The following is a 142,074-nucleotide window of genomic DNA, read 5'->3' on the forward strand; positions in this document are numbered from 1 at the left end:
GGTTTTTTGTTTGTTTGTTTGTTTGTTTTTAGATTTTTTATTTGACAGAGAGAGAGAAAGCTCACAAGCAGGAGGAATGGCAGAAGGGGAGGGAGAGGGAGAAGCAGGTTCTCTGCTGAGAGCCCCGATGTGGGGCTCGATCCCAGGACCCTGGGGATCATGACCTGAGCCCAAGGCAGATGCTTAACTGACTGAGCCAGGACCCCTAGGTCAGTAGTTATTAAACTTGAGTGTGCATCAGAATCACCTGGAGGGCTTGTTAAAACGATTCCCTGGGCCTCACCCCCAGAGCTTCTGATTCAACCCATCTGGGATGGGGCCTCAGAATTTGCATTTCTAACAAGTTCCAAGGTGATGATGATGCTGCTGCTGGTCCAGGACCACACTTTGAAAACCAATGGCTTCACTGAATGAGGCCATGGTTTCCTAGTTTGATTCCTAGTCTTATTCTCTGACCTCCACAATAGGAATAGGTCATCAGTGGGCCCTCAGTTCTCAGGTGGCAAGGTTTGTGTCTGATCAACCTCCACAGATCCAGCACAGGCACCTTTACATGCTATTACGGGTTGAATTGGGTCCTCCCCTCCTCCCAAAGTTGCTGAAGTCCTAACCTCTAGTACCTGTGAATGTGACAGTATTTAGAAATAGGGTTTTTGCAGATGAGATAAGATGAGGTCCTTAGGGTGAGCCCTGATCCAATGTGACTGGTGTCTTTATGAGGAGAGATCCAGATGGAGACATGAGAGGAGGTACCATGTGACCATGGAAGCAGAGATTGAAGTGTTGCAGCTGTAAGCCGAGCATTGCCAGCCAACCACCAGAAGCTAGAAAGGCCAAGAAGGATTCTTCCCTTCAGGCTGCAGAAGGAACAAACATAATGCCCACACTTTGATTTCAGACTTGAAGTTTTACTGTGAGACAATACATTTCTTAGGTTTTTTTTTTAATGTAAGAATCTTTTTTTTTTTTTACAGATTTCATTTTTAAGTAATCTCCACACCCAACATGGGGCTCGAACTCACAACCCCAAGACCAAGAGTCGCATGCTCTACCGACTGAGCCAGCCAGGTGCCCCTACGTATCTATAGTTTTAAGCCGCCCAGTTTGTGGTACTTTGTTACAGCAGTTCTAGGAATCTAATACTGTGCCGTATCTTTTTACAGACACTCCCAACACAAACCTTTGTCAAATTCATACATTTCTTCATAGGCATTATGACCTCCCCCACCAAATTTGGGGATGTTTCCTTTCATACAGTCCATGACTGCACAGAGCATCAGAAGCCAAGCAGTGAACTCTTACCTGTTGTCTTTTGACCTTCCCACATTCCCTGGGTGTATTTTATTATCCCTTATATTTCACCTGTCCAACTGGAAAAGGAAATGTGACAGCATAAGCACATGATGTGCTGGGAAAGCCTCATGCCTTTATTACCCATCAGGTGTATTCTATGGGTGCTGGGTAGGGACCAGAGGAAGTCATAAGAGGCTGTGCCCCACCCTGATCCTGGGGACAGCACCCAGGGGAATTGCATCCATCATTCCACTGCATCATTACCATCAAACTGTCCCTCCTCCCATCCCCATCCCAGGGTGTGTTAGGGGAAGGAATCTGTGCTCATTTCCATCTTATTTCAGGCAATTATTAACCTGAAGGTGCCTGTAGGCTCTGAGAGATAGAAGGGAGAGAATCTTCATCTCCCTCCCTGCTGCCCTTCTGGCTTCTAGTTTCCTCTCCCCCTTTCTCTTGGGGTAACTCTCTTCCTTGGCACCCATCCCCACGGGCAGCCATCCTCTTCTTGAAAAGTGGCTCTTTTCAGAAAGTAGAGGGCTTTACCTTCCTTCTGGCTTTTATATTCAAGGGCCTCACAACCTAGCCTGACCACGTCCTACCCTTCACCTAACTCCCCACCACACCAAACTTTCTTTAGACCCTGCATCCTACCATGCCTTCTCTGCCTCCCAGGAATGACACCTGCTGTTCCACCTGCTTAAAACATGCTTCCTTGCCCACACGATGTGAAACATTCCTGGAGAGGGAGGAAGGGGAGTGGGTAGAGTTCCTCTGTGCACCTTTCGGGACTCCAGCGTCCCTCTATTAATAGGAGGGCCACATTGTCCTTACTTACTGTCCCTCTTCCCTCTGGAGACTGTGAACTTCTCAAGAACAGGGCCGCGGACATATTTGTCTTTTTATCTGCAGCTGGGAGCAGCTAACTTTGTGGTTTGAAACAGGACCTCGTGTGGGCTTGTTGCATGAGAGGATGGAAGAAATGAGTGAACAATAATGACCATAATAATGAAAGTTATTATCCACACAGGATTTTTTTGTGAGTCTGGCTCTGTGTGTATTCAAGATCTCATTTAAGGCTAATAGGAGCCGGTGCTGGAGGCCCATTTATCCCCACTGCACAGATGAACAAACAGAGGATTTGAGAGGTAAAGAGTAGTTTTCATAAATAGTAAGTGGTTAAAAACCAGATCTGCCGGATTCCAGAGCCTGAGTGCCTCACGATTACCTCAAGTACAAAGTCACGGACTGGCGGACTAGCAGGGATGCAGCATAGGCTAAAGACCCGCCTCTGTCCGGATTCCGGCTGTGGGCTGTGGTCGCGTACACCCAGGCGGACTGGCGACGCGTGCGCAGTGAGGCGGTGGCGCCCCCTGCGGGCGGCGCGCGGGAGGCAGCGGCGGCGAAGGGGCGCTCAGTGCGCCTGCGTGCTCGTGGAGGTGGTGGCCGGGCTTGGCCGGGGCTCGGCTGTTCGCGCGGCGGGTGCGGCCATGGCGCAACCGGGGAAGCTGCTCAAGGAACAGAAGTACGACCGGCAGCTGAGGTGAGCCAGGGCTCACCGAGTCGGGCGGGCCGGCCGGCGGGCTCCTTCGCGTCCCGGCCGGGCCTAAGCGAGCGGGCGGCGCGGTCGGGCCTCTTCCAGGCCTCCCGCTGGGCCGGGCCGGGCAGTCCTGGGCTTGGGGAGCCGGTTCTCGGGGCTCCCCGGCTTGGGGCCCCCGGGTGACCCTTGAGGGTCGGAACTCTCCTCCGAGGGGTGCGCCCGCCCGCCACGCGGTGTGCAGTTCGAGGTTCGCGGCCCCAGCGTCGGGCGGGTGACCAGGGCGGCAGCCGGCGCCACCCCGCTGCGCGCTTACCCCTCATTTAGCAGAATTGGGGGATCGGGTGTACCCCCTCCCGGCCGCCCAGAGCAGCGCGGAGTGTTAGGGATTGTCCTGAGCCAGCGCTGTCCAGTAGGAATATAATGCCTGTCCTGTGAGCCGCATATGTAATTACACATTTTCTAGTAGCCACATTAAAAAGAAGAAACAGGTGAAATTAATTTTAATAGTTTCTTTAACCCGGTATATCCAAAAGATTACCATTTTAACACTTAATCAATATAAACATTTATTAGGGTTTTTTAAATCTCTTTTTTCATACCGTCTTCGAAATCTGGCATTTTTACACTTGTAGGCATATCCCAGTTCCGACTAGCTAGCCTCATTTTTAGTGCTCAGTAGCCAGATGTGGTTAATGGCTACCTTAGTGGACACTGCAGGTCTAAGCCATCAGTCAGGTCCTTGGCTAATTCCTCTACCTTGCCTTTTCTCCTTACATACCCCATTCCTTATTTATTAAGCATCATCTTTGTGTTAAGGCAGTGGAAGTAACACAAATGCTTGGCCCTTATCCTTTTTGGAACCCCCCCGCCCCCACCAAGCCGGGAGAAGTTACAGTATGTCCCTATATGTCCCCTGGAACTCCCGTATGCACCCACAGCTTAGTTCTGTATTAGGGGCTTTAGGCACTTAATTCTGAGAGCAGCACTGAAGACAGACATTCTCTTGGCTTTATAGATGGGGAAATGGAGTCTTGGAGAAACTTAGATAACTTGTCCAGAGTCTCCCATGTATTTGAGCCAGGGTGTAAACATAGGCCCTTCTGGCTTTTTCAGAGCTTGTTCTCAGTCACATCACTCTCCTCCCAAGCTTCTGGGAAAGGAAGCAAGGTGACAGAGCCCTTGTAACCAACTTGTGTTCTTTTGTAAATTCTTAGCATTGCTTGTGTTTTGAATTCAGATATAACCATACAAGAAAGAGCTGAGAAGATATTTTAGGTTACTAAGTAACTGTGACAAAAGAGAATTTTTGCTGAGTCCTATCCAGTTAAGGACCAAATTTTACTTTGCATAGTGAGAATTGGTTATCGGTTTTGGAGTGTCAGAGGGAGGCTGCTAGAAGCAAAGTTGTACAGCCGGGCAGGAGTCAACCAGGCCATGCTCTCCATAGTTAGGCCAGCATGGGAGCAAAGAGGATTGATTTCTTGTCTGGCCTCTTTCTTGAAACGCCTTACCTAGAGATGCACCAGTATTCTCTTAGGCTCGCTATCTGAGTACCCAAGCATCCATCAACCAGATCTGTCAGTGTCTTCTGTGTGCCCTACTTTCATAGGAAAAAAAAAAACAAAAACAGATGTTTCCCGTCTGTCTGGTTCTTCTAGGCTATTCCTCCATTCATTTGACAGCTGTTCAGTGATCACTTACTCTGGGCAAGGCAGTGTGCCAGGCATTTGCGGCTCCAGCGGTGCACATAGGGAGTTATCTGGGCCCTCATGGAGTTTAGAGTGGAATGGAGAGATGGATGTTCCTCAAATAAAAAACCAAATGAAGTAGTTATAGTTGTGATATGCTCTGGAGGACGTACTGGCTACACAATAACAGGGCATCTGTTTTAGATCAGGTGACAGGGAAAGCACATTAAAGCCTGTCAGTCCTACAGACTGTGGCATTTTTCTAATGATTTTCATACTTCCCATACTGACAAGGAAGGATAAAAGGCTTTCTGGGTGAAGGTAACCAGACTGGGCCAGATGCTGTGATGCATGTGTGATCATGCACCTTGCCCTGTTAATGATATGCCAGTGTGAATCAGGTTCTAACGTATATTTCTAATCCTTATTATATCTTTGTGTTTGATAATGTATGCATTTATTAATCATGCTATTAAAATGAGCATTGGGTTTTATATTTTAAAGCACTCCTATAGAAGTCAACATGAGGCTTTCCAGATGACAATAATTCAGTTTTCTTGGTAAAGCTTTTCTCACTCTTGGAGATGTCACAGTGATAAATTCTATGTCAAGATCGTAAATATACTGGCCCTGTGTAATTTAAGGAGAAATGAAATAGAGGATCAAATAGGTTTTAAGTCTAAGGCAGTTCTTTAATGTTAATGAATATATCTAATATATCTGTTCCGTAAGTTATCTCGCTTGAAAAGAGTAATGGACAAGGAGCTGGAAGACCCAAGTTTTTAGTACTGATTTGCCCCCCTTCTAATCATGCAAAGTATCAACCTGTCTGAGTCTTAGGTTACTCAGCTATATAGTCCCTGTAACACCTGCTGCTCTTCCTGTCTCACATGTTTACTATGGTTATCATCAGCCATTCTATGCAAGAACACTTTGAAGATCAAAGATCACCGTCCAAATAAGAAAGTTGGATTTGTGTGGAAGTTTTAGAAGTGTTGAATTTGTGTCTTGTTTTGTAGGTTGTGGGGTGATCATGGGCAAGAGGCTTTAGAATCTGCTCACGTTTGCCTAATAAATGCAACAGCCACAGGAACCGAAATTCTTAAAAACTTGGTACTACCAGGTAATGTAGTTTTGTGGTAGTAAATTTACTCCGTACAGTTTTGAACTAGAAATTATGTGTCCTTGACTGACTCTGTTTTGTCTTCCAGGTGTTGGTTCATTTACAATTATTGACGGAAATCAAGTCAGCGGAGAAGATGCTGGAAATAAGTATGTTCTATTCTTTTCAAACACATGCATGTTAGGGAAGGCAGTGCACTGTCACAGGAGAGTAAGGCCTAAATCCCAGCTCCACCTCCTCAACCAAGGTTACTTGACTCTCAGGTGGAAATAATCCCTGTGTTTAGGATTATGGGGAGGATGAAGTAAGTCATTATACGTGTCCAGCAGATAGACCATTAATAAAAGGTACCCATCATTACTGTCTTCATTGTTGTTATTAGTGCAAAGGAGTAGTCCTTATTCCTTGATTTGTGAAATCTAGACAATTCCTAAGTCCTTGCATTGATCCCTAGGGGTTAGTACATAATTTAAAATAATTGTATTTTTGAAAAAAAATTGTGTTTTTGGATTACAAGAATAATAAAAATTACCTTTTATTTGTGTTTCTTCTGAGCTTAGTCCAGGTATATCTCTCTGTATACTCCACTGTCTCTATAAAAATGCTGTTTTAAAGATGGCGTGTATATTATTTTTTAAAGATGATCATAATATAGACTTCCAAAGCATTGCCAGATTTGGATTTCAAGTTCTTTTTGAGACTTGGAGGCTGGAAGCTCTCATTGTATTTGTTAGTATATGACAACAATGAGTACGTTCAAGAAAAGTCAGAATTTAGTTCATATTGAGCTTTGATCTCTTTTCTTTGGGGGGTAGTGTTTCTACAACAGCACCCTTTTATTGGTATCTATAAAGAAAAAGTCCTATTATCTTTGCTTACTTGGTTGGTTAGAGCAGTGTGTGATAAGAATAAGGTTTCTTTTTCTTATGGAGCCACTGATTTTGTGCTACAAAATGGTGCCCAGCCTCAAATATGGGCCTTGAGACATGACAAGGGTATGTGGGAGGAAACCTGAATAAGGCTGTTTTAGTTAACCTGCAAAAGCAAACAGTTCAATATAGCACTTCTCAAGTGTGGTCTGTGGAACACTGGCTCTACGGAATGTTAATAGCTGCTAAATGGGCAAACAGATTCCATAAATGGGCCAAATGAAGTTAAACATTTCTCTAATATAAGACCTTAATATCATGTGATATATTTATCATGAATTTCCAAGAGGGAAATATAACATATGGTGTTTCCCAAACTTTGTAAAGCCAGGGAACTTTTATTCTGCTAGAGCATCTTATGAAATTTGTATTCTGTGGTACACACTTTGGGAACATTGATTTATTAGCCTGGTCTTTGATTACAAGTTTCATTCTGTTATCTTCCTCCAGGAAGGCTGTTATAATCTATTATTAAAATATAGCTAGTATTTATACAATGAATGAAATATACCTGGTGTTACAAATAACCTTCCCTTTATAGTCAAAGAAGCCCTTAATTTTTTTTTTTTTAATTCTGTTCTAGTTTTTTCTTTCAAAGAAGCAGCATCGGCAAGGTAAACCATCGGTTTATTATAGAATATAGTTGTGTTTGAGCATCTAATGATGCCACACTATATTTTGATTGCTTGAAAAGCTTTGACGTTCAAAGAGCTTTTATTTCTCTGAGAAAAAAGTTAAATTAGCTTTATTTTTTTTAAATCTCGCAGATCTTTATATGCTTGGTAGTTTAAGAACTTAAACGTACTGTCTGTGTTTTTATGCTGTATCCTGTATTAAAGCTAAACCTTGAGATTAACATAAGGAGGATGGAATATTCTGGTTAACAAGATTTTAAGAGTTAGCCAGCATATCTTTTATTTTTGTATGTTCCGTATTAAAATTCTTACAAAGCCATAATAGTCAACTTAATACAGTGTTCTGAATGGAAATGACTGTTTCTTTGACCTCTCTCATACAGGATTATAAATGTGGGAGGTTAGAGTGAGTCTAAACGTGGTCCAAAATATCTCTGCCTGCTACCCAAGGTTTTCTGGTCATTTGCCTACTCAGAAAAGTTGGGTACAAATAATATAGTCATTTAAGTAGTATTTAAAGTAATATTGTGGTTGAGCCTCAGCTTAAATACTGTGAAAAGCAGAATTGTCATATCTGTGCATGAAATTTGGGAAGTTTTATGTTTGCTTGATCTGTAAATTGAGTGGTTATATTTTAACCAAATTTTTTCTAATTCAAGTCAAATGCTCTTTTTTTTTTTTTTGAAAGAACCGAGCTCAGGCTGCCATGGAATTCTTACAAGAATTAAATAACGATGTCTCCGGGAGTTTTGTGGAAGAGGTATATATGGTGTATATATGTGTGTGTGTGTATCTATATATATACATATGTATATGTGGAAATGTAATTTTTTAATAATTCAAAGCCCTAGAAATTTAGAATTTTGAGTTTATTTTAGTAATCTCTACACCCAACATGGGGCTTGAACTGGTGACCCTGAGATCAAGAAACTCCTGTTATACTGACTGAGCCAGCCAGGTGCCCCAGCATTTAGAATTTTGAATCTTTGTATATTTAAGAGTTGAATTACTTTAACACTGGAGTCTAACATGTTACCTCATTTGTTCTAAAATAGCTTAACTGTTTCTGTCATGTTTAACATGATTATAAAATTGTTTAATTTTTTTCCTGTGTCCTGTTTAGAGTCCAGAAAACCTTCTAGACAACGATCCTTCGTTTTTCTGTAGGTTTACCATTGTGGTTGCAACTCAGCTTCCTGAAAGGTAAATTTTTATGTTAATTCATTTTTATTTTAGTCTCTTATTAGATTTGCATAGTTTTGTTTTCTCTGCAAAGACTATAGTTCTTAAAATTCTTCATTTAAAAAAATTTTAAATTAATATATTTATTTTAAAGATTTTATTTTATTTATTTTTTTAAAGAGTTTATTTATTTATTTGACAGAGATAGCGAGAGCAGGAACATAAGCAGGGGGAGTGGGAGAGGGAGAAGCAGGCTTCCCTCCAAGCAGGGAGCCTGATGCGGGGCTCAATCCCAGGACCCTGGGATCATGATTTGAGCCGAAGGCAGACGCTTAACAACTGAGCCACCCACACACCCCTAAGGATTTTATTTATTTATTTGAGAGAGAGAAAGAGATAGAGACAGAGAGTTTAGAGTTAAGGGGAGGGGCAGATGGAGAAGCCGACTTGCTGCTGAGCAGGGAGCCTCATGCAGGACTTAATCCCAGGACCCCAAGATGGTGGCCAGAGCTGAAGGCTGCCACTTAACTGACTGAGCCATTCAGGCGCCCCTCTTTTTTTTTTTTTTTTTTAAAGACTTATTTATTTGAGAGAGAGGGCAGGTGAGGAGGTGCAGAGGGAGAGGGAGAGAGAATCTCAAGAAGACTCCCCACTGAGCATGGAGCCTGGTGTGGTCTCCATCTCACGACACTGAGATCCTGATCTGGGCCGAAATCGAGTCAGATGCTTAATCGACTGAGCTACCCAGTACCCCTGTAGTTCTTAAAGTTCTTGAACTCCACAGAAACCTTTAATGGAAGTGCTTATAAGTCTCCAACATCAAAAAGCTGGGGAAGAGAAAAATACTGAGATGTGAAACTTTTCTTAACTATATTTAGAGCAGTTAATTAAACATTGGTTATTTTTTAGTTAAAAAAAAAACTAGTTAGAATTATAGAGTGTGCTTGGGGGTGTAGATAAGGGTTTTATAAATATTTTCTTCCTTATTATGGAAATGTTTAAGAAGTGTCTTTCAGTAACATTCTTCCTAATAGAAAAGGGGAGGCTTTCATGTTCCTCTAGTCCGAGAGATACACTTTCTGTGAGGCTGCAATCTTGTGGAATCCTGTTCAGTGTATCCATGATCTGCTTGTATAAATGTAGTAGATATATCTTTGCATTTATTACTTAGTAAGAAAGTTGCTTTATTTTAGAGTATTTTCATGTTTGGCCTATATCCAGTTGCTTATGTTCTTATTTATTGTGCTTTCCTTTACAGTACATTACTACGTTTGGCGGATGTCCTCTGGAATTCACAAATACCTCTTTTGATCTGTAGGACATATGGACTAGTTGGTTATATGAGGATCATTATAAAAGAACATCCAGGTAAGTCTGTTGCACCTATGGGGCTTGCCATTGGTTGCTTTAGCTACAGTTTTAGAAACCTGACAATTTAGAAAGTCAATTTTGTTTTTTATTTTTATTTTTTATTTTTTTTAAATTTCTTTATTCCACGGAGAGAGAGAGAGAGCACAAGCAGGGGGGAGCAGCAGAGGGAGAGGGAGAAGCAGGTTCTCCACTAAGCAGGAATCCTGATGAGAGCACAAGCAGGGGGGAGCAGCAGAGGGAGAGGGAGAAGCAGGTTCTCCACTAAGCAGGAATCCTGATGCAGGGCTCGATCCCAGGACCCTGGGATCATGACCTGAGCCGAAGGCAGACACTTACCCGACTGAGCCATCCAGGTGCCCCATAGAAAGTCAGTATTAAATTACAAAGTAAATTTTAACAGCACAACTCTGGTTACAGGTTCAGAGTGGCAATCAGAATCAATAGTCATTAATCTAATTTCCTTTACTTAATGTTATAGAAGGGTACAAAGCAGGAGATACAACAAGTACAGCTTCTTCATCTTATTAGGAGGCCCAGCAGCAAAACAAGTCCCTAGCTTTTTTTGCCTCTTAACCCACATAGGGCGTGTAGGGCTGCTATAGGTGAGAGCCACGGTATGTGGGTCACAGTGACACATAGACGTCATACCACCTTTTCTCTACCGATCTTTCATTCCATTCTCATAGAGGCATTAGGCTCCCCCAGTTCAGGTACAGTTCTACACAATAAGCAAGGCATTTACCTAACTACTGCTCCAAGGAAACAGTGTTCTAGGAGACTGAAGTCATACATAGGTAAGCTTGCATCAGCTCAAGGATGATATTAGACCTTTACTTACAAATTTTTTTTAAAAAAGATTTTATTTATTTATATATTTGAGAGAGAGAGAGAGAGCACGCACAGGAGGGGCAGAGCAAGAGAAAGAATCTCAAGCAGACTCCACACTGAGTGGGAGCCCGACGCGAGACTCAGTCTCATGACCCCGAGATCACGACCTGAGCCAGAGCCAAGTGTCGGACGCTGAACTGGCTGTGCCACCCAGGTGTGCCCCTACTTAGAAATTTTTAAGCTTAAATCATCATCCAGTTTTCATTCAGTATTCCTGCATGGCTCTGAGCCAGGGAACTCTGCTAGTGTAGTGATAGCCACTGGTGTTGGTAGTATCACTGGGGAGTAGTATCTGCCTGGGCAGTTAGGAGGTGGCTTCTGGGCATAAGCTCTCGGCAGGTGGTAGTAGGCCCTTTAAGAGTTGTAAGTGGGAGAGTGACAGGGAGAAAATTTTATTTCAAATGTGTACCCTGAAGTGGGGTGGAGAATGAATGGGTTTGAAGGGCCAAAGGTTGGAGGCAGGGGTTGCTGTTAGGAAATTTCCAGTGGTGTAACTAGGTGAGAGAGACAGAGACTGAGCCCCTGACCTAAAGCATTTACAAGGATAGGGAAGAGGGGGTAAATAATAATGAGGGTTAACGTTGCTGGCTGTGTTCCTGCCTTAATGTGGATTATTTCATGTAATCTTTCCAAAATCCTTATAAGGTAGATACTGTTATGTCTACTTAACCATCAGATTTCTAGGAAAGAGGTCTAGGTAGATGGTGATGATGTCTATTAAAGACCATAGGAGGGGAAAGGTAGATTGTTAAGTACTATCTGAACACATATTTTATCAATTTTGATCTTTTAAAATTATAATAGCAAGAAAATTCAGCTCTAGAGGAATTTTGAGTTTACTCTTATTAAAACTATAGTCCACTTACGATTTGTGCATTTAGAAAAATGTAAATATATATGTGTGTGTATATATATATGTATATAAATTTATCTCAATCATGAACAGAAAAGGGGTGCCTGGCGGGCTCAGTTGGTGGAGCAGTGACTCTTGATCTTGGGGTTGTGAGTTCGAGCCCCACATAGGGTGTGGAGCTTACTTTAAAAAATTAAAAAATAAAATCAATTCCTTGGGTTAAAAAAAAAAACAACCCAGAAAAAAACCTTTAGGTCCTATGCCCATTTAGAAAATATAGATTTCTTTTTTTTTCACGATCTGTGATTTTGTTTTTAATTATCTTAAGCCTTATCACATAATTTACAAACTTGTGCTGATGATATATCTTCTCATTTTTAACCTTTCTAACTAGTTGGCAAAAGCACCATTACCAGTCATACCTATATGGTAATTCCACAGTTGTGTCTTTGAATAGCTGTTTAGAAGACAATCCTGAATTATAACTTAGTCTGACTTAGTGAAGAATCCACAAGCCAAATCTGCTGCTATATCTTGTCACACAGAATTTTAAAAGCATCTGACCTTATAGATCATCTATAAAATGTGAGAAGTGTTAAATAGTCTTTATTTAATATTGTACATAAACCACACTAAAATGTCTTTCATTAAGCAAAAGGCGACATTTTAGATGCAGGGAATTTTAATTAAATTGGCATAGTTAAGACCAAAAAGGTAAAGTGGACACTGCCAGCTTATCTTCAGCCCTTGCCTTTAACAGGCTAACAAACACAACTTGAAACACAGCTGAGTCTTGCTGTTCTATGAGATGGTGAAGGGATTTCCTCAGTATTTAAATGTATTAGTATAACCAGTTATATAAATCTAAATATAAAACTAATCTATAAGTTTAGAGATGGCATTTACCATCTCTGTGAAAAGCTGACCATTACTAATCAATTGTAATCGAATCTCTGGAAGGGGAAAACAGTGACAGCACTTGCTGAACCAGAATTACTATCAAAGTTCAAAAAGCTGATCCTATTCATTTAACCACGAGCCCATCTTATTTAAATCAGGAATGTCCAAAAGAAATATTCTATCAGCCATTCATGATCCGAATTCTGGTGTATGAGATCAATTTAAATATGGTACACGTAAGAAAAAGTCAAGACATTTTTGTTTTGTAATAAATAAGGCAGTGGCCCACTATTACTCCTTAGTAGCCCTTTTTGAGATAAGCTGTCAATTCTGCTCTTTCTCCTGTCTTCTTAATGCCAGCAAAGATCATTTTTGTTCCAGGGATGTACTTCTTGGGATTCTCCAAATACTCCCATCAGTGTCTCCTCTCCCCAGGCGATGTCTTTGTTCTTGTTGTTATCCATGTAAGAAAATCCAGGGGCCTGACCTGTCTTTCGACCACATAAACCATGGAGATTTGGGCCAATCTTGTGCTTGCCTCCCTTTTCCACGGTATGGCACTGGGCACACTTCTGAACAATAATCTTCTTGCCCTTCTCAACGTCACCCATTTTTAAGTTGCTCTTTTGTCACGCCTAAAACGAATCTGCCTGCTCGCAAGCTGGATGTCCCACTCTCTCAGAAATTATAGATTTCTTAAGTCCCTATAATGTAATGTATTCCAGAAATATCACTAAAGAAGTCTGTGTTTTGGGATTATTTGTTTCACAGTAATAGAATCTCATCCAGATAATGCATTAGAGGATCTACGACTGGATAAGCCATTTCCTGAACTGAGAGAACATTTTCAATCTTATGATTTGGATCATATGGAAAAAAAGGTTGGTAGTATGTATGACTTTCCATTTACAGATAGATTAAAAGATTTTTTTTTAACCTAAGGTTTTTGAATTACCCCATAGTGAGAAAATATTATAACCATCCATATTCTTGTCCTCCAGATTACATAGTGACAACATTGTACTTAATTTGTTTGAAATAAATTTGTTTTCCACCAAAATTTGGAAAACTTTTTTTTTTTGAAGAGAAGTTCATTAACTGAACATATCTGTGTGATCACTACCCACGTCAAGAAATTGGACAGTAACATCGCAGCAGCCTTCTTCATGACCCTTTTGTAAACAATTAGATGTACTTTTTAAAATAGTGTGAATTTGGGGTGGGTGGGCGTTGAAATTAATTCCTCTTGAAAGTTACTTTTAGTATTTGAAGAGTTACCAAAGCAACTCCATATTTCATTATAGAAATAATGATATTTATAATAGACTATGTAACTTAGGAAGTATGTGGTTTTTTTCCTACCCATGTATTAATTAAAATGCAGGTATTTGACCAGAAAACAGAGTTTTCTCAGCCTAGGATTGGTATCTAAAATCAAGAGATTTGAGCTTTCTCTTCAGGTGGCAATCTCTGAGACTCTTTTCTTGTTGGTAAAATGGGGACAATCTTAGTACAAACCTGCCATGTTAGGACTAAATTGGATATTGCTTCTAAAAAAAGTTTGTAAAGCCATTTTCATTAACCCAGTTCATTTCCCTCCATTCATTATACTACATATAGTGGGAGATGATCATAATTACTGTTGGATTTGTTGAAAATGAGATGATGTGATAAAGAATAAATGTAAACTAATTAATGTTAACTAATACTGACATTTTCTTTGATTTTTCTTTCATTTTTAGGACCATAGCCATACTCCATGGATTGTGATTGTAGCTAAATATTTAGCACAGTGGTATAGTGAAGTACGTCTTTTTTTAAAAACACAAATTCCATATATGACTGTATTTTCAATTTATTATAAAGGATTTCATTGGAGGAAAGTGGGAGATTAATTCTTTTCTTTATGTGGTTATAGAGGAGGTGGGTGCTTTTTTTTTTAAATCTGGCAGTTCCTCTTTTGATACTGATATTTTTATTAACAAAATTAAATATCAGTAAATGTCATTCTGAAACTGGCAGTGGGGAATGAATGTAGAGAAATGGCGCACAGTTTTTGTTTTCTTTCAAGTCAGCCTCTGATTTCACTGAGGTATTTGCTGATGAAATCACACGTGGATGGGAGAATGGGGGAAACTTGGGACTCTCAATTTCCATGTTTTGATTTTTTATAATAGAATTTAAAAATTTCTAACCAATTTAGACAAATGGACGAATACCTAAAACGTATAAAGAAAAAGAAGACTTCAGAGATTTGATTAGACAAGGTAATATGATGGGATACAATTGAATGTTGTATAAAGTTTGAAAAGCAAATTGCTTGAAGCTGTTTATTGGATTTCTGTCAGCTGCTTTGTCAGACAATGCCATCATGAGCTTGTGTTTTATTTTTTTTTCTCAGGGGAGGTTTAGGAGCCACTCATATAGTTTTTTAAATAACTAATGATAGTTTCCTCATCTGTGAATGAGGAACTGGGGGCTGCTGATAACTACCTTGTGGGTTGTTGTGAGGATTCATTCATACAATAAAATGTGAAGTACACTTAGTAGTGTCTGATACAAAGTAAAAGCTTAACAAAGGGTAGCTGCTAATATTAATAAAAAAATGCCTAATGGTACGCCTGTTTCTTCTTAAGTTTCGGTATCCAATCCTCCCTTTTAAGATCTGATGAGGTTATTTCCATAATGTTAGGGAGAGCAAAGGGGTGTGAGAAGAAAAGGGCTATTTTTTGCTAACCAATTTCTATTTTACTAGGAGTTCTAAAGAATGAAAACGGGGCTCCGGAAGATGAAGAGAATTTTGAAGAAGCTATTAAAAATGTGAACACAGCACTAAATACAACTCAGGTATTAAAAGTGTTGCTGAGGAATTCATACAAGAAAGGTGTTTTCTGAAGTCCTCATGTGAAATAGTTGATTATATATATATATATATATTTTTTTTTTTTAAACATTTATTTATTTTAGAGAAAGAGTAAGAGAGAGAACATGTGTGCATGTGTGCATCATTTGGCAGGGGCAGAGGGAGAGGGAGAGAATCCCAAGCAGACTCCCAGCTGAGTGCAGAGCCTGATGCTGGGCTCCATCCCACCACCCTGAGATCATGACCTAAGCTGAAATCACAAGTCAAGTGCTTAATTGAGCCACCAGGTGCCCTTATTTTAGATTTAAGTTAGTATTTCCTAAACTGTAAAGTTGTTAGAAATTAATATCTATAATATGGACTGAATCTTGTTTTAATAAGACTGTATTGTCCTTGTTAAAGTAGTTATCGGTGCTTCAGCATATACTAGTGATAGAATGATTTATATACATTATTTGAAGTACATGATTTGTGAATAGTAACAGTTTGGGTGTAGGAAATATATAATGAAGGTGATATTTTGCTGGCCCAAAATAGTGTTGCCTGAAAGTTAAATCTTACCCTGTGTTTGCTTTTGACAGTAGTTGTTTGGATATTATGGAAGACGTTCTTAATGACATTGTAAAACATTATTTGGAGGATAACTCCGTTTAGATGCCCTTTGTTTTGTTGTTAAGGTCTTGCCAGTGAGGTTTTTGGGAAATTTGGAATAACACAACTGGTATTTTAAGTTAAGAATTTTCTTATAATTTAAAATGGCAAAAAATGCTGTCTTTCACATTAAGAAAGCACTTAAGCTGTCATTACAAACTTTTTGGAGACAATGAGGTAATATTGCTGAGTAATTAAAAGTGTGTGCTTTATCAGTCAGTTTTCTGGGGTGATGATAATTTTCTATGTTGTAATTGAGATGATGGTTAAAAGGACATGCAGAGTAATCAAAATGCATCGAACTGTACATTTAAGATTCATTTCACTGAATGTAAAATTTACCCCTATTAAGAAAAACTCAAGGTTTTCATAGTTAGGTTCTGTATGGTGAACCAAGCAGACAGATAAATGCACTAGGTGCTATGAACAAAATTTGAGCAGAACAGAGGGGTAGAACACGATGAGGATGAGGATTTCTAGGATCGGGAGGGGGCCATTCAAGCGTTTTTAGCAGGGAGTGGAGTGACGTGATTTATATTTCTAAAAAATCATTTTGGTTCTTGGTGAGAAGAATAGACTGTAGGGGACTGGGAGCAGAAACAGAGAGACCAGTTACGAAGTTACCAATAAGAAATTTCTTTTTTCCACACAGCTGTAGAATCAAAGCCTATAATTTCAATTGTTGTTATTAATGTATGATGATTTTTGCCAGCATTAAAAGTACTTAATTTAACTAATTTTTGCCAGAGTTGTTGTCTCTTCCAGTAGTTCCTGATTTAGGGTGTAAGGGTTTCACATTTTTGACAAGCTGGAAATACATGGACTACAAATCTAGCTTGCTAGTAATATCTGAAATCTTTGTTATATCTTCAGATGTAACTATATCAAAAGATTTACTGTAGCTCCCTTTTTAATCCATGTATGATGGAAGAGAACTGGTCATCCTTTAATGCTGCCACCAGTGGGCAGGAGGGGACTTCCTTCCGTTCTCTCTTTCCTCATCAAATCTCTATCTGGTACTGATTCTCAATAAAAGTCTAATAAGCACAGTGGCGGCCGGGTGGGTCAGTCAATTAAGCATCTACCTTTGGCTCAGGTCATGACCCCAGAGTCCTGGGATTGAGCCCCGAGTGGGGCTCCCTGCTCAACAGGGAGTCTGTTTCTCCCTCTCTCTTTCCCCCTCACCACTTGTGTGCACAAGTGCTCCCACTCTCTCTCTCCCTCAAATAAATAAAATCTTTACCAAAAAAGTCTAAGCACATCAGAAGTTTGTATTTGATTACAGTGTAGGAATTAAAAGAATTTGGGGAAAGAGTGGAAATACAGATGGGCACATTCTTAGTATAAGTAAATGTTTTGTGTTCCTTTGTTAGATCCCAAGCAGTATTGAAGATATATTTAATGATGATCACTGCATAAATATCACCAAACAGGTAACAACCAAAAGTAAATAGTGCCATCTTAACCTTTGGGTCAAATTCAGATGCCATTTAATACTAATTTTTTTTCTTATTCTTTTAGACTCCATCATTTTGGATTTTAGCTCGTGCCTTAAAGGAATTTGTGGCCAAAGAGGGTCAGGGAAATTTACCTGTTCGAGGCACAATTCCTGATATGATCGCAGATTCAAGCAAATATATAAAGCTGCAAAATGTGTAAGTCACTGTTTTCAAACTATTTTAACGAAAAATTAACCTGTTTATAGTACAGATGAACATATTTTACCACTCTATCAGAAATCAAATGCAAATCTGTTAAACAGTTTTTAAAAATAAGCTGAAAAAACTTAGGAGCAGACTTTTTAAAATAGATTTTGTTTTTTAGACTAGTTTTAGGTTTATAGCTAAATTGAGCAGAAAGTACAGAGAGTTCCCATCTACTGACTAGGGGGCAGATTTTTTCTTTCATCTTTCATGATAAAAAGCTAATATTTGAGCATTTAACTCTGTGCTATGAACTGCTCTATGTATTAATTAATTTAATGTTTACAACAACTCCATGAGAGAGATACTATTATTGTCCCAGTTTTACAGATTAGGAAACTGAAACATAGAAAAGGAAATTTATTCAGAGTCAGATAGCTGGGAAATAGCAGAGTCAGGATTCGAACCCATGAAACCCAGCTCTATACTCTTTTTTTTTTTTTTTTTTTAAGATTTATTTTTAGGGAGAGAGAGCGAGCGAGCACGGAGGGTAGGGGCAGAGGGTGAGGAAGAGAGAGAACCTGAAACAGACTCCCTGCTGAGCACAGAGGCTGAGGTAGCGCTCAATGCAGGGCTTGATCCCACGACCCTGAGATCATGATCTGAGCTGAAACCAAGAAGAGTCAGATGCCCCCCAGCTCTATACTCTTAACTATGGCCCTATAGGAACTTTTATCTGGAACTTAAAACTTCGGAGTCTTTAGTTTGATGAATTTTTTATCATAATGTTTCATAATTTAAAGAGTTTGTGACTGTAGATGGACACCAGCTCTCTACGTGTCAATAGCCTGAACCCAGATAGACTGTCATAAGTATGGATCTCAGTGGATATTACCTTTATGTAGTTTAGGCCTGGTGCTGATGAGTCCAGGGCCACTGACTTGGGTTCCTCAAGGACCAAATGATGTCACACAGAAGATCTCTGTTCCCTAGACATTGCATTTTTCACCTCAGCCACTGTCTAACACACCTTTGTTGTCCTAGCCTAAAAGTTCAACTATTTAAAACTTGGGGAAAGTCAGCTGAGGATAGACGGAAGTCTGACCTCACAATCAAGGTAGTCGGCTTAACACTGGTCATCTTCAGAGAATGAAAGTGTAAATAGACCTTATAGGTTTTACATGAATTTGTAGACAGTTTTTTTCTTTTTAAAGATTTTATTTATGGGATGCCTGGGTGGCTCAGTCGTTAAGCGTCTGCCTTCGGCTCAGGTCATGGTCCCAGGGTCCTGGGATCGAGCCCTGCATCGGGCTCCCTGCTCCGCGGGAGGCCTGCTTCTCCCTCTCCCACTCCCCCTGCTTGTGTCCCTCTCTCGCTGTGTCTCTCTCTGTCAAATAAATAAAATCTTTGGAAAAAAAAAAAGATTTTATTTATTTATTTGAAATAGAGCGTGAGCACAAGCAGGGGGAACAGCAGAGGGAGAGGGAGAAGTATGCTCCCCACTGAGCGGGGAGCCTGTGGAGAAGGTGTTTTAAGACATGGGGCTTGATCCCAGGACCCTGGGATCATGACCTGAGCCGAAGTCAGATGCTTAACCATCTCAGCCACCCATGCGTCCCTGTAGACAGTTTTGAAGTATTTAACTTTCCTTGGATTTAACTTCAAGGAGATAAATCATGTTCTTCAGTAACCTACGTAGTCAGGTCCTCCCAGAAGCATAGATCGTGGATCCCTCTAGGAGGGTAGTTTTTAAATTGCTGTTAATTATAGACGGAGCTCAGGCATTAGTAGATTCTAAGAGTCCATCACCAACACTGGGGAGATTCCCAGCCACTAACAGCTGCGGCTGCTGCTAGCATTTCCATGGCATTTTTACATTTGTATGTTACCAGACCAGTATTTTTTCATGAAAAGGAAAGAAATTTGCTTCATGGTGATATTTAAATTTTGCTAACTTTAAAAATTGTTAAAAACAGCTGTTTGTTATTCTTTTCCAGTTACCGTGAAAAAGCAAAGAAAGATGCTGCTGCTGTGGGTAATCATGTTGCCAAATTGTTGCAGTCTATCGGCCAGGTAAGCTGCTGATCTGAGCGTACTGTGCTTTTCATGGACAGTAGGGCTCCATTTGGCCTGATTGCATAACTCCAGAGGCCAAAAAGGTGGTTTAGAGATAGAGGGTGTGGCCTGGTTCTGGGCTTCTTTAGAGGGATCTCTTACTTACCTGGCTAATGAGAAGGGCCTTCACTAAGGAAACAAGGTGTTTTTACAGTGCTCTTCCAGCGCTTGGGGAAAGCCTCTCCATCTCCCAGTGATTGGCTTTGTGCTGCAGTCTGTGTTCATCTCCTCTTTTATACTGGAGCAAAACCTGCATTTCTCTCTTTACAGGCACCAGAGTCCATTTCAGAGAAAGAATTAAAATTACTGTGTAAGTCCCCTTGAATCAATTTCCTTACTTTTGCTTGATCAAAATGTTTTCAGGAATTTTAAATGGCTAAAATTAAAAAAATTTTCCATGGCCTCAGTGGTATAGATAAGAATTACTAAGAGTTGGTGTTTTTTTCCCCTCATAATAAAAGGAGAGGGTGTTTTAAGATGGTCAGTGATAGAGCATATCTGTCTATGGCAGTGCTGAAAAGACATGAAGTTCAGTTGAAAATTGTCATTAATACAGAATTATTTTCAGCTTATTACTTTTAAATAGTTTGGGAAAGTTTTATCTGAAGACTTTGGATGTGAAATCTTGTGTTACATGTACATTGAAAATATTGGTTTAAATACTCACTTTGATCTGTGTTAAATGACTGATGGAATTAAGAATTTTGCCATTCAGTTTCAGAGTGGGTTGGCTCTTGGAATCTTGATAACTCCTTAGGAGGCCCAAAACATTTTCTTTTATTTAAGAATTAGTTTAAGAGGGATGTCTGAGTGGCTCAGTTGGTTAAGCATCTGCCTTTGGTCCAGGTCGTGATCCTGGGGTCCTGGGATTAGGCCCTGTGTCCGTTCGGCTCCCTGCTTAACAAGGATTCTGCTTCTCCCTCTCCCTCTGTGCTCTCTTCCTCTCCCCCTGTGCTCTGTCTCAAATAAAGAAATAAAATCTAAAAAAAAAAGAATCAGTTTAAGAATAATAAAATTTGTTTTACATGCTGTCTGAGAATTTTTCCCTGTAGGTACTGCCCTAAGCTTCTGCAAAAGTCTATATTTTGTATGTTCCCCAGCTTTAAAATGTATTTATCCATGTTCTTCCTTTAATGACTCTTCCATAGTGCTTGTTGAAGCTTATTTTTAATGTTTTGTTTCATTACCAATCTTGTACCTTGTTTTTGAATTTGTGTTTGCTCTACTAGCTTTTATAATACCAGATTAGAAGCTGGATGTTGGGTACTTGAAAGTTAATTCTGTCTACTTTGGGTTATGTTTGAAAATTTCCATAATACAAAGGGTTTTTTAAGAAAGTTTTAACATATATAAAGCGCACAATATATATAATGCTCTCCTTTAGGACTACTTATCCATAATAATGATAAAAATGACTTCACTGAGTCCTATCAGGTATTGTGGGAGGTATGCACTTGATACACTTGCACATTTGATCCACAGAACAACTTTCAAAGGTAATATCCCCATTTTACAAATGAAAGCAAGCTCAGAGAGGTGCCATCACCTACTTACTCACTGCTGAGCTAGTTGTACTGCCAAGGATATGAATTTCAGATGATTTGTGTTCTAGTGCCTTCTCTGCTAACCATGAGAGCCAAAGAGGCATTTCTTCACATTTCCATGTCTGTAAAGAGTATATACAGAATTTCCTGTTCTTAGAGTGACTTGTGATTTGGAATATTCACATCTCAACTGTTTACTTCCATGTCTTTCCTGTATTCAGGCACCAATTCTGCATTTCTTCGAGTGGTAAGATGTCGATCCTTAGCTGAAGAATATGGCTTGGATACAATTAACAAGGAGGAAATAAGTAAGTATAATAATCCTTTGATGCTAGGTTACTAGTTTTAATTAATTTTAGAGGTATAAATAAATATTTTGTGTTTAATAGTAGTGAGTATATGATGATAATTTATAGGATAATGTAAATATTGTACTTGTAAATTTTATTCTGTAAACCAAGAAGTAGTCATACTTCCAAATAATCATAACTGCGAAATAAAAACTTAATATATAATGAAATCATCTTTAGGTTACTGAGTAAGTTATGTGATATGAAGAGCTAAAGTCAGAACGTTACTACATTATTAGAGATTATGTGACTAGCTAATGGTCCTTAAGAACATCGGGTTTCATCTTAACATATCTCCCTCTCCCTTTATTTTACTATTATTTATCATTTTCTATTTTATTGTCACAAAATATTTAAATTTTGTGATGGAATTGCCTTGTATCCTGAAACTGGAGTATATAGTAAATTCAGTTCTACATTGTTTTTATGTAATGAATTATCCAAATTACACTGAATTGTTTTTCCCTTTCAGTTTCCAGCATGGACAATCCAGATAATGAGATAGTATTATATTTAATGTTACGGGCTGTTGATAGGTTTCATAAACAACATGGTCGATATCCAGGTAAGACTAGCAATCTCATTATCATATACAATAAAGTCTTGAATAAATACTTAAATTGAATTAAATCTTAAAGTTTCTTGGGTGTTCTTGGGGTGTTTACAGTAGTGGTGCTTGAATTTTACATTGTAAACAGTTTATACCTACTTCATCTCAGTGAGGAAATACCATTTGTTTTTTAAGTATAAGTATTTGCAAATAATGTTTGATTCTAAACTATTACAGGAGAATGTTGGTTGAATGCCTGTAGAATAAAACTTTTTCTTTTTTTGAGGAGTTGGGGGGGGGGTAGAGGGAAAGAGAAAGAGAGAATCTTAAGCAGGTTCCACACCCAGCAAAGAGCCCTGCTCGGGGCTCGATCTCACAACCCTGAGATCATGACCTGAGCTGAAATCAAGAGTTGGACACTTAACCGACTGAGCCACCCAGGTGCCCCTAGAATAAAACTTTTCTTTTCTGTTAGTTTCCATAGTTTACTTCTAAGACTCACACTGAGTTTAATTTAGTGGAACAGGTAAGCCATAAGAAGTATGCCTAGTGACATGAATTCCAAACTCTGAAGGTGTAGGGATTTCTTTGCTCAGAATCTTATTTTTTGTTGTCTGTAAATGTAGTTAATTGGAGAATTGGTAAATCTCAAAAGATCTTCAGTTGCCCAGAATATTTTTATTAAGACGATAATTTTAATTGTGCAGTATTACTGCATAGCAGTACATTCTAGGAGTATCATAAAACCTGTTGCCCCAACTGCTGTAGTATGCCCACTGAGTTACAATCTTAATGAGCAAGCTTACCAGCAGAAAGAAAAGGAATAAAAACCAAATATATATTACTTTATGTGTATTGTTTAGTAGCTTGTATTCTTGGTTTATTGCATAACAAACCATCCCAAACCTTACTAGTTTAAAACAGTAAATTATTATCTTGTAATTTGTGGATTGGCTGGGCTCAGTTAGGCAGTTATCACTCTCAGAGTTGCATGACGCCTGGGGCTGGGGTCATCTGAAGGCTTGACTGAGCTAGACATCCAAGAAGACATTTTCACTCATGTGACTGGCACTTTAGTTGGAACAGCTGGAACTGCTTGAGGGCTGGTCAGGCATCTCTCTCCATGGCTAACTGGGGCTTCCTTTTAGCATTGTATTCCTAGGGCAGACTTCTTACATGGTGGCTGGCTCTCCCAAAGTTAACATTCCAAAAGACCCAGGTGGAACATACAAGGCTTTTTATGAGTTAGCCTCAGAAGTCACACAACATCACTTACATCATGTTCTATTGGCTTCACAGAGCCAGCTTAGATTAAGAGTGGGAGGGGACTATGTGAAGGCACAAAGGAGTATTCATTGGGGAGCCATCTCGGGAGACTAGCTACCACAGAGAGCACAGGCTTTGGAGTTGAACCTAGGTTCAGATCTCAACTCTGTCACTTACTATCTCTTGATCTTGGGTGGGTCACTATTTCCAAGTCTCACTTTTCTCATTTATGGAATGGCGATAATAGTATGTACTCTTGGATTGTAAGGGTTACGTAGGTGATGTATGAAAATCACTTAACACACTACATGGCACCTTGTAAGTATTCAATAAAGGCTTGGTATTATTATGAGGAAGAGTAGTGATGGTTTTTAAACTAGAAGGGCTAAAAAATATGATTTGTTTTAGTAATTCTTGAATATTACAGCAATTGTATTTTTCCTTCCGGTAGTAATAATAATAGCTTTGCCGTTGGAGACAGTATAATCATTAAGAACTGCCCAGGCCCATATCCCAGTTTTGCTACTTAGGAGCTAAGTAACTCAGGCAAATAACTTAATCTGTCTGTGCCTCAGTTTTCTCACCTATAAATGGGGATAATAATAGTATCTACTTCATAGGGTTGTTGTGAGGATTAAATCAATTAATATATAGTACTTAGAACACTGTCCAGCATTTATTAATGTTCAATAAATGTTACCTATTATAGCTTTATGTCTTCAGTGTCATTTAGTCTTCTGGAAATGGATAATAAACACCATAATTTTTTTAAGCACCGTAATTTTTTTTTAGGGCGGGAGGGGCAGAGGGAGAGGGAAAGAGAATCTTAAGCAGGCTCCATGCCCATCACAGAGCCTGATGTGGAGCTTGATCTCAAGAACAAGACCTTAACCTGAGATCATGACCTGAGCCAAAATCAAGAGTTGGACGCTTAACGACTGAGCTACCAAGGCACCCCGAGCACCAATGGGACATTACTTTCTTATTCATTCAATTCTTCTGTCAAATTATTGAGCACTAACTATGTGTCAGATATTTTTCTAGATACTGGGTATAGAACAGTAAACAAAGCAGAGTTATCAAACTTGAAATTTTTTTTTAAAGATTTTATTTATTTATTTGAGAGAGAGAGAATGAGAGAGAGAGAGCACATGAGAGGGGGGAGGGTCAGAGAGAGAAGCAGACTCCCTGCCGAGCAGGGAGCCTGATGCGGGACTTGATCCCGGGACTCCAGGATCATGACCTGAGCCGAAGGCAGTCGCTTAACCAACTGAGCCACCCAGGCGCCCTCAAACTTGAAATTTTAATAGGTTTCAGGTGGTTTCTTTGATTGTTACAGCTTTGTGATAGTTGTAAATATTGGTCTTGTACTTACCCTTGTTTTTGTTCTTACTTCAGTTTCATTCCTTACTCTTTTGACTAGAACACCTAAAACTGGATTTAGAAAAGTAGATAGCCATTGGTTTTGAATTTCATTATTCATTTTAATGAAAATTAACCTACATATGTATTTTTAGGGGTATCTAACTACCAAGTTGAAGAAGATATAGGAAAGCTGAAGTCTTGTCTCACTGGCTTCCTTCAGGAAAATGGATTATCTGTAATGGTGAAAGATGACTATGTCCATGAATTGTGAGTATTTTTTAGGGCATAGGAAAGATAATACCTGTCTTGTCAAAAGGCTAATCTAAGTTCATGTCTCCATCTCTTTCTGTAGTTGCCGATACGGAGCTGCTGAGCCACATACCATTGCTGCGTTCTTAGGGGGTGAGTTCCACAGATGAGAATACTGGCATTTGTGGTAACACAATACAGTTAGGAAGTTTTGTTTTCTGAGCTGTTTTAACTAGGGGAGTCAGTGAGGCAGGATATTGTGTTATTAGATTATTTCACTGATCTCTCTGCTTTTCATCTCCCACTGCTGTCCATCTTAAAGTGAAGTGTCATTGATCTTCCTAAAGCATAGCTCTGATCATGTCTCTCGCTTAACTAACCCTCTGCCCTGGCAGTAACACATACACACTACAATGATCTTCAGAAAACAGGTCCAGAGTCCTTGATTTGACATTAAAAACACACTGTGTTGTGGTTCCACTCAGCCTTTCTGGCCTTGGTTTTTTCAAGTTATTTCCTTTTCCAGGAGACATGCCCTATGATTTCCTGCTCCTACAATCCTTAACCCTCAGGGCCCATTTGCCTTAAATCTCCCTATTTCTTGCATGTCTAAAATCTACCTGTTCTTCAAGGCCCAAGTGAAAGTTAGCATCTCTTTCATAAAAACTCCCTGGAGGCTAGAAGTCCAAGGCCAGGGCCAGGGCAGTTGGTTTCTGGTGAGGCCTGTTTGTGGCTTGTAGGTGGCTACCATCTTGCTGTGTGCCATTATATAACCTTGTCTTTGTTCAGGGAGGACAGATGGGACACAAGCTCCCTGATGTCTTATGTGGGCACTAAACCCATCATGAGGGCCCTACCCCATGACCCTATTTACCTCCCAAAGACCCCCATACCATCTTCAATTCCAAATACTACCACATTAGGTATTAAGGATTTAACATGAATTTTGAGGACATTTAGTCCATAACGTGTTCTGTATTCTGCACAACACGGTTATATTCCACTTCTTTCAGGTCTTTGTTAAAATGTTATCTTCCCTTTGTTAAAATGTTATATGAGGCCATTCCTGACTCCCCAGTTTAAAACTGCGTCACTCCTCTTGCACTCATATATATCCCCCTTTCTTGCTTTTTCTCCTTAGCACTTAGAGTCATTTCACTTACTATAAATTTTACTTATTTGTAAATTATCTCTCCCTTACTGCTAAAAAGTAAGATCTAAGAGGGTGAGGATTTGTATCTTTTGTTCTTTATCCCTAGTGCCTAGAAGAGTTTCTGGTACATAATAGAGTCTCATATTTTATTGAATCAATGAATGTTTGTGAAAGATGAACCTTCATATTATAATAGATGAAGAATTTTTTTTCTCTGTAGTTTTGTTTTTTTCTATTGTTTGCTTTGATTAGTTACTCAAAACTTGTTACTGTATAAGACTGTTACTGAGGGCGCCTGGGTGGCTCAGTTGGTTGGGCGACTGCCTTCGGCTCCGGTCATGATCCTGGGGTCCCGGGATCGAGTCCCGCATCGGGCTCCCTGCTCAGCGGGGAGTCTCCTTCTCCCTCTGACCCTCTTCCCTCTCATGCTCTCTGTCTCTCATTCTCTCTCTCTCAAATAAATAAATAAGTAAATCTTTAAAAAAAAAAAAGGACTGTTACTGAGTATAGCAGCCTGGCGGTATTTAATACAGATTGTTTCCAAATTACAAATGTATTTAGAACAGATATACCTTTGCGCGCCTGGGTGGCTCAGTTGGTTAAGTGACTGCCTTCAGCTCAGGTCATGATCCTGGAGTCCCGGGATCGAGTCCCACAGCATCGGGTTCCCTGCTCAGCAGGGAGTCTGCTTCTCCCTCTGACCCTCCCCCCTCTCATGTCCTCTCTCTCAAATAAATAAATAAAATCTTAAAAAAAAAAGAACAAATATACCTTTATTCCATTTTATTAAAGTAAAGTAGGCACAGGGTAAAATTTAAATGTAATATAAGGATCATCTTCGAGAATCTTTTCTGTCTATATGTATTTTTTTAAAAAGCACTATCAACCATACTACTGTTTTGACTTTACTAAAATATCATCAGCCATTCAAAACCACAGTAATACTTCATTCTTTTAAATTGTGGCATAATATCCCAAAGTGTGAATGTCTAGGACAAAATTTGTTCCTATAATAATATAGTTATAAAAAAATTGCAGTTCTTGATTTTGATGTGCTTCAGTAAGCTATGACTGTTTTGGCTTATTTTTAAACACCTTTGCTTTTGGAAAGGAAAGGTTTTCTTTACAGAGTTGGATATTTTTATATAACTTGAAATTTACCTTTTTCAAAGATTTGCTTTTCTCCTTTTTCCTTGCAGGAGCTGCTGCTCAGGAGGTTATCAAAATAATCACCAAACAATTTGTAATTTTTAATAATACTTACATTTACAGTGGCATGTCACAAACCTCAGCAACTTTCCAGTTGTAGAATAAACATCCTATGTAGTGTGTTAATGATTTAAACTGTAATTGCCTTCAGCTTGTGCTCTAGTTTGTAAAATTCTAGTAAGGGAGAACTGTTAAATTGTTTCCTTAATAAACATTTTTCTCATTTGTAATAATGTAGTCTTGTTCTTTGTGGGGGAAGGAAGCAGTCGTTTTCTCAGAGAATAAAAGCTATCCATTTTTAATTGAGTTCATTATTTCTCGTTTGCTAATTCCAAGTTACTTATAAAAATCCCTTGTGGGGTGCCTGGCTGGCTCAGTCCGTAAAGCATGTGACTCTTGATCTGTGGATTGTAGGTTCAAGCCCCACCTTAGGTATAGAGATTACTTAAAAATAAAATCTTAAAAAAAAAACAACTCTTGTGTTTCATTAAAAACAGTTTAAAATAGGCTCTTTTCTTACGGTCTTAAGCAATGAATTTAAGCCATGCATAGATTTTAGCTATGGACATCTTAGGACCATCACTATTTGAAAAGACAAATATTTCAGATGTATAGTTTTATTAGAAAGGACGGGAAGCTTGGGAGAGAGGAATGAGGCCAGGCTTGGTGCTCGGATGGCCTCTTAACCCATGTTGTGCCGTGCAGCCACTGTCCCAGAACCAGCCTCATCGTCCCGGAGCCTGCTCTCTTGACTCCTTGCTGCCAACGCCCCTCTGAGCAAAGCCCTAAAAACTGGGGGCGATGAGATCAGAGGATTTCCCGTTCACATTGTGACTTTCCACCACTCAATGACACTGCATCCACCCTCTTCATACCCGGAACCCGCCTGGGTAACATCGGGGAGCGGCGGTCCGCGGAGAGAGACCGGGTAGGCGCGGCCGGAAGTCCCGCCCCACGGAAGTGGGCCCGACCCGTTGGGCGGGAAACCCGAGTCTGGCGTCGTTGTAGGCTGGCGGAGAGGGAGAAAGGGCGGAATCGCAGCGCGCTGCGACTTGAGGGTAAAGGTCACGGCCTCTGCCCCCTGCGCGTTCGGATCCTGCCCGGGTCCCGCCCGGGAACCGGGCTGTGGCCTCCTGTGGAAGGTGGGCTGCCGCCGGTAGGCCCGGGTCTGCCCTCACAGCGGCTGGGATGCGGGACGCCCGGCTCTTCCCTTCCCAACCCCCTGACGTGAGGGAGTGGATTGAGCTGGCGGGAACGGGCCTCCCTGAGGAGGCAGCAGACCCCGGCTGCGGTCCCCACAGCAGCTGGTGGCAGAAAGAGAATTGTCACGTACCATGTAGTCGGGCGTCTGGAGCCCGGCAGTTTCCGACCCTGATTGTACTTGAGAATGGGTGATTCCGGTTATGGGAGGGGCGGGAACCAGTGGTGAGGCCCTTTCTCAGACCGTGGGCCGGGCCACGTGGGCTGCAGCCCTTGAGGGGCGCACCATTGCTGGTGAATCCCCCGTGAAGGGCCGGGACTCGCGCCTTTAACCAGCATCCCGTCCTTGGCAGGAGTTGGAGAGCCCTGGCCTAAGACGAGAGGGCCTGGGAAAGACCTCTGCCCTTCAAAAGGAGATCTCCCGGCTCTTTAGGTGAGCCAGGTCTTGGTGTTAATGAGGCACACAGGGTGGAGGTAGACTTCCCTCCTTGGAAAGATCGGGCATCGCCCGCCTGTGCCAACTGGGAAGAGGTGATGAGGATGAATGTGAAACAGCTGCTTCGATCTCCTGAGTCTGGGAATGTAAATGTAGTGTGAACTCACTCGTGGTACCCTCGCTTTTCTGCATCTGTTATTTCTCAATCTATTTAAACTATTGTAAAAGCTAATTTATTTGCATATTGGCCCTTTCTCCCTCGCTTCTCCTACTGTAAGGAAAATTTCCACAATGTATGAGTCCAAGCTGGGTATCCGCTGTCCTTAGTGATGGCAATTAATGGTGGGATTTTTCAGCCTGCCAGCCTTATACAGGAAGATGCCATTTATCGTTCTGATATTTTGGGGGTAATATTTACATTTCAAAAAAGCTTTTCATGTTAACAATTTCTAGGCCTACGGAAAGAGTAATTTTCAGCTAGTTTTCTTGCTTAAATTTGAATTTAACAGCACTGTTTTGGGGAGTAGATTAAATTAAACCTGTAAGTGGGATGGTTTCTTCCTGTTACCTGGAAAAATCATTTCTCCCCTCTGTGAGAACACAGCAGATAATTTTGAAATCTTGTTCATTACAGTTTGCATCTTCACTAAATTACTGAAAACACTGTCTGCTTTATTGAACAGATACTTTGGTGTTGGGGAAGAGACTATGTAATTTAAAATGTAATTATATAATTATCAATTCCTTGAAAGTTCTAGTCTGTCCTTTGCTGTGGATGTTTCTAAAGCATTTAGCTAGTAAATAGATGACTTGTATTAATGCTACAAGGTAGTTGGAAAACTCTATTTTTTGTGTGCAAAGTGACCATTTATTTGAAAAAAGTATAGGAAAGACAAAGGGGAATAGAAGGTAGTATATTTTGTCAGTTTCAGTTTCAAGATGTTTAGATTTTAAAGTTATGTTCCTTTTTAAAAATAAAATCATATTTAAAGCAGAATAATTCTGACTAAAACTAAGGAAATAGTCCTTACATTCCTTCACAAAGCAAAAATTTCCACATATGGTATAGTAGTCCGTTTTTATGTTTTTTTTTTAATTTAGTCTTCCTTTTCCAAATCCTAACCCATTTTTTCAAAGGTAATGCATGTTTACATATGGGAGACCGTATAATAGAGGATAAGAGTGTGGGGGTTGGCCTCAGATTTTCTTGGTGCCCATTCCAGCTCTGGCACATACTCTCTGTTTGAACTTGGGCAAATTATTTACCCTCTCCTCATCAGAATTCATCCCAATAGCTCCCTCTTAGGATTGTTGTAAAAACTAAAAAGGTAATATTTATAAGGTTTACAGAACACAAACTTGCCTATGATAGGACTTGAATGTTAGAAGCTTTTATTATTATAAAAATTGTGAAAAATAGAAAAAAGTGGGATAAGACACCATAGAACCACCAGCTAAAGACAAGTGTTAATATGTTGTTGTTTTCTATGTAGTTTTATTTTATGTTTGCCTCTACAAAATTGGGGTCGTGCTGTAGATAAAAGTTTTGAGTTTTGTTCTTTTAGATTAATTGTAGCATAAGCATTTTGCCTTGTTATTAAACATTTCAAGCAAACATCAGTATTCTTGTAACAGTATCCTGTGAGTGTACCATAATGTACCTAACCATTCTTTTTTTTATTTAGGTTTTTTTTTTAAATGTTATGTTAATCACCATACATTACATCATTATGGAATATCTAGGTTAAAAAAATGGCAAAACTGGTGTATATTTATATATTACCTTATAAAAGATTCTCACATTTATTATTTTTTTGTTTGGGAATTTTATTTCCATTCTGAGGATGAGAAAAAAATAGAAAGGATAAGTAGCTATCTCCCTTTAACCTGATAGTGTTGGAGTAAATAAGAATTCTAGAGTTCTGTGAGTCCTGATGACTCTAAGAAGTTAATCGGACTCTCAGAGATTTTTCTAAAAAATCAGTTTAGCATATGAGATGCCATATCAGGGTTGCTGGTTATTTTAAAAATTCTTCTAACAAGTGATATATAAACAAAGATTTTAGCTTAATAGTAGAATACTATGTTGAAAAAAATGGGTTGTTAGAAAAAATATTTTAATATTAAACTTAGCTTGTGTAGAGAAATGGAGTTCTTGTGTGTGTGTGTGTGTGTGTGTGTGTGTGTGTGTGTGTGTGTTAAATTTCTGATTCATGGAGGGGTGACCAATCAGAAATGATGGGATGAAAATTTACAGGAGAGAAAATAAGGGAGGAGTACCAGAAGAGGATCAGTTAGATTCAGTTAATCAACCATTTTTATGTTTATTTAATAAAATGTGTTGAATGCCTGTAGTACTTAAGGATGCCACGTGTGTTTATGTTTTTCAATTTAATCCTTGTAACAACTTTATAAAGTAGGAATTTCCTATTTTGCAGATGAGGAAACTGAGCCTCAGAGAACTTAAGTATAACCTTTATCACATATTCAATAAGTTATAGATTCAGTCCTTGCTCTCTGGCTTCAGGAAAACTATTTTTCCCTACCCCTTTGCATTTATAATTCTGGAATTCTCAAACATTGATTTAAATTGAGAGAATACCTTTATCTTATAGATGAAATATAAGGAAAAAGAATACAGACGAGTATGGAAAGTGAGGACACAAAGAAGATACAAGGTGAGAAATTAATGGATTATTTATCTGGAATTAATTTTATAATCTATTAGTGGGATATACTGCAGATTATCTGACAGGATCCAGGAAATGAGAGAATTATTCAGCAATTTACATACGTATTTATTGTGCATCCATCCTGCCTGTCACACTGACTTCAGGACACTGACATTCTAATGGGTAAAGGCATGCTGATAATTAGAATACCGCATAATAGCTGATTTAATAGAGATATATATAAGAACAGTGGGAACCTGAGAGAACCACCACCAAAATATACATGGAGGTACAGATTTCAGAGTTGTCCTTAGAAAGATAGAAATTATATCCATGGGCATGGAGGAGATTCACCAGAGAGGAAATATTAAAAAAAAAAAAAAAAAGGATGGGAAATAGCGTTCCTTAATGCACACCACGTAAGGGTTTGGCTGAGGAAGAGGGCTCTCAAAGACTGAGAAAAACATTTCAGAAAGGTGAATGGAAGTTTAGGAATGTGGAATTTTGGAAATCAGCCTTAGGAGAATACTTCATGAGAAAGATTGCTTGAGCTCATCAGTGTCAAATGTACACAGATGATGACTGAATTATCATTCAATTTTCTATCTAGGAGATCATTTGTTTTATTAACAGTAAATTTAATACATTTCAGCCAGGTTGCAGTATATTGACTTTTGGGTGGGAAATAAGGATCTGGAAACAGTATGAATACCTAACTCTTCTTAAAAGCTTGACTGAAGATATATGGCAATAGGTAGAGGGAGACTGTAATGTTAAGGGAGCCTTGAAAGGGAGTAGAGACAAGAGAATATATGAAAAGGGAATGGAGATTCTGAAGAGGGAGAGGTTGAAGAGAACTGAAAAGAGAGGAGGGATAATTGTAGATGCCCCTCTCAGAACCTTTTTTACACTATGGGAATTATTCACATCTTTCTCCGTCTCCATCACCAGATTTTGAGTTCCTTGGAATCAGAATCCCCATCTGGTACAGAGTGGATGCATAGTAGACAGGCAATAAATATTTGTTAAATGAATGGATTTTTAAGGAAGTCATGGGCCTATAATTGTGCCATTTGAGTTGCATGTGAGAGAAATCAAGTCAAACTAGTACAAGCAAGAAAGGAAATATATCAGTTCATACCACTGGGAAACTCAGAGTTGTGAGGAAGAGTTCTCCAAAAAAAGCACAAAAAGGAGGGAAATCATTCTGGGCAGGAAAAAACCCCACCAAAGTATACTAATTGTAGTCACTATAGGGTCCCACAACACAGGTGAATGGATTAACTACGAACAGGAAGGGTGCTAGATACCTGTTCTGATATTGTAGAGGAAGAGATAAGAATGAGTGTGGCTGTAAATATTTTGTAGGAATCCTGTGTTGTGGAAAGTGGGGAATTCTGTGAGGCCTAACATCTGTGTCTTTGAGGATTTATCTTGGCATTTGTAACCTGCTTTTGCCCAGAGAGCAAAGCAAGCCAGAGATGCCAGATAATTAATGGCCCTTTCCCTGGGAGCAGCCCTGAACAAATGACTCATTGGAGTTGATGGACAAATACTCTTCACCCTTTGGTGGGGATATCTCTTGAGACATGTGGCTCCACCCTGGCTCCCAGAGTTCCCTTGTGGAGTGAAGCTCCAGTTACCTTAATAATAACTTGCTTCTGTCTGCCTTCCTGTCCTGTGTCACTTTCTCAAAAAAGTACTTAACACTCAAATCTTTGTCTCTTGGTCTACTTCTGGGGAAACCCAATTAAAACAAAGTGGAAGAGGGTCTTCTGGGTGGCTCAGTTGGTTAAGCATCTGCCTTCAGCTCTGGTTGTGATCCCAGGGCTCTGGGATCGAGTCCCGCATCGGGCTCCCTGCTTAGCTGGGAGCCTCCTTCTCCCTCCCCCATCCCCCCTGCTTGTGTTCCCTCTCTGTCTGTGCCAACCCCCCGTCTCTCCTCCCTGCTCGTGCTCTTTCTCTCTCTCTCAAATAAATAAAATTATAAAAAAATATAAAATAAAACAAAGTGGAAGAGAAGGAGATGTGGGACAGGGGTTGGAGATTTAAAGATAGCTGAAGATTTGGAATAGCCACTGTGGAAAATGGCAGAGGAAGCAGAAGGGTGTGAGAGATAGAGCTGACCTTGGATGGGATTGCTGAATAGATTTGGGGGTTATAACTTGGAATGCATACCAAATATTTGTAATGGCATAATTGCTTGATTTTTTTTTTCTTTTAGCAATGCCCAAATTTGGGCTGAAGGAGCAGAGAAAGGAAAGTGTTTTTGAGTCATGGTTACAATTATAGGACATGTTTAGTAGAAGGACAGGGGTCAAAGTAATCTTAGCAAGATAATGGTTGAGGTGATGAATCATGGGATCTAGGAGGAATAGGGAAGGAAATGAAACTAGAAGCCTCAGTGCAGGAGGAGTAAAGGGATTATAGAGATCTTAGGGGTCAAGGAGTAAATATAAGAATAAGAAAGTAAGACAGTGGAAAGAATTAGGGATAATATTCCAAAAGTAAAATGATAGATTTGAAAATATTACTGATAGATCTGTTCTGACTAATGACAGGGTTCCAAAGTTTGGCCTTGGAAGTTAGTAGCCAAATTTATGTACAGTTTGAGATTTAGAAAAGAGAGACTGTCTCTTTCCCAGTATCCATATCTGTCACCCAAAAGAACTGAGATTGGGGTCACTTTGGTCATTTGGACACCTGCAAAGCATACCAGTAATTTGATTTTTTTTTAAGATTTTATTTATTTATTTGACAGAGAGAGAGATAGCGAAAGAAGGAACACAAGCAGGGGGAGTGGGAGAGGGAGAAGCAGTCTTCCCGCCAAGCAGGGAGCCGGATGCAGGGCTCGATCCCAGGACCCTGGGATCATGACCTGAGCCGAAGGCAGACACTTAACAACTGAGCCACCCAGGTGCCCCCAGTAATTTGATTTTTGTATATAGAATAGCTTTATTAAAATATAATTGACGTACCACACAATTCAACCATTTAAAGTATATAATTTAGTTTTTTTTAATATATTCACAGTGTTGTACAACCATCATCACAATCAATTTTAGTGCCTTTTTATCACCCCCAAAGCAATCCTGTACTCTTTAGCAGTCACAGCACCCCGCCCCCCAACTGTAGGCAACTGCTAATCTATTTTCTGTCTCTAGACTTGCCTATTCTGGGCATATAAATTGAATCATACAGTATATGGGCTTTTGTGGCTGGCTTCTTTCACTTAGCATAGTATTATCAAGTATTAATCAAGTTTTATCAGTATCTTCATTCCTTTTTGTTGCCGAATAATATTCCATTGAATGGATATATCTTATTTTGTTTATGCATTCAAGAGGTGATGGAAATTTGGATTTCCACTGTTTGGCAGTTGAGTAATGTTGCTGTGAACATTCATGTACAAGTTTTTGTGTGACGTTTTCATTTCTCTTGGGTATATATCTAGTAGTAGAATTATTGAGTTTGGTAAATTTATATTTAACCTTTTGAGGAATTGCTAGACTTTTCGTCAAAGTGGCTGTACCATTTTATGTTCCTACAGCAATGTATAAGGATTCCATTTTCTTCAAATTCTTGGTAAATGCTTGTCATAATCTGTCTTTTTGATTATAGCCATCCTAGTGGATTTGAAGTGGTGTTTTTTTAACTATTTTTATTTAAGATTTTATTTATTTATTTATTTATGTGAGAGAGAAAGAATGAGAGCGGGGGGAGGGTCAGGGGGAGAAGCAGACTCCCTGCTGAGCAGGGATCCTGATGCTGACTGGATCCTAGGACTCCAGGATCATGACCTGAGCTGAAGGCAGTTGCTTAACCAACAGGCGCCCCTGTGAAGTGGTATTTAATTGTGGTTTTGGTTTGCATTTTCTTAATGACTAATGATGTTGAGTGTCTTTTCATAGTCTAACTGACCATTTGTGTATCTTTCTTGGAGAAATGTCTACATGCTTTTTACTTGGGTTATCTTTTTATTATTGAGTTTTAAGAGTTCTTCATAATTTCTGAACACAAGCCCCTTATCAGATATCTGATTTGTAGATCTATTCTTCCCTTCTGTGAGTTGTCTTTTCACATTCTTGATATCTTTTGAAGCTCAAAAAATTTCAATTTTTAGGTCCAATTTATCCAATTTTCTTTTATAATTTGTGCTTTTGTATTGTATATACTTGAGTTTTTGTTTTATTTTCTTCAGGAATGACTGAAGGAACTAGGTTGTGTAGGCTGGAGAAGATAAAACTGAGTTGTAGATGTTATTAGGTGCTTTGTCTGGGAAGGGAGGGATTATAATAGAAAATATCAAAGTAGGAGAGGGGGTACAGGAGGGAATAGAGGAATACATAAAGAAGTTTCTTGTTTTCTGCAGTTGTGCCTAGAATTGAAAATCACCATGCCCCATCAAAAATCCTCTTTGGCTTGTTGTTGATGAGTGGCTTATTGCTATCCATACAGTCAAACTAACCTTCTTACAGTCTCTATTAATGTAGAAAATGATCAATAAATGTTTGCTGTTGCTTCAAGATAATGTAATAATAACCTTTGTACTATGGTTTTTTACTAACAAGTTGAGTCATGAGTAATTTTATTGAACCAAATTGTCAGTTGAATTTCTTTTAAGAGGAAGACTAAATATTGATTGATAATAGATCTAAGTCTCTTTTAATGTGTTCCTCTCTATTTTTATGTTCTTTCTTCATCCTATATCTTTGAGAACTTTAAATTTAATTCAAACATTATGTCAAAATCTGCATACAATTTTATTTAAAACCAAGAGATGAAATTGTTAAAAGGCTGTAGTGAAAAGTTTTATAGGAAAATGACTGTCTTTCATTTTTAGTTGCAAATAAATATTTCAAGTTTATATTTTCATAAGTTTTGACACACACATATGTATATGCAAACAGTAGCACAATCAGGATAGGGGATATATCTCATGCACCCTTTTAATACCTCTTTTTGTCCTTTCCTGGACCCCTTTCCCCCAAGCAACCACTGATCTGCCTTTTCTTACTATAGTTTACATTTTTTTTCCAATACATGGAGTAATACAGTATATATTCTTTTTTTGTGGTTTCTTTCAGTTTAATTATTTTGAGATTCCTCCATGTTGTTGCATATATCAATAGTTAACTCCTTTTTATTGTTATACTAGGCCATAATGTATGGTCATACCACAATTTATTTTCCATTCATCTGTTGATGGACATTTCAGTTGTTTTCAGTTTTTGGCTATTACACATAATGCTGCCATGAACATTTGTGTATAAGTCTTTGTATGGACACATACCTGCTTTTCTTTTGGATAAATTCTTAGGAGTGGAATGGCTGGATCAAATGGTAGGTATATATTTAACAATTTATGAAACTGCTGAGGGGTGCTTGGTTGGCTCAGTCGGTTAAGTATCTGCCTTTGGCTCAGGTCATGATCTCAGGGTCCTGGGATCGAGCCCTGTGTCAGGCTTCCTGCTCAGGGGAGAACCTGCTTCTCCCTCTCCCTCTGCCCCTCCCCTTGCTTGTGCTCGCTCTCTCTCAAATAAATAAATAAAATCTTAAAAAAAAAGAAAATGAAGTTTTAAATCTTGATGAAATACAGTTTATTCCTTATTTTTCTACAGATTGTGCTATTTACATTGTGTCTACGAAATTTTCACCTAAACCAAGATGGCAAAGATTTTTTCCTGTGTTACCTCTTAAAAGTTTTATAGTTCCAATTTTACATTATGTCTGCAATCCCTTTTGAGTTAATTTTTGTATATGGTTTGATTCGAGTTTGGTTTGTTACGTTTTTTAATGTGGTTATCTAGTTGTTACAGTACCATTTGTTGGAAAGACTATCCTTTCTTCTCTGCATTGCCGTTGTAAAAAAATAAGCCTGTTGGGGTTACATTGCATTCATAGATCAAGTTAAGAAAATCGACATTTTAACAATATTTAGTCCTCCAACCCATGAAAGAGGTGTTTTACTCCCTTTATTTCAGTCTTCTTTAATATGTCTCCACAGTATTTTTTAAGTTTTAGTAGACATGTTGTTCACATCTTTTGTCAGATTTATCCCTAAGTATTTCATATTTTTGATACTATTATAAGCAGCATTGTTGTTTTTTTTTAAGTTGGCTCCAGGGACGCCTGGGTGGCTCAGTCGTTAAACGTCTGCCTTCGGCTCAGGTCATGATCCCAGGGTTCTGGGATCAAGCCCCGCATCAGGCTCTCTGCTCCGTGGGAAGCCTGCTTCTCCCTCTCCCACTCCCCCTGCTTGTGTTCCCTCTCTCGCTGTGTCTCTTTCTGTCAAATAAATAAATAAAATCTTTAAAAAAAATAAAAAATAAAAAAATAAAGTTGGCTCCAGGGGCGCCTGGGTGGCTCAGTCGTTAAGCATCTGCCTTCGGCTCAGGTCATGATCCCAGGTTCCTGGGATTGAGCCACACATCAGGCGCCCTGCTCCGCAGAAGCCTGTTCTCACTCTCCCACTCCCCTTACTTGTGTTTCCTCTCTCTCTCTGGCTCTCCCTGTCAAAAAAATAGTAAATAAAATCTTAAATAAAATAAAATAAAGTTGGCCCCATGCCCAAGGCATAGCCTAGTGCAAGGCTCTAACTCATGACTGGTGAGGTCATGACCTGAGCTGAGATCAAGAGTTGGATGCTCAACTGACTGAGCCACCTAGGCTCCCCATAAATGGCATTATTTTTCAATTTCAATTTTCAATTACTTATTGCTGGTATATATAGAAATGTAATTGATTTCTGTATGTTAAATGGATATACTGAAACCTTACTATACTCAGTAGCTCTTTTGTAGATTCCATCAGATTATCTGTATAGAAGGTCATGTTATACATGAAGGTAGATAGTTTTATTACTTCCTTCCTAATTTGAATGCCTTTTGTTTCTTTTTCTCACCTGATGGCACTGGCTAAGCTCTCCAGTACAATGTTAAATGGAATGTTAAATAGAATGACATTGGCTAGACTCCCCAGTACAATGTTAAACATCTCTGTCTTGTTCCTGATCTCAGGGAGAAAGAATTCAGTCTTTCTCTGTTAAGTATTGTGTTTACTGTAGGGCCTTTTTTTGTAGATACACTTTTTTAAATTGAGGAGGTTTTCTTCTAGTCCAAGTTTGTTGAACTTTTTTTTTTTATCAGAAATGAATGTTGAATTTTATCAAATGCTTTTTCTGCATCTATTGAGATAACCATATGATTTTCCACGTTAGTTTGTCATATTACATCAATTGATTTTTCATATCTTAAGCCAACCCTGAATTTTAGGATAAACCCACTTGGTCATAATGTATTGTTATTTTAATATGTTTTTAGATTCAGTTTGCTAAAATTATTTAGACTTTTTACATGTATATTCATGTGGGATATTGGTCTATAGTTGTCTTTTTTTTCTTTCTAATGGCTTTGGTTTTGGTATTAGGGTAATGCTGGCCTCATAGAATAAGTTTGGAAGTATTCCTTTTCTCCAAACTTTTAGAAAAGTTTGTGTAGAATTGGTATTACTTCTTCCTTAAGCATTTGGAAGTTTACAAATGAAGCTATCTGAACCTGGAGTTTTCTTTACAAAAGGTTTTTAAAGTGTGATTTCAATTTCTTTCATAGATATAGGAATATTTAGGTTATCTGATTTCTTCTTGGGTGAGTTTAGATAATTTGTGTCTTTGATTCTTTCTTTTTTTTTTTAAGATTTTATTTGAAAGAGAGAGAGAGAGAGAGCGTGCCTGCGCATCCGCAGGAAGCAGGAGATGGGCAGGGGCAGAAGGAAAAGCAGACTCCTCGCTGAGCAGGGAGATCCATATGGGGCTCTGTCCCAGGACCCTAGGATCATGACCTGAGCCAAAGGTAGAGGCTTAACCAACTGAGCCACCCAGGTGCCCAATTTGTGTCTCTCTTAATGATTTTATTTTTTTAAGTAATATCTACACCCAATGTGGGGCTCGAATTTACAATCCCAAGATCAAGAGTTGCATGCTTTACTGACTGAGCCAGCCAGGTACCCCTAATTTGTGTCTTTCAAGCAATTTGTCCATTTCACCTAAGTCATTGAATCTATAGATAAGAAGTTATGCATAACTATTATTTATCTTTTGAATATAGAATCTATGATGATGCCATCTCTCATTCTGGTATTGGTAACTTGTGTCTTTGCTCCTTTTTCCTCATCAGTTTGTCTAGAGATTTATCAGTTTTATTGATCTTCTCAAAGAACCAGTTCTAATGTTTTTCTGCTTTCAATCTCATTGATTTTTAGCTTTGATCTTTATTTCCTTCCTTCTACTTACTTTGGGTTTAATTTACTTTATTTATAGTTTCTTAAGATGGAAGCTGAGGTCATTAATTCGAGATCTTTTTTTTTTAAAGATTTTATTTATTTATTTGACAGAGAGAGAGAAAACACAAGCAGGGGGGAGCAGCAGAGGGAGAGGAAGAAACAGGCTCCCCACCGAGCAGGGAGCCTGATTTGGGACTCCATCCCAGGACCCTGGGATCATGATCTGAGCGGAAGGCAGATGCTTAACCGACTGAGCCACCCAGGCGCCCCAAGAACTTTCTTTTTTTATAATATAAGCATTTAGTATTGTAAATTTCCTCCCAAATACTGTTTTGGTAGCATCCCACAAGTGTTGTATTTTCATTTTCATTCAGTTCATTTCTAAATGGCAGATGTTTAAACCAGTGTAGATTTATTTAAAGAAAATAATATTTGAATTTTGTATTCCATTTCATGCAAGGGGAAAATCTAATAGTTGTAAGAATTTCATTTCAAGTTCTTTTATTTAAGGAATGTCTTTCTTTTATATATCTTTACTGTTTGATAGATTATAAAAGGAATATATATACTTGTTATTTTAAAAACAAACATTACAAAGATACATTTAGAACGTGAAATTTAAATGGTTAGTTTTTGAAAAGAAACATTTGGTTTAAAAAAAGAAGAAATTTTTGTTCTTCAGAAATGAAGACTGACCTGAACTTATTATTGGAGTGCCTGAAGTATCAAATGGACAACCCTTTCTCACAAAAGGAAGCTTTGGTCACTATTCATTCAATTTGTCAACAAAATAGTAAGACATAATACTGAATTTTTATCTGTGATTCTAGTTCTTTAGTATTGTGATATATGAAATATGCATAGTTCTTTCTCTTTGACTCAGTTACTCTATATGCTTTGTTACTAAGTTCATGTGATTTATTTTCTCCTTAAAAGATTCTTAATATCATTTATGTTTTGTTTTTCTGTACACCCTATAGGTAATGCAGGTGTTTATTTTAGGGAAATTGGTGGTTTGATGTTTGTAAAAAATCTTGCAAAGTCAAGTGAACATAGCATGGTAAAAGAAGCAGCCTTATACACATTAGGAGCTGTTGCAGAACAAAATGGTAATATATGAAAACTTTTTTTCATTATCCTTCAAGCACTGTGCTATATTTTAACAAACTACTAAAAAGTAATTTTAGAATTAAGTTCCTTTTTTACATGTCTGAATAGTTTTATCTAGTTATTTTATTTATTTGTTTAAATTCATGTATGCCACTTGTTAACTAATGAAAGAACCAGTAAAATATGACAACTGTTTGAAAGGCAATGACAAAAAAAACTTAGGCGTTATGGAATACTAAAATAGATTTGTATGTAGGCATATAACTGGTCAGTATCTGCGGGGCAACAATCAATTGTGTTCTGCTGGCCAAAATGTTTTGTATTTCTATGATCAAGGGTAACCTAGGGCACCTGGGTGGTGCAGTTGGTTAAGCGTTTGACTCTTGGTTTCGGCTCAGGTTGTGATCTCAGGGTTGTGAGACTGAGCCTTGCGTGGGGCTCTGTGTGAGATTCTCTCTCCCTCTTCCTCTGCGCCTCCTGCTCATGTGCTCATGTGCGTGCACTCTAAAAATAAATAAATATATATATATTTTTAAAGTATGACTTGGATTACTATCGGTTTTCTGCAATTTACAGAGATGTAAAATAGCCCAAAGACAGTGAAAGACACAGATAATCTAGAAGGGTGTGCTAGATGGGACATTCAGTAATCATTTCAAAATCTTTCACAATTTTTCTTCCTGTTAGTCGGAAACATTTGTTTCACTTTGTCTTCTATTGTGCTTATCTTTTTTTTGTCATGCAAAAGTTTATTTTTACAAAAATAAAATTCATCATTCTTTCTTCTTTTTGCTTCTGGATTTTGAGTCATAGGAAAGTTTTCCGTACTCTAAGATTCTAGGGGAATCCACCCACATTGACTTTTGGTCCTAGTATGGTTTTATTTTTTATGTTTACATTTTCCTTTTTGAATTCCTTTTGAATATCCTGGGGTATGGCATGATATATGCTCCAGTTTCATCTTTTTTTATGTGGCAATCCAGCTATTCTAACACTTCTTATTAAAAAGATCTTTTTCATGTTGATTTGAGATGCTATTAGTGCTTCATGAATTTGCATATGTGGTGGGTCTATCTCTGGTTTTTCTGTTACGTTCATTCTCTATATAACTAGGTAGTTGAGTCAAAAAACAAAGATAACCTACAGCATCTTGTATATAGATAAATATACTCTGGGTATAGAAATTCATGTTGGTAAAAACTGTTCCTGTATTATACCCGAAATGAAGTTGAATCTAAAGTACTGGTTTGTCAAACAACTTTCTATTTTTAAATTTTCATTTTTTTTTTTAATGTGGGGCTTGAACTTGACTCTGAGATCAAGACCTGAGCTGAGATCAAAAGTCAAATAGCTTAGCCAATTGAGCCACCCAGATGCCTCTTAAATTTTTATCCATAAATATTTCTTCATCATTTGGTAGGAACCAAGCTGTGTGCTAGTCATTGGGATAAATGAGACACAGTCCTTTGCTTTGAGGGAAAGTCTAATAGCTTGTCCTAAATACTGGATAAAATACAAATTACATCTCTGTGTTCAAATTATTATTATTTTTATTTTTTTTTTAAAGATTTTATTTATTTATTTGACAGAGAGAGACGAACACAAGAGAGGGGAGTGGGAGAGAGAGAGAGGGAGAGAGGGAACACAAGAGGGAACACAAGCGAGAGAGGGAACACAAGCAGGGGGAGTGGGAGAGGGAGAAGCAGGCTCCCTGCCGAGCAGGGAGCCCGATGCGGGGCTCGATCCCAGGACCCTGGGATCATGACCTGAGCCGAAGGCAGACGCTTAACGACTGAGCCAGCGAGGCGCCCTTAAATAAAATCTTTAAAAAAATTTTTTTTCTCTTGCTATGTTTTGTTACTTACTCATCCTCTTAAATTTTTTTTCATATTTTTTTGTTTAGTTAGGTTTGGGGTTTTGTTTTTTTTTTTAAGATTTTATTTATTTGCCAGAGAGAGAGAGCAAGAGAGAGAGCGATCAAGCACAAGCAGGGAGAGTGGCAGGCAGAGGGAGAAGTAGGCTCCCCACTGAGCAAGGATCCCAATGTGGGACTTGATCCCAGGACCCCGGGATCATGACCTGAGCCGAAGGCAGATACTTAACCGACTGAGCCACCCAGGCATCCCTAGTTAGGTATTTATTAGAAATTCTAGGAGATTTTGTGCATGTTTTAGAGCCTCAGTCAAGTACTTCTGATTAAGGTACTGCTTTTTTGGTCTGCTAATTGAGTAAGCACATAGCAATTTTTCAGAAATTTTGTTGCATGACTAATAAATGTCAATGAAATGAGATCTGGTTGAGAACCATCTGTTTGGCAACTTTATATTTTATTCAGCATATTTTAAGACTTAGGCTAATGCATAGAAATTGAAATTTTATTTTTGTTTTTCAGTTTACTGTCAGCAGACTTTGTGCACTTCAGAATTATTTGAAGACTTAACTTGGTTCCTATCTAATGATGATTCAAACACAAATTTGAAAAGAATGTCTGTCTATGTTATTTTGGTTCTAGTTTCAAATAATAGTAAGTACATTCTTTCGTGGTGTAGAAACATTTAAAAAAATAATAAATTGAAATAGTCTTTGTTCTTTTTATTCTAGTCTTTATATTAGTGTCTTTTTTTTTTTTTTTTTAAGTAGACTCTACGTCTAGCGTGGAGCCCAGCACAGGGCTTGAACTCACAATCCTGAGATCAAGACCTGAGCTGAGATCAAGAGTTGGACACTTAACTGACTGAGCCACCCAGGCACCCCTATATCAGTGTCTTTTTAAAAAATCTTACTAACTTCTGAGAACTACTAGCTTTAAAGAAAAGAGAATCACATATATTTAATTGTTTGATATTTATTAATTATAAGAAATAGTAAAGTGATTTGTGTTATTTAAATAACATTGAAAAGGAGCAGCTTTAAAAGCAAAAGAGGCATTTGATGATTAGTTTGGTTGATTTTCCACTGAATTAGCCATTTAGTTACAGTGTTTATTATATCAGCTAACAATAGCCTTAAATTTCATGTAGCTCTTAGCTAAAATTATTTCAGTTTTGGAGGAAATTTGAATGCTGTCTTTTTCTGAGCATAGGTAGTGTATAACCCCGATTACAGATTTTTATCTATTGCAATACTTTAAAGTGATTACAAGTTATTTATTAAAAATACTACTTAAATGTTTTTCATTTCTGCAAAATTATTTATAAACAGAAGTCCTATTTGTATATTATATGTCTGTTTTTTTAAGGGACTGGACAAACACTTGTAAGAGAAACAGGTTGTATTACAGTTCTGACACAGTTGTTCAGGTAAGAAAATACAAATTTTTTGTTTTTATTCATTATTTAAGACTTTAACACATTTGTTTTAATTTGCTTCTTCCTTTTTTTTTTAACCAAATAGGACTGTTCTTTCAAAATATGAGTTGAATTTGTCGGATAAAAATGCATTCCAGAGCTATCAGTTATGGTCTTCAGTGTGTAGTACTTTGTGTGTCTGTGTCAACAATCCTCAAAATGGTAATATCTCAAATATTTAAATATAAAAATAAAATAAAACAAATGAACTGATATTTTCCAAATATATTAAAACATGATTGACTTTGTCTCCTTTCAGATGAAAATCAAATGCTTTGCTGTTCACTTTTTCCACATGCCAATGACTGGCTAATAAATTGTATCAAACCTGAGATAATTCGCCCTGTTTGCTCATTTATTGGACTCACTCTTGCAAATAACAGTAAGTATTCATTATTCTCTAGTTTTACTTGAAGAAACATAGTTCAAAGCATAACAAAAACCTAATGAGTTAATTATGGAGTTAATTGAATTAATTAAATAATTTTATTACAGTAAGTTGGGTCGTTTTGGTTGCATTTAGACTATTACAGATAGGAAAATCTTGAAAGGAGACATTGTTAGGAAGATAATAGGAAAGATGGAGGTAGCAGCATAGTTTTGAATCTCTCCCGATACCCTCACAAAACAGAGCAACTAGATAGCAAAACTAAAGCCCCACACAGTATATTCTCTGATCACACATAATTAAATTAGAAATGAATAAAAATAAAACATCTAGAAAAGTACCAAATATCTGAAAATTAGTGCTAAAAAAGAGACTAAAAAAAAAAAACCCTACAAACCCATGAGTAAAAGAGTAAGTCATGGGGCGCCTGGGTGGCTCAGGCATTAAACGTCTGCCTTCGGCTCAGGTCATGATCCTAGGGTCCTGGATTCAAGCCCCACATCGGGCTCCCTGCTCCGCGGGAAGCCTGCTTCTCCTTCTCCCACTCCCCCTGTTTGTGTTCCCTCTCTCGCTATATCTCTCTGTCAGATAAATAAATACAATCTTTAAAAAAAAAAGTAAGTCATGAAGAAATTAGAAATGTTTTTAACTGAATGATAGTGAAAGCACAACATTAAAAAACTGGGTTGCTAAAAATAAATAAATGAATGAATAAAAAATAAAAGCTGGGTTGCTGCAAAAACATTCCAAAAGCAGTGTTTGGAGGGAAATTTATAGCACTACAGTTTGTATAAGGAAAGAAGAAAGCTCTCAATCAATTATATTAGTTTCCACCAAAGAAACTAGAAAATAAATCAAGTTAAACTCAGAGTAAAGAAGGAAATAATAAAGAGAAGATAAGAAATCAGTGCAATAGAAAAATAACAGAATAGGGAAAAATCAATGAAACCAGAGCTAGTTCTTTAAAAAGATCAATGAAATGGATCCTTTAGCCAGACTAACCACAAAATAAAAAGAGAGGGCCCAAATTACTAATATCAGGAATAAGAAGTGACATCACTCTAGATCCTAACAAATATTAAAAGGATAATAAAGGAATAATCAAAACAACTTTATGCCACTAAATTTGACAACTTACATGAATTGGATAAATTCTTTGAAAGGCACCAACCACCAAAGCTCTCTCAGAAGTAATAGATAATCTGAATATTATTATATATATTAAAGAAATTGAATTTGTAGTTGAAAACCTAAAACAGGAATTTCCAGGCCCTGATGGGTTCACTGGTGAATTATGCCAAACATTTAAGGAAAATAAATTCTACATAAATTGCCAGGAAATGGAAGTGGAAGAAACACTTCCCAACGCATTTTGATGTTTTTATTTTATTTTATTTTATTATTATTTTATTTAAGTAATCTTCATGCCCAACATGGGGCTGGAACTCACAACTCAAGAACAAGAGTCGCATGCTCTACTGTCTGAGCCAGCCAGGCGCCCCTTTCCCCATACATTTTAGATCAGCATTACTCCCATACTAAAACTTGAAAAAGACCTTACAAGAATACTGTACATCAATATCCTTTATAAATATAGATGCAAACATCCTTAACAAAACATTAACAAATAAGGGGTTCCTGGCTGGCTCAGTCTGTAGAGCATGTGGCTCTTGATCTTGGGGTAATGAGTTCCAGCCCCATGTTGGGTGCAGAGCTTACTTAAAGAAATTTTTAAAAAGTTATTAAAATTTTAAAAAATATTAACAAATCAAATCCAGCAATATCCAGAAAGGATAATATATTATGACCAAGTGACATTTATCCTAGGAATGCAAGATTGGTTGAACATTGGAAAATTCACCATATTCACAGGTTGTGACAGAAAAGAAAAACTATACAATCTAAAAGGATACAAGGAAAGCTTTTCACATAGTTCAACATATATTTGTGACAAAAGCTTTTGGTAAACTAGAAATAGATAGAACTTCTCAATGGGATAGAGGGCCTCTACAAAACACAGCTAACATATTCAATGATGAAAGACTTAATGTACCCTCCACCAACCCCAAGATTGGAAAAAAACAAGGATGGCCTCTCTCAATGCTTTAACATTTTACTGGGTGTTCAGGCCAGTGAAATAAGACAAGAAAATAAAAGGCATAGAGATTGAAAAGGAAAAGAAAATACAGTATTTATTAATACGTGACATGATTGAAGAATCTCCAATAAAGCTACAGGAATGAATAAATGATTTTGGCAAGGTTGCAGGATACAGGGTCATATACAGAAATCAACTGTATTTCTATGTAGTAGCACCAAGCAATCGGGAACTTAAACTATCATTTATAATCATATCAAAAAACTACTTAGGGATATATTTAATGAAATATGTGCAATGTCTATATGCTGAAAACTATGAAACATTGCTGAGATAAAGAAAACCTAAATTAATGGGTGATATATTACACTCATGGATTGTAAGACTCAATATTATTAGAATGTCACTTCGCAAATTCATCTCTTGATTCAAGGCATTCCCCATCAAAATACCAGCAGGCATTGCTGTAGAAATTGACAGGCTGATTCTAAATTTACATGGAAATGGAAAGGGGCCAGGATAGTCAAAACTTTTGAAAAAGGTCAAAATTATGGGATTTATATTACTTGATTTCAGTACTTATCATACAGTAATCAAGAAAGTGTGGCATTAGTTTAAGTGTAGACATACTAGATCAATGGAACAAAATAGAGAACCCAGAAATAGACCCACACATATATAGTCGCTGGTTTTCTAAAAAGGTGCCATAATAATTCCATGTGGGAATTTGTCTTTTCAAAAAATGCTTCTGGAAAGAGTGGATATCTGTACACATAATATGAATCTCAACCCTAATTTTATACTGTTTATAAAAATTAACCTGAAGTGATCCACAGACCTAAGTGTAAGAACTAAAACTGTAAAATTCTAGACAAAAACATAGGAGCAAATCTTCATAATTTGGGAGAAGACAAAGATTTCTTAGGACACAAGTATGAGCCACTAAGGAAAAAGTGAGAAATTGGACTTCAGTGAAATTGAAACCTTTAACTCTTCACAAGACCATGTTAAAATGAAACGGAAAACCATAGGCTGGAAGAAAATACTTGTGAAATGTACATCTGACAAAGAACTTGTACCCAAAATATATAGAGAACTCCTACAAATTGGTAGGACAAAAAACAACCTAATGATTAAAAAAATGGGAAAGATTTGGACAAATACTTCACCAAAGAAGGTACAAATATTAAATTGTAAATAAGCATCGAAAAAGTTTTTTAAAAGATGCTCAAAATCATTGGTCATCAGAGAAATCCAAACTAAAACCCCAGGGATACCTCTACACACACCATACCTAAAAGCAGAAAGGCTAGTAATATTAAACGTTGATGAGGATGTGGAGCAACTAGAACTTTCTCACACATTGTTGGTGTGTACCTATATTCACGTATTTAAAGCAAATAGTTATGTTTCACATGCAAAGGAACATATCTCTATAATTCCAAAATTCTCTTTCCATGACGCTTTGACATTTCCTTTTTCTCTAAAAGTCAACTTGAAATAGTAATAATTTTAGGACCTCATTACTCTTAGTAAACTCGTATGAAATAAGAGATTAGATAAAATTTGAAATATTCAGTGTACAAGTGTAGACTAGGATGTTCTTGTGCTTATAAGCCTGAATTTTTATTACATAGGCTATTACTAGAAAATGTGGTAACAGTGCCATTTTTATCTAAACATTTAAAATTATTTCTTTTTCAAGAGGTTTTTGTTTTGTTTTGTTTTTTAATGAAAATACTTTGCAGAAAAGAAACCTGTTTTGGAGTCTCCATAATATTGAAAATGGTTGCTTATCCTTCAGTAACATTTCCTAACAGCTCCTTTCCCAGACGGAGAAAATTCTGAACCTGATGGTTTTTTTAATACATATTATTTATTTATTTATTTTTAAAAAGATTTTATTTATTTATTTGACACACAGAGAGAGACAGCTAGAGAGGGAACACAAGCAGAGGGAGCAGAAGAGGGAGAGGCAGGCTTTTGATGGAGCAGGGAGCCCAATGCGGAGCTCGATCCCAGGACCCTGGGATCATGACCTGAGCCGAAGGCAGAAGCTTAATGACTGAGCCACCCAGGCACCCCAATACATATTTTTTAAATGTTTATTTACTTGAAAGAGAGAGAATATGAGCAGGAGGGGCAGAGGAGGAGGAGAGAGAATCCCAAGCTGACTCTGCACTGAGCCTGGAGCCTGACACAGGGCTTGCTCTCACAGCCCTGAGATCATGACCTGAGCTGAAACCAGTAGTCGGAAGCTTAACCTACCACGCCACCCAGGTGTCCCCGAACTTGATGGGTTTTTTTTTCTTTAGATTAAGATCTTTGTGTTTTATCAAACAGTATAAAAAGTAATTTTTTCATTTAAATCATCTTTGCTCAGGGCGCCTGGGTGGCTCAGTTGGTTAAGTGCCTGCCTTCAGCTCAGGTCATGATCCTGGAGTCCCTGGATCAAGTCCTGCATCAGGCTCCCTACTCAGTGGAGAGCCTGCTTCTCCCTCTGTCCCTCATCCCACTTGTGCTGTCTCTCGCTTTTTCTCAAATAAGTAAATCTTAAAAAAAATAATCTTGGTTCAATTTGCGATACTAGGGTAGACTGGAAAGAAGATTTGTGGCAGAATTACAATCACTAACCCATGTATCCATTTGTTATAAACCCACTGCTTGTATAGGGGCTGTGAAGACTATTGAATGCACAGACCCATGGGATACTTTCCCATCAGAATCCTTTTCAACAGTGGAACAAGACACTTCAAACTTTTTTAAAAAATGTATTTTTCACTGAGTATTTTTTTGGAATAGTTGTTATGTCTCTCAATAATATGTTATAATTTTATGTTCTAAGAAGTAAAAGAATTAGGTTTAAATAAGATGGCAAAAATATGTGTTCCTTTGGAATAATTACTTTGCCCTTTGAAGATTCAAGCAATCTAAGGAATGAGTTATGTTGGAATTCAGAAAATAGGCAGCTTGCTAATTGCAATACCAAGCTAAATGAATGAATCTATTCTTCATAACTCTATTGAAAGACTTCGAGTTTACTAATGTCATTCTTGCCAAATATACCAGTTCTTGCTAAATGAAACAAAAAACGTATCTAACAGGAAACACTGTACTGTATATGTAGTTGTTCTATGTAAAAGTTCGTTTCTTACCTAAGGAAATGACCCATTTTATGATTATATGTATGCACAGGTAAAGATTGGATTTTTCATTCTTTAATTTTGGGATTTTTAGTATTTGAAAAAGTCATGTGAATGTCATATTTAGTGCAAATTAATTGAATGGAACCATACACTTGTCTTATTTGAGGTATTAATAGTTTTGCTACTTTATTCCTTAAGCATATGTTCAGAAATACTTTATATCTGTGGGTGGACTGGATGTATTGTCTCAAGTTCTTGTGCAACTGGAATCAGATTCACACAAGACTCTTTCCAGTGCTAAGCTTGCGGTGGTGGTGACAAAGACAGTGGATGCGTGTATTGCTGATAATCGTGAGTGAACATGCTTAGTAATTTTTCTGCAATTGAGTTTTGTTTGAATTCAGCATGGTGAGTGTTGAAATGATAGATTGATCACAAACATAGATTGGACTTTCAGTGTCTCACAAGCGGGAGGGGATCTTAAAAATTATCTGGTCCAACTCCTTATTTTCATGTGGAGATTATAATTTCCCTAAGGATTCAAATTGAGGTCTTCTGACTTTAAGTCTTCTGATAGAACAAGATAAGATTCTGTCATTTCTAAACCTTTGTTTCACTGAAAAAACAGTATTAAATGAAAAGCTTTAGATGAGAAATGAAGGGACATCTTGGAAACATAAGCAATGGAAAACCCAACTTAGAGATTTTTAAAAATTATATGAAGAATTAAGGTATGCCTCTTTCTGATAAGTATGAGGTCTGACTCACCCAGCCATAAGCAGGGATTAATGAGGGCTCTATAAGCCATTATCTTATTACAATACATTTATTTATATTCACACATACATACACATATGTATGAGATATGAATATTAGCTATTATATTGATATGCTATTGTTCTCCCAGGATAAGATCTGAAAAATAGCATATGTATAGTTTCAAGTTTTAAATTTTTACTTTTTTTCCCCTATTTTATACTAATAGCGACTTTTGGAATAATACTATCCAAGTATCAGATTGTTTCAAAACTTCTGACATTACTGCTTCATGAAAGTCTGGATTCAGGAGAAAAATTTAGCATTATACTTACTCTTGGTCATTGCACAGAGGATTGTGGTTAGTATTGAATTTATTTTATTATTTTATTTTTTTAAAGATTTAATTTATTTATTTGACAGAGACACAACGAGAGAGGGAACACAAGCAGGGGGAGAGGGAGAGGGAGAAGCAGGCTTCCTGTGGAGCAGGGAGCCCGATGTGGGGCTTGATCCCAGGACCCTGAGATCATGACCTGAGCCACCCAGGTGCCCCAAGAGTTCTCATTTCATTTTATTTTTATTTATTTATTTTTAAAGATTTTATTTATTTACTTGACAGGGAGAGACACAGCGAGAGAGGGAACACAAGCAGGGGGAGTGGGAGAGGGAGAAGCAGGCTTCCCGTAGAGCAGGGAGCCCAATGCGGGGCTCGATCCCAGGACCCTGGGATCATGACCTGAGCTGAAGGCAGACACTCAACCAACTGAGCCACCCAGGCTCCCCTAGTATTGAATTTATTTAGTGTGCTTATTAAAACAGTGGAGTGGAAATCCACTTTTGGTTTTCTCCTTATTTTCATATGAGAGGCTTGAAAGTATTGCCTTTCTTTAAGTCATTCAGGCCCCAAACCAGTCATTTTGCTCCTCATCCTCCTTCATCCGTAACCCTCCTTATCCCTTTCTGCCCAGTTCCAGTTTAGGCCCTCAGCCCCTCAACATCTTTCACCAATGTAATTGGAATAGATTCCTCCTTGTGTTCCCTCCTCCTATCTCCATTTTGTTTGTTTGTTTTTTTAGAGGGGGAGGAAAGGGAGAGGGAGAGAGAGAGTCTTAAGCAGGCTCCCCACTGTGGGGCTCCATTTCACAACCCTGAGATCATGACCTGATCCCAAATCAAGAGTTGGACGCTTAACTGAGTCACCCAGGTGCTCTGGATTTATTCTACCTTTTAAATTTTTTATTTTTATTTTTTATTGAGGTTTAATCTGACAACTATACCTTTTTTATTTTCAACGATACCTTTTTTTAAACTAGGTGAGGGCTGTTTTTTTACTCTTAATGAGGTATGACTACTCTGTGGCTGTATTTCAGAGATCATCACTTATGAGACAGGTATTTTATGTCAGAAGATTATTTCCTAAATGGGAAATACTTTTGAAACTTTTTTATTCTAAAGATTTAAACTATGTTCATAATGATCACAAAGAAGAATTATGACCTTATGCAGATAGTTTATGAAAAAATAACTATAACTATTTTCTACTTTCATTTTTGATATGTTTTCCAGAGGAAAATCAGTATGATCTTTTTAAAAACAATGGGCTTCCACTCATGATACAAGCCTTAACTGAATCGCAGAATGAGGAACTGAACAAAGCTGCCACTTTTGTGCTTCACAATTGCAAAAAGATTAGTAAGTTTATTGTTACTTAAAAAAATACCAAAGTTTATGAAGGAGAATTTATATCTGCTTTAATGAGCCAAACCCTTTAAGTTCCCAGGTGCTTCTTATTTTGAAAAGCAGAGTATATAATTTGGACATGACAGCAAGAGTATTTCAGCATTTCAACCTATCTGGAAGAGGGCAACAGTATAGATAATTCACTTATTTTATGCAATTTGGACAGTTTAGTTGTAGGACTTAAATTTGAGGCCTACAGGTGACTTATGGTTAAATTATAAAGTGCATTTGTTTATTTATTTAAAAGAATGTTCGAGCGCCTATCATTTGCCAGGCACTGTGCTAGGTTTTAGAGATAGCGTCTGCACCCTAGAGCTTCGTTTAACTAGATAAATAGTCCTTGAATAATCTCAAAAATGAATGAATTGTTAAATATTAACTGAAGGGTTAGGAATGGATGGAGCATAGATCTTAGCATATAACAAAAGACTGTGACCTAGACTTGGAGCAGAAAAGGCTTTGGAGGAAGTGATTCTTTTTTTTTTTTCCTCTTTTTTCCATTGGACATTTTTTTTCTTTTTTTTTTTTTTTTGATGTAGGGTTCCATGATTCATTATTTGCATATAACACCCAGTGCTCCATTCAATATGTGCCCTGTTTAATACCCATCACCAGGCTAACCCATCCCCCCACCCCCCTCCCCTCTAGAACCCTCAGTTTGTTTCTCAGAGTCCATAGTCTCTCATGGTTCGTCTCCCCCTCCGATTTCCCCCCCTTCATTTTCCCCTCCTACTATCTTTTTTTTTTAAACATATAGTGTATTATTTGTCGGAGGAAGTGATTCTTGAGCTGAGATCTGAATGTATAGTGTTAACTCGGTCAGCCATAAGCAACAGTGAGGCACAAAGACCCTGTGATAGGAGGGAGCATTCATGGAAGAAATGATGGCCATTGAATTGGTCTTTGTGGAAGAAGAATTGCTGCTGAAATATGTAAAAATAAAACTTAAAAGATTAAAGGAAGGAACTGTGTTATGAAAACGGTTAAAAAAAAACAAAACAAAAACCTAAAACTGGTATCTACATACTTGGGGATGTTTATGTACCTGGCATAATGTATTTTCATGATGTTCTTTCTCCTCTACTCCTCTGATGAGTAAAGTCTAACTTATGACTGGAGCTTGGGCTTCTGCCAAGTACTTGCTTTCCATTTATTTTCAGTACCACCTAGACATTTAAGATAGTCTGCATGGGCAAAATTTAGAGAAGAGGGTGTGGGGTATGAGGTATTTCTTATTTAAAGTGTTAAAATTATATTTAAACTGTAAAAAAAACCAGTTCTAGTAATGGATAAATTCACTATTTTTTCCCATATTACAAAGCTGAGAAATTATCTCTAAGTCTAGGAGAATACTCTTTTGATGAAAATGAAGAACAATTAAAAGACGTAAATATGAGAGAGAAGAACCTTGAAGAGTACTGGAAGAAGGCAAAGGAAATTCTACACAGAATAGAACAGCTTGAAAGAGAAAGAAATGAGGTTGGCTTTTTTGTTTCAAGGAATATAGAACTTTTTTCAAGTATTTTTCTACAATAGAGGTTGGAGGGTAAAAGATTTTTCTTGCTAAGTTATTTTTTATATTTTAATATTTTTTGAAAAAGATTTATTCTAGTGAGAGAAAGAGAGTGAGCTTGTGAGTGGGGGGAGGGGCAGAGGGAGAGGGAGAATCTCAAGCAGACTCCCCATTGAGCTTGGAGCCTGACACAGGGCTCAGTCCCCTTACCCAGGAGATCATGACCTGAACTAAAATCAAGTCTTATGCTTAACCGACTGAGCCACCCAGGTGCCCCAGATTTTAATGGTTTCAAATTTAATCAATTGATACTTGAGAAACCATCTTTGAACATAGGAAAAAAAAAATTTAAAAGGTGGAAATGATGACAAAAAAATAAGAGACATGGAAAATAGAGATCTAACGTTTGTATAATAAGAGTTAGAAAAAGGATGGGGAAATAATAATCCCTCTCTTTACATATATGTATATGTATGTGTATATGCACATTTCAGTATTTTTTCTGTGAATGTACACTTTATGTCTTTGTATGTGCATGCATTTTTATTTATTTTTTAAGTAGGCTCCAAGCCCACTGTGGAGCCCAACATGGAGCTTGAACTCATGACCCTGAGATCAAGACCTGAGCTGAGGTCAAGAGTTGGATGCTCAACTGACTGAGCCACCCAGGCACCCCTGTGCATGCATTTATAAAAATAAAAGCATAGTGCTCAACTTAGTATAATAGTATAGTAATTTCATTCTTTTAAATGAGTAATATTCATTATTATAGATGATCATAAATTTATTTAACTAGTCTTTTGTTGAGGCACATTCAGATTATATTCAATCTGTCACCAGTGTAGACAACTCTAGAATAAACATCCTGCTACCTGTGTGTGTGTGTGTGTGTGTGTAACAGCTTTACTGAGATGTAAATCACATTTGATTCAATTGACCTGTTTAAAGTATATATTTCATTGGTTTTTAGTATACTCACAGAATTGTGCAACCATTAGCACAATCAATCTTAGAATATTTTTATCAACCCCAAAAGAAATCCCATACATTTTAGCAGTCAGCCTTCCTATTTCCCCCATCCATTCTCCCCACTTCCCCATCCTAGGCAACTACTAAACTATTTTCTGTCTCTATATATTTGCCTATTCTAGACTTCTTATATAAAGAATCATAAAATATGTGGGCTTTTGTGACTGACTTCTTTCATTTAGCATAATGTTTGCAAGGCTTATGCATGTTTATATCAGTATTTCATTCCTTTTAAAAAAGCTTTATTGAGATGTAATTCATATACCATACAGTTTGCCCATTTTAAGTATGCAATTCAGTAGTGTTTAGTGTATTTACAGATATGTGCAACTATAGTCAATTTTAGAATATTTTCATCACCTCAGAAAGAAATTCTGTACCCTTTAGCTATTTCCCTGCATCCCCCATTCCCAGCCATGCACAATCTTCTTTGGATATCTATAGATTTGCCTATTCTGGACATTTCATATGAATGGAATTATGTAATATATGATCTTTTGTGACGGGCTTCTTTCACTTAGCATATTTTCAACACTCATCCATGTTTTAGCGTGTATCAGCACTTCATTCCTTTTTATGGCCAAATAATTTTCCATTGTATGGATATATATACATCACATTTTGTTTATCTGTTCTTTGGTGGACATATTCTTTTTTAAAATATTTATTTATTTGACAGAGAGAGACACAGCGAGAGAGGGAACACAAGCAGGGGGGAGTGGGAGAGGGAGAAGCAGACTTGCTGCTGAGCAGGGAGCCCAGTGTGGGCTCCATTCCAGGACGCTGGAATCATGACCTGAGCCCAAGGCAGATGCTTAACGACTGAGCCACCCAGGCGCCCCCTGATGGACATATTCTTTACTTGTAATCTGTGTCTTTATAGTTAGCGTGGATTTCTTGTAGACAGCATATAGTTTGGTCTTTTTTTATCCTTTGTGACAGTTGCTAGTTTTTAATTGATATGATCACTTCTTCATTTATGTTTAATGTAAGTATTGGTATGTTTGGGTTTAAGTCTACCATATTGCTACTTTTTTCCTATTTGTACCATTTGTTCTTTGTTCCTTTTTTTCTACTCTCCTTTCTTCATTTATATTATTTTAAAAATTCTAACTCACCTTAGATTATTGGCTAAATATTCCTGTTTTTTTAAGTGGTGGTGTTAGGGTTTATACTATACATCTTTAACTGAACATGGTCTATATTCAACTAGTATTATTCCACTCATGTGTATTATAAGATGCTTGGTGGCTCAGTTGGTTAAGTTACTGCCTTCGGCTCAGGTCATGATCCTGGAGTCCCGGGATCGAGTCCCGCGTCGGGCTCCCTGCTTGGCAGGGAGTCTGCTTCTCCCTCTGACCCTCCCCCCCCATGTACTTTCTCTCTCTCTCTTCTCTCTCTCTCTTAAATAAATAAAATCCTTAAAAAAAAAAAAGATGCTTGAAATAGCATGCTTACATTTCCATTTGTTCTTTGTGCTGTTGTTGCCATGTATTATTTTACTGCTACATTGTTATAAACTGCTCAGTAATATTATTTTTCCTTTAAACAATCATTTTTCTGAAATATTTTTAGTAAGATATTTACATACAGTGATAATCACACATTTTAAATATACGGTTTGAGTTATGATAATTTTATACCATTGCATAACTCTCATGACAATTAAGATAGGTTCATTCACCCTAAAATGTTTCCTTGTGTCCTTTTGTAGACAGTCCCAGTCCCCATCTTCAGGCCCAGGCAGTCATTGATGTGTTTTCTGTCACTAGTTTTCTTTTTCTATAATTTCACATGAGTGGAATTATATATTATATAATCTTGTGTGTTTGACTTCTTTTACTTAATGTGTAATGTATTTGAGATCCATCAATGTTGTTTTATTAATATTTGCTCCTTTTTATTGCGGACTGAATATTCCATAGTATGAATGTACTACAACTTGTTTATTCACCAGTTGATGGGTATTTGGATTGCTTCTAGATCTTGGCCACTATGAATAATGTTGCTGTGAACATTGGCTTGTACTTCTTTGTGTGAAATTTACATTTTCATTTCTCTTGGGTAAATACCTAGGAGTGGAATCACTGGACAGTTATACCTTAAAGAAATTATGAACCTGTCTCATAGTGTATCTACTTCCACTTGCCACCACTCAAACAACAGAACACCAAAAGGAGAAAAAGTCCCTTCTTTCTCTTGCAGTCTTGTATTGTCTTCCCAGCACTTGCTAATAACAGAGACTAACATCATTGCTAGTTGTAGAATAGCAGTCCATTGAACCTAGTTTCAGTTTTACAATGTAGGGCAAAGAAGGTTGGGTTGGGAGTTGAGGAGCAATAAATTAATAACTAGTACACCCTGTAGGCCAAGTATACAACTGTTACCCTGGGATACTCCTTTACTGTCATCTCATAATGCTCTTTTTATCCTTCCTAGTTTGATTTCCTGTTTCCTGGAGTCCATGTCATCCTCTTTTTTCTACATTTTAGGAAGTGTTCTCATATTTACTTTTTTTTTTTTTTTAAGATTTTATTTATTTATTTGACAGAGAGAGACACAGCGAGAGAGGGAACACAAGCAGGGGAGTGTGAGAGGGAGAAGCAGACTCCCCGCTAAGCAGGGAGCCTGATGCGGGGCTTGATCCCAGGACCCTGGGATCATGACCTAAGCCAAAGGCAGATACTTAACGACTGAGCCACCCAGGCACCTCATATTTACTTTTTAAACAAATATGTTTTTCACTTCTGCTTTCATATTTGTAGTTACCAAAGCCTCTTTTTTACTCCATTTAAATCTTACTCTTATTTCATGGACTTAAGACATCATTGGCATTCTTCTCTTAAATATATCAATGATATATTTTTTTAAATTTTTACCTGTTTATTTGAAGGAGAGAGTGTGAGCAGAGGGAAAGGGAAAGAGAGGCAGAGAAGCAGTCTCCCCACTGAGCCCAGAGCCCAATGATGCAGGGCTCGATCCCAAGATCCTAAGATCATGACTTGAATCAAAACCAAGAGAAGGCCACTTAACCAACTGAGCCACCCAGGTGCCCCTCAGTGATAACTTTCATTAAAATTTTTTTTCTTCTGGGGCATCTGGGTGGCTCATTTGATTGAACATCCAGTTCTTGATTTGGGCTAGGTCATGATCTTTGGATCCTGGGATCAAGCCCCACATTAGGCTCCATGCTGAGCGGGGAGACTTCTTGTCTCCCTCTCCCTCTGCCCCTCCCCTTGCTCATGTGCACACTCTGTCTCTCACTCTTTCTCTCCCTTCCTCTCTCAAATAAATCTTTAAAAAATTTTTTTTCTTCCTACTCCATCTTTTTCCTCTGAGTTTGCTTGCCTGTTTGCTTGCTTGCTTGCTTTCTGTCTCTCTCCATCCCTCCCTCCCTCCCTCGCTTCATTCCTTGGTCTCTAGCTTTCTTCATATTTCTGTGGTCTTTGGTTGCTACTCATATTTAAGAGTCACATACTGAAAGTCTTTCTGAAAATTTGTTGATTATGGATTCTCATAGGATCAGTTAGATGAGTCGTTTTTGGGGAGAACCTCCAATGTCTAATCTCCTGCCTAGAGATTGTCAACCAGTTTTCTGGAATCAAAATGGGAGAAGAAAGCTTGTGGGTCTAAGTATTCAGTATGTGAATATTTGCTTAGATTTGTTTCTTGAATAGTGTTCTGCCTTCAGCCTTGTTTGGCGTCCTCCAGTGTAGAAACTGTTTTATCCCTTCCAGAGATTGAACTTTCAACTTTGGGGAAGGAGAGGACCTTCTGGTGTCAGTCAACTGCCTGTTAAGTGTGCATAAATAGACGGGTTGAGATCTAATAATGCAACTACTTTTTTTTTTTTTTTAAGTAGGCTCCACACTCATCCTGGAGCCCAATGCTGGGTCTGAACTCACAACCCTGAGATCAAGACCTGAGCTGAGATCAAGCGTTGGATACTCAACTGACTGAGCTACCCAGGCACCCCTGTAATCCAACTATTTCTTAAACAGAGTTTCATCCAGTTTTCCTATTTTTAAGCCCCATCTTCATCCCATCTTCTAGAGGTTCCAGCACCTCCATTTCCTAAGTCTTTTGAGAGTTTGGGCACCCCATCCTAGGTAGTTTCTTAGCTTTTCCCATTGTCAGCTTTGGATTCAGCTTTATCAAGACTGCTAAGTAGGTTATCATTCACCTACCTGCTTTCCAATTTCCAAACTTGGGTTGCCTTTATTTCTTCTTTCATTTCTCCTTCTCCTTGTGGGTTTATGCCTTTTTGAAAACTGTTCTTCAGTTGGTTTACTCCACTGGGCTCAGGACCAAAAATTAATAGAGGTGTTAAATTCATCATCTTTACCGGAAGACCTCATTATTTGTTTGTTTGCTTATTTACTTATCTCTCTTTATTTAAAAAAATTTTTTAGTGGTGCCTGGGTGGCTCAGTCTGTTAAGCATGTGCCTTTGACCCAGGTCATGATCCCAGGGTCCTGGAATCAAACCCTGCATCGGGCTCCCTGCTCAGTGGAGAACTGGCTTCTCCCTCTCCTTCTGCCTCTCCCCCCCCTTGTGTGCCCCTGCCCCTCCACCCCCTCTTGTGTGCATACCTGTGCCCTCTCTCTCTCTCCCTCTCTCTAATTCTTGCTCTATCTCAAATAAGTAAAGAAAGAAAATCTTTAAAAATTTTTATTATTTTAAGGAGAAAGTGTTGGGGGGAGGGGCAGAAAGAGAGGGGGAGAGAATCCCAAACAGATTCCCTGCTGAGAGTGGGGCCTACCCAGGGCTCAATCTCAGGACCCTGAGATAACCACCAGAGCTGAAATCAAGAGTTGGATGCCCAACCAACTGAGCCACCCAGGCGCCTCTAAAAAAAAAATTTTTTTTTTAAATAGGCTCCATGCCCAATGTGGGGCTTAAACTCACGACCCTGGGATCAAGAGTTGCATGTTCTACCAACTGAGCCTGCCAGGCACCCGCTTTATTCTTTATTTACAGTTGCGGAATAGTCTATTGGTAGATATGGTAGCTCTCTTTCTTATGAACATTTAGGTTATTTCCAATTTTAGCTATTACAAACAGTGTTGCAGTTAATAACATTAACATTTTGTACTCACCTGAGTACTTGCACATAAAAGTAAGATGTGCTTACCTTTACACAAGTATACCTATAGGATTTTATTTATTTATTTATTTGAGAGAGAGAGAATGAGAGATAGAGAGCACGAGAGGGAAGAGGGTCAGAGGGAGAAGCAGACCCTCTGCCGAGCAGGGAGCCCGATGCGGGACTCAATCCGGGGACTCCAGGATCATGACCTGAGCCAAAGGCAGTCGCTTAACCAACTGAGCCACCCAGGCGCCCTACCTATAGGATTTTTTTAAAGATATGCCCAGGTTTTATTATGAAAGATACTGTCAAATTGTTTCTCCATAGAGGTTGTACAATTTGTACTCCCACCTGTAATCTATGAGAGTGTTTCCCTGTACCCTTTTGATCTTTGCCAGTGTCGTAGATGGATGCTGTCTCAGTGTGGTTTTACTGTGCATTTCTCTTATTGCAAATGGGATGGGGCATTTTTTCATATGTTTAAGAGCTATTTATATTTCCTTTCGTGTTAACTGTTCATTTCCTTTTCCTGTTTTTCTACACTATTGTTAATCTTGTTCATATTTCATTGTAGTAGCTTTTTATAAATGTTAATAGAAAAAAATCATACCCTAAGATATGACTTCTACATATTCTTTCTATATGGGTTGATTATCATTTGACTTCTGACCTTCTTTTCTTCTGAGTTCCTCCCCCACCTACCCACACTGTTCTGGTCTGTAGCAGAACTTTGAAAAAGTATTTTTGGTTTTTTTCTTTTATGATTTATTGATTCTTTGTGATATTTGGAAAGGTCTTCTTCCTCTTAACAGTATTAAAATACTATGTTTTCTTTTAAAACATAACATTGCATTTTTTACATGACAATATTTAGCTCATTTTGACTTTATTTTTGTGTAAATTCTGAGATAGGGATCCAATTTATTTTTTCCCCAGATGACTACCCAGTTGTCCCCAGATTATCTATTAAATATATTCCCTTTTCTTCTAATGTAAACTGTCCCTTTTATTATGTATATTCTTTGGCTAATCATGAATTTTTCTTAACACTATTTAAAGGGAATGTAAATTGGATTATAAAGCAAATGGATTATCTTGAGATTATTTACTTGCCATTTTTATATTATAGGAAAAAACACAAAGAGAAAAAGATAAGGATGATGTTTCATCTATGAACATAAATATTCAAAATACATTGAAACACCTCCATGCAGATAGTATTGGCAGAGGTCCTACGGCAGAAGATAAAGATAAAAGGCAGTCGATAAAACTTCAGAGTTATCAGTCTCATGGAGTTCTGTCTTCAGCATGTACAAATGATCACCAGATGAAAACCCTGTTAAAGAGTGCAAATCCAGTTAATGCTTGTTATAGGGAGAGTGGGCAAAGTAAGACTTTATGTAAAGCCAATTCAAGCTCTAATCAAAACTTACATGAAGGAACAACTTTTGAAAAAAAGAATTCTGTTTCTCAATCAAGGTATAGTTTAATAATTGTTTCTAACTTTTATGTATTTATTCAAGTATTTTTTGTGCAGTACTATGTGCCACACTGTTAAGCCCTGGGATATAGAAATGATAAAACATGGTCTTTTTTTTTTTTTTAAAGGTTTTATTTATTTGAGAGAGAGAGAGAATGAGAGAAAGCACGAGAGGGAGGAGGGTCAGAGGGAGAAGCAGACTCCCTGCTGAGCAGGGAGCCCGATGTGGGACTCGATCCCGGGACTCCAGGATCATGACCTGAGCCGAAGGCAGTCGCTTCACCAACTGAGCCACCCAGGCGCCCCGATAAAACATGGTCTTGGGAGGAGCCTAAATGGAAATGTTGAGAAGGGAGTTTGGTTGGGGAGGTATAGGCCAGTTCATCTAGGGCCTTGCATGTCATACTCAGGACTTTTGGTTTTCCCTCATAGGGCACGGGAGCCATTGAGGATTTTAAATTGAGTGACATCAGATTTGAATTTTAGAAAGGATACTCAGAAAAGTTAACCTGAAACCCTATACCTGAAGTAACAATGCGTACATTGATAATCCATTAGCAATGTAGCAAAAACCAGTTTCTAAATTTAATTTGATAAAAGGGAGGAGTGTGTGATGAAAATCTGGCTTAGGCTTGCCTTTTCACTTGTTCCTTGCACCTCACCTCCAGTTGATGTCCTTTCCCCCTCAGGGAGCTTGTGGGGCCAGACCTGGGATTGTAGTGTTTCTTAAACCCTTACTTGTGTTCTCTCCTCTGATGGTTACTGTGCCGGGAGGGAAACTGAAGAGTATGCTGCTATATTCTGGGAAGGTTGCAGGGTGAACAGGATATTAAGGAGATGGATTACATCATCATCACCCCTTTTTTCCTTTGCAAAACCATTCTTGATGTCAATTTTAACTTGATTTCTCAGGGATATGGAATTGGAAAGCATTGAGATGTGTTCTTGGGCCAGCCTTCTTGCTCTCTGATTCTGTTCTCTCCTTTTTTTTTTTTTTTTTTCGCCTCTTTTTTTCCAGTTTTCCTTTTTCTTTTTTTAAGTTTATTTATTTATTTCAGTAATCTCTATACCCAGTGTGGGGCTCGAACCCATGACCCTGAGATCAAGAGTCTCATGCTCTACCAACCAAGCCAGCCAGGTGTCCCATGTTTTCCTCTTTTATAACTTTTCCCCCATGTTTCTGCTGGCATCAGTATTATTGCCCTTTGGAGTCTTGTGGGTTTTTTTTTTTTTTTTAAGATTTTATTTACTTTTTTGAGAGAAAGAGAGTGAGCATGATCAGGGTGAAGGGCAGAGGGAGAAGCAGACTCCCCACCAAGCAGGGAGTTGGACGTGGGGTTCGATCCCTGAACTCTGGGATCATGATCTGAGCCCAAGGCAAACGCTCAACCGACTAAGCCACCCAGGCGCCCCCGGAGTCTTATTTAACTCCATTTTTGGAAAGGAGGCTATAACCATTACAAACACTACTTGGGCAGAATTTGATAGACTTTGGTAGACCCTGGTTCCATCTCCTTCTGCCTGCCAAACACCCAGAATTGCACCACTGCCTACAGAAACATTTGTCCACACACCAAACACTATGTTTACTTTTAAATATCTGGTGTCTATTTTCTTTTAGTGACCATGTTTTTAAACATCCAATTCCCGTTGTCAAAAATAGAAAGCAGCAGTTACCAGTAACAGGTATGATTAAAAATATTTCTTCTTTGACTTTTTTAAGAAAACATATTTAGGTGGATAATATAGCTAAAAATGTACATTGGTAAATTTGCCTTCTAACATGAGCCACACCTTTGACTCTCTTTCTGGTGTAAGTGCCTCAGTCACCTTTTACTGATAACCAGAACCTTTCTGTTTATCTGCCAGGGTGACTGGATATGTAGTACTGTGCTAAAGTTTATGAAAATCTTGAGAATTAATATATCATGTAAATGTCAGGTCATTTTCATCAATCAGAAGAATCTTATGTGTTGCAGTTTTTTTTTTCCAGATCCATTTACATTATGTTCAGATATAATAAATAAAGAAGTCATCAGTTTTCTAGCAACTGACAATCATTCCAAAATGTTAAAGTATAGATGCTCAGGTAAATATTCTTTAATTACACTTGTTTAGCAATTAAAACTTTGTATGAAATTAGTTAACTAGGATTTGTAGTAGTTCTGCCTGTGTGATTTAAACTTCATTTCCTTTGGAAAAATAACAATCTGGAATATCTTAAAACACTCAAATCAGTACCTATCTGCATTAGCCTGTGCTTCCAATATTTATTTATATGAATCAGCACATCTAATACTTTATTACTTTATTATTCTATTTTTGTCACAATACCATCTACAAGTTTAACTTTTCTGAGTAAGGTAAACATTTTTCATATTTTCAGAGAGCCAATAGGTATGTATTCTGGATAATGCTCTAAACATAAGACATTAAGTATTAAACAATATCTATTTTTATGTCTATATTTAATGTGTAAATGTTTCTAGTGTTCCACGCCCCATTATTTTATTTTTTCTGCAGGTCTCCTGTAAATGTGCCACAATGCTTAACCCACAATGCTTAACCCAGCCCCTTCTCCATACCCTGATATTTCCTCTTTTAGTGTCACACTCTGCTCTATGGACAAAATTGAGGCTATTCTATGGTAGGCTTGAAATAACACTATTCTTTAGTCTTGGATATAGAGTTTGTCTCTATTACTCTAAAATTAGCTACATCTATCATCTGAATCCTATCTCTTTTTTCCTCCCCACTTTAATACTTGTGAAATCTTTCTTTTCATTACCTTTCTATTCATTAACCCCTTTTGGCCCACCTTAAACTATGTTCATTTCTCTTCATCTAAAAAAGAAAAATCTAAGGGCTCCTGGCTGGTTCATTTGGAGGAGCATGCGGCTCTTGATCTCAGGGTTGTGTGTTTGAGCCCCACGTTGTGTTTAGAGATTACTTAAGTAAATAAAAATTTAAAAAAGAGAGAGAGGGAAAAAGTATTAAATACTTGATGTGACTTGCTGTCTCTTCAAGTATCCATCCACTCTTTCTTTCATCATTTATTACCAGACAGCCTGCTCTTTCTCCTTTCTCTTTCATTGTATGAACTCCCTTCTTAACTCCCTGCACTCTGGCTTCTTTTATTGCCATTCTACTAAACCTAAATGTTAAAGATTTCCTGAAGTCTCTTTTTTTCCTGCCCAAACCGAAGACTTTTTAAAAAATTCTTATCCTCTCTAGTATCTCTGTGCTGTTGACTGCCATTCCTTGAAATCTTCTCCTCTCAGTAGTTTAAAGACAAACTTCCCAGATCGTCCACCCAGGCTCCCTGGAGGTGTGCAGTGAACTCACAAGGGCACTACACAATACTTTAAATTTTAAGTGAAACACAAAATAGTCAACATCTTTTGGATACCACAGGCACTACTAGCTCAAAGTCATTTACAGTTTCAGCATTAGATTGCGCTACATTCCTTGTGATGATGTCGTCTTTGTGGAGCTGGGCTTTCAGTGGTTGTGATAAAACAGCATCTTCCTCCCTGTTAAATTGCCTTCCCTGTAGCCACTCCATTTCTGTTAGCGTTGTTATTATTCTTCTGGCCTTCCAGATTTCAATTATCTATAACCATTTTTTCCTCTTTACATCTCCTATTTCTAGTCTGTCAAATTTGGCTCTTTCTTTCATTCCCACAAAGGCCCTTTTTGCTTCATGCTCAGTTACACCAACTTTCTAGCAGTCCTGCAGTTTGAAGTCTCACCAACCCCCAACTATAATGTTCATGTTGCTGTTAACTTCTCTAACATGTGCTTTTTATCATGTCATCAAGCTAAAAGAACCCTCAGTGCTTCTCTGTAACTCATTGACTCAAACTCTGCCTGGCTTTTTGTGGAATTTTGTTCTGCTTCCACTTGTTAAATTTTATTGCATATTTGTTCTCTTTAAGTCTGCCAGAAAGTTGCCATGCTTATTCCAAACTTTGTCATTCAATCAACTATTAGATTACTTAAGAATTATCCTAAGCTTTTCCCTTACCCCAGCAGCTCATCATTCACCAGGTTTTACCTCAGAAATCTCTACCTTCTCCCTGTAAATGTCCTGTTTCGGAATCCTCTCATTTATATTCTGGATTATTGAAGTAACCCCTCAACTGATCCACTTACCTTCACCTAAGCTTTCTAAGAGACAAATGAAAATCATTTCCTTGCTTAATAAATATCCTTTAGTTCCTGCCCACTGACTTGAAGATAGATAGACTTAGTATGGCAAGACATTCTTATCTGGCCCCCTGCAAGCTTCACTAGCTTCAACTTTCCTCCCACATTTCTCTCTAGCCACACCAAAGTACCTATAATTCTCTGACCATGCTGTGCTTTTTCACTTTTTTAGGCTTTTGCACATGTTCATTGTACTTGAAATGTCCTTATCTTAGCCAGCTTTCTTCCTGGCTAACTTACAGTCTTTTAGGAGTGGGCCACTAATAACATTAGGTGACTGGCAGATGGGGAACTTTATAATGGATGGAAGTGGCTAACGTCACCTGAACCTACTGATCAATCTTAACATTAAAAAAAGAGAGACTTTTGGGGTGCCTGGGTGGCTCAGATGGTTAAGCGTCTGCCTTCGGCTCAGGTCATGATCCCAGGCTCCTGGGATAGAGCCCTGCATCGGGCTCCGTGCTCCACGGGGAGCCTGCTTCTCCCTCTCCCTCTACTGCTCCCCCTGCTTGTGCTCTCTTGCTCTCTATCAAATAAATAAATAAAATCTTTAAAAAAAAAGAGAGAGAGAGACTTTCTGTACCTCTTAAAATGATGCAGAAAGAAGTTTTCAATCCTGCCTGTGAGGAATTCTACTAAAAACAATTGAATCTGAGGGCCTGGGTGGCTCAGTTCTTTGAGCATCCAACTCTTGATTTCTGCTTGGGTCACGATTTCAGGGTCATGGGATCAAGCCCCATGTCAGGCTTGGCAGGGAGTCTGCTTGGAGATTCTCCCCCTGGCCCCTCCCCCTCTTCCCTCTCTTTCTTTCTCTCTCTCTCTAAGATAAAATAAAATAAAATAAGGGTGCCTGAGTGGCTCAGTCGGTTAAGCGTCTGCCTTCGGTTAAGCATCTGCCTTTGGTTCAGGTCATGATCTCAGGGTCTTGGGATCAAGCCCCGCATCCGCATCCAGCTCCCTGTGCATGGAGCCCCACATCTGGCTCCCTGCTCAGCAGGAGTCAGGAGTCTGCTTGTCCCTCTCCCTCTGCCCCTCCCCCCACTCGTACTCCTTCACTCACTTGCTCTCTCTCTCAAATAAAATCTTTAAAAATAAGATAGATCTTTAAAAAAATTGAATCTGAATCTTATCAATCATCCAGATCTAATTACTAGTTTATTGGACACACAGGAACATTTTAAAGCATCTAACTAGGATAAAATCAACAAAACCTATCCTTTGAGTAGCTCCATAGTAGAAATGACCCAGTGTTTACATCAAGTAAATGACAAGGAGGAAGAGAGGAGAATTGATAGATTAAAAGAAACTCAAGAGACATTTCAACTGAATGTAATGATGGAACTTCTTTGGATCATGGTTTAAACAAACTAACTGTGAAAAGAAAGTTTTGAAATGATGGGGAAATTTGAACACTGACTGGATATTAGATTATATTAGGCATAATTTTTTTAGGCTTGATAATGGTCTTGTGTGTTTGAAAAAGAAGCCCTTTTCTGTTAGGGTTGCATATGAAGTATTTACAGATGAAATGATACTTTAATGCCAATTCCAGCCTCCATAATCCAGTGTATACATGGGGGGCAGAGCAGAGTAAGTGGGTTGTAGGCAAAATATGACTGAGCATGACTTAATAATTATTGAAGGTGAATGATGGATATGTGAAACTTCATTATACTTTTCCCCTTACTCTTGTGTGTTTAAAATTTTCCATAATAAAACATTGGGGGGAAAAAGACAACCGGGCATAAGGGTCACTTGTTTTGGATATCTTTCCTAATAGTGACTCCTGCTCAGAACCAAGCTAAGTGGTCCTTTTATATATCACCCTAACTGTTCACCTCTTTGTAACATTTATTTCACTGTATTGTATCCCTTGTCTTTAATCTCTCCTATGACTGAGCTTCTTGACATATTTATAATTAAGTTCCTGATTTCACTTCAGTTACCATCATAAATATATTTGCTTTCATAGATTTTTGTTATTAGATATTTTGTAACATCTATACATCACTTTAATTTGTTTTCTTTTAGGTTGCATAGCAGTAGGAAAATCTCTGAATAGCCGAAATTTTAGCAAGCTCTTGCACTCTTGCCCATACCAATGTGATCGTCATAAAGTCATTGTGGAAGCTGAAGACAGATATAAAAGTGAACTAAGGAAATCACTTATCTGTAACAAAAGTAATTAATTCTACAGCTTTGAAACTGTAATTATGACTATGCCTTCTGAACTGTGATCTAGAACATTAAATATATTAAAAAGCTAGAGGACAAAATGTTGAAAAGAAAATGTCTCTGAGCAACCAGTGTTTTAAGATGTACCCAGGGAACAGATTTAGTCTCTGGTGGTTTAAAAATTCTTCCTAATCCATCTAAGAATTCCCATTGGGGGTGGGGTAGGAAATACCATATTAATGGAACTGATGTGCTCTTACTCAGATTGATACTCTAAGTATCCTAAATGTTTTCTGTATTTTTCAGAAATTCTGCTGATACTCTAAGTATCCTAAATGTTTTCTGTATTTTTCAGAAATTCTGCTGACCCCACGTAGAAGACGACAACTCAGTGGTGAATCTTCTACCTCTGGAGAAATAAGTGAATATATTTAATTTTTAAATAAACCTAAATTGCATATTGTTCTGAGAAAAAGAGGACAACTGAAGGATTGTTCTCAGTCTCATCATTAATGGTTCTTAAATGATAATCCTTGGCTTTGATGAAGGCCATAGTTCCTAAGAAAAGAGGCTTCTCACTTTCCTTCCTCATGTTGCTTTCTCACCCATTGCTTGCCAGCCGGGGGAAGAAGCAGGAGGAAACTAACATTTATTAAGCACTTCCTGTATGGTAGGTGTTCTACAGACATTTCCTTTAATTCTTATAATAACATTATAAGGTAGCTTTTATTTTACTCCCACTTTAAGGTACAATGAGTTGGCAAATGGCAGAGCTTACATTCAAATGCAAGCCTGTCTTTCTTCAGAAGCCCCTGTTCTATCCTCTGGATCACATTTCTATTTTAAGAACAAAAGTATTCTCCTATGTAAAAGTGCCTCAGAGAGAATTTGCAGAAGGTTTTGGTTCATAACTACAGCACTTCACACCATCAGAATTGAAGAGACAAATAGAACCCTGCTTAAAAATCAAAATACTTCTTAAATGATGAATTAATTTATGAGAATTTTTATTTTAACTATGGGTTAACATTTCAGGTTTATAACCATTCCAAATTTATTACAGAGACTTAAAGAACGTTATCACTGTATTCTCTTCATATGGAATTAATGCCTGGAGAGTAAGAATAAGCAGTTGAATAACCTTACTTGTCAAAATAACCTGGAATTTAGTAGTATCTATAGAGTTATTCTTTTATTTATTGCAAAGGTATTTAGACTTGATACATATGGAAACGTTTTGCCATATACTTTTTAAAAAATTTTTTTATTGTTATGTGAATCACCATACATTATATCATTAGTTTTTGATGTAGTGTTCCATGATTCATTGTTTGCGTATAACACCCAGTGCTCCGTGCAGTACGTGCCCTCTTTAATACCCATCACCAGGCTAATCCATCCCCCCACTCCCCTCCCCTCTAGAACCCTCAGTTTGTTTTTCAGAGTCCATCGTCTCTCATGGTTCGTCTCCCCCTCTGATTTCCCCCCCTTCATTCTTCCCCTCCTGCTATCTTCTTCTTCTTTTTTTTTTTCTTAACATATATTGCATTATTTGTTTCAGAGGTACAGATCTGTGATTCAACAGTCTTGCACAATTCACAGCGCTCACTATAGCACTTACCCACCCCAGTGTCTATCACCCAGCCACCCCATCCCTCCCACCCCACCCCCACTCCAGCAACCCTCAGTTTCCTGAGATTAAGAATTCCTCATATCAGTGAGGTCATATGATACATGTCTTTCTCTGATTGACTTATTTCATTCAGCATAACACCCTACAGTTCCATCCACATTGTTGCAAATGGCAAGATCTCATTTCTTTTGATGGCTGCATTATATTCCATTGTATGTATATATATATATATATACCACATCTTCTTTATCCATTCATCTGTCGATGGACATCTTGGCTCTTTCCACAGTTTGGCTATTGTGGACATGGCTGCTATAAACATCGGGGTGCACGTACCCCTTCAGATCCCTACATTTGTATCTTTGGGGTAAATACCCAGTAGTGCAATTGCTGGATCGTATGGTAGCTCTATTTTCAACTGCCATATAATTTTAATTGGCCATTTTCACTTCCAAAGCCTTAAAAGAAGTTTCAAATTTACTTTTTTAAGATTTTGTGGGGGAGGGCACCTGGGTGGCTCAGTTGGTTAACCATCTGCCTTCAGCTCGGGTCATGATCTCAGGTCTGGGATCAAGCCCACATTGGGCTCCCTGCTCAGCAGGAAGCCTGCTTCTCCCTCTCCCAGCTTCTCCCCCTGCTTGTGCGCTCTCTCTCTCTCTCTCTGACAAATAAATAAAATCTTAAAAAAAAAAAAGATTTTTTTTTTTTTTAAGTAGTCTCTACATCCAACGTGGGGCTTGAACTCAAAACCCTGAGATCAAGAGTCCCATGCTCTGCTGACTGAGCCAGCCAGGTGCCCCTTGAATTTACTTTTTATATCTGGGTCTTTTTCTAATTAAAAGTTCTGCATGCAAATTAAAATTACATACAGTACTCCTATAGGGCAGCCCACTTTTTTGAAATATTTCCTGTAGAAACTGTTAGAAAATCGTAACTTTTCCATAGAAACATGTTGCACTTGGAAAACTTGCTTTTGACAAGGAGTTGGCATCAAGTTAATAATGGATTTTTTTCAACAACATGACTTAAAAGCAAATATATAACAACTAAAAATATTCTATAATCATTTTACATAGTAAACTCATTTGCACGGCCTCATGAAATGTACATAATTATGGTTATACATTGATACTACAGAGGGATCCTAAATACTATTTTTTTAAAAGGTTTATTTTGAGAGAGTGAGAATAAGAGAGAGAGAGTACATGAGAGGGGGGAGGGTTAGAGGGAGAAGCAGGCTCCTCGCTGAGCAGGAAGCCCGATGTAGTACTCAATCCCAGGACTCCAGGATCATGACCTGATCTGAAGGCAGTTGCCCAACCAACTGAGCCACCCAGGAGCCCCGGATCCTAAATACTATTAAGTGATGTCCAGCTCATAAATACATACACCTTTTTTGTAGGTTAGAATTCCTTTAGCTAAAAGCAAATAGTTAATAATTTGGCCTGCTTTTTTTTTTAGAATTTATAAAGACATCTTGAGGAGGTATGGAGTAAATTGGTCTTACACAAGCAGGCTTTCACAAGCAGGCTAGGAATTTTGGATATGTTGCCATTTCCCCCCCCCCCCTTGATTTCCCTTTCTTTTTGAGAGACATTTATGACCATTTGTTTGGCTGTAGGTTACATTCAAATTTGAAATCATTCTTTTGAGAAGAGACCATTGCAGCATCTCAGCATTTAAAGAGCCTTGGCTGTCGTTCAGAATGGACTGGTATCTTGAGAGGGTTTGAAAAACAAGGGTCTCTAGAATTGAGCCTTCTTGCCTCCTTTCCCCTACTCTTTCCTAATACCCGATCAATATTGAGAAGAGCACTAAAGAAGTCACAGAAGGGAGCCCTGTGGGGTAGAGCTGCTTCTTCCTTCTAGGCTCCCCGTATTCGGCTGCAGAAACCTTTGAGGAATTGGGCACAGATGTAGGAGTCAGTGAGATGTCAGCTTCATTAGAAAAGTGGGAATTGGCTGTGATCAACTTCCAGATGCCTGTATCCTGAACGTTATAATAACCTGTCCCGTCCTGATTATGAGTTCAAATCATTTAGCAAGTGAAGTTGAAATCATGTATTTCTTGGATAACAGTAGTTTTCCAGTAGACCCAAAAGGAAAGAGTAACTTCATTGATAAGTTTTTTTGTTTTTAAAGATTTTATTTATTTATTTGAGAAAAAGAGAGAGCACAAGCAGGGGGAGCGGCAAAGGGAGAGGGAGATGTGGGGCTCTATCCCAGGACTCTGGGATCATGACCTGAGCCAAAGGCAGACGCTTAACCGGCTGAGCCAGCCAAGCGCCCCCATTGATAAGTTTTCAAACACTTTTTACCGATAGGTTTTATCTTTCAACAAGTATTTATTGATCCTCTCCTATGTGTCAGGTACTGTTTTAGGCATTGGGATATGATAGTGACCAAAACAGACAAGAATTCTTATCTTCATGGATCTTGCGTTCTAAGTAATACCATTAAGTAATAATCACACATTATTTTTATTGATTTCTCAGCCTTCAGATAGGATTTTTATTTCTGTTTTGAAAGATCTGAACTATGGCTCCTGTCCTAGGAGAGGTAGACAAATGGCTAACAGTCTTGACCTGCAAGGGCAAGATTTTCTAAGGTTGTCCCAGCACACCTATTTCAAGTCCTCCTAAAGTAAAGAGTAGCCTTAAGTGGAAATACAAAAAAAGTCCTCCATATCAGCATCTATCTACAATGATACCATGAATCAGCAATGAATGAAAAAGCTTAAAAGAAAACTATTTCCTAGTAATCATCACCAGAAGACATTTATGTTATTAACACCAACTGTTTATTCTTTCTGTTGTAGAAAGTATCCCTAAAAGCCAGATAGTTGAAAACTTCCTTCCCCCCTTGTGCAGCCTATTTTTTTAGTTTTAATCAAGCTGAACACCCATATAGGTAGTGAATGTGCTTTTTAAAATGAATTTCAAAAAAGACCCTTATTCTTTAAAAATATTTATCAGGCCTGTTAAGTAAAGTAACAAGTGTTGATATTCTTTTTTATTCTATGAAGTAATGGAGCCCTTTGGGAAGACTGTGTCTGTGAGATAGGTAAGCTCTTTGTTAATTGTCCTCACAGGAATGTTGAGAGAATTAACAGTCAAATGTTTATAAATTCTTGTGTTTCTTGATTGAAAGGTGTTGCAAGTATTATTACAATAGGATTAAGTTACAGTTATTGAAGAATTCAGAGTGATAAGGCCTAGCTTCATAGGAGGCACTCAGTTTTTAAAATTGACATGGATTTCTCCATGATGAGTAGCGCAGGCATGAAGCTTTCTCACTATATAGTTCATATCCTTAGAATAAGTTAAGCACTTATTTGGGTCTCAAGAAGATCCCTTTTTTCAGCAAGTACTAATATATTCTACAATTCTTCTTAATTACAGAAAAAAGAAGAATTCGTAAAAACTTTACCGAAGAAGAAGTAAATTACCTTTTCAATGGAGTTAAGAAAATGGGAAATCACTGGAATTTAATTTTGTGGTCTTTCCCCTTTCAGCAAGGACGGAAGGCTGTGGACCTTGCTCACAAATACCACAAGCTGACCAAACGTCCCAAGTGTGCAGCTCCTTGATCGGAATACTTGTCAGCTTTTAGTTTGAACTCTTAAAATACAATGCCTTGAGAAAACACAATTTAAAATACTCTTCTGAACTCTCATGAAGCAGGGAATCTAAAAACAGGAATACTGTTCTAATTACATACTTTTTGTGACACTTTGTCTCATCGAATTATTAATTTATAAAACAATACATTTTTAATGTGTGATTAGTAAGACAAAATTCCTTTATAAGGTCAAACATTCATTTAGGAATATGCTTTTATTTTTCCTTAAGCTTACCTGTGTTCCTTAAGAGGAACACAGGTCAGAGAAAAAAAATGATCAGGCTTTAAACATTATTTGACATTATATTGTAATGGATACCATGTGAGACATTTGGATTTTAGTATATTCTTACCCAGTGAAAGTTCTTCCCCGGAACTTAGAATAGTTTCCCAAGCTGTTCAAGTGAAGTTCCCACACATTAAATCAATGTCTGACATTTTGTTAACTAAAATGTTCCTCTTCTAAAGGCTGATTATGTAGTTCCTTTGAATACTCCCAAATTCTATGGTCAGGTTCACTTCTTTTTGGTGTATGTTTATTTGTTTTGCTTTTCAAAAACTGAGAACATTTTTTTGTTCATTTTTAAGTTAGTTTTCTTCTAGTGGAAAACCAAACTATTTGATCTCAATTTTCTATTTTTCTTATTTTTATATTTCTATCATGATCCCCAAAGGATGCTGTTGCAGCCTTTATTATACTTAAAATGCTATTGCTGTGGCAAGGTGATTAAGTATCAGGGCCTGAAACCTCACGTGTACTTATATAGCCATTGGCTCACTGCTTCATGTCATTGTAGATTTCTTCAGTCCCAGAAGTTATTTCCCTGTAAGTTTGTATTCTTTGACCTTTTCACATCATGACTCTCTCTACTTTGATAAACTCAAGAGTTTTTATTAAATTTTTAATTTTCTGATCCATAGTGAAAATTCCAGAGAGCCAATATGCAGAAAATTTTCTATTTACCAAAATTTCCTTTAAAGGAAAGAATAATTTACAATTAGGAAAATTCCTTAAAGCATTTAAAGTGTGAATGAATCTAGTCCATTATCTGTCAGTATTTCCTAAGCACTATGGAGATTATTTAAGTAGTCTGGTTGGTTATTTCGATTTGTACTTCTCAAGATTTATGCAAGTTATTTTGGGTCAAAAGGGAAAACATTTTGTCTGTTGTTTAAGCCTTACCAGTTTAGATAATCAGAAGTTATTTCTTAATATTGTTCAAATACAACATAAACATATTTTTCCACTTCACTTGGGTCTCAGGTAATAGTTCTTTTATTTTTTTTTATTTTTAAAAAGATTTTATTTATTTGACAGAGAGAGAGACAGTGAGAGAGGGAACACAAGCAGGAAGAGTGGGAGAAGGAGAAGCAGACTCTCCACTGAGCAGGGAGCCCGACACGGGGCTCGATCCCAGGACTCTGGGATCATGACCTGAGCCGAAGGCAGACCCTTAACAACTGAGCCACCCGGGTGCCACGATAGTTCTTTTACTGATTGGAAATTATGTATGTAACAGAAAAATCAAACACTGCTTTAGGGAAGCATCCCCAGAAATATGACATACTGTAGCTTAGACACTGATTTGTGTCAGTTATTGAGGCTATATTTAAATTAACTAATATTGGGGCACCTGAGTGGCTCAGTTGGTTGAGTGTCTGACTCTTGGTTTCAGCTCAGGTCATGATCTCAGGGTTTGTGAGATCGAGACCCTCATTGGCTCCGTGCTGGGCATGGAGCCTGCTTAAGATTCTCTCTATACTTCTGCCTCTCCCCCCCAAATAATAATAATAAAAAGAAAAGAAAATAACCAATACTCTATTGCCTTCTGAAATACTGAAATTTTGTCCTAACCCTTGACTAACTTGGTTAACACGAGCTGCTCTTTTTCCTTCAAATGGAAATATTTGGTAATAAAATAAATGACATATCAAAAAGAAAGACAAAGAATGATGACAGAGAACTGTATGGCTTTAGGAATTCAGACCTGGCCAAATCAACTGGGAATAAAAAATGATCTTAATAATGACAGACCTTTGGAGTTGGAACTGACCTCAGTTATAGTTTGCTGCCAGAGGCATGAACTGCTGTACCTGGCCATTGGTGGCTCTCCTTAATTTTACAAAAATCCTCGGAAACATGGAGTTTACTACTTAGGGTAATAATTGATGGTCATTTCTTTCTTACATTAAAATGAAATGTGCTTTCCTCAAGCACCTTTTGTAGAACCACAAAAGTTGAATTCCTTTTCCACAGGCCAGCTTTGAGAAAGGCAAAGATAGATATCCATCACTTTCCCCTTTTCCCTCTACATGCTTTATCCTTCATGCTGATAAGTCCCAGTTACTTCCGCAGAACAGTGTCATGTCTCCTATGAACTTAGTCACTGACCACTGGACACTTCTTTTTTTAAGATTTTATTTATTTATTTGACAGAGAGGGAACACAAGCAGGGGGAGTGGGAGAGGGAGAAGCAGGCTTCCTGCGGAGCAGGGAGCCCAATGCGGGGCTCGATCCCAGGACCCTGGGATCATGACCTGAGCCCAAGGCACACGGTTAACGACTGAGCCACCCAGGCGCCCCATCTTGCTAGATTTAATCTGCACCCAGTTTGTCATCCAGTATATTAGGCATCCCTTCCTGCTTCAGGTCATCCACAGCGTGAGTGTGCTGCTGCTTTCTCATCCAAGTCACTGATGGCAACTTGAGTTGGCTGGGCCAGGATGAGAGGTTGGGCAGGCTCCTAGCAGCCTCTGGTTGTCTCTGCTCATTGGCCCCCTCTGGGCCTGGTCTTTAACTTGCCTCAATGCTATCATTCAGCTTACATTTTTCACTTTCTTGTCTATGATGTGAATTGTCAGATGCCCTGTTGAAAACTGCATTTGCTGTGTCTGCAACATCCTCCTGCCTGGTATTCCTGCAAAAAAGAAAAAGACTGTAAATCTAGTCCTATCTTTTCCTTTTCCAACTGGTCACATTAGAGAATTTTACCTAGGGCTGATAAGTTCACTGGTCTGTAGTTTTAAACTCCATCTTCTGTCCTGTGAAAATTCAGATTTATGACTTGTAGCACTTTCAGACTTCCAAGGGTGTAACTCCTAATGGGTTTTCACTTTCATTGTCTTATTTGAACCTTACATTCAGGTTGGCAGATGCTATGCCCATTTGTTGGATCCTGTAACTCTTGCTGGTAACATTTGGCAGAGCCGGATCAGAATTCTGCTTTGAAACTCATGTAGGTGGTTGCTTTTCCGCCATATCCCACTTCCTTGTGATATTTAGAAATGCCTTATAAAGTGAGCTGTTTGAAGATAGCAAGATCCCTCAGAGGCCACACCTAAAGTTAAGCTGGATAGGTGAATTGTACTTGTTTTTTCCCCATTACTTTATTTCCCCTTGTCGCTTCTTGACCTTTATCCTTTACATCTTTTTCATTCCTTCAACCCCCCACCCCAAGAAAGGAAATTAAAGCCGCCTATTCTGGTGTGAAATGCTGGCTCCCTGGAAATACCATTTAAAAAAAAACCCGTTTGGGCGCCTGGGTGGCTCAGTTGGTTAAGCGACTGCCTTCGGCTCAGGTCATGATCCTGGAGTCCCGGGATCGAGTCCTGCATCGGGCTCCCTGCTCAGCAGGGAGTCTGCTTCTCCCTCTGACCCTCTTCCCTCTCGTACTCTCTCTCTCATTCTCTCTCTCTCTCAAATAAATAAATAAAATCTTTAAAAAAAATAAAAAAAACCCGTTAATAAACTCGAGTGTATTGTTTACTGCGGCAAAGATCACTACCTTGCAGTTTGAATTGGGTCAAGGAAAGAGGAGTTGAAAAGCGGGATATTTATGAGGATTTGAGGGTCTAGTTTAAGGTTGCTCTTTCAGTGCGGGGCTTGGTGAGAATTGGGCAGAGTTCATGATATAATAGTTTAACCTCAGTGAATAAGATTGAAGTACTGGAATGCTATCTTCTGGTACTGGGGTTCTTGGGAAGGTTTCTTAAGCTTTCCAAGCTTCAGGTTCCTCGTCTGTGAAAGGGTTAGATACATTCAGTGAGATAATGTGTGACTGTGGCACAGGTAAGCGCCAGATAAATGGCGCTGTCGTGCATTGGTCTCACTCTAAAGCCTGAACTTTTCGCGTCAGCCCACTTGGCTTCCTGGCCCCCGACGGCACACCGCGAGCGCAGAGCTGGGCGAGGACCCCAGGCCGGGTGCCGCTGCGCCCCTTGGCCGGCAGAGGCCGCCCGCGTGCTCTCCGTCCGGGCGGCTCCCCCTCCAGCCGCCGTCGCCTCTCTGCGCATGGCTGCCCCGGCCGCCGCCTGACCGCCGCCCACCTTCCACCACCGCGGCGGCCTCTCGACCCTGTGGGAGCTCGCGGACATCGTGGGCCCGGCGGAGCGCGGCGGGCGGCGTGGACCCTACAGGGCGGGCGGCGTGAGGTGTGGCGCGGGGGACGGCGGGCGGCGGGCGGCCCGGCCAGGGTCCTCGCGGGTCCTCGGCGGGCCCGGGGGAGGGCCCTCTTTGTGGCTGCAGTTGGCAAGATGGCGCCGGTGGGGGTGGAGAAGAAGCTGCTGCTGGGTCCCAACGGGCCCGCCGTGGCGGCCGCCGGCGACCTAACCAGTGAGGAGGAAGAAGGCCAGAGCCTATGGTAAGACAGCGAGGCGGCCAGGCCGAGCCGGCTGGGCCCAGGAGGGCGCGGCCGGACGGGGAGCCGGCCGGACTGGACTGGACCGTCGGACTGTCTGTCGGGCCGTCGCGGGCAGGGTAGGTCCAGTCGGGTCTAGGCTAGCCCCAGGCTGACCGCTTCGCTGTTGTCCCCATAGGTCCTCGATCCTGAGCGAGGTGTCTACCCGCGCCAGGTCCAAGCTGCCGTCCGGCAAGAACATCCTGGTCTTCGGTGAGCGCCGGAGGCGGGGCGTTGCCCGGGGAGCTGGGGTGGGCGAGATGGGCGCCCCTCTCACAGGTCCTAGCCTCTCTCTCCCCTGCCGCCTGCCCGCAGCCAGCCTCTCCCGGGAGGGCTGGAGATCCTGGCTGGACAGCCGTAGAATGGCGAAGTCCACCGTGCCTGAGGTTGGGGCATCTCTTTTGGAGAGTCCAGTGATGCCGGCATGGAGTTGTCGGCACATTCCTTAGTCATTTGGCCGCAACATGAACCTTGTTTTAAATGTCCCTGCTTCTCTGCGCTCATAGCCTCGAAGTTCACCAAATTGCGGATGTGGGGAGGGGGGGTGAGAATATGAATAGGTTAGGTGAAGGAGGTGGGGGAACGAGATGACTTGGGGTCAGGGCTGGAGATGACACCGGGGCCATTCCTTCATCTTCATAAGTAGTGCACAGTCGGGGAGACCCTGCAAAGGACAGTAGGTCTTGGAGTCCTCACTGGGGACTTTCCTGCATTATTCCAGCCCTCACTGCTGGGTCAGGTCCCTTAGGGTGTCTGGTCTCAGTTCCTTCTACAAGTGAGGGAGTTTGATCAGGTTCATTCATTCAGAGAACCTGTTTGTTGAGTGGTTCCTGTAGGCTGGGCACAGAGACAGCACAGACATCTTTCAGACTTTGCACAAGAATCTCAGGCTGAGAGACTGATAGGTTGGTAATTGTGCTACACCATGTTGGCATGGCAAGATGACTGTGGGAGCATCACACTGCTTGATGTTTTGCGGGAGGGTACTTTTGGCATCCGGTGTTTTGAAGGATAAGTGTCAACATGCAAGGGTACAGAGGGTTAGTGTTTGCAGGAACACAGAGGTGACAGGAGGGTGTGGGGGTTTGGAAGCTGCCAGAAGCTCCTTGTGGAAGGTGACAGATGAAGTAAGTTGGGGCAGATTGTGGAGGACTGAAGAGTTGATGCTTTTTCCTGGAGGCCCCTCAATTTCAAGGGCCTTTTGTTTCCCCTCCATCCCCTAATCCTCCTGGCAATAGCTGTTAGGGTAATTTTGCCACTGTTTTTGAGGGAAGTTTATGGTCTTTAGGTGGTAATCACTACAGAAGGTAATAGAGGACCTTTAGAGATCTTCATTAAGTGGGGTATCAAGGTCACCAGATCTGTGTTTTAGAAAGGGAATTCTGGCAGCAGAATTGCAGGTGGCAAAAATGAGCAGGTATTGAAGTCAGGCTGACAAGTGTTCATCATGGCCCAGAAGGGATGTGGAGTATCTGAATGCAGTAGTGGCACTGGGGATGGAGAAGAGGCCTTTGATCTGTGGAATGTCTCTCAATTCTTATGTCCTGTAATTGCAAATTATTAAATCCCAGGGGTGCCTAGTAATGTTTCTGGGTGGTGGTTTGTCTTAATGTTTAAGGTTTCTTTTTTGGGGTTGGGGGTGGTTGTTAGTTGGTGGGAGGGGGATGAGGAGGAGCTTGATAATTACTGAGACTGTACTTGAGAGTTTTGCTCAGGTCTGTAATTATTTTCATCAGTTTTCTAGCCTCCAGGATGCTTATGAAAGAGAGGTACTAAAATCAGAAGTGAATAATAGCTTCTGTTCTTCATGATTATGAGGCAGGATCAGACTTTTTTTAGTTCCAAGTTCCTGGGCTTTAAGGTTAATTATATTTTGAAGATTTCTTGCTTTTCTTGTAGTAAAAGTTTATTTTGTAAGAAACTGACCCCATGTTTTACTTTCACTTCTCCAGACGCATGTCTTAACAAATTGTAAATAGGGCTTGTGGACCTACCTGCCTTATTCCTTCCCTTGTGAAATAAGGATGACTGCAGTAGAATGTCATTTTAGATCTTGGAATTTGCCATCTTTATCACCATCCCCCCAACCACTCTTACAGCAAAGCCTACTTTGTTTATGATGAATGCAGGTCAGACCTCAGCAGCAGGCTTTGCATGAAATTCTTAGTTGTCACTTGTGTAAGTGTCAAGACTCCCCGTCCTTGCCTAGAATAAACAGTACACTTTGCCTTCTTCTGTATATCGTTTGTAGGTGAAGATGGCTCTGGGAAAACAACCCTCATGACTAAACTTCAAGGAGCTGAGCATGGCAAAAAAGGAAGAGGCCTAGAGTATCTCTACCTCAGCGTCCATGATGAGGACCGAGATGGTAAGTGAAATGTTGATCTGTGGTAAGGGGTATATGCATGTCTCAGACTCCATGGTTGTGGCTCCTGCAGTGTGTCTAGGCATTCTCAATTTTCTGTTTAGTTCTAAGAGAGTTAGTCACAGGGCAACAGATGAAATGTATATCTTTGCAGGACTTCACCACTTTTTTTTTTTTAAGTTTATTTCTTTAAGTAATGTCTACACCCATCATGGAGCTCAAATTCACAGCCCTGAGGTCAAGAGGCGCATGCTCTTCCGACTGAGCCTGCCAGGCGCCCCTACCCACTTTTCCCTTTTAGGGTATGCTAATAAAAATGAGGAATTGGGACTGTTAGCTATCGCTCTGGGTAGCCCCCAATTAAAAGGAGATATTGAAGGTAAAGTTTCAAATGCACATAAAGGTAGTAAGAAAGATGTTCTTAAAAGCTTTGGAAAAAATAAATACATCAACGCTTTGGACCTTTCTATGAGAGAAATGCTTGGCAGATTGATTTGGGCACATTGTTACTCTGCCATGTCCTAGTGGAGAATCTGAAATTCGGATGATTCAGAGATAACAGCTCAGTACATATTCACAGTAGAGTTTTCTGAGTCTTTTTGCGACAATGTAGAAATGCTGATTTCCTGTGTTTCTTTCAGTGGAGGAAATAGAGGCCTAGAGGTGATGATGTTCTCTCTTAATTCCTTATCTCTAGAATATGGATAGTAATAGTTTCTACCTACAGGGTAGTTGGGAATATTAAAAGTACATGATAAAAAAAAAGTACATGATAAACACTCTTATAAAGTTTAGATATTACTTAAAAATTCTTTCTTATAAGTATAATGATGAGTTGGATTGGAGTAATTGTTTTTGGTTACCACTACTCAGTAATACCTCTTTTATAAACTTTTAAGCTTTATGAATGGCTCTAAGACAAATAATCATTGGTGCCTAGGTCTTTTCATTTGTAAGAAGGTTATTTCATCTAAGGGTGAAATACCTGTGTTAGATTACTTTATATTTGCCTTTACCCATTTAAACAGTAAGGATCACAGTATAAGGGTGATTATATAAGGGAGTAGATCCCACCACCTCTGGTTCCCCATTTCCTTAGTGCTAAAATGAAGAAGATGGACCCAGGTCCTTTCCAGCAATATAATTCTTTAATCTCCAAGAGTCATTTAATAGAGGTCATGGATAAGGATCTCTTATTAAACCTTGGAGACCTGCATTCTATTAATGAATGGTCATTTTAGAACCCCAGAGGCCTGATTCCTGCTCCTCTCCTAGCTTCCTTTACCATGCTGAACATTGCCTGAAAGTTGTGAAAGAGAGGTAGGAGGTAGGCCTGGTGCTGAGGGCTCTTCTTATGTAAGGAAGACAGGCATTCAGGTGCTCAGCTGGGCCCACCAACATCAGTGTGGGTAAGTCTGGGACTGAGGGGCCACTGGGCCAGGCTTAGAGGGCTTCATTATTGTCTGAGTCTTTTGCATCCTGTTTTTGTTGGGCAGTATGGTTATTGTGGAAAGCACTTGGGTTTTGGAGCCACCAGAACTGGTTCAGAGACCTGCTTCTATAATCACTAGTTGTGACTGACCTAAGCCCTCCACACCTCCATTTCCTTATTTGTAGAATTGGGTAACAATACCTATTTTGTAGGTTGATGGAATGAGAGGTGGCCGACTACTTGAGACACAGTGGTAGCTCCAGTACCTTTTTGAAAGTATAAAACCTGGTGTAAACATTCTGTGAATCTCTGTAGCTGCTTGTGTCAAGGTGGCATAAGCATATATCACGCCAAAGCGTCATATTAACCATATTCACTTGCCTTTGAGTTGAATAACATAACATTTATTTCAGATTCCTTAAGGTTGCCTTAAAAATTTCCTGGTCTCTGCATTTTTAGGCCACCTACTTGCAGGTCTTTTTTTGTTGGAGGAGTTGCCTTACCAGTGGTTAGTTATACATCTTTCATCAGTAGTCTTTTTTATTGTGTGATGTGAGTGGGTTATAAATAATACATTTTGCAGACAGTCACACAGGTAGAGAAAATGGTCTCTGGTTTCTCCCTGGTTTGTGGTAGGGCATGACATGTCAAAGAACCACTGCCTCCAGGGTTGTGGGCATCCATTTAACATCACATGTGGTGTGTGTGCTCTCCATGCGCATGGCTGATTATGTGTAGTGGGCAGTGGGAAGAGAAGCTGAAGAAAGGAACCATGCCTGGTGAGGGGAAGGCATTAAAGTCAGTGGGCTTCAGGTACAGGGCAGTATCTTTCAAGACATCCACAGAACCCAAACCAAAATCACTGTCTAAAATGTATTAGAGGGGTGCCTGGGTGGCTCAGTCTTTAAGCGTCTGCCTTCGGCTCAGGTCATGATCCCAGGGTCCTGGGATCGAGCCCCGCATTGGGCTCCCTGCTCGGTGGGAAGCCTGCTTCTTCCTCTCCCTCTCCCCCTGCTTGTGTTCCTGCTCTCGTTATCTCTCTCGGTCAAATAAATAAACAAAATCTTAAAAAAATAAATAAAGTGTATTAGAAATTTGAAAGTTTAGTTAAGTGGAGATACCTTATTATACTGTTGAAATAAAGTCGTGAGTATAAAATTTTTAACAGTATATGTTTTAATGAATCAATTACACAAAAAGCATAGCTGAAAGAAGATAGGTTTTTAAGTGTATTTTGGAATTTGTTGGGAAAGAAGTTAGTGAAATGATACTTTTGATTGTAGGAGTTCTCCCTCAAGGCACTTTTATAAGAAAACTATTTCTCAAAAATGATACCTAAAAACTTTTAAAAATAGCTTATCATTGTGGAGAATTATCTTCTATGGTTTGATCATCCAGGTATGATTTTGGAACCATGTGCTTCATTAAATGTCAGTAGTTGCACATTTGTGTGTATGTTTAACCTTTTATTATGGAAAACCTTTAAAAATAGGTACAACCTAGACTTAGGATCATGAACCCCAGTGTGTGTTATTTGCCACAGTTACCTTAAACAGTTCTTTAGCAATTTTATTTCAACTATACTCTCATTTCTTTCACTCCACACTGGATTATGTTGAAGCAAATTTCAGACATATCATTTCATTTGCAAAATACTTCCATATGTATGTTTAAAGGGTAAGTTTGTTGTTGTTTTTTTTTTTAAGATTTTTTATTTATTCATTTGAGAGAGAGAGTGTGAGAACACAAGCAGGGACCCTGGGATCATGACCTGAGCCGAAGGCAGATGCTTAACCAACTGAGCCACCCAGGCGCCCCTAAAAGATAAGGATTTTTTAAAACATAACTATGTTCTTATTATACCAAAAATAACTAATTCCTTAATATCACCAGGCATCCAGTAATTCTTAGACCTCAATTTTTATATGTAATGATTTTATCTTGGCATTTAAACACAAAGGTCCTGTGTCTTTTACACCATTTGTAGTTATGTGAACTCCCTGCTTAGTGTGCCTGAGAAGAAAAGCTTGTTTAACCACAGGCTCTTCGGCACAGCTTATTGCCCTATGGATTGTTGATGGCTGAGGAAAATGGACTACATAGACTGTGGTGCAGTTGACCAGTGAACTGGTGAATTTTAGCTTTTATATGTATCGTTTGATTCCTGTTGAAAGCTAAAGTGTCCTTCACTCTTTATTCCTCAGATGTTGCTGGAATCTCTTTAGATGTGGATATAATATATTACGGTAATTACAAATTTTTAAAGTGTAGATAGTTCACTAGGCACCTTGACCAAGGGTTACTGCTCACTCTTTTCCAAAGAGGATTTCTTTTTGTGTTTTGTCTGGAATTCTATGGTGGTTACCTTCAAGTTATTATTATTATTTTTTAAGATTTTATTTATTTGACAGCGCACATGAGCGGCGGAGTGGGAGGAGGGGGGAGGGAGAGGAAAAAGCAGACCCCCACTAAGCAGGGAGCCTGACGCACTTGATTCCAGGACCCTGAGATCATGACCTGAGCTGAAGGCAGATGCTTAACTGACTGAGCCACCCAGGCACTCCTCAGGTTCTTCTTGATATGGCTTTTTTCCAGCTGTGCTGATGGTTATTGTCAGGTAGTAACTTAGCTTTACTACTTTTTTTAGATCACACACGCTGCAATGTGTGGATTCTGGATGGAGACCTATACCACAAAGGCTTGCTGAAGTTTGCAGTATCTGCTGAATCCTTGCCGGAGACCCTGGTCATTTTTGTTGCAGACATGTCTAGGCCTTGGACCGTGATGGAATCTCTACAGAAATGGGCTAGTGTTTTACGTGAGCACATTGATAAAATGAAAATTCCACCAGAAGAAATGAGGGAGCTGGAACGGAAGTGTAAGTAAAATAGGATTTTCTTACTTGGAAACTTCACTAGTGTCTTTGGATGGTTCAAGCCACCTTCCTTTTCATAGTGTCAGGAGGTTACAAAGCTTCCCTTATGGAATATGTGGTTTTGTTTGTACCATTTATTTCAGAGTTGCTCTTGTAAATTCAGTAGTCAAAAAGTATTGAAAGCAGTCATATTCTCAAGCATCGCAGTTGAAGAAAGTAAATGAATCCATATTCCTTATTATCTTCATTGGTTCTCTTTTAAAATAAGGGTTCTTTCCTCACCCCTCAAATTTGGATCAGTTCTGTGGGTCTTTCCACTTTTCTGTTATTCTGGCTATTGAGTTAACATCAGTGGGTGTGGAGGCCTACTGTGGGATCTGCAGCTTGAGTCCATTGCCCTGGGATTCCATTCAGGCCCCATGGACTCTCTTATTGAGAGGTTTAAAGGAAGCCCTACAAAAGACAAATCTTTGAGCTTCTACCTTAGTTCATTTTGGGATCCAGCAAGTATGATTTTAGTTAGAAATAGGAAGGTCATTTTTTTGTCATTAAAATGAAAGGCTATTTTGAGACTAAGGACACCCAAGTCCTTTTGACAACAGAGAACTTTCAAATTAAACAAAGTTTGTTTTGTTTTGTTTTTCCTTATTGTGATTCAGAAGCTTTTTTTTCCTTTCCCTTGCTTCTGTGCACTTACATCAGTTTCTGTCCACTTGCCAGGGAAATGGGAGGGGCAGGGGCTGGGGCTGTGGCGTGTGCAGCAGCAGCAGTCTTGGCCAGGGCAGGCTGGGCTCAGCCTGGCTTTTTGCCACAGGATGACATCATTCCCTTTAGTGAATTAATGAGGGCTTCTAGGGCATGGCACATGGGATCTTCACACTTACTGGCAGAAGGGTTCAGAAATTTTGATGTGCTTTCTAAATTGTATCTCTCACTGTGTGTTTTCCTATCATAAATTCCTCTTGCTCCTGTCCCACATTAGCTAAAACAGGGAGTTTAACATCTAATTATTTGGTTTGCTGCGTGCATGTGTGTTTCCTGGGTCACCCGCATGTATGCTACAGTGGTTGTTATGCAGCTCAGCTTGTCTGTCTTCAACCGCTGACCTTTCTAGATAATGCCTCTTTTTCCCCTGGAATAGAGAACTTAAAGACAACTTCTTAGAATAGTTCTGAGGCTGAAGAGCTGTTTGTCTTTCACTGCCCATTCACTGGTAACCCCAGGCTTGCTCAGATTAATGGGTTAATGCCCTGGAGATTTCAGTCTCTGAATCTTTTTTCTTGGTGTTATAACCTTGTGAAGATTTTTAAAACAGAAAAAAAAGAAAGATCAAGCCAAGGATATTTTTCTTTCCCAGATAGGGAAAGTGTTTGTCTTGTACTGGGTCTGTTCTAGGCATCGGAGATGCACACAGCAGATAAGATGCCTGCTCCTGGGGCTTGTGTTCCCATGAACTATTGAATTTATTTTGTGCTTAGTCATTGATGTCTTGTCACTTAGGATTAGATTCAGCTGATTGTGACACAAAACCCAAAATAACAGTGGTTTAAACAAGACTGAAGTTGATTTCTCTGTCCTATAAATGAAATCCAGAGGTAGGCAGTTCAAGCCTGGAAAGCAGCTCTGGGAAGGCAGACTCGCAAGATCCTGGCTCCTTCTCCTTATTGCTTTGTCATCTCTAGGGTGTGGTTCTCTTTCTCTGGACAACTAGAGCTGTAGCCTTTACATCCGTGTTCCAGGCAGCACATGGAGGAAGAGGAAAGGGGCTGAAGGGTGCGTGCCTGTTGTCTTCCTAAGGAGGCTGGGAAATGTAGTTCTGTATGGCCCTCTGTTCTGTGTCTTAGGGTTGGGTTTGGTTTTAAGGAATTAGAGGAAAGAGGACACGGGAGGGCAACTAGCGATTGCTGGAACCACGTCTGTGCCTCATGACTCTGGTTAACCTTCCTTGAAGGCCTCTGTTGTTTTCACCGCCCTTCCTCCAAGATGTTTGGATGGTAGTCATGCCTTTGTGTTGCCTGTTGAAGGAATGCCTTTGTTAGTACTGGCTTTAGGTTACATTTTCATAAAACAGTCATCCATCTTCTTGCACATCAGACTCCCACTTTGCAGATCACTTGGACTCTAGGTATTGTATTGAGTGAGTGAAGGGCTATCACCCAGCGTAGTTCCAGTCCAGCGCCGGTCTCCCAGTCTGCTGAGTTTGGAATGCTGTTCCACAGCGGGCCCCTCTTCCAGGATGTGATTCCCCAGGGGTCCTGAGTCTGTGGCAGCTGTTTGGCTGGCAGTGACCGGGGAGGGCAGAGCAACCCCAGAGCTACTAGAAGATGGTACTTGTGTAGGTTAGTCTTTCCTGCTTTGTGTCTGGGGCTTCCCTTGCTTATGAAATAGAGAAAAAAGATGAGGTGCTGTCTGTGAAATCTTTCCAGGACTGTGGAATCATTGGGTGATCAATGAGGTAGGAGGGAAAACACGAGAGAGAGGCAGCAGCTGGGGAGAACACTCTGATCCCCTTCCCTCCCCACTCCCGAGAGAGAGGCAGCAGCTAGGGGAGAGCATGCTGATCTCCTTCCCTCCCACTCCCTGAGATGCCAAAGGGGGATCCCCCAGGTGGACTGTGAAATACTGGCCATCCCATCATTGGAGGAAAATTAATACTGTGGTATGTGTGCACCCTAAGGGAAATACAAATTTTATTATCTGAATTACATAGTCGTCATGTTTTTATCCTCCTTTTTCACCAGTCTCTATATTATGAACACTTAACTCTGCCTTCCAACTTATTTTCTAAAATGCTGAGTTATTAAAAACACGTGTGTTTCTTACAGTTGTTCGATAGCCACAGTTAAGTCATTCCTTTAGAGAATGACTTGTCTAACCCTAGGCTTCCCAACTATTTTTACGTCCTGGCATATGTAGAATACAGGCAGTGCACTGGGTGATGGAGGAGCTCCTCGTTGGAGTTGGCGCACCCCTGCCTCACTTCCCATAGCCACTTAGCTTACCTGTAACTTGCTCCAGGCTCTGCCATGCTCACTGTCTTGGAATTCCTGGTTGAGCGCCTCATGTGATGTTGGACAGTGATAGGTATCACCCACACTTAAGCCATTGTGTTTTCCATTGATTTGAAGATTTGTTAAAATGCTTTCAAGAAGAAAATTTGAGAACCTTTGATTTCTTCAAAATTCTTCAACAGCCATGCTAAGTTTATCAGAAAACATTTCTCTGTTTTTTAGGATTTTTTTTTAATAATGCAGTGAAGATCTCTTGAGTGTTTATATTGACAATGAAATTATATGAATGAGCTTAATAAAGAGAAATTGTGGGACGCCTGGGTGACTCAATCGCCTAAGCGTCGGCCTTCGGCTCAGGATATGATCCCAGGGTCCTGGAATTGAATCCCACATCGGGCTCCTTGATCAGCAGGGAGCCTGCTGCTCCCTCTGCTTGTGCTCATGCGTGTTCGCTGTCTCTCTCTCTCTCTTTCTCTCTCTCTCTGACAAATAAAATCTTAAAAAAAAAAAAATTTCTTTTCCTCTCCCTGTCCCTTTGCTCCTCCCCCCCCTTAAAAAAATGTTTGAAATCTGTCTGTGGATGAAGAGGAGTATGTGGACCTCTCTCTAGGTTCTCTTTAATCCATTTATTTGTATTTTCTTAAAGAGCATGTTGTGGATGAGACTAAAAGGCATTTTGGTCCTTTTGTCCTAATGGGTGTAGAAGGGTATAGAGCTGCGTGTTTGCTGCTCTAGCTCAAAGTAGCTTTAATTATCATATGCGTATTTTCTGGCCTGACATGTAAGCCTTGAAGTACCCATGAAAAGGTATGGGTCCGTGAGCTTTGTGTTCACTTAGCTTAACCAGGGCCATGGACTATTCTCAGCTTGAAGGCCCTCCCATGGCATTGCACTCTTAGCCTGAAGTAGTGACTGTGTGTGCCAAGAAGTGGACATTATACTGCTGACTCCTTCGTGTGTTAGGCAGGAGCAGGTCGGTCAGCACTGCACAGTGACTCAGGATCTCCTAAAGATGAAGACAGTCCACAAGAGTGAGGATGGTAAAGACATGTGGATGGGCTGGCCAAGCTCAGCCTTGCTCCTTAATACAGACATGTCAGCTCTATGGAAACAGCATGTTCTTGTGGAATTCAGATGATTTTACTAGTCTCATTTTTTAAATATTAGATATATAAGAAATGGGTCTTGGGGCAGCTGGGTGGCTCAGTCAGTTAAGCATCTGCCTTCACCTGGGGTCATGATCCCGGGGTCATCATCCCGGGGTCCTGGGATCGAGCCCCACATCGGGCTCCCAGCTCAGCAGGGAGTCTGCTTCTCCCTCTCTGCCTCTCCCACTGCTTGTGCTCTCTCTCTCTCTCTCTCAAATGAATAAATAAAATCTTAAAAAAAAAGAGAAATGGGGCTTTTTTCATATTAGGAAGTATTAAAATCTTAAAACTTTTTTAAAAACTTTTTTTAAAAAATTTATTTTATTTTTTTTTGATTTTATTTATTTATTTGACAGCGAGACAGTGAGAGAGGGAACACAAGCAGGGGGAGTGGGTGAGGGAGAGGGAGAAGCAGCCTTCCCGCCGAGCAGGGAGCCCGATGTAGGGCTCCATCCCAGGACCCTGGGATCATGACCTGAGCTGAAGGCAGATGCTTAACGACTGAGCCACTCAGGTGCCCCAAAACTTACTCTTTTTTAAAAACCTCTGGCTGGTTCAGTTGGTAGAGCATGCAACTCTTGATCTCGGGGTTATGAGTTCAAGCCCCACATTGGGTGTAGAGATTACTTAAAAATAAAATCTTAAAGAAGTAGGTAAATAAAAAAATTAAAACCTATTTAAGAGTTGTATATAATTAAAGATGTCCAGGGGTATGTCTTTGCTGCTCTGCATTTATAAGTGCTCAGACTGAATGTGTCAGAATTGGCATTTTGCATTAGTACCTCCAAATCCCTAATATTGCAGTAGAGCAGAGTTGGGAAGTTTGTTATGACTCTTTATGTTTTATGCTTATTACTGCCTTTTTTGGTTTCCTAAAACTGGCATGTGTGTTTTTTATTTATGTGTGATTTTCTTTTCCTTTTTTCACCTGTAGTTGTGAAAGATTTTCAAGACTATGTTGAGCCTGAAGAAGGTTGTCAAGGTTCCCCACAGAGAAGAGGACCTTTGACCTCAGGTCCTGATGAAGAAAATGTTGCCTTGCCCCTTGGTGACAATATGCTGACTCATAACCTGGGAATCCCAGTGTTGGTGGTGTGCACAAAGGTATGTGCCAGGGAATTGTAAATATGGCTGGGTTTGGCCAGTGTATAGTCATCATCTGAAAGAAACTAAGAGGCTTTACTTGTGTGTCTTCCTACAGGAGAGTTGTACTAATTCGGGATTCATTAAGGTACATTGAATAGGTCAGGCTAGAGAATATTGTCATCTAATGTTGCTGCTGGAAACATGACATCACTCAGTTTGTTCATAGTTTGAGTTAATCTCTCCATGAAGCACTGTCAACTTTATTGAGTGATTTAAACTTGGAACTAAAAGCAGTTTTCTTAAGGCTCTGTGAACCAGTTGATCTAGCCCAAGCTGATTATAAAAAATAATATAGAAGAGCAGAATTCTTTAGGGTTTTAGTCTCTTAAAAATCTGTTGAATTTGAGATGATTTTCAGAAAGGAACATAACAGTAGAAAAGGAAGGGAACTCAAAGTTTCAGTTTCTTCTACCCTATAGAATGATGATGTGAGAATGAAAATTCAGTCAGAGAGAAATAAAGTTGTTTCTCTTGCAAAAGAAAAAAAAGTAGCTTTAAAAACATTTTGGGTTTTTGGACGCCTGGCCAACTCAGTTGGAAGAGCCTGAGAGACTCTTGATCTCGAGGCGTGAGTTTGAGCTCCACATTATGTGTAGAGATTAGTTAAATAAATAAATAAACTTAAAACACACAAAACTTTTTGGGTTTCAAAAGTACTTTATTCTCAGTACTTTATTCTCAACCACAGAGTGTGCCATTCGCATTATATTCTGTGACACGGGTCCTATGGAGTGTGCAGTGCACAGCCATGTCCCATGGGCCTGCTTCCTGATGTGACTGTGTTTGATTCTTAGAACAACTGTGAGGTGATCAGACTGTTCTATCCCCACTTTACAGCTCTGGAAACTGTGGCCCAGGATGAAAGAAAACTCTCCAGTTGTTTCTGACTCTTGTCTGATTAATGCTTAGACCTTTGGCTTCGGCTTTCTTTGGAACTATGATACTTTATTTCTAAAGAAGATGCTGTTCCCATCCTCAGCAGGGAGAGAAGCAAAAAGATGACTCCTTTCTCTTTCTGTCTTGCCTGCAGTGTGATGCAGTGAGTGTCCTGGAGAAGGAGCATGATTACAGGGACGAGCACTTTGACTTCATCCAGTCACACCTACGGAGGTTCTGCCTCCAGTGTATCCTTGGGATGCTGTGTCAGGGCATAGGAGCGCAGGCTCCCTTCTCTGTGCTGATTCAGGCTTCTCTCCATTTGGGGCATCTTCAAAAAGCTAAAGTACTTCCTGAATCCAGAACAGTCTTCTGCCATGGAGAAATTGTATACATCTTTTCACAAGTTTTGTATTTTACTGTATTGGAATTTGAGACTTACTAATTTGTGTCTGTCTTTCATCACTTTTTATTTTTAATGCTGTACATTTGATAAGGCTTTCATAATAAGAAGAAAGCTGATGTGGATAGTCTTAGTACCAAACTACTTTTATCATATTTTGGAAATCTTTTTAAACTTTGCTTTTTTGCAGAAAAGGTTAATTACCCAACACAATATTGTTTTAGATGCCACAGAGTTTTTCCCATATGTTTGTTTTGTGCTGTCCATGAGAAAGATACTGTGTCAGCAGTCTTTTGAATCTTATTTCTGTAAAAATACAATAGCAGTTGGTACTTTGGTCCTATACTCTGGGATGTGGGGGTGAGGGATAGGTTCCTACCACTTCCTCTGGGCCTTTTATCTTGTCCAGCTCAGTGCGGATGCTGATACATGTTAGGTATCCATCTCTTACAAAAGATGGGCTTAATGATAAACTGGATCCCTTGTGAACCATCTGTCTAGGAACAAACCTGTGTACCTTGGTTATGCCGAGTGTGTTTTTCTGGCTAACCTCAGAGCCTTTAACTTGACTGCTTAGGAACCAACCTGATGGGTAAAAAGGTAGCAATCTACGTGTTAAAAAACGAAGTGCATGGTCTGCCAGCATTGACATGCTTTATGCTTTTGACGTGGTCATCTGTTACGATTACCGTTTTAGTTTTAAAAGTTTTAACGCTTTCTATCGATCATGTATTGAGCAAAAACTGATTCACCTGTGAGTAGTACTTTGAGGATTATGCTTGTATGTGTTTGTTTTTATCTCCTCCTGCAGTGAATTTGTTTTCCTTAAGCGGATTGATTAGATGGAGCAGCCTTGATTTACACATCAGTGAAGGAGGAGAAAAACCTCGACTTGTTGTATAAGTACATTGTTCATAAAACGTATGGCTTCCACTTTATCACACCTGCCTTAGTTGTGGAAAAGGATGCAGTTTTTATGTGAGTTCCTTATAGGTTATCTCAAATGCTTTTTTTTTTTAATGCTTCTTTTTATATAGTACGTTTGCTCTTCACATTTTATCCTTCCAAGTAAGGTGCCTTCTGTCTCTGTCGAACACAGCCAGTTTTCTGCTGCCATGGGGCGAAGCGCTTGGGCTGGACCTCACAGGGGGTAGATAGACCCAGCTCCTCTCTAGATTACTTGTCATTCTGCCTCTAGTCTAAGGGAAGTAGGTGGATTGAGGTCAGGTGTGCTGCCTTTCTTCATTGAGAGCAAGGTGCCAAAACTTAAGCCAGCCATTTTTGCCACTTATTGTCAGCTCTGGTAGAATACTGGCTGGAGGAGGGAGTTGAAGTGTAGGGAATTGGGCTTTGGAGACCCTGATAATCTTCTGTTGAAGCATTTGATTTCTCTGCTCATTGGCAGGCACCTTCGTTGGTGTACCCATCAGCATGAGCTTTAGCTATACTGAATACTTACTGTATATTTGGCATTTCATATTTTAGGAGCCACTGGGGCTGATGTTCTTGGGCAGAGACTTAGATACCTGTTTCCTCCAGTTTGTGTCTTTCTGTCCCTGGAGAATGATGAGTGTTTGGTTGCATGAATGAATGTTGAAGCTGTGTGGCCTCTGAGAGAACTTGTGCTAGTGTTTGTAGGCGTAGATATTCTTGGGAATTACAGTTCCTTCAGCAACTGCTGAGTACTTCTAGGTGCCCAGGTTCTATGCTAAGGATGCAGAAATAAACAAGATGTGGTCCCTGCACACAGCACGGGGAGGGCAGGGATGGGGCAGTAACGGAGTAATGGAGGCATTGTGGCAGGGAGGGCAGAGGGGGTGATGGCAGAAGGCTAAGTGTTTGTGTGCTAAGCAGGCCGGAAGGAATGGAGGGGCAGGAGGGACAGTTTCTGAGAAGGCTGAAGATGTGAAAGCCAAGAGCTCTGGGGACTGAATAGGGTTGCTTTCTGAACATTCAGGGAGAGCCTCATTCAGGCTGCTTACAGATGGCAAAGCTAGAGCCTTAGATGGATTTTTAGAGAATTGTCCAGAGCGATCAGGCAGGCACCAGAGACACAAGCTTAGTGAGTGGTATGTGAGTGCCCAAATCACTTGGAATTCTGAGGAACAGGAAGCTGAGGAAGGTGGTCTGGGGATCGGGGCTGTTCTGGAGAGAAGCATCTCACAGCTTCTGAAGACTGCCTGAGTCCTGATGGTATCTTGATCCTACCCTGTCCCTTTGCATCTTTGATCCTGTTGGTATTTTAGCTATTTGGGAGCTGGTGAAGTCAGCAAAACCATTTGGGTGGAGCACCCTGGCTAAGAACGCTGTCTGGGTCATAGAGCTGTGAAGCAGCGGTTATGTGGGGAAAGGGAGGCCTGCGAGAACAATCAGTTGGCATTTTTTACAGCTTGTAGAATTCAAAAGTGTGTTGTGTAGGGCATTTTACAGTTGCTCTTTTAGGAGAGTCTGGTGGGAATGTAGGCTACTGTAGCTCAACTTAATGGAACTTGGGTGCCATTAGTGACAACGATGAGGGCAGCACCCATGTAGGAGCCTCAAGGACTCTCTGTGTCCCTTTGGTTTGAGGCCCAGGAGAGTGTAGGTCCTGATGCCCTCCTTTGCTCCACATCTTCCTACACCAGTAACATTAATAAAGCAGTCCATAAGAAAACTGTCTTCAGAAGAGTTCTCAGATTTCCTGTACACTGAAGCCCAAGACAGTCTCGTCCTGAGCTCTGTCCTCTGTGCTGTTCTCTGCAACCTCCACTCTCTCGGAATAAGGCCCCATTGTGTCCTTGCTCTTCTGGATGGTGTTGTGTGAAAGCTCTGAACACTTCTGTGGGTTAGCATGTGTAGTCAGTAAGATCTCATTCTGGTTCCTTAGATCTTGGGCCCCATGAGCTTAGTCTGGAGCAGGACCTGCGATGTCAAGCTGATGGGTTTTGCCAGCACTAAACTTTGGCTTGTCTGCCACAAGCTAGAAGCCAGCCGTAGCAACTACAGAGCAGATCTTGTGAGAAAGGCTCTCATCTAGGAGCCCTCTTAACCTGGAATGTGCTCTAAAGTGCTGTGAGGCAGTCCCAGGAGAAGCAAATCAATCCCTATTTCCTTGCTTTTAGACCTGCAGGTTGGGACAATGAAAAGAAAATAGCGATTTTACATGAAAATTTCACAACTGTGAAGCCAGAAGATGCATATGAAGATTTTATTGTGAAGCCACCTGTGAGAAAGGTAGCCAAGTCAGTCACTTTGAGTTATAGGGTTTGTGTTTTGTTGGGGGTTTGTCTGTTTGTTTTTATGAGAAAAGAAATGTATAAAGAAATCTGTTTTACATACTGAACCACTTTCAGGGGAAGAAAAAAGTAATCCAAGGGCGTTTAAAAAAAAGGTCATCTCAAGTCTGGTGTTAAGTGAATGGCTCCAGGTGATGGGGCATGAGTGATGGAATGCCCACATGGAGTTGGGTTGAAGTTTCACACTAAGTCCTAACAGTGCCGCCACACCTCTGGAGAACTGTTAGGAGATTCCTGTGCACCTCTGATCTGCAGGCCCTGATCTGGGAGGCATTTAGAACCTGCCAGACTTAAAAATGTCAGTTGGCCACATGCCAAGGCTGGTCTCGGGACAGAGTTGGTTCCAGGCTAGAAAAAACATAATTGTGCAGTTGCAGCAGGGACTCTCCCCAGGTCCATGTTGAGACCCGAGCCCAAGATTCTTCTTTCATTGAGAATTTTGATAGTAGTTCGGGTGTTCTTGGCCTGTGACCACAAATGAGTATGTCATTTCATTTCACAGCTGGTCCATGACAAAGAGTTGGCAGCAGAGGATGAGCAGGTGTTCCTAATGAAGCAACAGGTAAGATGAACCTGTGAGACCAGAGCAGAGGCCTTCTCATGCATGAAGTGCCAGTCCCATTGGATGAGGTTGAGGACATCACAGAGAGCTTTCAGTGTCAAAGGGGTTGCAACCAGGTCTCCTCGTTCCCTCCCATTTCTAGCATTGGTACAGAGTAGGGGTTAGACCATCTGCCTCAGGTAATCCCCTACCTGCTTGCAGATTCTCAGCAATGAGGGATTTATTATCATTTTAAGTAACCTTTCTCTCTGGAAATTAAGTTTCCTCACGTTAATACCTCCTGTGTTGACAGTTTACCAAGTGCCTTGACCTCACTTCCATTATTTTACATAGCCCCACACAGCCTCCTGTGCATGAAGGCAGGTGAGCTGACATATCCATTTTGTAGGTGAGGAGAGTAACTTCCCCAAGCTGACAGTTCGGAATGAAAACCCACTCTCACCTTTCTGTTTCACTAGGACTGTTGTTAGACGTGTCTCTTAGCCGTGTCACGGGTCTGCCTGATGGTGCGGGCCACTCAGCAGGCTGGGGTATTGATGGTTCTTTTGCCAACCTGTTCTCCCTTCTGTGCTCTCCTTGCTACCTTAGCCCCAAAACTGGTTACTTGGATTATTTTTTTCACCATATACCAAATTGCTGAATTTAAACTTTTTGCATGCATAATATAGAAATCTATGACTTGGTTGTTGTTAATGGCGCCCTCTAGTGGAACACTGGGAAGTAAGTGTTACTGCAGACCTTGGTTAATGGCCAGTGCGTCCCTCTCTTTGCAGTCACTCCTTGCCAAGCAGCCAGCCACGCCCACGAGAGCCTCTGTGAGTACCTTAAACTAAATGGGGGGGGGGGGTCAAGGCCCAGTGTTGTAGGTGTCTTCATTCTTGATGCCAGTATTTTTAAGAGCTTATATTTGTGTGGGTTTTTGTATTTTCAAGGGAATTTGGTTTCCCTGAAGGCCCAGGGCCAGGAACATAATAGGGACTCAGGAAATGTCTGATGAAGGAATATAGCTCAGGGAAATAGAGTGAGCAGGCTTTATTATCTTGATTTCTCTAAGGAGAAACTAAGGTCTAGAAAGAGACTGAGCTGGAACAAACTCCCAGTCCTGCCATCCTTCTTCCTAGACTGTGAAAAACATTCTGCAGAGAATGTCTTCATTTTTGGAATATGTATTTCCTGTTATTTTTATGCCTGTGTGTGACTTGGGCTGGTTTTGGACTTAGGAATCCCCTGCGAGAGGACCCTCTGGCTCTCCAAGAACTCAGGGCCGGGGAGGGCCAGCTAGTGTGCCAAGCGCCTCCCCAGGCACATCAGTAAAGAAGCCGGACCCAAACATCAAAAGTATGTATCCTGTCTCTATGGAGAGTGTTTAATCTTAGACCTGAACCCTGAAAGGCCTGGGTGGCTAGGTTTGGAAGGTGGAGACTCATGGCAGCTGGGCTGTTCTCTTCCCCCAAGAAGGGGCTGCTTTCCCCTTTCCCTCGCTCAAAGGGAGGGAGCTAACAGTTGGCAGAGACCAAGGCCTGTCCCTTTGTTGGAATCAGTGGCCTTTGCATTTAGCTCTGTGTAAGATCCCAGTTAGGCCGTGCAGGTTCCTTCTGAGAGGAAGACGAAGTCACTTTTTTGTTGTTGTTGTTTTTTAAAGATTTTATTTATTTACTTGAGACAGAGCATGAGCATGAGCAGGGGGAGGGGCAGAGGGAGAGAGAGAAGCAGACTTCCCACTGAGCAGGGAACCTGACATGGGGCTCGATCCCAGGACTCTGGGATCATGATCTGAACTGAAGGTGGACACTTAACTGACTGAGCCACCTAGGCGTCCCAAGAAGTCACTCTAAAAGTGTATTTTGGGGCGCCTGGGTGGCTCAGTTGGTTAAGCGACTGCCTACGGCTCAGGTCATGATCCTGGAGTCCCGGGATCGAATCCCACATTGGGCTCCCTGCTCAGCGGGGAGTCTGCTTCTCCCTCTGACCCTCTTCCCTCTCATGCTCTCTGTCTCTCATTCTCTCTCTCTCAAAGAAATAAAATCTTTAAAAAAAAAAAGTGTATTTTGAGGGGTGCCTGTCTGGCTCATTAGGTGGAGCATGTGACTCTTGATCTCAAGGTTGTGAGTTTGAGTCCCATGTTGGGTATGGATATTACTTAAAAATAAAAAAATCTTAGGGCGCCTGGGTGAGTTATGTCCCCAGACAGATGGAAAATGTAAACAGGTTTGCACTTAATAAATCATGCTAACATGTAATTAGCCTTGGCAGTGGCAGTGTATAAGGAATCATAGTAAATGAATGTGCTCAGTGTCTGGGGAAGATGATAGCCACAAATGGATAATTCCAAGCTGAAAACTAGTTTTGTGGTGGTGTTGAGTCGTTCAGTGGTGTGATACTATTTTTCTTAATGTTTCCTTAGATAATGCAGCAAGTGAAGGTGTGTTGGCCAGCTTCTTCAACAGCCTGCTGAGTAAAAAAACAGGTTCTCCCGGAAGTCCTGGTGCTGGTGGTGTGCAGAGCACAGCCAAGAAATCAGGTACTGAAGGGCCCTTGGAGACCTCTGGTCCTTGCGGTTGAGCAGTGCTGGAGGTGGGGAGATGAACAGGAGTGTCTGCCTTCACCTATCTGCACCTGCAGATCCGGAGCACGTCCCAGCCTTATACCGAGCAGTACACTTTACAGTAGGATTGCTTTATTAGTATGTAGGTTTCCTTGGCGCACTTAAGGTGGAATTTATGTACGTTGGGTTGTCAGGAACTGACTGTTGGGTGAATTGAGGTGTATTCTAAACTGTACATGTGACCCTGGTGTGGAACTGTTCATGGAGGTCATGGTCTAGAGTGTAACATTGGCATTTTATTTATTATATTTAATATTCTGTGATGCTCTATAAAGATTTTTGTTCACTGTCCCCAATCTTGCCATGAGCTGGAGCCTGTGAATCCCCCCTGTCTCACTGGAGGGTTGTCCTTTCCTCCTCTGTGAAGCTCCCCACTTGTCACACTCCTGTCTATGGCAGCCCACCCTCCTGTCCTTCCATGTGGGCAGTGGGGCCAGTCTATATCTTGGAGGCCTGTGAAACAAAAGAGCCAAGTTCCTTGGGAATTACCCATATTGCCAGGAAGTTTGAGGCCATTTTAAAAAGGGTTTTGCTTTTACTTTTCCACTGATTATAAGGAATGTTAATAAGAGTATTTTCCCTAATTGCTGTTTTCAGATGAAAGGAGGTCCGCAGGAGATCACTCCATCCTCAGGTCAGCCAAGCCTTCAGGGGCTCCTGAGTTCTTGGAGACTCTCAATTGGGTTTGGTGGCCCAGGCTTCGGGCTGATATCCCCTGATAGGAGGAGATAAGGGTCATTTCTAGGCCTCAGCATTTGATAACAAAAGAATATGAGCACTGACTTTGTGCAGTATTGAAATGTCTGGCCTTAGCCTTATATTCTTATTGAAACATGGTGTTTCCAGACTACCCATGTGAGTTAGAGTGTTGTAATTTAAAACAAAACATAAACACCTCTTCTGTCTGAGGCACAGAAACTAGTTTGCGGTATACCAGAAACTCACGTACCACCTCTAAGAAGGCGGTGATGACAGTGCATGGGGTTGGAGTTGGGTGGTGAGAGTGTTTTCAGGAAGGCTCTTATATTTGGCACAAAGGCATGCCCAGGCAGGGAGCAGTTATGTATTCAGGGGAACACAGACCTGTGATGTTTGGAATTAAGAAGGGTTGAATTAGGGTATCTCCTTATAATCATTGCAATGAAAAAAGACTTGCTTTCATTCTTACTGAGGTTGGTATCACCACAAATGATTACAGTAGTCTGTAAATTCAAATGTTCCTTTTAGAAAAATAATTTTTCCTATCACTGCTGCTTTTTTTTTTTAAGGACAAAAGACTGTGTTGACAAATGTTCAGGAAGAACTGGATAGAATGACTCGAAAACCAGACTCCATGGTAACAAACTCTTCAACAGAAAATGAAGCCTGATCCTCCTTAAAAAGTACATATGTAAAATGACCAAATAACTATGTATATTGATCTGCTAAGACAAGGATTTTTCTGATATGGCACATGCTATCAGTTTTTTGGGGCAGGGGAGATGAACTTAAAAAATACTTCATTGACTCGTCCGAGTATGAAATGCACATTTGGGAAGGTTACGTGTCAGACCCCTTTGTTAAGGATAACCCTTGGACTCTCAGGCATGCGGCTCTCCCATGGGACGCAGGTGCAGCTGGGCTTCTTGTGGGCGGGAAGGTAGGTGGGAGAAAGAGGGCCTGCTTGCTTTCAGGGTGGAGCAGATGAGACCAGGAAATCACTGATCAGAGGGTGGTTAGTCTGACCGGTTGTGTTTTGGTGAATTCACTTGTTCTTGGGAAGCAGATTAAGTAGCAGCAAGTCCAGGAAAGAGAAAGACTGAAAGGAAGAATGAGAGAAGTGATGGTGGGGAAGCTGAACGTCGAAGGAGATGAGGAAGGCGAAGATGAGCAGTGTGAGTAAATACTGTGCGGTCAGTAGAAAGTCCAATAATCATTTTTAAGATTTAAAATCAAAAGCATTTCCAAGCTAAACACTAAGAAAATGGGAATTAGACTTGTTCCGAATGCATCTTTAACTTATGACAGATATGTAGAGTGTGGGGGTGCCTGAGTCAGGTGGAGCTGACAAAGGTGGGGAAGATGGCAGCTGCCTCAGAGTCACGTGTGTGGCCCAGGCCATGTCCCCGTGGGCTGTGCTGGGCTCCACGGATGTGCATGGGGGCAGACGGTCACTGTGCGGTGTGGTTCAAGTCAGCAGTTACAAAATTAGTTTCCTTTGAATTGTTTTCTAAATAGCTCCTGCTTTGTTTTTTAAATTAAAAAAATTTTTTTGTACTACCACAGGCTGGCCTACTAATAGAGAATGGGTAACAACCTCTCATTTTACCATAATGCAGTGTGCTACAGAAAGTTTGAGGGAGGTTTGTAATGTAATTGCACTCTGATGAATTGGCTTGCACCAATCCCTGCCTTACGGTCTGTGGAAACCTTCACAGAGTTCCATTGATGCAAAAGGGTCTTGTCCTAGCTCCCTGGTCTGATCAGTGCTATCAGATGGACAAATAAGTGTGAATGTTTTATATTGAACATGGAAATGATACATTTTTTCTTGTTTGTGTTTTTCATAAAATGTAGCATTTTTTTCTTATGGAAATAAGAGTTTCAGTGTTTCCATTTAGGGCAAATTCATACACGTCGTCATGTCATACCACCATTCTGGAAATGACTTCTCTGGATTTGAAATGGCACTTTTAATTTTATACGTGACACAGAACATTTGAATGCAAACACTACCATTAATTTAATGTATAAAACATTTGTTGTCAAACCAAGGGAAGAAAAACCACAGTTCACTTATGTGGAGTTTACTTTTTTTATATGAATGTTTGTTGTACTGTGTCTGAGCATAACTTCCCTAATGTCATTACTTTTACATACCACATTTGACTGACCACTAACATAGTACTGGGCATAACTTAATAATCTGTGTTATATAATAAGACAAGACTCTAAGACTGTCTTGAATTGCTTTTTTATAAAGGTCTGAACACTGTTAAGGAGAAAGCTGAGTATTTAGTTGCCTTTCCGACACAAAAACATGTTCCTTGTGCCAGTTTTATTGTTAAAAATACACTTTTTCACCCCTTTTTAAATTCAGTTTTTGTTTTTAAATGTATTGTGGCTTCCAATTACTAGATTGTCCAGATAATGACAGTAAACACTGTATAAGGATAGCTGTGGTGTAGTGACCAGTAGGTGCCCAACAACTGTGGCCACACTGATGGTGGGGTCACTTAATCCCTCTCTCTATAGCAGCTGGGGTGGGGGTGGGGGCAAAATGAGTGACCTCAGAAACCAGAAAGAATTATTGGAAAGGGACATGCCTACAGGGGATACAGTGTGATTTCAAATTTTAATGCAGAATTTTACTTTTTAAAAATTTTTTGTCATTTTAATATGATAAGCACTTTTGTGTCAATATAAAATGTACTAAAACTGATGAAATGCTAGACACCTGTCTTGTGAGGGAAGGTTTCTTGGAGATCACTTTTAGTTTCTTATGACAAGTGGATGCTCCTAGTAGCAGAAGACACTGGTGCGTGTAATGTCATGTGCTCAGTGGTTGCCAAAGTCTACCAACTTTGGGGAGCTGCAGGGTTATTTTGGGGGGGTGGGAGGAGGGGAGATATTTTCTGTTATTTCGGGGTTTTCAAGCAGTGGAACCAAAGGCCGAACAGTAAACAGCCTTTACTTTTTAAAATAAAATTCATTTTATTTGCAGAATACACTTGTAAGGTAGACTGTTAAAGACAATTTAAGACTATTTATATATATTGTAGTGGTTACATCTGCTCTTTGTCTTTAAAGTGGAAAAATCAAAGAAATAAGCCCAACCTTGAAGATGTGGCCACGATAAGGGCCATGAATTGGTCTTTCCTAAAAATGCAACGGGTATGCTGCTATAATTATTTAATTTTGTTTGCACTTTTTTTTTTTGATTGGCATTTTAAAATCACTATTTAAACTGAAGACGTCGTGTTTTATTGGTTTAACAAAGTTGAAAGTGACTGCTCTGTACATCATGACCTTTAACAATGTTGATGCTGTAAGTGAAAGTTCACTGTCGTCTCTATACTAAGTTTATTGGTGTTTTTAATTTAAAATTAGGACTGCAGATTATTCCCCCACCAGCCTTAGTCCAGGGGTGTGGCTCTAACCGGATGCAGTTATGCAGTCATGTGGAACCTTGCTTTCTAGTGCTGGAAAAGAAGATGTCTCTAATTACTGGCTTCAATAAACACGAATCCAGACTGCTTACAACTTTTGGTGACTTTCTTTATGATAAATCATCTCACTGGAGATAAAAGTTGAATTGTCTGCTAATCATATGGTCTGTGTAGCAAAAAATGTTTACCTCTCTCACTAAAAATTAACAAATTCCGTTAAAGAAGAAACATCTTGAAGCCATATTTTGAAGTATGTAGGGTTCTAAGCTGCGGGTACAGTACAGTGGGGTTTGTGAGTTATCCAACATATTTTCTTGCCTCTTAGATACATTTTTTTATCAACTGAATTGAGCTAACTTTTACTTAATTCAGAAGCCTTCAGGCTTCGTAGAGGAATTTCAGAGCAACTATACCGTAATGTTTTTTACCTATTTAAATGGGGAACAGTAAAATATGTTGAAGAAAATCACATTTGTTGTATTAGAGATACATTGTTTCAGTTTATTACATTTAACTAATAAGCATGTTAAATTTTTGTTCTTTAAAGCTGATTTATTATACACATTTTCTCCCAACTTATTTTGAAAAATTGTAAACCTACAGAAAATTTGAAAGTATATTGAATACCCATGTACTTTTTTTTTTAACATAGATTCACCAGTTTTTAACATTTTGCCACATTTGCTTTCTCTTTCCATTTCTCTGTCTCTCTCTCAGGTGCACACATAGACGCATGTACGCATACACTTTTCCTTCCCTAAGTCATTTAAATAAGTTTTAAACATCAGGGCATTTTACCCCTAAATATATTTAAGTCCAGGTCAGTTGTCTTATAGAAAATCCCACATTCTGGGTTTGTCTTATTGTTTGCTCATGATTCAATTCAGGTTAAATGTTTTTTTGCAGGGATACATAAGTGAGGTTGTCTGTGTTCTAGTGCATCACATCGGGTTGTCCCTGTATTGGTGATGTTGGGTCTGATTCTTTGGTAAAGGTGGTGTCCCCCAGATCTAGCCAATAAACTGTGTGTGGTACCATTGAGTATCTTGGTCTTCAGCCACCTTTTACACATCAGTTGTGAGCACCCACACTGATGACCCTTGCCTAAATCAGTTATCTCATTAGGAGTCTTAAATGGTCATTTTTCTTATTCCATCATTCCTCCTGCGTTAGCTGGCATTCATTTATAAAGAGTAGTTTTCTTTCTTCCCTCTCTCTTTTTGGGTCGTTTTCACTGTGAATTTTTTAATTCAGAGTGTTATAATCTAGTAACTCATTCTTTTTGATGCTCAAATTGCCCGATATTTGATGAGTGGGAGCCCCTTCAGCCAGCTGTGTCCCTTTTTATTGAGCTATAATCCACAACATAAAATTTGCCACTTTAAAATGTCCAAGGCTCTCTCTCATTCTCTCTCTCATAGATAGATAAAAATCTTAAAAAAAAAAAAAAAAAGAAGGGTGCCTGGGTGGCTCAGTTGGTTGGGCTACTGCCTTTGGCTCGGGTCATGATCCTGGAGTCCCTGGATCAAGTCCCGCATCGGGCTCCATGTTCGGCGGGGAGTCTGCTTCTCTTTCTGACCCTCCCCCCTCTTGTGCTCTCTTTCTCTCATTCTCTCTCTCTCATAAATAAAAATCTTTAAAAAATAAATAAATAAAATGTCCAAGGGTTTTTAGTAATATTCACTATATTATGTACCCTCTACCTCTGTCAAATTCCAGAACATTTCCATCACCCTAAAAAGAAACCTCATACGTATTAGTCCAAATTCTGCCCCCCCCATTATTGAATCTAATGTTTTCTAGGTTCATCAATGTCGTAGCATGTACCAGTACTTCATCTCCTTGTGTGGCTAAATAATGCCTGCCCCATTGCATGGATAAAAAACTACATTTCATTTGATCCCCTTATCAGTTGATACGCATTTGGGTTGTTTTCAGTTGGTTATTATGAATTATGCTGCTAGGAACATTCATATGTAAGTTTGTGTGTAAACATGTTCTGTAGACACATACCTAAGAGTATGTGCTGGGTCATATCGCAATTCTGTTTTAACTGAAAAACCACCGGATTGTTTTCTACAGCAACTAAACCATTTTACATTCCCACTAGCAATATATAAAGGTTCTGATTTCTCCACATCTTGGCTAACACTTGTTTTCTGGGAGTTTTTTGTTTTTTAATTATAGCCATCCTAGTGAGCATAAAGTAGTATATCAGTGACTAATGATGTCAAGCATCTTTTCATGTACTTATTGGCCATTTGTATATCTTGGGAGAATTGTCTATTCAAATCCTTTGTCCATTTTTAAATTAAGAAATTTGTCTTATTGTTGCATTGTAAGAGTTCTTTATATATACTGGTTACTAGACTCAGATACAGCTGTGTCCTTTTGATATGCCCCCATTGGTCTTGGAGCAGTTCCTTACTCTCTGGCACAAAAAGATCTTTCAGGCTCACCTTGCATTTCCCTTGCCTCTGACCTGGAATTAGTTTTTTTTTCCAAGGAGTCCTGGTTCTTTTTAGTGGGAATCGGTGTTTATTTTAGTCTAGACTGTAGGCATGGTTAATGTTACTGGATGCTGTTGGATCTAGGTTGTTTCAGTGGACATACAATATATACTTTTTTCACTTAACATCGCCTAAAAGTTGATTTATGAGTTCAGTCTTCTGTCTTCAAGTCTTTATTTTTGTTTATAGCTGCATAGTAGTCAGTTATGCACATGTATCATAGCTTATTCACCCAATCTCATAGGTGGACATTTAGGACATACCTGGTCTTATTTGTACATAATGCTACAATTAATAACTGTGCATATGTTGTTTTTATCTGTGGGGATGTATCTTCAGGGTAAATTCCTAACAGTGGGGAGGGACTGCCTAGTCAAAGGTAAATGTACCTCTGTAGTTTTTGTTAGATGTTATCAGAATCCCCCCCAAAAAAGATGTTATCAGAATCCCTTCCGTGAAGGTTACATCATTTTTTTTTAAAGGTTACATCATTCTGAACACCGTCAGTTGTAGAAATTATTAACCCATTCTATTTTGCGTTGAAATTGAGTTTTGGAAGTTTGGTAAATAAAGACGTACTTGGGGGCTTATTTTATTTCATGGTGCTAGCAGTAGCATTGTAATAGCAAAGCTATTAGAGATCAGTATATACCAGTGACTCTAGATGTTTTGTATACACTGACTGAATCTTTATAACAACTCAGTGAGGCAGGTGCTACCATCATCCCCATCTTAGTTTCCAGGAGAGGAAACAAGGCTGAACAGCTCCTAAGGTCAGAGTGAGAATTTGAACCCAGGACATCTAGCTTTGGAGTTTGAGCTAATTGTGGTGCTCTGCTGGTGTGTATTGTACTCCTGTAAAGTGGGTGAGGGAAATTTACTCATTGAAAGTGTTTTCATCTGTGGTGCTAAGCGCATGTATTTTGTTCTTTAACCTTTTTCCATTTCTGTCCTGGATGGAGAAGTCGTTCTTGTTAGGTGGGAAAACTGGCAGAGAATGCACCCAAAGAGAAAGTATAGAGTATACCTATACAGAGGGAGAAGGGGCTGTAATCACAATTTCTTTGCTGAGAAAGGTGGGTTGAAGGGCCTGCCACTCTCTTATCTTGGAAGGACCTCTGCCTCTTATGGCATGAAGAGTTTTGGGGGTCACCTGTTAGGTAAGGGCTCTTGTCGGGCCCTAAGATAGAAACTTTCACGAGTGTAGATATCCCTGAGTGTGCATGCAAAGCCAGCCTGCCTGGTGGCCCTCACACACACTACCAGCCCACTCTAGATTCCTTCTCTCTCCTTGGATTGGTGGCAGCACACAGAGGGAGGCAGCTGGCCTGATGGGACTGGCATGGGTGCTTTCTCTGACCTTACAGAAGTCTCACTACTTCTGAATCAGGAAAGTACAGTTTAGACAGATGTGGAACTGATGAAGAAGCAAAATGAGAGGGGCGCCTGGGTGGCTCGGTCGGTTGAGTGTCTGACTCGGTTTTGGCTCAGGTCATGATCCCAGGGTCTTGGGATCCAGCCCCGCGTTGGGCTTGCTGCTCTGCGGAGAGCCTGCTTCTCCCTCTCCCTCTCCCTCTCCCTCTCCCTCTCCCTCTCCCTCTGCCTGCCGCTCTGCCTATCTGTGCTCTCTATCTCTGTCAAATAAAATCTTAAAAAATAAAATGTTTAAAAAAAAAAAAGAACAAGAAAGCAGCGCAAATTGGGGACCTTCACACCCTTCTTAGGCCTCCTTCCTCTGTAAAGGAAGGATAAAATTTCTTTCCAGTCATTGTGAACAGTAGACGATGCACACCTGTGCCTGGCATGTGGTTGGTCTTCAGTGTGATTATTGACCCTGAAGATACCTCTCGGAAACTATAATTTAAACATTGTTCCAGCAACCCCATTTGTACCTGTGTAGAATCTACACCTTCCATTTGTGGCATCTCACATTTTGTAGTTTAATATCTCATCTATAAAGGAAATAGAGGTTGAAGGAATGGATAACTGGTGGGCATCCGCCTGGTGCAATTCCCATGGGATGCCACACCTGACCCTGGTTTCTGGAGGCAAGGACAGTGCTTGCGGTTTAGTACTGTAGTTCTCACCCTGCAAGGCCTGCAGATAGCCACAGGGATGCAAAGTGCCATCCCAATGCTCTGCCACTTGAGGCACAGGTGGTGTGTGCTGATTAGGAGACAGAAACAACACAGCTGTAGCAGGAGGAAGCCAAAACGCCCACCGTGGGTGGACAGTGCACCCTGCTGGTACAAAGCCAGACCGTAGGCGAGCTGCAGCCCAGAAGTTTCCCTGGACTCTGAGTCTGAGGGAATCTTGGAGCTTGAAGGGAAAGGAGAGGTTTGAGAGGGCAGCATTGGGGGTCTAGGGTGGGCAACAGATCAGCGGGGACCAGGGCTCTGTGTGGGAGGGTTGAGGTCATGAGGTCCCTTTTGCAACTTTGGGCAGCATTTTAGACAGGAGTTGCCTAACCTTTCTAGTGTTTCCGATCCTAAGAAATTCCAGTGTGTTGGGGCGCGTGGGTGGCTCAGTCAGTTAAGTGGCTGGCCAACTCCTGATTTCGACTCAGGTCATGGTCTCAGGGTCGTGAGACTGAGCCCCCTGTCCTTCTGCCCCTCCCCCCGCTCGTGCACTCACTTTCTAAATAAGTAAATAAGATCTTTAAAAAAAAAAAAATTCCAATGTGGGTAAAGTTAAGATTTTTCCAGAACTGTTAACACTTAACTTTGTTTTACATCTTGTTTTCATCAACCAAGATGAATCACAAGACCGCTGAGATAGCTTCATATATGATGTTTTTCTAGAACATTTAATTGAACCTATTTCTTGCATAGAACTGAATTAACATTCGGAAATGATCATCAGGTTCCTCCGTCTTCCCCACCCTACCTCCTCTCCAAACCCACCTCACCCAATCAGCTTCTTTAAAGAACTATTTTAAAGTTCTAGAAAAGGCAAGCAAGATGTGAACTTCAGATTATAAGCATTTTAATTTTTATTTGGGGAAGAATTCAACTGCTTAAAACTCCTTTTTTTAAGGCAGTAACTTATTTTAAAGAGTGGGGGTGCTTGGTACATCTGTCAGCAGTCTGTGGCATGTTACATCTGTCCTTGATATTTAAAATATTTGGCGCCATTTTACTGTGAATCCGTTTTTGACCTACTCAGAATCAGCTAACAAATGCGGGCATTAAACCCTGGAGTATATAGGAAACTAAAGGCTGTGGTTCTTTAGACTTTGTATACAAATGAAATGTGCATGTTGAGAAAGTATTTCAGAGGTTCCAATTAGCATTTAGGTGGTTTGCACCCTGAAAACCCATCTTAGAGGACATGTCTCATATATAGCAGCACGGGAGGGAACAAACAGCAGGGAGATTTGCTTCACACTGCTGTAACTGCACAAGCATGCCCCTGGTTCCGGTGCAGCCGCTGCCCCACACTGGGCAGCCTTGCTCTTGATGTCCCCCTTCGCATCTATAAATGCCTAAATCTAGGTTTCCCACCATGTGTTCTGTGTGTATCATTATAGGTGGTGGAGTGGGATTGGAAGACTCAGGGTTAAATGGGTTTTTGTTTTGATTTGTTTCATGGGTGACTGGGTAGGTGTGACTTTTCAGAAGAGCTCAAGTGTGGGCTTTCCCAGCTTGCTGTTGACTATGGACATCCTCTAGGTTCTGCGAAATGTTCTTTGAGAACATTCATGTGCAGGGTTACTAAGGCTGGGTCAGGATCCCTATTTTTATGACTCTTGGATTTTGGACTCTGGTGATATTTCTGTGTGGCCTCTCACTTTCCTCTCCCCTGCCCACCTATTCTTCTCACCTTCCCTGCCCCCAGGGAAATCAGCATTACAGGGACACCCCTAGGAGGTTTCACCCCTGGGAGCGGGTCTCTGCAACTCCCAGGGGCAGCACGGTCACAGGCACAAAGGGCAATCCAGCAAACGCCTCACTTCTCCTTGCTCCGAGTCCTCAAGGGAGGCATCACCAAACACATCCTCAAACCAGCCACTCTGCCAGATGGTTCTCGCCCACGCTTGGAACCATAAGTATTTCTGGCATTGAGCTGAACCGGAACTTCTCTGACATAAAAGGAAAAACATAGCCCACAGCCCCAGCCCTGACACATGGGCTGTCAGGTAGGCTTGGGTTTTGAGTCCTTGCTCCAGAGCTTAAGAGTTGTGTAATTGTGGACAAGTGAGTCACGTAACCTGTCTGTATCTTAGCATCCTCATCTGGAAAGTGGTGAGGAGAATCCATCTCATACCTCATAGGGTGGATGCGTTGAGGTGAATGCCATGTGCAGTGCCGTGTGTGCAGATGGTCCTGAAACAGAACCAGCCCTGACCTATTTGTGTGAGAGAGAGACCTTAGAGCTTGAAATCACCACTTTCAAGGTGGGGGAGGAAGGCCAGGGAGGGAAGTTACTTGTCACTGTCCCACAGAAGGGAACTGAGAATCCAGGTGTCATTGCTCCTGCTTGGCTGCCTTCCTGTACCTAATCTATACACTTTCCCCCAGCCCCCAGGGGCAGTGTTAAACACCAGGCCTTAAATACAAAGAAATAAATTGCTAGTTTAGACAGTGAGCAAGAGAGCTATTTTAGGGCAGACAAGCTTTCAGCACACTATAAATTCCATCACCTGGGCAACTGCCTGATTCTTGGGCAAGGCCGCTCCCCACCATCTGCATGCGTGGGCTTTCAAATACGTGCTTGGGGTATGTGGCCTCTTGGGGCCTCCCCCTGCCTCTCCTCAGCAACCATTTCCATCTTCCAAGGAACAGTGGGCATGAGTGGGTGACACTTGAGATACTGATGAGGAGGAGGTAAACAAGGTAGGCTCGGCCCCTCCAGGACTAATAGTCTTCTGGGAGCAACAGACGGGGCAAGCAGTGAGTTACCACCACAGTCCACTTCTCTGCTCAAAATAAAACCTCAGATCATTGATGCTTTTCCTCTTCCCCACTGATTTGGCCCTAAAGTTTTTAGGTGGGCAGAGCAGAGTAGGTGGCTGGGGCTGGAGTGAGAAGCTATGGTGACCCAAAGCCGGTTTCTGGAAACTGAGCAGAGTGAAGAGAATGTCCCTATGAGTGGGGATGGGGGAATGGCCTGGCATTAAAAAACCCTCCTCACCCTTCTCAGGGGGGTGAAGATGACATCTTCAGGAGGAGAGGGTAATAGGGCATCAGAGCCCAAGGGGGGTAAAGTCGGCAAACCCATGGGGGAGCTGGTCTAACTCCAGGTATCAGTCCAGAGAGGGGAAGGAGGGCATCCACATGGAGTGTCAGAACCTGAGTCAGATGAAGTGAGTCCCCACATGAGAGGAGGGGCCCAATGTGGGGTCATGTGGTAGGAGAGCATCTGTGCAGGGCCTGGGGTGATGGAGATTTGGAAAGTGGTTACATACAGGGGCATTGATCATGTAAATTAATGTATGAAAAATAATAGCCAGATTTCTCACCACCAGAGAAGGGAGTAACAAATAATGGAAAGAGAGAAAATGAGAGGGGTGCCTGGTGGTTCATTTGGCTAAGCATCTGACTTTGGCTCAGGTCATGATCTCAGGGTCTTGGGATCGAGTTCCCCGTTGAGCTCCTTGCTCAGTGGGGAGTCTGCTTGTCCCTCTCCCTCTGGCCCTCCCCCCACTTATGTTCTCTCTCTCTAATCTTTAAAAAAGAGAAAAATAGAATAATGGAGTTAGAGATATTAGTGTGAACTCATGGTTTTCAGTACACACAGATATAAATACATATATGCACATATATGTGTGTGTTTATATACATATGTATATTTCCTAGCTATTTGTACCAAGAGGGCCTGGGAGCAGCATCAGCCTGAGTGAGCGCAGCTCATGCCTAGATTTTGGTTTCTAAATACTGTTCTCCAGTAAAATAAATTGGGGCTCCTTGGAGAAATGGCTGATTCTAGGGCTGGGACAGAGAAAGTATAAGTGAGCTTGGGAGATCTGTGCCAGAAATTAAGAAAGGGCTCAAAGAATAGGGAGACATGTCAAAAACAGAAAAACAAAAAAAACCCCCACAGGAGCCCAGAGTCAAATCAGACACAATTTGAGGGGGGAAAAAAGATTGTAAAAGGATTATAACCCATTAAAAAAAATAGGAAATCATGAGTCTATATTTGATATAAATAAATTGAAAGTTTAATCAGAAACAGCATTCCATTTCTCATTCCTCATCATTTCAATTTATATGATTTATTCAATGGGTTATCCATTATGATCAATATTTATTTTTGTGCCCAATGTGACTCAGGTTTGTTCATTATAAGGGGTAGAAAGAGTAACTTACAATGGAGCAGGCTGGTAGACAAGCCATCTACTGATCAAAGTGAACATTAGTAATAGGACAAACAGGAATCATATGCCTCCTGATAGGCTGTACTGAGAAGAACACAACATCGCTTCTAGGATATTTCTGCCAAAAATGTATGACCTGAATCTAATCCTGAGGAAACATCAGAGAAACCCAAATTACAGGACATTCCTGCAAAATATTGGCTGTAATCTTCAAAAGTGTGAATGTCATGAAAGTCAAGACGAGTCTGAGGAACTGTTCTAGTCTGAAGGAGACTAAAGAGATAGGGCAGCTAAGGCAACACATGACCCTTAATGGGATCACTTTGCTACGAAGACATAAGGACATTTGGCAAAATTTGAATGGGATCCAAGGATTACATGTAGTAACATATCAGTAATTTCCTGGCTTTGATGGTTGTATTCTGGTAAAGGAGGACAATGTCCCTGTTTGTAGGACATATGCACTATTAAGGTATTTGGGTGTGATGGGATATTAGGTTGGCAACTTATTTTCAAATAGTCAAGGGGGAAAAAGTTCTTTGTACCGTACTTACAGGCTTTTGGTTTTTTGGAGGTTTTTTTGTAATTTTGAGATTGTTTCCAAGTATACATTTTTTTAAAAAGGATTTTATTTTGGGGACAGAGAGAGACAAAGCAAGAGAGGCGAAATCAAGAGTCAGATGCCAAACCAAGTGAGCCACCCAGGCAACCCCAAGTAAATAACATTTAATTAAAACTTTCAGGGGCGCCTGGGTGGCTCAATTGTTAAGCATCTGCCTTTGGCTCAGGTCATGATCCCAGGGTCCTGGGATCGAGCCCCGCGTCGGGCTACCTGCTCAGTGGGAAGCCTGCTTCTCCCACTCCCTCTGCTTGTGTTCCCTCTCTCGCTGTGTCTCTGTCAAAGACTCTGCCTGGGTGGCTCAGTCAGTTAAGTGTTTGCTTTCAGCTCAGGTCATGATTTCAGGATCCTGGGATCAAGTCCCGCATCAGGCTCCCTGCTCAGTGGAGAGTCAGCTTTACCCTCTCCTTCTGCCCCTCCCCCCACTTTGTGCACTTGCTCTCTCTCAATTTTTTTTTTAAGGATTTTATTTGAGAGAGAGAGAATGAGAGAGAGAGAGCACATGAGAGGGGTTAGGGTCAGAGGGAGAAGCAGACTCCCCGCCGAGCAGGGAGCCCGATGCGGGACCCGATCCCGGGACTCCAGGATCATGACCTGAGCCGAAGGCAGTCGCTTAACCAACTGAGCCACCCAGGCACCCCTGCTCTCTCTCAATTTAATAAATAAAATCTTAAAAAACAAACAGCTTTCAAGTCTGCCCATGTATACAGGCTAAAGAGCAAAAGCCATGTAACATTTGTGCCTTTGACAGTAGCTCCTAAAACCTCTCCACCCCCATGACTTCTTTAGTAAATAAGTCCCTCAGCCACTACTTCATTCCCTCCTCTAATCTGGCTTCCTGGACTCTGCCCTTGGCTTGTCCTATTGTCATACTTTCCTGCCCACTCTGACCCCTTGCCTAAGGCCTGTCCATCCTTTGAGGCTGAGCTCAGGTGCCCACAGATCCAGGTGACCTCCAGTCCCCCCTTCAAGAATCAGGCTCCCTGAACTCTTGGGATGTTTCTGGCTGCACCAGGGTTTCCCCAAATGGGTCTGGGGATCCCTAGGCATCCACAGATGTCCTCTTGGGTGCTCTATGAACTTTTTTCTTTTAAAGGGCTCTATACAGGGGCACCTGGGTGGCTCAGTCAGTTGGGCGTCTGCCTTCGACTCAGGTCATGATCTCAGGGTCCTGGGATCGAGCCCCGCATTGGGCTCCCTGCTCCGCGGGAGGCCTGCTTCTTCCTCTCTCACTTCCCTGCTTGTGTTCCCTCTCTCGCTGTCTCTCTGTCAAATAAATAAATTAAATAAATAAATAAATAAAAAATAAAGGGCTCTATACATTATTTAAGGTAACAGAGTCTGCTACCCATTTGATAGAGACGATAAGACTTTGAATTATTCATCTCTACTTTTTGTTTTCACCCCAATCTGATCATGTCAGTCCCCTGCTTAAAGAGCCCAGTACAACTCTGATGGCTCTCCTGAGTGCAGGGGCCTTCAGAATGTGTTCCCAACCTTCTCTGCCTATCCATCCCTGCCCCTGCCCCTCACAGACCCTTTAACCCTCGTCTGAACACACACTGAGACTGCTCACCTCTTTCTGAACCCCTCAGGCCTCTCTGTCAGGCCTTTGCTTAGGCTATCTCCTCTTTACAGAATGTCTTGCCCTGCTTGTTCAGAATAATGACAATAATGAGTGAACATTTTCTGAGTGTCTGCTTTGTCTCAGACACAATTCTAAACCCTTTTCAATTTACAGACGAGGAAGCTGAGGCCCACAGATGTTAACATCTTGTCTGAGGTGACATAGCCAGTGAATATGGTCTTATGTTCCACAAATGGTTCCTTGCATGCTTACCCCATGTCTGGCCCTGGGCGAGACCCAGAGGACACAACAGAGATCATGGTCTGGAAGGGCTGCAGATGGATGGGTAGATACTTTGATGCAAGAGGCTGGGAAAGCCAGGGAAGGAGCAGCTGATCCAGCCTGGGGACTCAGGAAGGTGTTCCTGGGTGAGGTGACATCTGGCTTGAGCCCTACAGGAGATCTAGGAGTTAGCCCTCTTCATTGGTCTGTTTTGAAAATTAAATGAGGTAATATATGAAAACCCAGTAGAGCAGTGTCGGGCACATGGAACGTACTTTAAAAATGCCTTCTCCTCCTCCTCCTATTGGCCTCATAAAGGAATGGGCAGGGTTGCAAGGTTGGGGTGCCAGCAGGTGGGATTATGAATTATGTTTAGCCTCATGGAATTCAGGACACCCAAGGGTAACGTCTAATGGGCAAGTGGATGTAAGTAGCTGGAGCTCAGGAGAATGGTGTGGAGTTAAGAAGGGTGATGAAGCTAGTACCCCGAGAAATACTGAACTCCAGGGACCAAACCTAAAAAGAGGATTGAAAAGAGCAACCAGAGAGGTAGGAGAAAAATCAGGAGAGCCTGGGGCCATATATACCAGGCAAGGAGACTGCTTCAAGAAGGCAGAACAGTTGGCGGGATCACAGGCTGCTGAGTGAATTCCTACGTAGCCTTCAAGACTCAGGTTAGCTCCTTGAAGCTTTCCCTGCCTCCCCTACCCCAGGCAATTGTACTGGTCTGGTAGTGCTATAGGTATTTGCAGCAGCAGATTCCTGTCCCCACCTTAGGCCTAAGCATCAGACTCTTGGGAGGAGGTCCTGAAAATCTACCCCTTGAATGATTCCCATGCACACTGAAGTCTGTATACCCCTGCGTTCTAGAGAGAAAAAGCCCAGGGTAGGATTCTCATTGGCTCAACTCATGTCCCAAGCCCACCCTAGCCAATCTAGGGTAGAAGGGAACCAGGACTGGTCATTCTTGGGTCAGGGGCAGACCCTGGGTGGGCATCACCTGGGAGGTGAGAGGTGGGAATCGGAGTTGAAAAGGAGCAGTCCAGAACAAGGTGGGATGCTGTCATTAGAAGCAGGGGGATGGATGCTAGGCAGACAGAAGCAAGCATGCGCACTCTGGCCACACAATGAATATGCCCACAGTTCTGCTGCGAGAGCCTCGAGGCTGCAGCATGTGGCCCAGTGGCTGGCACATGGAAGTGGGCCATCGGCAAAGGTTGGGTTTATGTATGTTGTCCCCTGGCTACCGCAGCAGCTCCCTGAGTTTCCCAGGCTAGTGTAGTCAGCATCTGGCCTGGCATGGCCACGGGGACTGGAGGTAAGTGAAGGCAGCACCCACATTTCCTTATGGTCACACCTTCCACTTTCCCTAGAAAACCATTCCCTCTTCTCTGCCACGAGAAGAGAAGGTGGAGGGCCGCCAGGGAGAAGCAAGGCAGCTGCTGAGCGGGCGAATCTTTGCCTGAATCTGAATCGTCAAGTGCCCACAAAGTTTGGTGGCAGCAGGACCTTCAAACTGGCCTCCCATGGAGGGTGGGGTTCCACCGGCGTCTCTGGGAAGGGGTGCAGATGGATTGGCTCGAGTGGTCCTTGGTCATAGGAACTGAAGGAATGTCAAACTGGAAAATCCCAGCAAGTACTATTTTTAGAGAAGACTTGGAGAGCATTTTTCTGGCTGAAGAGAACAAGTTTTTTCAGAAGCAGCAGTTAACTCCAACCCCCGAACTGCTCCCGCCTGGAATTCTCCCAGGCCCAGCCCCTCCCTCCAGGCGTGTGGGAACGGGGCTGGAGGGGTCCGGTCAGTCCCCCCATGGAGGACAGGGGCATCTGCTTCTTTCAAACACAAAAATGGGTTGTTTATTTTTACATCTTTGAGTCTAATCCTTCAGACATAAGGAATTTGTATGGGGACTTTTCCTTGAAAGGCCATTTACAAGTGAAATCGTTTCAAACTTAACTTGTTAGTCTTGTGACATTAAACATCAGATTTTCTTGGGCATTTGGTTCATTTTGATATTAACACCGATCATTGTTAATGCTAAACTTAATTCATCTTCCCACTATATACTTAATGCTTGAAATGTTCTAGTTCCTCACCACCGTCTATATTTTTGTTTGAAGAAGTCTCTAGGGATCCTGCTAATTATTGAGCTTATTAAAAGTAGATTAGATCTATTGCTTAATTGAAGTTACAGGAAAAGCTACCCCCACCTTCAGCACCCACAGAGATGTGCTAGGGAGTGGCCTCAGGATGTGAACGCCCTTTTGCTTCAACAACGCCAGGCACTGCCTCCAGGTAAAGACCACCAGGGACCACACCATTCAGGAAGGTGTTTTGCTCCCAGTCCTTCATGGAATTAAGAATCTGAAGTCCTTGGAGGACCAATGCTCTTGAAGTTAGAACTTTCCATGAGTCCATGGAATCACTGTGTTTGTGGTGTGGGGCTAGAGTGAGGAGGCCCCCAGACTTGGAGATGGTTGCCCTTGGAGGGAACTAAGCTCAGGGCTAAATGAGAGGTTGAGGAACTTGGGCCAGGCCGGGCCTGATCAGGTGAGCCGGGGTATCCTGGGGAATAGCCCCTATTTAAGGATGCTATGCTCCAAGAAACTCTTTCAGGATGAGTTCGGGGATTGAGATACGAATTAGCATTATGATTGTTGGTAGAGTCTATCCGCTGGCAGCAATTAATAAAGTAACATCTGGTTTGTCCATCAGGCTCTTCTGAGTCTGGTTGCCTTGAGTCAGCCCTGGATATGTGGACCAGACCCTGAAACCAAGGAACCTATCAGAAGGCTGACCACTTCTCTAACATTTATCATCCTCATTTTGATCTCAGCACTAACAGACACTTGGAGGCCCAGCTACAGTCACAGACTCATGATATATTACAATTTAAAACTGAGGAAGGCACCATAATACCAAGTTGTACCTACCATTACTATGTGGGATGCCTAACAACAGCCTTTGGAAGTCTGTTTAACTTCTGTTAAAAACCAGAAGTAAAAATTTTGAGTCTGTCCCTAGAACTAAAAATAAACCTAGGCTAGTATCCAGGAACAGGGAACAGTTAATAAGTACTGGAGGAAGCCTCTAATCTTGCTTCCGCTCAATCCTTCTCCCTCAATGAAGTCAGAGTTCTTAAAGTCAGGCCTCCCCAGGGCCACTCTCCTGCTTAACACTGCCTGTTCAGAGTCTACCCTGTCACATGGCCCATAAGAGTTTTGGAGGGACCGGCAGGAGGCTTGCTTCCAGCTCCAGGTCTTGTCTGCCGTCCTCCTTCCAGCTTCAGGTCTTGTCTGCCATTCTCCTCCCCTTAAATTCTGCATTTGAGCCTCTTCACAGTGCCCTGCTTTTGCTTGTCTCTGGGCCTTTGCACATCTTGTTCCTTCTGCCTGGAACACACTTCCATCAAACCTTATCATCTCTTTGCTTAGCTGACTGCTGTTCACATTTCAAATCTCAGCCGAAATTCTGATCCAGAGATTCAATTAAATCCTTGCTGGAAATTCCCAGAGCACATGCTTACAGGTTTCAATACTTGCTCTCCACATCCATGCTGACAGGGCCTGTATCTGCCTTGCTCACCCCGGACTCTCAAGTTCCTTTTTTAAAAAATTGTATTTAACTTAGCTTTTATTTTTAAATATTTAAAATTTTTAAAAATATTTTGTTTTTTTAAGTAATCTCTACACCCAGCATGGGGCTCGAACTCATGACCCCAAGATCAAGAGTCACACGCTCGCTCCACTAAGACAGCCGGAGCCCCCCTGAGCTTTTTTTTTTTCTTTAAGATTTTATTTATTTGACAGACACAGCGAGAGAGGGAACACAAGCAGGGGGAGTGGGAGAGGGAGAAGCAGGCTTCCCGCTGAGCAGGGAGCCCGATGCGGGGCTCAATCCCAGGACCCTGGGATCATGACCTGAGCCGAAGGCAGACGCTTAACGACTGAGCCACCCAGGCGCCCTTGATTTTTCAGTTTTAAGCATCTACTGATCTCTCATGATAGATGATGAGTATTTAGATCTCTTGCATACCCTCCCCTTCTCCCTACCACACCTGCACACACCCTGTCCCTCTGTCTTTTCTGCTACAGTTACTTCTGGTTAGATCAGCATTCCTTGTTTACATTATTATAGTTATGCAAATATTACTGACAGCTGAGCCTTGAGATTTACCATACCTATTTTCTATGCATCATTTTCTTTTCCCTGCAGTTAATAAATATATATGAATTTTTGCTTAGTTCTCTATGCATTTATCCTTATGTCAAAACTTTCCCAAAACTATGTATCTCTCTTTCTGTATATTCAACACATGAATTTCATCTTGAAGAAGTCTCAGAGGCTCTGGCTGCTCCAGTCTGGACTGGGTGACTCCCAGCCCTGCTGCACTGGGGCCTCTGTCCCCTCACCCTGGGATTCTCACCACCTCTCTCTAGACAGCATCCACCCTTTCCTGGATCCCGTGTCCTTTGTTTCCTTGGTTTAAATCCTTGTTTTGGTGGTGTCCTCCAGCAGCCACCTGAGAAAAGGACAAAGGGAGTCTCTACATGTCTGAAAGAGACATCAACTCTCATAACTGATTGATACTCCAGACAGAACCAGATTTCGAGGTGAGGATCATTTTTCCTCAGGATGTGGAAGGGTTTGCTTCATTTCCTTGTAGCTCCCAAAGTTGCTGTAGAAAAGTCTGATGCCTTTCTGATTCCTGATCCTTTATAAACGTGAAACCTGCTGTGTTCCTCTCTGTAACCTTGAGAATCTTCTCCTTGCCAGTCCCATGGGCCTGGGTGCAAGTCCAGGTTCATTCACTGTCCTGGGCACTGTCCAAAATTCATGTTTGGTTCTGGAAAATGTTATTGAATTATTATTTTATGGTTTCTTCCCTCCATTTTCTTGGTTTTAACTTTATGGAAGTCTTACTATTCTATTATTCTTTTGGACTATTCTTCTAGTTTTCTTTTCTCTCATTTCCCATTTCTTTGTCTTTCGGCTCTACCTCCCGTAAGATTTCCTTTTCTCTAATTCTTTTATTGAATTAAAAAAATTTTTTTTGCTTTCATATTATTTGGCATCCAAGGAGATACACAGAGACACAGAAACACACAAATACATAATTTTCAGTATGGTACCCCCGCCCTCCACTGTGCCTAGTGATCTACTCCGACATGGGCTTGGTGCTGCCTGTTCTAGAGCCCTCTGTCCTGTGATATAACCTAGGTTGTAGTTCAGCTTTTCCCTGTGCCAGTGTAGGGTTTAGCTTTCTTGGGTCTGCTAAGTCAGTTACCAATGGCCCATTTGCTATTCTGTTTCCAACACTTTGTTGCCCTTGTCTCCCATTCTTTGTCCCAATGGTTTTATGCCCCCCACCCCAAATCCCCATCACTGTCATTTTACTGGGATTTTGGGAGACATCAGAAGCCAAAGCCTACATCCAACCTGTCTTGTTTACCTGGCAATCTGTCTCCAGATCCTAGTATATTTCTTAGCACACAGTAAGTGCCCAATAGGGTTGGATAGAGTATTAGAGATCTTTGTCTTTCCCATCTTTGGTAACCTAAAGGTGAAAGCCCTTTAAATGGAAATCTTTTTAGTTAGGGTGTTTACTGCATCTCAGCTTGGAGTTCACCAGCCTTTCTACATTATATATTAGGCAATACTGCGTGGTGAAAAGTTGGAACCCAGGTTCTGCTCACCAAGGAACTGTGTCGCTGGGGACAAGCTACTACCACTCTTGAGTCTTAATCTGCCCTTCTGTAAAATGGGAACAGTAATACCTTCTTCAAGCGTCTTGCTCAGTGCCTAGAGCATAGGAAGCTCTCAATATTTCTGGTGTGTAAGAGTTCAGTACCAAAGCAACAATTCTTAGAAAGTCAGTGTTTTACTCGAGCTTAAAATTAGCCTTCACACTTGAATTGCAAATTGGTCCCTAATTAATGCCCGTCAGAGGAAAAAATCTGTGTTTAACCTGACTTGACGATTAGACAGAGATTGCAAAATCTTTTCAGCTGAGAGGCAACTAACGTTGCTTACCGAGGGTCTACAATGTGTTAGCGCCCCTCCACGGTCAGGCCGGTGGATCTAGAACTTTACATTGGGAGTTACAAATATTTATCGTGTCTGTTCTGCAGACCTCGTGCTGAGCGACCTCTCACTCATTCTTTCACTCCCGCCGCGCTCAGTCCCTGGCTTCAGTTCTGCTATGTTGCAAGGCGCCCAGGGTGGGAACCCAGACCCTTAGCCTCCTCTGGTCCAACCCACCCTGGACCAAGCGCCGTTCGCAGCAGGGGGTCGCACAGCACAGCTTGGTCTTCAGCGGGAACTCTCCCAGCCTACCTGCAGAGGACCCCACTTTCTCCAGAGGAAAAACTACGGCAGCACCCTGGGAAAGCAACCCTGTGTACTCTAGGTCCACTTTGACGCTCCCTCAGCCCTCATTCCTCTCTGCCCTCACGACCCCCGCCCTCGTACGCGGGGATCGCAGGACCTGGAGCGTGCCCCTGCGGCCCCTGCGCACAGGCAGGTGAGGGCGGGGTCCGAGGAGACGGCGCCCCGCCCCGCCCGCCCCGCCCCCCGAGGCCCCGCCCCCCGAGGCCCCTAGGCGCGGGCCACCGCCTCCGTCTCGCCCCAGCCGCGGAGCGCCGCCGAGAGGCCGGCGGGTGGGCACTCGCTCCGCCCCCTCCCGGCCCGCTGCGCCGGCTCCCGCCTCCTTCCCTCTCCTCCTGCTCCCGCCTCCCTCCCTTTCCGCTGCCGAGGCGGCGGGAGCCGAGCCCGAGCGGACCGAGCCGCGGCTGCAGCCGGCGGCAGGCGCAGAGGAGGCGGCGGCGGCGGTGGGGCGGGCCGCGGGCGGTCAGGCAGGCGGCGGTGGCGATGCGGCGGCCCCGCTGAGCCCGCCAGCTCCGGGCGCCGGGGGCCGGCCGCGCGAGGCGGCCCGGGCCGGGCGGCAGCATGCGGAGCGGCGAGGAGCTGGACGGCTTCGAGGGCGAGGCCTCGAGCACCTCCATGATCTCGGGCGCCAGCAGCCCGTACCAACCCACCACCGAACCGGTGAGCCAGCGCCGCGGGCTGGCCGGCCTGCGCTGCGACCCCGACTACCTGCGCGGCGCGCTCGGCTGCCTCAAGGTCGCCCAAGTGGTAGGTGCCGGGCGGGGACCCAGGTGCGGGCGGGCGGCCTAGCCGGGCGCCTTCACTCCCCGCTCCCGCTTCGGGGGCGCAGGCCCTGCCGGCCGCCGCCGCGCACTCGCCTCCCCGGGCCAGACCCCAGCTGCTCGCGCGCCCTCTCCCTCGCGGGGTCCTGGGCCGCCCTCCCTCCTTCCCTGGGGATCCTGCCCTCTCCAGCCCTGCAGCCTCAGCTGTGCGCCTCCTACCTGAACACCTGCCCCCCGGGCCTACCTGTTCACTCCCGCCTTCGCGGTCGCGAGCCTTTTTCATTATTGGGCTTGGTGGTCAGCGAAGCCCGGCGCGGAGGTCATGCTGTCCCCTGGGTGACTACTGGTCACAGCAATTTGTGGCAGGTTTTCGGGGCCCTCACAACCTCCACCTCCGCTGAAGGCCCTTCTCTGTCTGCTTCCACCACTGGGGATTGTGGCTTGATTTCCTCCTCCGCACCTAGCAGAGTGCAGGGCATAGGGTAGACACTCAATAAATGTGTTGAATGGAGGCATGTAGCCTAGATGCAGGGGGGGTGCCCAGATCTGCCCCCCAAAGTCTCCAGTTTGTACCGCAGAGGTTTGATTCCCGCTAATTAACCTAGAAGACCCAACCAGCATCCCTGAATCCTCTGCCCCAGCACAGTGGCTGGCATTGCCCAATTGGTACCCAGAGTTAAATCACTGGAGGAGGGCAGCCAGTGTTGGAGGCAACAGAAACAGAACTTTCTGTCAGACTTGCCGATAGTAGAGCTCATGTCTCAGAATTTTTCTTTTCAGCTTCCAGGTTATTCAGGGCAGGGGCCTGCCACCTCTGCCCCTCTTTTATGGTTTTGTAACAGGCCTCTCCGGGCAGTTGCTTAGCTCTCTTGTGGACAAGGCATGCTCCAATTCAGGAAAAAAAAACATGTCCCCATATTCCCTGTCACAGGTAGGCCTTCCTCTGAGGCCCGGCAGCAAAACTTTATAGCCTTCTCGGCCAGAGAAGCCATTTGCTTAGAGCTGCAATGTGTGTACATTGTTTCTTCCAGGCACTGGGCTTATGCTTAGTTGAGTACATAGATAAACATCCCTTGGGAACAATATAAAATGTGGACACCCTTTAAATGAAGGTCTCAGTGTTTGTAAATTGCAGAATCATAGACTATTTTCTCTCTCTCTTCGGCTTGTTCTGCTGATGGCCAGGGGATATTTTTGAAGGACTCTAAAAAAGGCAAATGGAATAGGTTACCCCTATCTAGAATTTTAAACTGACCTTTTCCGGTAAGCTGGAATGTTCTCAGGGATATGTTGGTTCTGTAGTTAGGCATCGCTGTTAGCAAAGAGAATGGAGGAGGTGGGGGAGGGAGGAGAGTGGTGTATAACTGCCTTTTAAAAGAGGCAGCTAGCCAATGTTTGAATACAGCACAGATAATCAGAAATGAGTAAAAAAGAGCAGGGCGTGAACTTGGACCCAGGTGGAAAAAAGGGCCTTGCTAAGTACCTTGCTTTGTTCTGTGGACTTTTGAAAGTAAAGAGAACTAGCCACTCAAAGGATCTGGTAAAAGAATGAAAATCAGTAGTTTGTATAAAGTGCTGATTGCCATCTCATCGCTGGGGACTTTGTCACCTAAGGCCAGAAATGGAAGCCGGTGGTATTTGTCATTGCCTTTTGGTAAGATGCTGTTTTCTTGTAGAAATTTGCTTTTCATCTGGAAAAACTTGCGGGCCCAGCCCCTAAAATCTCACGTAACTCTGCCATTTGTCCCATGTTTGAATTTAAACAGTAAGAGGATGTGTGGGTGAGTGAAAAAAAGGAACCTGCTTGAAGGGTATGGCAACTTGAAACAGTCTTCCATGTACTTGGCTTCTCAGCCTTGATATCTAGTCAGGGTTTTTTGCAGGGGGGATCCCCCACAAAGCTCCGAGAAATTGGACTCTAGATTTATTTTATTTATTTATTTTTAAAGATTTTATTTATTTATTTGAGAGAGCGAGAGAAGGAGAGAGAGAAAGCACATGAGGGGGGGAGGGTCAGAGGGAGAAGCAGACTCCCTGCCGGGCAGGGAGCCCGATACGGGACTGGATCCAGGGACTCCAGGATCATGACCTGAGCTGAAGGCAGTCGCTTAACCAACTGAGCCACCCAAGCGCCCCTGGACTCTAGATTTAAACAAGAAGTCATCATGAAGATATTTTTAAGATGTTTACAAAGTTCAGAATCCCATCAGGAAATATGGATAAGTTATAATTCTTACCTTAGAGCTTGTATTATGGTTAACATATTGTTTTTGAGAAAAATCTCACTTTTTCATTTTAGTTGTTTCATGGATGTTTTTTGTGGTTTGTGGCCTCTTGGAACCTGTAGCAATCCTTGCTACTCCCAAGTGTGGTCCATAGAACAGCACCATTACCAGCATCCGGGAGCTTGTTGGAAATGCAGACTTGGAGAGCCAACCCTAGACCTTCTGAATCATAATCTGCACTTTAACAGGATTCCTCCTGTGATTCACATGCACATTCAAGTTTCAGACTTACTATTTTTTTTTAAGATTTTATTTGTTTGAGAGAGAGAGAGAAAGAGACAGCATGAGCAGGGGGAGAGGGAGAAGTAGGCTCCCTGCTGAGCAGGAACCAGATGCGGGGCTGGAACCCAGGACCCCAGGATCATGACCTGAGCAAAGGCAGACACTTAACTGACTGAGCCACCCCCTGAACTTATCTTTCTATATCATTTTATTTTTTTATTTTAAAGATTTTATTTATGCATTTGAGAGAGAGAGAGAGAGAGAGAGAGCAAGCACGCACAAGCAGAGGGAGAGGCAGGGAGAGGGGGAGGCAGGCTCCCGGCCGAGCAAGGAGCCCAACTCGACTCAGACACTTAACCGAATGAGCCACCCAGGCGCCCCTCTATATCATTTTAATATTAAAGCCTCACACAGGTGCTAGCAATCAGTTCTCTATCAGAACCATTATACTCAACCTCAAGGCTGAGGTTTTACTGTAAAACGAGCCTATGCCTCCTAAAAGGATTAAGGGAATGAAGTGATGTAGTAATTAGCACCTAGCATTTTAGGTGCTTAGTGTGTAATAAAAGATATCATTGCTGCTAATTAATATTTCCTGTCTTTAAAGAAACTTGGTGAAATTGCCATCCCCAAATTACAATTATATATTTGAATTAAAAATAGTTTACTTCCTAGTGATTTATTTTTTTTAAATTTATTTATTTATTTTAGAGAGGTTAAAAAGAGCTAGTGCAGGGGAGGGGCAGAGGAAGAGGGAGAGAGAGAGGCAGACTCCCTGCTGAGCGCAGAACCCTAAGCAATCTCAGGACCCTGAGATCATGACCTGAGCTGAAATCAACAGTCCTTCACATAACCAACTGAGCCACCCAGGTGCCCCAACTTCCTAGTGATTTAAAAGTTAAATTGTTGGGGCTCCTGGGTAGCTCAGTCCAGTAAGCTTTTTTTTTAAAAGATTTTATTTATTTATTTGAGAGAGAGAATGAGAGAGAGAGAGCATGAGAGGGGGGAGGGTCAGAGGGAGAAGGGTCAGAGGGAGAAGCAGACTCTGCTGAGCAGGGAGCCCGACATGGGACTCGATCCCGGGACTCCAGGATCATGACCTGAGCCGAAGGCAGTCGCTTAACGACTGAGCCACTCAGGAGCCCCCATAAATTAAATTTTTTTTAAAAGGTTTTATTTACTTATTTCAGAGAGAGAGAGAGAGAGCATGTAAGCATGAGCTGGGAGAGGGGCAGAGGGAGAGGGAAAAGCAGACTCCCCGCTGAGCAGGGAGCCCGACGTGGGGCTTGATCCAAGCACCCTGGGATCATGACCTGAGCCGAAGGCAGATGCTTAACTGAGCCACGCAGGCACCCCTATAAATTTTTAAAAATGGAATTTATATCTATCTCTTAGCTGGGAAGAATGTCTCATGGTTATATAAAACAATAAAAATGTACTTTTCTTTGTGGAAAAAGACTTAGTTTCAACTATTGATTTTAATACTTCCTTTCTTTTTTTGAGATTTTATTTATTTATTTGACAGAGAGAGACACAGCGAGAGAGGGAACACAAGCAGGGGGAGTGGGAGAGGGAGAAGCAGGCTCCCCTCTGAGTAGGGAGCCCGATGCGGGGTTTCGATCCCAGGACCCTGAGATCATGACTTGAGCTGAAGGCCGACAAGACGCTTAGCAACTAAGCCACCCAGGTGCCCCCAATACTTCCTTCCTTCCTTGTGAATGTGGATTCTGTGAGTGCTTATTGGTTTTTAGCTTCCAAACATTGGTTAATGAAATAGTTAATGTAGGCCTTTTGCTTTTTCTCATCAGCTTGGTTGAAAGCAGAGTTTTGTTCGTGGGTTGGGGGTTGGGTGGTTGGGGAAGGCATACTGTCATTTATACCATGATTTAGGACAGGGTCAGAAGAGGCCAGGCCCCAGTAGGCATTATTTAGTGAGAGCTTACTCTGCTGTTGTTACCCCTATGTTATGGATGAGGAAATTGAGGCACACTCATTCAAGGGCCCATGGCTGGTGGGTGGTAGTGCTGGGATTTGAACCCTGCGGCAGTCTGGTTTCAGAGTGCGCTCTTTACTGCCTCCTGAACACGTCATTTTGAGTTGCACAGAGCAGGCGACCTTGAGTCCAAGGACATTTCTGTGGTTTTTGGCCAGCCTGGTGATGGCTTGGGTGACTTTTGCATGCTTAAGAGACTTACAAGGGTTTCGATTTCTCAGTGGCCATTGTGCCGGTGTGCCGTTCCTGTGTGGGGTCCTGCCCCTCACCCAACAGGTCTGTCCACTTCCTCAGTGGGATGGGCCTTCTCAAAAGTGCCAAGAGAGTCAGCATTTCACTTCTATTTTTTTTTAGTAAAGATCTTATTAGAGAGAGAGAGAGGGAGCATGAGCATGGGGCGGGGTGGCAGAGGGACAAGCAGACTCCCCGCGGAGCAGGGATCCCGACGCGGGGCCCAATCCCAGGACCCTGGGATCGTGACCTGAGCCGAAGGCAGACGCTTAACCGACTGAGCCACCCAGGCGCCCCTAGTATTTCAGTTCTAAAAAGACCTCTCAGGAAGCTCTTTTGCCTCAGATCCTTTACTTAAGCCTCTCCCATGCCTGATCGACTTTCTGACATTGCATTGTCGTTATTTTAGAACTTTTTATAACCAAGTTGGGTGATATGAGGTATTTAAATTCGGATTTTAGGGGCGCCTGGGTGGCTCAGATGGTTAAGCGTCTGCCTTCGGCTCAGGTCATGATCCCAGAGTCCTGGGATCGAGTCCCTCATCGGGCTCCCTGCTAGGCGGGAAGCCTGCTTCTCCCTCTGCCTCTGCCTCTGCCTCTCTCTCTCTCTCTCTCTCTCTCTCTGACTCTCATGAATAAATAAATAAAACTTTAAAAATAAATAAATAAATTCAGATTTTAGTTCCGCTGATCTTGAAATCTCTTAAACCTATCCTTGTCTTGGCTTCCTCAATAGTATAATGTGGTTAGTAATGACCAAACATTTTAGGAATCGTAAGAACTAAGAAGTTAGTGTCTGATAGGTGCTTTCTTAGGTAATTCAAAGGCAAATATGAGTATTTACGTTTCAGGGTTGAGTAATAACATATCTTTTATTTGATGGAAACCTTGTCTGCTCTTTATCTCAAGCCAGCGGGCAAAACCCCCCACTATTCCTGCTCTGTGTGGGGATGTGACAGGGCCTGTGGGTGAAGTCGTGGGTTTCACTGCAGCGGGTTCTCAGGTCTACCTTAAAGTGGCTCCTTGTAAAACAGTCTCACTTTCACTTAGGAAATTATTGTTATCTTTGGAAGTTGTACATGTACAAAGACTTAAAATCAAATTAATTCTAACAGAAAAGCAAAGTTAAAACCACTCTTAACTTTTTTAGTGTTCAAAATAATAAAATTATCATCCCCGACCTCAGGAAAGTGTAAGTACACATCCATTTTATAAAGCCAGACGAAGACAGTTCAAGAAAAGAATACTATACACCAATCGTTCTCATGAACACAGACTCAAAAATCCTCCACAAAATACTAGGAAATCAAATCCAGGGATATTATGTAGGAAGAATAGTACACCACCACCCATTGTGATTTATCCCAGGTTTAAAAGACTGGTTCAGTTTTCCAAAATCAATAGACGTAATCCACCATATGAACAGCTTAAATAACAAAAAACACATTATGTCAATGGCTGCAGAAAAAACATTTCACAGAATTCAACATTCATTCATTCAGGATAAATGCTGCCAGCAAACTAGGAAGAGAAGGGGACTTCCTCAGCCCAAAAAAGGTCTATCAAAAATCTACAGGAGTGCCTCAGTCGTTAAGAGTCTGCTCTCCACTCGGGTCATGATCCCAGGGTCCTGGGATCGAGCCCTGCATGGGGCTCCCTACTCCAAGGGAAGCCTGCTTCTCTCTCTTCCACTCCCCCTGATTATGTTCCCTCTCTTGCTGTGCCTCTCTCTGTCAATAAATAAATAGAATAAAATAAAATAAATCTACAGCTAACATACTTAGTGGTGAAAATGAAAGTTTTCCCCCTATGATGGGGAACAAAACAATGATCTGTACTCTCGCCACTGATATCCAGCATTGTACTGGAAGTGCTAGCCAGTGCAGGAAAAATAAATGGAAGGCATACAGACTGAAAAGAAAGAAAACTGTCCCTCTTTGCAGATGGCATGATTGTCTGTGTAGACAATCCCATGGGAATCTCTAGGTAAAGCTCCTAGAACTAATAAGTGAGTTAGCACAGTTAGAAAATACAAGGTCAAGACATAAAAATCAGTATTTCCATATCCTAACAATAAAAGCAATAAATCATTAGAAACAGGAAAAAAAAAAAAAAACCCTGACCGTTACAATAGCTCTGAAAAGAATGGAATACTTAGGTATAAATCTAATGAAATATGTACAGGATCTGTACACTGAAAATTACAAAACACCGAAGAAAAAATTAAAGACAACCTAAGTACATGGACAGATATACTATGTTCATGGTTTAGAAGACAGTATGGGTTTTTTTTTTTTTTTAAGATTTTATTTATTAGAGAGAGTGAGCACAAGAAGGGGGAGCAGCAGAGGGAGAGGGAGAAGCAGGCTCCTCGCGGAGTGGCCAGGACCCTGGGATCATGACCTGAGCCAAAAGCAGATGCTTAAGGCTTAACGACTGAGCCACCCAGGTGCCCCACAGAAGACTCAGTATAGGTTTAATATTCTCCACAAATCCATCAGTAGGTTTAACACAATCCCAAAATCCCTGTAAGATTTCTTTAGATAGAGACGAACTGATTCTAAAGTTTTGGGTTTTTTTTAAAGGATTTTATTTTTTTAAGTAATCTCTACACCCAGTGTGGGGCTCAAACCCATAGCCTCAAAATCAAGAGTAGCATACTCTACCGACCGACCCAGCCAGGTGCCCCTGATTCTAAAATTGATATGGAAAGTCAAATTACCCAGGCAAACAGATGGTGAAGTTGGTGGGAGAATATTTAGGGGATAGGGAGAACAACTTCACATCAAGTCACCTTTGTTACGGGTGTGTGTGCGTGTGCGCGTGCGTGTGCGCGTGTGCGTATGTGTGTGTTTTGGGGAGTGGGAAGATGGTGGGGACAGGTTCTGAGAGTATGAGACGTTTGGCCAGTTTCTTGTTCATTTCACGCCACAAGCAGGTCTCTTGACTTATAAATTGGGGTTGATGATAGTACTGTCTGCCCTGATGAGCCTAGCATACAAAATCCTGAGCAAAGTTCCTCACATACAACGTGTTACAGACCTGTTGGCACTCTAGAATATCTCTAAAATGACACAAGTTGGGAAATGAGTGGCTGAGGGCCAGAGTGGAAGGGAGACTTAGTTTTACTAAGTATGACTTTTTATATTTTTTGAATTGTATGCCACATGCAAATATCTTCTATTAAAAAATTATTAAGGGCGCCTGGGTGGCTCAGTTGGTTAAGCGACTGCCTTCGGCTCAGGTCATGGTCCTGGAGTCCCGGGATCGAGTCCCGCATCGGGCTCCCTGCTCAGCAGGGAGTCTGCTTCTCCCTCCGACCCACTTCCCTCTCGTGCTCTATCTCTCATTCTCTCTCTCAAATAAATAAATAAAATCTTAAAAAAAAATTATTAAAACGGTAGCCGTTAAAAGTTCTACCTTGGGTGCCTGCGTGGCTCAGTTGGTTAAGCGACTGCCTTCAGCTCAGGTCATGATCCCAGAGTCCCAGGATCGAGTCCCGCATGGGGCTCCCTGCTGAGCAAGGAGTCTGCTTCTCCCTCTGACCCTCCCCCCTCTCATGCTCTATCTCATTCTCTCTCTCAAATAAATAAATAAAATATTAAAAAAAAAAGTTCTACCTTAACATACGTTAGCCTGAAAGCTAAGGTACTGACCATAACCTTTAACCTACTTTTACCTACTTTGTAATTTGGAGGCCCTTGGGGAGAACGATTTAGACAATACAGAACTCTTGAAGAAACTAAAAGCCTAAACATTTTTTCAGTAGCTTTTCCTGTTTAAAAACAAAAACAAAAACAAGCATTCTGCACGCTTGTGGGCACTTGATTTATTTATTTGCTAAAGGCAAAATTACTTTGATTTGAGAGGAATTTATCCTCATTCTATTAGTTAAAACATTATATGGGGTTGTAATGTGCTGTAGCATGATGGCTAACGTTAATAATCCTGTATTGCATATTTGAAAGTTGTAAGAGTAGATCTTAAAAGTTTTCATCATAAGAAAAAAAATTTATAGCAATGGATGATAACACATATTAACTAGAGTTATTGTGGTGATCATTCCCCTATATAAACAAATATCAAATCATTATGTCGTACACCTGAAACTAATAAATTGTTAAATGTCAATTATATTTCCATTTTTAAAAATTGTAGCATATAGGAAATGAGGAAAAAAGAAATCTCAGTATGACAGATCAAATGAAAAGATATTTGGAGTTTTTCTCTTCCAGAGGCTCAATAAGATCATGGTTTCCAATTTTTTGCTATTAAGAAGAATGCTCAGTAAATGTCCTGCACTCTTATTTTGATTTGTTACTATTTTTTGTTACATTTTAAGGAATGCTTTTACTGGGTCAAAGGGCAGTATCATTAAATGTCTGAGCATTAAAAAAATTATGGACTCTGTCAGCATTTCTCTTCAATATGCCTGAAGGTCCCAGTTTATTCCAGTTCTCCAGTGTGCTTACCAGTGGGGAACAGTGAGCTCAGTAAGACCTTCTGGCTCCTCCAGAGTCACATGGCAAAATCAATTTTCTTCCTTGATGGCCCTGGAGGAGGGCCTTTTTTCATAATTGGAGCATGGCAAGAGCCTTTCCCAGGTCATGGCCCTTCAGAGGATGCTTAGAGGAGTTAAGACGGGAGTGTATGTGCACTGCCCAATCCGTGATGCCTGTCCTTCCTGGTAAAACGGATGCCTTGCTTGGGTGCTCAGGAGAGGCATATTTCCAGCCTAGAGGGAGTTCTGGAGATGCCTGAGCTACAGCACATAGGTGGTCCACTCCATAAAGGGCTGAGGTCTGTGTGGCCGCTGAGGCTGATTGTTTCATACGGTGGTTCTGCTAGTTCCATGGCTCTTGAAATAACCTGGGAATGCCAGCATTCTGGCCCTCCCCCCACAGGTGCTCTCACTGCCTCGTCTCCTCATTGCTGGAAGTAGCTTCAAATCCTTTTGTAGGATGACATCTGATTTCTCTGGAAAATCCAGTTGTTTATTAGAGAATAGAGCTGTAGTCAAAGACCCGTGACTGCGATCACAGGTTCTGAATTTTCCCAGATGGTCCCAACGTGCCATGCTGTCTCATCAGACAATATATAAGTGCATCTGAAGTTAAAAAAAAAATACTTTAAATTATGAAATATTCCAAGCATTGCAATTATAGTGATTCATATAACAAGTACTCATGTACTGACAACGTGTCCTGATATTGTTGTTTGGAAAATAAGATTATCCCGGGGGTGGGGGGGTGGACAGGCTGTGTGTGTGCGCGAGAAGTAAAAAGCAGGGCGAGACGAGCTGGGATTTGGATTCATTAGCGAGGTGGGACTTCGGAGAGCCCAGGAGGAAGAAGGATAGAACGGGAGAGGTAGAGAATGAGAGAACAAGGCACCCCCGGGCCAGGGGTTGGCCGCAGCATCTTGTGTGGTGGCCGAAAGCCAACTTAAACTTTCAAAGGCTCCGTTCAAAGTGGTCCAGGGCTGGGGAGCAGGCCTGCAGCTGGTTGGAAAAGGGACAGATGAGTGGAAGCGTACAGAATTTAGAAAGCAACACCTCCTTTGGGAAATCTTGCTTTATTTTTAAGCAGTTTAAGTTCTTGATGGGGAAGATTTTTGTGTGAAAGATTCTCACTCGAGGTGGGGTCCAGTGTTCATCTCAGCGCCTCTCATGTGTGGTCTTGTCTCCAGACATTAAACGGTGGGGTCTGGCAGTGGTTTTCAGAGTGGGGTCCCCCCGGGACCCCTAGAGTTTATTAATGTAGAAATGGGAGATTGAGAGACTGGGGGGCTAGGCACTAATTACATTTCAAAAAGACTAATATAACTGCATTAAATAGTAATCAGGCTAATTTCTTTTTTGGCTGGGATTTTATGGTACTGATTATTTTTTGTTGATCAGAAGCTTTGATTGACATTTTGAGTAACATACTCCTGCCTCAGAGTCTTCCCATTTGAGATTTATTCTTGCATCCTCCGCTCCCTGCCCCCTTCCCAAAAAATGTCACTTGGCTCTGTTCTCCAGCACTGTTGTTCTTATGTTCTGCTCCAAAGAGACCTTCCCTGAGCACCCTGTGTAAAGTAGGGCACCCCTCACCCCCACATTTGATCCCCTCTCCCTGCTTAATTTTTCTTCATAGCTTTGACCACCCGACTAGAACTTCAGCTCTTTGAGAGCAGAGGTGTCGTGTGTTAAGTTTCCTGCTATATCTCCAGGGTCTCAAGCAGTGCCTGGCACATAGTAAGGCCCTGGTCAGCCAGTTGAATATGAAGAGAGAAAAGTAAGGGAGTATTACTTAAGGTAGTTTATAAGGTCAAACTATTTGAAAACATGGGATCTATGAGGGAAAAATAACCTATATTTGTGTACTTACAAATAAGCTTCTGGACTCGGTTCTGGGTGGAAAATATTGGGGAGAAAAGTATGGAAACAAAATGCCACTGTAATTCTTTTTTTTCTTTTTTTAAACTGTGAGTTTGAAAAGGGTATCTATTGCTACTAGGAAACAGAAGCTTTTGCTTAGAAGGCAGATTTTTGTAAAAGGAGGGGAAACCATAAGAGGCCTCGCCAAGCTTTTTGCTTCGGAAAGTGTAAGATGAAAACCAGGGATTCTCCGATTATTATCGAAGTTGTCTGCTTTCTGATTAACATGTTGAGAGAGAGGATCGCTCAGGATCCGCCAAACCAGCATCTTTCGAGAGCCCTCAGCCCAGAAACTTAACATGTGTAAAGAAAAAGTAACTCGGATTGAGGCTGGTCCTAGTGGTTGTCTTTATAAAGCTCTCTGATGAACATAAAAGAACAGCAGTTCCATGGGGCCCTGGGAAGGGAGGCCTCAATCTTCTGGAGGCTGGAGGGGGCTGTAGGAAATACTGAAACCCAGAATTTTGTCTCTGAGCATTTAAAATGATTGGTTAAATTTGGGAAGTATATGGGTTAATAAACACTTAAAATGTTGAGAGTTCAATCAGATGTGGATAGTTTTGGATGGCTTCTTTCTTACCACTACAATTTGATGACTGGCGCAGTGGAAGCCTTCATTTTTGTGGTTTCCCGTTTATTCCAGCACAGCTATGAAAAACAGTTTAAGGCTAAAAGATTTTTGTGCCAATAAAAAAAAAAACAAAAAAAACCCCAACAACTCAAGCCCCAGGAACAATGGCGGTCCCAGCGGTAGTTGCTTCTTTAGCTTGCCTACTATGTCTCAACCATTTTGGGGCCAAACCCTGTATATGTGTATACTTTAAGAGTTGGCTGCATGACTTCAGAGTTAGATCAAGATCAGTAGCTAAATGGTAAAAGTGATAACGTATTCTCCCCTTAAAAAAAAAGATCTATATATGTGTGTGAAACCCTCGGCTGGGTCATCTCCTGTTCTGCATAAACAGGACAAAAGTCCTTGCCTCCGATGGGCTCATAGTCGGCTTGGGAGTGAGGGTTTGGTATGGGGTGGAAAAGCACACAAACCATTCTTACCACCAGAGCCAAGGGCACCCTCCTAGAGGCCGGGGACAGCTTGGCAAGGAAGCCCTTGTGGGAAACGGGCACTTTACGTGTTGAGTGTTGAATAGCCAGTGGCTGGCACAGGTGTGGTGTGTCCTCTGGGGGAGAAATATACCAGGTGCTGAGAGCTGGGGGCGATCCCAGCAAAGGGGGGGCAGGTAAGGAGGACAGGTAAGCCTGGGTAAGGGGAGGAGGACCCAGGTTGGCAAGGGCCTGATTTGTGAGGCCAGTGGATTTGGATTTCCTGAAAGAGATGGGGAGCAGTTGGAGCTGAGGCTACTTGAAATGTGGATAGTACGAATTGAGATGTGTGTAAGTATAAAATACATGCTAGATTTTGAAGCTGTAATAGGAAAAGAAAATGTGAAATATCTCTATTTTTTATATTAATCACATGTTGAAATAATACTTTGGATATAACTGGGTAAATATACTATGAAAATTCTGTTTCTTTTTACTTCTTAAAAATCTGGCTGTTAAAAAATGTAAAATCACTTAAGTGGTTCTCTTATTTCTCTTTGCTGTCCCTGGGTTAAAGGGGGTGAGGAGGGATGATTTTGAGGTGGATGAGATGAGAACAGGCTGCGTGATAGGAGACGTTGAGTAATTCAGGTGAGAAATGAAGACCCAGTTGGTCTTTTGGCAAAGGGAGTGGAAAAGATGTGACAAATGCAATTTATAGGTGGCAGTTAGGTTTTATTATAGTCCTTGTTTTTATTTTACATTATATTCAGTTCATTCTCAGTCAGAAAACTATTGAAGCTAACATTTATTGCGCATTTACTATGTGCCAGACTGCTGAGTATTACGCATGTGTTCTCTCATTTAATGCCTACAGCAGTCCTATGAGGCAGATGCTTTACAGATGAGAAAACAGGCTTTTTGATCTCACTAACTTGCTGATGGTCCCCTGGCTACGAGGTGGGGAGCTCAGCAGCCAACCTTCAGCGAGCAGCCTGGAACCCCCTCGTGTGTGTTTCTGCAACCACTAGGCAGGTTTTGAGCCTTGCACCAACATCACGCGAACATCACGCGTCTTTCCCGTCCTACAGGGACTTAGTCCGTTTCTGTTTCCCTCTTCGGCCTGCACGGCTCCTGGTAGGTCTGCCAGCCTTGAGAACCCTTCCGGCTCCTGATTCTTCCACAGCAAGGGGGTCACATCTGTCAGAGCCTGGAGAGGTGTTGGTTTCGGTATAAAGGGGAGCCTCTCAGTCCTTCTCTTTTAGCTCCTCGCATTGCCACTGAAATTTAAGAATTTCTGAGATCAGAGCGAGTGAAAGTTGTGAGGAAGCTGGAGACTGCTGGTGGAAGAGGGGTAGAGAGGTAAAAATTGGGGCTAGATTGTCTTCCTGTTCGCTTGAGCCAGCACTTCAAAGTACTTGGGGTTAAAAGAATTGTTGACCTCTGGAACCTGTTTTTCCCCCGACACAATATTGGCATCCGTTTGCACTTTAGCTGGTTTATGGGTCTTAAAAGATAATTTTTAAAGGATAAAATCACAACTCTCGTACAAATATGAGTTTATTAATTAATGAGGGAACCAGTAAGAGTCAAGCAGTAAGATTACAACCTGTTCAAAGGAAAATTCAAGGATTTGCGCACACACACACACACACACACACACACACCCACCCCATGAAATGAATTTCAAATAGACGCAACTTTGGCTCTAAGGGGGATCACTTGTCTCTCCACCAGACAATTAATTTGCCTGTCTACAGACAAGAGTCATTTGCACGGCTTATCAGTTTTGTACAACTTAAAAGAGTTGCACAGTATCTCAAAGGCCATAAAAGGCACAAATCCCATAGGATCAGATAACTTGGAAAGTTATGTTCTAACAAGGCCCGTTCTTGCATTGAAGATACTTGATAACCCTTTTGGTCCATTTCAAAATCTTTCACAATTTAGTCTGGGATGTGGGATATCTGGAGAGGGGCCTGTGTGGGCTGGATTTTTATCCACCGCATGCATGTTAAGGCCCTCCCAGTTTCATTTGTCCCTTTCTCTCCGCGTCCTCTGCTCCTCCAGCTGAGCTGCTGGGTCCCTGGAAGGGCCTCCGTGACGGCTTTCTGTACGCCACTCTGGATGTCTCTGTTGTTTGCTTGTTTTTCCCTGGTCACTCTCCTTCACAGAAATAGATCTTGATCACCTACACTTGGGGCCATGCCCTTTAGTCCTCAGCCTGGTCTTCAGGGGCCTGAGTCAGGCCAGAACTGAAGGTATGCAGGGAGGAGGATCACCTGCCGCCGCAGGGTTGGCGTGAGGTTGAATAGAAAGTGCCTGGAGAGGAACGTGGCTGAGAGAAGCACCTGATGAATCCTGGCCATTACCCTTCATGCCCATGAGTCCTGGCTCCTCCAGCTAGGTTCTAGTTGAATCACGCTCCCATTTCAGGTTCTCTTGACCTAGATCTGCCACCTCATCCTGGCTGGAAGCTCCTTGTTCTCCCGCAGTAACACGCTGATCCTGCAAGGGCACTGCAGCCTTTTGCCCCGCCAGAAGCTACCCCAGCAGGGAGTGGGCTGGGGTAGGGCTGGGTCCTGTATCTTCTTCCCTGTTTGCTCCCCTCCCCCTCTTCCTCCTGGCTGTGCCGTGCCCATCATGGGTTTTCTTTGTTCTGATTGGTGTCCTGTGATGGAGCACCAGCCTAAACTACATGTGTCCCTCACTCTCTGGACTCTATGATTCCTTCCTTCCTTCCTTCCATCCATCCTTCCTTCCTTCCTTCCTTCCTTCCTTCCTTCCTTCCTTCCTTCCTTCCTTTATTTTAAAAAAAGATTTATTTATTTGAGAGAGAGAGAATGCGTGCGTGAGCACGAGCAGGAGGAGCAGAGGGAGAGGGAGAGAGAATCTCAAGCAGACTTGGTGAGCTGAGCACGGAGCCCAACGTGTGGCTTAATCTCATGACCCTGAGATCATGACCTGAGCCGAAACCAAGAGTTGGACACTTAACCAACTGTGCCTCCCAGCTGCCCCTCTGGCTTTCTTTTTTTAAGTTTATTTTAAATTTATTTTTTGTTTAAGTTTTATTTATTTAAGTAATCTCTACACCCAGTGTGGGGCTCGAACTCACAACCCAGAGATCAAGAGTCTCAAGCTCCTCTGTCTGAGCCAGCCAGGCACCCCTGGATTTTCTGGCTTTCTGAACAGATTTGGGTATACTTAGAGTTAATTGTAGTAAGTCTGTAAACACCTGCAAGGCAGAGACACAGTTTTCTCCTGTTTAGTGTTCACAGTAGCAAACACTTGGCTGCTTGGTAAGCACTTAACAATTCATCCAAGTTCAGTTTGATGTGCTAGTGAGTTTGAGTCCAGGAAGAAATGAAAAACAACTAATACATGTTGAGGGTGTGTCTTCATCTGCTGTTCAAAATACCATATATTGGGTGGCTTAAACAATAGTAGTTTTATTGCTCACAGTTCTGGAGGCTGGGCCAAGGTCAGGGTACCTGCAAGGTAAGCATCGTTCTCAGGTCTCTTGGCATGTAGTTGACAGCCAACTTGCTGTGTGTTCCCATGGCCTCTTTGTGCATGCGTGGAGAGAGAGCAAGAGAGCAAGATCTCTCTCCCTCTTCCTATAAGGGCACTTATCTCATCACGACGGCTCTATCCTTATGACTTCATCCAACCCTGATAACCTCCCAAAGGCTCCAGCCCCAGATACCATGAGCAGATACCATCATTAACATATGAATTGGGGAGGGGGAGGTGCACATAAGTCTGTAGCCAGGTGAGATCATGGTATAAATCAGTAGTGGAGGTTCAAGATGGCTCACAACACCTTGAGATTCAGAAAATCAGAATTTTATACTAGAAGGAAACTTGAAGCCATTCATATATGCCCCTCCTTTGTTTTATGGGTAACAAACCTGACCCCCTAGAATGTGGCTTACCTATGGCTACCTAGTTTGTTGGTGGCCCTGGACCCTGAACCTCTTTCCCTGTGACTTAGCTGCTTCCGCTCTGTGAAGACAGTTGAACCGCTGTCCAAATTCAGATCCTCTTTCTTACCCTTTATGTGATTATGGGGGGAGAGGATGAGGAGTAAAGTATCCTCGGGCGCTTTTTAGGTCAGTAGTTTAGTAAAGACCATATAGGACAAATCAGGTCTTTGCCTCCGATGTCCTGCCGAAAGTGCAGGTATCTAACCGGCCCATGCAAACTGCCCAAGTGAATGTCCTGGGACGGTCAGTTGACTTGGGGGTCCCAAAATTTGGGTTATAACAAAATCCAAAAGTTGGTAGAAATAAAGTTGCTTTTTTGTCCCTTCATTTGTCTGATAATAAATTGAGCTCAGGATAATTTGCCGGCATGGTCTATCTTCCTTTAGAGTCTGGTTTTGGAGCTGAAACTGGGAACACAGACCCCCATTTGTCACAGGGGATACATCCAGATGGCTCTTTGCAAGTCCTGAAATGTGTGATGACCGTGGAGGGGTAATAGGGCGTTACTGGTATTGCGGTGCTCAAGGTGGTTTTGGTGAGGTAGTTGGGAAGACCCTGCATATGCCTCATCTGCATTAGATGCTTTAGAAAAGCTTCAGCTGTTGGGGTGGGACTTTGGGGGCCCCAGGGGCTGCCAAGCTAGTTAGGTGAGTGAAACCCACAAAGAATGACAAATTCCCAGATTGAGGGAAGCCTGGGGGTGCCCAGTAGGGTCAGTAGTTTGTGGAGCCCCTCTATGTCTAGTTCCACAGAATTCTGTAGGAGGCCTGCAGTTCTTTTTTGTTTTTTGTTTTTGTTTGTTTGTTTGTTTAACATATGTATTATTTCAGGGGTACAGGTCTGTGATTCATCAGTCTTACACAATTCACAGCGCTCACCATAGCACATACCCTCCCCAATGTCCATCACCCAGCCACCCCATCCCTCCCACCCCCCTCCACTCCAGCAACCCTCAGTTTGTTTCCTGAGATTAAGAGTCTCTTATGGTTTGTCTCCCTCTCTGGTTTCATCTTCATTTTTCCCTCCCTTCCCCTATGATCCTCTCCCTTGTTTCTCAAATTCCACATATCAGTACGATCATATAATTGTTTCTCTCATTGACTTATTTTGCTTAGCATAATACCCTCTAGCTCCAGTTGCAAATGGCAAGATATCATTTTTTGATGGCTGCATAATATTCCATTCCATAACATCACATCTTCTTTGTCCATTCATCTGTTGATGGACATCTAGGCTCTTTCCATAGTTTGGCTATTGTGGACATTGTTGCTATAAACATTGGGGTGCACATGCCCCTCTTTTTTGTTTTTTGATGGACTGTAAAATCTATCATTGTGTCTTAGACCAGATCAATATAAATGAAAACAAAGTTTAAAAAATTTTTTTTTTATTCTACCTGTTTGCAGCAGTGAACTTCTTTTCTTCTTTCTTTTCTTTTTTTTTTTTTTAAGATTTATTTATTTATTAGAGAGAGAAAGAGAGAGAGTCCATCCCAAGCAGACTCCGTGCTGTGCACGGAGCCAGACATGGGGCTCAATCCTACGACCATGAGATCACGACCTGAGCAGAAACCAAGAGTCGGTCACTTAATCAACTGCAACAGTAAACTTAATACTTAACACAGATGTCATTAAGACCTGCCAGATACAGGATTTAGCCAGAATGGTTCAGCAGTATTATTGTCCTAGAGGAACAAGGAAAGTCTTCATCATCCTGCTGTAAATCTCCATTGTCCAAGCTACTTTGTACAGTTGGGCAGGTTGTGTGCTGCACAGTAGGTCTAACTGGGAGGGTGAGGGGGGCTGAGACCCACCCTGCATGCTGCACTTGTCACGGCACATGCCTGGCACTGGGCAGTGTCCACTGGGAGGAAGGGTTGCCTCTTCCAGTTCATCAGCCCCAGGTGTGTGTGTGTGTGTGCCATTTTTATTTTTTTTTAAAGATTTTTATTATTTATTTGTCAGAGAGAGAGAGAGAGAGAGCACAAGCAGGGGGAGCAGCAGAGGGAGAGGGAGAAGCAGGCTCCTCACTGAGCAAGGAGCCTGAGGTGGGACTCGATCCCAGGGCCCTGGGACCATGACCTGAGCTGAAGGCAGACGCCTAACAGCCACCCAGGCGCCCTGTGTGTGCCATTTTTTATTTGCTGCCCTCTTACCAAGAGGGCAAGCCCCCACCCAGACTGGGATCTGTTTCTAACTGGCACAAAGATCCTGTAGGCAGCAGCTTATGTTTTCGTTATTTAATTGGGAAACATACTTGAGACATGGCTTAGCTGTGATATTAAGCTAGATAGGAAAGTGTATTTTTAAATAATACCAAATAAAGCAACAAATGTAAACTTGAAATTTAATTTTCCAGATAGAGTATTTTAAACAGATTTATTTTGAATTAATAAGCACGTGCGTGTGCCGGGCCTCCCAGCATCTTGTGTGGTCCTCTGTGAGGTATGTGGATGATGATGTATTTAATACCACACGACTGAATGAAGACAGATAAAAAAGTAATTTGCTGACTCATTTTGACAAGAGCTCCCATGTCGATGAAATTAAAAGCTTTCAGTCCCGCGCAGAGCATCTGTCAAACAGTTGATGACGTGTGATGGGTAGTAGGGGTTGGTGCAGATAACTGGATACAACTTCCCCTCTGTGAGTTCCCGTAGGGGTGTGTGCACCAAGCTGCCTCGTGACCAGCTGGGCGGGCTGCTCCCGAGGCTGAGCCCATCCCTGCAGTGTTGGTCAGCTCTCATTTGCCAGGAACAGACACATAGGTTCTTTGGGTTTTGCTGCAGGACAGGTAAGCCAGGCCTTGGAGGGAACCCTAGGAGGGCCAAGTGGCAGGGCCTCACGAATCTTGGGGGTTTTACTTGAGCTGAGTATCTGGGACTCAGCGTTTCTTTCTAGCTGCCCAGTCAAGGGCATCCCGTGGCTCCTGGGCCACAAAGGGCCCATGTCCTCCCTTCATAGACTGGACTGTGGACTAATCACATCTGAAAGAGGACTGGGTTCTGCCCAGATTCATGTTGGCCCCATTCTAACCTGAGGCCCCCAAGTGCTTCCTCCTCTGCCGCCTGGGGCTGCTTGTGGACGGGTATCTGTCCCTTGGGCTTTTATCTGGCAGGGGCTTATGAGCGCTAACTTGGCTTGAGAACTTGGGGGCAAAAACTTGGTGGGGCCCAGGGGCCACGACCCCACTGTGGAGGGCAGCATCTGTCTCACATAGCCAAGGACCCGCAAGAATTCCAGGAGCAAGTCTGGTCAAGGACCCGAGAAAAAGGTGAAAACCGGGCGCCTGGGTGGCTCGGTTGAGCGACTGCCTTCGGCTCAGGTCATGATCCTGGAGTCATGGGATCGAGTCCCGCATCGGGCTCCCTGCTCAGCGGGGAGTCTCCTTCTCCCCCTGAACCTCCCCCCTGTCATGCTCTCTCTCTCTCTCTCAAATAAATAAATAAAATCTTAAAAAAAAAAAAAAGGTGAAAACCACAGTGAAGGAAGGTGGTTTTCCTAATGAAAGTGAACGCTCTGCTTGGTTGCTTCCAAGAAGAGAAAACTGGCTGAGGAAAATACTGTTTTAAACTAAGTAGACTGCAAGGAAGAGATGTTAAAAACCTTGCCGCCTCACTCGTTTGTAGTGGGAAACACCATCTTTGGCTGTAAGGAAAGCCGTATTAAGAGGCCCCATGGAACAAACCACGTTTCACTGTTAAATGGCTGCACATAAGTGCAGGACAACATTCAGACTCTGCAGGGTGTACGCTTAGGTATTTTCTGTAAATGATAGCATAACCCAATAAGCAGCTCTTAAAGGTCCGAAGAATCATGAAAGAATGCTTAGGAAAGTTGCAGTCGTGTTATTTTCTGATAGAGATATATTGATACTTATTATAAAATATATTCTGATTTTATTGTATTTATTTTTAAGTAAACCCCACACCCACCATGGGACTTGAACTCATGACCCTGAGATCAAGAGTCGCATGCTCCAGCGACTGAGCCAGCCAGGGGCCCTGCCTCTGATAGGCTATTGAAAATGTTCATCCCAGGTCTGTCTGCTGTCTCTGCCACTAGCTTGCTGACTGCAGTTGAATTACAGAGAGCGTTGGATTGGCCTGATTGCCACTGACTTTATTTGGGTGGTGCTTTCCCAGCCAGGTCAAATTAGAGGTGCCTGGCCGGCCTGTGGGCTGGCTGCCCCGGGCTCAGATGTCCACCCCTCTCATGCACTGAGGGTCCTGAGCATGACACCCCTGTGCAAGCAGCAGCCTGGGGTCACTTCTCCTAGGGGAGGGGAAAGGGACGGAATAGTTAACTCTCTGAGGTTTTGGTGAGCAGACAGATCTTTTCCGGTGAAACTACTGTTACTCTCCCATCACACGCCTTCCTCCAACTCTCCCTTCCTTCATACCTCTTCCACATTTCCTGGTCTCCCCCTGGGTCCGCTCCCCCGCCTTTGTCCCACATCAGGATCTATTCTGCCTGCTCACCATCACTCACGGGCCTCCTTCCATCTGAACACCATTACCATTGGCCTGCTTTCTTCTCCCTTCTTATTTAGAGACACCAGAGAAGGTGACCACTTCTGTTGAGAAGCTTTCTATATTTCTGTTCCTTATTCTCCAGCCACCCATCTGGTAAAGTGTCTTTTGGGATCTGGTACGATATGAGGCTTACAAAGCTCCTTTATGTCAAGAAGCACACAGTCTTAAGTCATACATAAATTGATCTGTAATACAGATGCCACATTTTTAACTTGAATGCTGTTTTCCAAAGTGAAAAAACTTATTTTCTGATTTTAAAGTTAGTTTGTATCTGTTGTTTAAAAAAAAGATCAGGGGCGCCTGGGTGGCTCAGTGAGTTAAGCATCTGCCTTCCGCTCAGGTCATGATCTGGGGGTCCTGGGAGCCCCGCATTGGCACCCTGCTCAGCGGGGAGTCTGCTTCTCCTTTTCCACTCTGCCCCCTCCCCTGCTTGTGCTCTCTGTCTCTAATAAATACATAAAATCTTTTAAAAAATAAATAAAATTTAAAAAGATCAGACAAATATAGAAAAATGAGGAAAAAAAGTAAAAATCACCAGTATACTGTTCTCAGTCAGCTACAGAGAATTTCCACTAGCAGGTATACATTGTGTTAGACTTTGTTCCTATGGGCATACTTGTAGAAATGGGGTATTATACATGCAGTTCTATAACTTGCTTTTGGATATATTTATAACTCCAAAAAATACTCCATCTTCATATTAACACTCTGAATATCGAACACGTGAATGTTGAACACTCTGTCCAAAGAAACAGCTAGCATCTGAGCGAATGCTTCATTATGCTTTATTTTATTTTTTTAAGATTTTATTTATTTGACAGAGAGAGATAGCAAGAGCAGGAACACAAGCAGGGGGAGTGGGAGAGGGAGAAGCAGGCTTCTCGCTGAGCAGGGAGCCCGATGCGGGGCTCGATCCCAGGACCCTGGGATCATGACCTGAGCCGAAGGCAGACGCTCAACGACTGAGCCACCCAGGCGCCCGCTTCATCATGCTTTACACTGTCTCTGGTTGTCCCTGTCCAGTGGACTCTGACTTGCTTTTTGGTTGCCATTTTGGAAATTGATCTGTTTCATTCTTTTTTTTTTTTTTTTTAAGATTTTATTTATTTGAGAGAG

General features: G+C 41.3%; 4 protein-coding genes and 1 pseudogene across 14 annotated transcripts in view; 4 read left to right on the forward strand and 1 right to left on the reverse strand.

The window, feature by feature from the left end:
* The first annotated feature begins 2,676 nt into the window (after positions 1 to 2,676).
* Positions 2,677 to 27,590, forward strand: NAE1 (NEDD8 activating enzyme E1 subunit 1). 2 transcript variants are annotated; one of them, XM_025889011.2, is made up of 20 exons: positions 2,677 to 2,833; positions 5,538 to 5,641; positions 5,730 to 5,790; positions 7,154 to 7,184; positions 7,894 to 7,965; positions 8,329 to 8,408; positions 9,646 to 9,755; positions 13,171 to 13,280; positions 14,142 to 14,204; positions 14,603 to 14,666; positions 15,155 to 15,246; positions 17,287 to 17,346; positions 17,435 to 17,568; positions 19,554 to 19,629; positions 19,942 to 19,981; positions 21,437 to 21,523; positions 22,038 to 22,130; positions 24,899 to 25,013; positions 25,099 to 25,148; positions 27,348 to 27,590. In XM_025889011.2, the coding sequence occupies exons 1-20, from the start codon at positions 2,781 to 2,783 to the stop codon at positions 27,455 to 27,457; spliced, it is 1,605 nt and encodes a 534-aa protein (XP_025744796.1). In that variant the 5' UTR covers positions 2,677 to 2,780; the 3' UTR covers positions 27,458 to 27,590. The 2 variants fall into 2 exon arrangements, with proteins under 2 accessions (XP_025744796.1, XP_073736279.1); XM_073880178.1 differs by lacking the exons at positions 2,677 to 2,833; positions 7,154 to 7,184 and having other exon boundaries at positions 5,571 to 5,641.
* Positions 12,698 to 13,010, reverse strand: LOC112836882 (cytochrome c pseudogene; annotated as a pseudogene).
* A 392-nt stretch (positions 27,591 to 27,982) lies between the features above and the next one.
* TERB1 (telomere repeat binding bouquet formation protein 1) lies at positions 27,983 to 74,533 on the forward strand. 10 transcript variants are annotated; one of them, XM_073879997.1, is made up of 20 exons: positions 28,352 to 28,499; positions 28,911 to 28,990; positions 31,609 to 31,671; positions 40,628 to 40,738; positions 40,926 to 41,054; positions 43,448 to 43,579; positions 44,294 to 44,354; positions 44,449 to 44,564; positions 44,662 to 44,784; positions 50,233 to 50,385; positions 51,020 to 51,151; positions 52,360 to 52,485; positions 53,855 to 54,012; positions 61,294 to 61,643; positions 63,266 to 63,330; positions 63,638 to 63,733; positions 67,885 to 68,034; positions 68,384 to 68,449; positions 72,686 to 72,723; positions 73,062 to 73,183. In XM_073879997.1, exons 3-19 carry the CDS (start codon positions 31,641 to 31,643, stop codon positions 72,721 to 72,723), a joined length of 2,037 nt encoding a protein of 678 aa, XP_073736098.1. In that variant the 5' UTR covers positions 28,352 to 28,499; positions 28,911 to 28,990; positions 31,609 to 31,640; the 3' UTR covers positions 73,062 to 73,183. The 10 variants fall into 10 exon arrangements, with proteins under 10 accessions (XP_073736096.1, XP_073736092.1, XP_073736098.1 ...); XM_073879991.1 differs by lacking the exon at positions 72,686 to 72,723 and having other exon boundaries at positions 28,326 to 28,415; positions 73,062 to 74,533; XM_073879990.1 differs by lacking the exon at positions 72,686 to 72,723 and having other exon boundaries at positions 28,352 to 28,513; positions 73,062 to 74,533.
* A 3,121-nt stretch (positions 74,534 to 77,654) lies between these two features.
* DYNC1LI2 (dynein cytoplasmic 1 light intermediate chain 2) lies at positions 77,655 to 102,844 on the forward strand. Its single transcript, XM_025888919.2, has 13 exons — positions 77,655 to 77,921; positions 78,097 to 78,170; positions 80,209 to 80,325; positions 84,402 to 84,632; positions 89,723 to 89,892; positions 90,965 to 91,058; positions 92,056 to 92,191; positions 94,315 to 94,426; positions 94,991 to 95,050; positions 95,824 to 95,865; positions 96,271 to 96,388; positions 97,455 to 97,571; positions 98,924 to 102,844. Exons 1-13 carry the CDS (start codon positions 77,815 to 77,817, stop codon positions 99,022 to 99,024), a joined length of 1,479 nt encoding a protein of 492 aa, XP_025744704.1. The 5' UTR covers positions 77,655 to 77,814; the 3' UTR covers positions 99,025 to 102,844.
* Positions 102,845 to 119,936: 17,092 nt separating this feature from the next.
* Positions 119,937 to 142,074, forward strand: part of CMTM4 (CKLF like MARVEL transmembrane domain containing 4) — a 62,019-nt gene continuing 39,881 nt past the window's right edge. Inside the window, exon 1 of the mRNA XM_025888775.2 lies at positions 119,937 to 120,232. Within this exon, the coding sequence (XP_025744560.1) occupies positions 120,047 to 120,232 (186 nt within the window). The 5' untranslated portion in view covers positions 119,937 to 120,046. The remainder of the gene's footprint in view (positions 120,233 to 142,074) is intronic.

This window comes from Callorhinus ursinus, unplaced genomic scaffold (assembly GCF_003265705.2).
Source record: "Callorhinus ursinus isolate GAN/ISIS: 27379988/994484 unplaced genomic scaffold, GSC_fseal_2.0 scaffold37, whole genome shotgun sequence".
NCBI lineage: Eukaryota > Metazoa > Chordata > Mammalia > Carnivora > Otariidae > Callorhinus > Callorhinus ursinus.

Bases quoted from the DNA above. Each gene is read 5' to 3' on its own strand.
- NAE1 (XM_025889011.2), top strand. From the start codon at position 2,781: ATGGCGCAACCGGGGAAGCTGCTCAAGGAACAGAAGTACGACCGGCAG. The intron at 9,756-13,170 runs GTAAGTCTGTTG...TTTGTTTCACAG, and splicing joins CATTATAAAAGAACATCCAG to TAATAGAATCTCATCCAGAT. The intron at 17,347-17,434 runs GTAACAACCAAA...TTATTCTTTTAG, and splicing joins GCATAAATATCACCAAACAG to ACTCCATCATTTTGGATTTT.
- TERB1 (XM_073879995.1), top strand. From the start codon at position 31,641: ATGGAAAGTGAGGACACAAAGAAGATACAAG. The intron at 61,644-63,265 runs GTATAGTTTAAT...ATTTTCTTTTAG, and splicing joins AATTCTGTTTCTCAATCAAG to TGACCATGTTTTTAAACATC. The intron at 68,035-68,383 runs GTAATTAATTCT...TGTATTTTTCAG, and splicing joins ATCACTTATCTGTAACAAAA to AAATTCTGCTGACCCCACGT.
- DYNC1LI2 (XM_025888919.2), top strand. From the start codon at position 77,815: ATGGCGCCGGTGGGGGTGGAGAAGAAGCTGCTGCTGGGTCCCAACGGG. The intron at 84,633-89,722 runs GTAAGTAAAATA...TTTCACCTGTAG, and splicing joins GAGGGAGCTGGAACGGAAGT to TTGTGAAAGATTTTCAAGAC. The intron at 91,059-92,055 runs GTATCCTTGGGA...CGGATTGATTAG, and splicing joins ACGGAGGTTCTGCCTCCAGT to ATGGAGCAGCCTTGATTTAC.